This window comes from Lichenostomus cassidix, chromosome 2 (genome assembly GCF_008360975.1).
Source record: "Lichenostomus cassidix isolate B80296 chromosome 2, HeHo_3.0, whole genome shotgun sequence".
NCBI lineage: Eukaryota > Metazoa > Chordata > Aves > Passeriformes > Meliphagidae > Lichenostomus > Lichenostomus cassidix.
In genome coordinates, this window is record NC_139482.1 from 55,529,327 (window position 1) to 55,641,900 (window position 112,574).

A 112,574-nucleotide genomic window follows, 5' to 3' on the forward strand; every position below is an offset into this window, starting at 1 on the left:
ACACCAACCTGAATCACTACTTACCAGGGAGTTACTGCACTGCCTGAAGATTTTAATTAACACTTCCTGAAACAGCATTTCTTAGTAAGAGATATCTAAATTACTGGGTAAGCAGTAAATTCTGAAAATTCCTTGATTTGCTTGTTAAAAAAAAAGATAAGCTGTCTACTTGCCTGGAATGGACTGAATGTACTTTACTGACTGTATTGTTTCATAGGTGACTATCCAACACACAATGGTTTTCACCACAACTTTTATTTTCTAGAACTTAGTTTTGTGAATAATACTCCCAAGTAAAACATGCTAAGTTACCCTACATACACATTTTGAAAGATAGCCTTTCGACTAGCATATAAAAAGTGTTCTATTAAGAGAAATTTTTCATGTGGAAAATGTTTTTTTAGTTTCTTACATTTCCTTACAAATTAAGCCCTCTAGTTCTTTGACTGGAATACATTTTCTACGCTTAAAGGGAATAAATTTGAATGTAGCAAGATAATTAGATACTGGAGTAAGTGCACACTAGATCCATCAGAAAATTGAATCATTTACTAGGGGGCAGTTCCTGAACAGTTCACAAAAAATAAAGTTGTGAGGGGCAAGCATAGCAGAGCTCTACATAACAGGCATATTTTGTCCCTACTTCTTTCACTGAAAAGAGCTCCCAAGAAGGCAACAGCAGCTCGTAATGACAGCTAAACTGATTTAAATACCTGAAAGGTGGTATGCCTTGATCTGTGCTCTTAAAAAGATTCTTTCAGTGGTAAAAATAATTTTCTGTTGTGAAAGAGACATGTATTTTCCACAGAAGTTTTAATTAGACACCCTGACATAAAAATGTAACAAAAATACAGTGCTCAAAACAGTAGCTCAATGGATAACAGCAAAAATTCCCAGGATCCTTCTGGGACCTTGCTTCTCATAGACAGCATGAACATGGTCTCTCCATTGGCTCAAGACGCTGCACTACTTCCTTCAAATATCCTGAGATGACAAAGACTAAGAAACCTGGTCTAAAGCTCAGGCACATACAAGATATGGCCTCTCTACATATACCCTTTCTAATGGCTCTAACATTCTGGTTTATGGTTAAATAACAAGTACACAGACGTAAAATTCAACCATCTGAGGAATTCAGCATTACAGTAAAGGATGAGAACAGCACTTGTTAAGTATGAAGGCTTCCGGGAATACAGCATCTACAAAGGTTAAAATAATTGAAATCCAACATTTGAACAATAGTATGCATCTAAGCCTATTTCCAAATATGGACAAGTGAACAGAAAGCAAAACTGATTGTCTGCGCTGCTGCCATTTGCACACACTGATAAGGAAGACATATTTGGTCTCCCTCTAGTCCATGAGAGACCTGAAATACAAGTGTTCTTTCCAGACAAAGATTTCTACTTAACATGTTTTACACTGCTTCTATATCTGCAACCTGTCATTTTCAACCTCCAAAAATATCCTGAAAGTCCAAACTTCAAGGCAGTTGAGGTAGCAAGATATAAGGTTTTCAGCTGTCTTTCAAGGCACTTCAATCTCTGATCACTTCCTGGATTTCTGTGAGCCATCTTGAACTACATCTAAAATATCAGACCAGGCTTTTACTGAAATGCGGGACCTCGTTTAAAAGTTTCTGGAGGAGCCAGTTCAAATTATTTCAAACTTCTGATTTTTAGACTGCTTGCTTTTTGAGTCTTCCTGTCACTTTCTAAGCTGTGATTGCAAAGTTTTTACATCATCCTTCCACCCCCCATTTATCATCCTGAATTTGTTATACCTAACGCCCACAGGGACTTTAAAGTTACATTAATCCTCTCTTCCCCTCCCCCCACTTGCCTTACAGTCACTATTACAACCGAATGGTGAAAAAACAAAAATGAACGGACCATAAGTTAAAATAATAGATTTTATTGCCAAATAGCATTTAGGCTGACATAATAAAGGGTTTTTCATATAACCAAAATGTACATTTCTATCCAGAATCATCTCTCCTGTACTTCTGAATTCCAAGAAGGCAGCACACTCTCAAATTCCAAATTTACTTGCTTCATTCTCCACACAGCATTCATTTAAAAATCACTTCAAATCCAGGAAATCTCACGTTTTATTTCAAAATTTGAGGAAAAGGACTTCCCAAATGTCCGTTAAATCTTTACTGTTTCTCTCTGATGTCTGAGTCTTCCAGCTCTGGAATACCAAGATGAAGTTTGCAAACAATTCCAGAGCACTGAACTTCAAATTTAGATTTATTTTGGATTTATAAAGGAAGTAATTTTATATCAGTAACTTGAAAAAAATCAAGTTAAATATAAATCTTTCAACAAATAACAAATGTTGTAGAAAAATTTTACTTTGCTAATTTCATTATGAGGCAGATACTGTAAAAACTGCCACAGAAACAGTGATATTGAAGTCTACTTATGCATCTTATATAATTTTATGTTAAACCCGAACACTGAATATTCAGAGCACTTTAAATATGTTAGACTACACAGACAGGCAAGAGCACAGTCCAAATGCCAAACTATCAGCCTGTTTTAAACACAATTTTAAAAGCATTTCATGAAGTTGCATGAATTCCAACTGGTATCACATAACTTATTCCGAAAGATGCTTATTGCAAAGTACTTTCTGCAAATAAATTTACAGGAAACAATATTATTCTTTAGGCTGTGGAAAATTGCTAGCATATCAAAGCTGAAATCATAAATTACAGTGATGTCAACAGGATTTTTGTCACTGACTTCACTGATGCAGATTTCTTTTATCCACTTATTTTTCTATTACATAAAACATGTAAAGGCCAGCTCAGATTTTAAAAAAAAAACTGTTCGAAAAGTATTTCCATGAGGCACACGTGCAATATGAAGATAAGTTATCACATATATAAAAACTCCAGTTTTATTACTATTCATATGAAAGCCACTGATACATTGCAGCAAAAGCAAACCAAAACACAGACGACAGCACCACTAGTTAGCCTTTGCTGAATTCTTTCTTAAGGCTATGTAGCTGAATCCCAGGGAAAAACTACTTTCATGGGTAAACATATGGTATCATATTTTTAACCAAGTTAATAAAATGCATTCACAAAAAAGATTTCGTACCTGTGACTTGCTTTATAACTACAGGTATGCCCCAATAGCTATGATTTAGAAATGTCTAACATACATATCTATAAAAATGTTTTAACATTCTCATAGTTAAGAGGCAGGTGGCAAGAAGTATGACTTCTCGGTATGAACAGACTTGGTAATTATTAATCTTAGCTTGAGAAACTGAGATTACCTCCATTTTCTTATCATAAGTACTGGCAAATTGACTGCTGAAGTGAGTCCGACCAAAGCTCTCATTTTTATGTTAATACCATAATCTGATAAAAATTCCACTAAGCAGAGCTAGAAGTAACGCTACAAAACCTTTTAGTTTTAAAATTTCTGATCAGAGATGCAAATATGATGCGTTTGGCTATTCATGTGAAACTCTGAAAAGTTAGTAGGCTTCAGCTTTATTCTATTTATTATCAACTAAATCACTTTGGTTTTCTGTAATGTTAGATTTACCTACAGTAAACCAACCATGCATGCTCCAGTATACATGCATCTGATTCAGTTCACTGGACATGCGTGCTGACTCTTGTCTAGAACCTACCTTTGCAGCATAACTACATACATTCTTCCTAGAGGTCTTACTAGCTTGAAATCAGTGCTATATTAACACAGCTCTGAGTTTCAAAACCAGAAATAGTCTTTGTTTGGCCACATTGAGTCAGCACTTGTCTGCAAGCACTGCTACAGATACAGTCCTCACAATGAAAGAATTGAAGAAATACATTCCTGGAAAGATGCTGAGTAACTTATTTCTTCAGCTGAACTTAGGAGTATATCTTGTAGAATCAAACAATAATTTGCTTAAGAAATTAAAGGCAACATAAAACATAAAACAAATTTAAATCACTAAATACAAATTAAAAGCCTAAATGCTCTTGAAGGTACCTGTTTTACCTGAAACACTTCAAATGCTTCAAAACATTTAAGACTGCATTTTTAAAAATGTGAAATAATAAACTCCTACAAAAATAAACAATAATAGCATGCATTTTAATATTTTAAAAACTGGGGGCACAGATATGGTCTGTGAGACTTCTACTTGTTCTTCCATGTTTCATGAGCTGTTCAATTGAAATGTAGCCACGGAATACTTCATAGTTAAGGCTCAGGGTCATATGATAACTTTAAGAGAATCTAAGCATGAATAATTGCCTTCCACTTTTTGGCAACAAATCTCACACCGTATCGTAGTGAGCTGGCTTTTTACAATAGATAACAACAGACGACCAAGTCTTCTACTAGATCTGTTTCTTCTTCATGCTAAGTCTGTTTCTAGCAGCAGCCTCTGATGCTGTACAGGGGACTCACCTTTAGTGCTACACATAGCAGCCACACGGAACAAGAAACAGAGTGCATCAGTGTCAGCGTTCCAAAAGCTAGTAATACGAAAAACCTTCTCCTCAGGAGAACAGATACTACTCAAATTCAGAGCTGTACCATCTCTTCTGATCAGACCTACAGTCTCCTCTCCCAGAGAGCTACTCACCTATCTTAAATCAAGATCTGGAAACAATTCACCATCATGAAACCATTGTGGAGTCTTTCAGTGTTTTAAGTGTCATCCCATTTTGTTAATGGTATTTCCCATAAAAATAGTATTCCAAATTCATAACATACTTAAACCAAACTTCACACGTTCATCTTAAGCTTGCACATTACAGAAAAGAATATAAACCACAATAAAACCATGCACAGAACACCAAAATAATATATAAACTCTGATTTTGCTCAAGGTTTTCAATAACGTAGTAGTAGCAGTAGTAGTAGTACTAGTAATCTCATGTTGTGGGGTTGGTTTTGTTGTTGTTTGGTTTGGGTTTTTTCCTTTGTTTTTGCTTGTTTTTCATCAGATTTCAGATAGAGTAAGTCTTAATTTCCCACGTTCTCCAAAATTGGTTCTTCAGATTCCTAAGCAAGTCTGTGCTCTTAATAGGCATTTATGTATATATTCATACTTAAATTTTGTGTTTCTTTCCATGTAAAAGAGTAATTCGAATTCTCAAATTTACCACATTAACACAGAAGTGAATAAAACATGAAAATACTTTAATAATATCCCGATCAGTGTTTTTATCACAGATTATTTCTACTCCATTTTAAGAAGTGTGAGATTTGTCAAAATAAATCTTTGACATTTATTGTTGTTCTTAATATTCCAAAAATATATTTGCTTACCACCAATTCTCTTGCTTTAAAGTCATCAATGAAAATCTACATTATTCTGACAGCACATTAGATACAAAATTGCACCAAACCCAGATTTAAAAAGCTATACTACTATTAGGTATTATGCAGTTACATAAACTGTTGAAATGCTTAACTTTTTAAACTAGTATATCAATCTAACTTTAGATGTTAAATTATGACTATGTTGAACAACTGATCATTTGACAGATAAACAATAAGCACCTCACACAATAACTCAGTATTTTCACCTCTAAGCTTCTGTATCATATCTATGTGATTCTGATTCATCTGAATGATTCTACATCAATCGCTTCAGTCCTGGACATCAAAGTAGTCAATTACTGGCTCTTCTCTTAATGGTTTGGATAAAGCACTGTTTCCACTACTCCTGAAATTATAAGAATATTAGATATTACTCACATGCAAGAAAAACAAGATACAAAGTCAACTGAATCACAAACTCCTCTAATATCTTAGTGCGCACATGCACACTACATCGGTAAACTGCATGCACTTCTAAATGAAGTCTTAGTCAAAGTACGTTAATGCTCCAGAAAGCCTTTGTTAACTGAATTTTGACAGAAACATATGCTTGATTAAATTAATGTACATCACTGTGACTGAACTGATATAATTTGTTCTGGGGTTTTACAAGAAAATGTAATTTACCTGTAATATTTATCACAAAAATGATACCGTACTGAAGACTAAATGTTCAAAATGCCTTTTTAAAAGAAACAGCAAAAGAAATACTGTTAAACTGAGCTGATGATAAAATCTGCTTGCTTTCACAAGCAAGGGTAAAAAAAAATACATGGTAATAGCAATGCCAACACTGTAAAGATTTTTTTCAATAAGACAGCATGAGATCTTCCAAAAAATTTTGTGGAATTAAGAATTTCTAAAGAAATTTAACTTCTAGCAATGAAAAATAAATGGCTTAAGCCGTTTATTTAATTTTGCTACATAACTCCATTGCATTAATCAGGGTCACTGAAGACAGCAATCCCACAGAAGTGAAAATGAAGAGTAATAACCTGTTTAAAACTCACACTAAGTTACACGTTAAGCAATCCTTATAGAGATGTGTTTTGCCCTAGATGCTTAGCTGTGATACAATTTAATTTTCTTGGAACAGCCTACTTTGTATTCCAGTAGCATCTACCAACAGTAGTTACTGCAACATTAAGCTGTCCCTTTCTGCAAAAGGTATTTGAACATGATTTCAGACTCTAATCTGGAAAAAATTTGGGAGGAAAACACTTCTGAAAGGTCAACCTGAACAAATAATAAGCCATCCATTAAAAAAAAATTGTAACTGTGATATAACTACAAGTATCTGAAGCTGGCAGGTCACGTAAAGTAAAGACTGTTCTTTTAAGACTGTTCACCAAGATGCCTTATATATCCCATCTTCAATAATTCTCACTACCTGATAAAAATATTAGTTCACCTTTAATCAAATGTGTAGTGAAACCAACACAAGAAAAATACAATTACTACCTGTCCAAATAAATAATTTTATGCCAGTAAGACATTAGTCTTGGTTAAAGGTAAAAAAAAAAATAATTCCCAAATCTCCAAAACGGCACTCTCTTCCCAACTATCTAATATTTATTAAAAAATAATTTAAAATTCCCATAATATCTGTTATAGTACTACCCCTGTATCACATAGCAAATCCTACGTTTTCTTATCACTTCATTTCAGGCTTACTTCTGTGGAAAGAACATCTTAGTGCATGCTGCAAGCTTCTAAGCTGTGTGTGGGTTGGGATAAAAGAAGAAAAGAAGGGTATATAAAGTTGAAATACAAGAACATGTTCCTTGGGTAACTCAGCACAAAACTGAAGATTATGGTTTTAAATCCAAATTCCTTACTTATCTGCTTGTTTGTAATGAGGAAGAGGAGGTGCAGGCCTGCTCTGCATTTCTTTATCTAGCACAGAAGTTAAGGTATTGCTTGGACAAATGGATTTCCCTCTAAAGAAATAAAAGAAAGGTTATTTAATTCAATAGGAAATTATATTCATTAAGAAGTTGGAAATGAGTAATATTTGTAAGTAGCAATTTTGGTATCAGAGCTCATACTTGTACTCTTAAATCATCTATGCAAATATTTAATTTTCCAACCAGGGGGACCAACATTGCACAAACTACATTTTCATTACCAAGAAGATATCCAGTATTCTAAATGTCTCTTCATTGCTGTCTATAATAAAGATGCAGAATCAGCTTACTAGATTTGACCATTGGTATTCAGACTCCTTTTCTGCATGGGAGGTCCACAACTCCTTTCTACAATGAAGTGCACTAAATGATCAACTGTTAAAATAGTAATACTTATACTCTAGGGCAACATATTTGTTCTTTCAAAGAACAAGATCTAAATCTTAAGGAACAACTTAACAGCTTAACTCAGCACCACACGAACACAGTTCGCTGAATCTTTACAATATATTAACTGAAGTTTTGGAAGCACCCTCAAAAACTCTGGCAGTAAATCACATTAAACTTGTTGATCGCAGCACCCTGCTAAGCAGCACTCTCCCAACAACACTGCCTCTTCCTTGTAAGCAATTCCAGGTGAACCAGATTAGAAAAAAGCCATTATGCATTAGAGTGGGGAAATTAAAAAATCAGCTTTTTCTGTCCTCCACATGAACTACAATCTATTATGCGATTGCCATCACACAATGAAGCATCACGCTTGTGCCTGTCCCACCACGGCTATGGTTACAGGGCAGTATGTTCTCCAGTACAGGAGGACAGTGTACTTTACCATGTGAACTTATATATTTTAGGCTGTGAATCACTCAACTTCAGTTGGCAATCTGTGCCCAAAGGTTGCAATGGCTGGAGAAAGAAGAACGATATTAAAAAAAAACCCTGAAAACAAACAACCCCCAACACCCAGGAAAAAAAAAGTCCTAGAAAGATTGTTCCAAAAAGGCACCTAATTAAAAAAAAAAAATCCAAATAATTACCAAACACACTGTATCTCTAATAGGTTGTGGAGATGTCTTAAAATTTTCTCTAAATTCAGGAGCTGCTTTTAAGAGTAAGCTTGCCTTATTAAAACTTGGGACAGTTTAACTGCAAGACTGAAAGAGTTTCCACTGTCAGCATCTTTCCCATTCACAGTTTCTTCATCTTTTCCAGGGGCAGATAAGCTGAATAAATTAAAATTTTTTAAACCTCATCAAGGTCAATTTCTTACTCTTCCTGCACTTTCCTCTAAATCCATTCTGACATTTTCAGACCAAAGTGCTTCTTGTACACTAAACTGAATTGCTTTCCTGAATGGTTTATATTGGGTGTTAGCAAAAATTTCTTCACTCAAGAGAGTTGCCAAGCATTGGAACAGGCTGCCTGGGGAAATGCTTGAATCACCATCCCTTAAGGTATTTAAAGGATGTGTAGATATGGTGTTTAGGGACTTAGTTTAATGGCAGACTTGATAGTACAATTGGACTCAGTGATCTTAAGGGCCTTTTCCCAACCTACATGATCCTATGTCAAGCACTAAATAATGTTTCCTCCTTATTTATTACTTTATTAATGCATTTTAAAATAAACTCCTCCAGATCACGAGATTCTGTGTTTGCTAATTACAGTAAATTCCTACTCAATGAATACCAACACGTTCATCTTGGTCCTTTCAAAATTACATACTGAATAACAAAAATGCTGCAAAGCAATGGGCTGTGTATTGTTATAATTCCAGAAATGTGCACATGTTGAGTTTCTTGCTTTCTCACATACTTGATAATTCATACTTTTTCCACATTTCTCTCAGAGCTCTAAGCAGTTGAAATCTCACATCAGTACACATATAAATGCCAGTTCTATTTCAGAGCTTACAAAAAATATGTATTTTTCTTATTTCCATCATATTTATATTTTTATTTCATAATGTCTTGTTTCTATCAGTCTGTATTTAAGGGAAAATTTTTGTGATATTGTGGCAACATCAATGAAAACTCTGCAATATTTTCAAGCTAAGTCAAAAGTCCACTAAAATATTAAGTGGTGATCACTGAGCCCCTTTCAGTATTGTTTTAAACTGAGTACTGACAGTCTATTCAAATGAACTCAAACAATCTTACAAAAATAGGCCACCAATTAAAAAAGTGTCCCCATCTCCCCACCAGTAAAAGTTTTCATTATTTGGAAAAAAAGTTATTTGCCACTGACCATAATTTTTTCAAGGTTAGATTATGTTTACATGTACATTCTAACAGTGACTATATTACAGTCCTATCAGCTGAGAAAAGCTAATTTTCCCGTCTTGTCAAAAGTGGTTAAAAAGTCCTTCTCTCCTCTAGCTCTAAGCCTGCCATATAAAGCCAAATGCTCACACGGCCATTTTAGTTACATCTCACCTGTAGAGTTCTAACTGAAAAAAACCCCAAAAAACCAAAGAACAGAGGCAGATGGGAGGGTATTTTGTTGTCTTCTTTCCATTCTATCAACTGTGATGTGCAAAAACATTGAAAGCAAATTGCCTGGAGATAAATAAGCCAAAAAAAAAAAAAAAAGAAAGGCTAGAAAGGCCTTCAACAAGTAAAGTAAGGTGTCTGTCCTTACTCTTGAACATCAGACTAAATCTTGGTTGTATATAAAAAGAAAAAAAAAAAACAAAAAAAAAAGAAAAAAAAGGGAAAATAAAAGAGAGCTCTGAAAGCTGGAAACAGAACATTTGGAAGAATACACATGGACTAATTTCTACTAATTAGCTTAAAAAAAAAAATCTTACTGAGAAAAAGAGAATGTTCCTGCATTTCAAGAAAATAGATCAGCAGTTCTGCTCCAAAGTTATGTTCCCAGGATGCAGAGGGTTAATATAGCAAACCTTTAAAAATTAGGACAGATCAAAGCTTTGTGGACAATTAGAGATGATTCTGGAACCAAATTTGCTTTGCTCACATCAAGGCTTTAGCTTTAGCACACCTGCTTTAGCTTTGACAAAATCTCTCATCCCTCCAAAAAAAGCAAGCAGAAGAAACACACAGCAAACTGGTATGCCATGAAATCACAGGGGATTTAGAGACAAAAATCTGTAAATCTACACTCCAGCAAAATGAATGCCACTTTCGGTATACCTTGGTGGCACATTGATTGGTTAAAGAAAAAAAGAGAGAGAGATTAAACAGTCACTCACATTTAGCTCATTTAGAAAACACCCAAACAACTGAATTCAACTAAATAGACACACAATGGAAAAAACCCCTATGATTAATTAATTACAGAAGAAAGCAGACCCTAGCTAACCTGCTATGGTTATCTATCATCGGTTGCAAAAGAACGGTTGATATGGAAACAAAAAGCTCTGCAAGTATTTTCGACATTTTGATATGAAAGTTGCCCTTCTTAATTTCATTAGGTTATTCTCAAAGTAAGGAAAAAGAAGCCAAGTGCCTGCCTCAAGCAACAAAGCTGAGATCACACATTTTTAACAGGGCAAAGCAGGAACATAAACTATCTGCTGATTTTAAGGCAGTGCAAGTGCTGACAGGATGGCCTGTTGTATAAAACTGAACTGTGGAAATCAGGACTCAATTTGTCTTCTTCAAAACTGGAAGCTCAATTTTTGTAACTACAGGATCAATCAGCATCGATCTGTTTTGAACTACTACAAAATTCCTTGTCCACTAATGTGTCCAGACTTATTCCATGTAGTCTTGCAATAATGTGCCATCAGCTTTCAGACAGAGCAGATCTTTGTGAAAAATGTCTCCAAAAACTGCTAACAGTTGAGGTGGAATAATGAAGCAAATGGCTCTGAAACAATCTCCTGACTGTTTAAACTTCATATATTATATGCCATAAGCTTTCCAGAAGCAACACATATTCTCAGCGCAAACAATGCCAACATTCAAGGAAAAAAACAGTATGAAAAAGATGCAGCTCTTTTCTGAAACAGGACTGCTGTTAAAACCTCTTTGGCTGGTGACCTATAGCAGTATTAGTACTTAAATTGCTTTAAAATTCTTAGAAGTTGCAGATGTGTTGAGAGGCATTGCCTTATCATAGGTCTTTGTGATTGCAAAAGGGGGTGGGGAGAAAGTTAGCTTTTGCCTCACGGCAGAAGATAAAACTCCTAGAGAGTGAAGGGTAGAATAAAGGTTCTTAAAGAAACAAGAGTACCTTCAGGCAGTCATCAAAATTTCTGTCAAATTGAATGTGAATTTATTTCAGATACCAGAAAGGCTGCAGAGACAGTTAAGTAAAATGAATTTGTCCCTAGAGTTCAAGTACTGAAACATATCCAGAAAAATGTAAAGAAGTCAAAGGATAACTTTATTTTCTCAGAACATACACTTGTCTTTCAACCCTGCCACTGGGATGTGCAGTTTTTTCTATCTGTGATGCAACTGTCACGATCTGATAAGAGTGTTCCATGTGGTTACAAGGGTTTTACTTTCTTCAGGTCTTTGATCCTGCTGGTCTTGTATAGCCTACAGCTAGGTAACCATTTCTGAACCATTTCCAGACTGATCTCATTAAAAGGAAATAAAATCCTGGGTGAAAAAAGTAACAGAGAACATGTCAATGAGACTGTGGCAGCATGTGGCTTTTGCAGTGAGAAACACGTGGAACTTTGTCACCTCCTTGAGAAGTCCCCTTTTTTCATGCAGAGAAACCGATCCTAACGTTCTTCCTGGATGTAACAGAAAAATAATGGGTCTTACAGGGATGACTGCTCTCAAAAACACTTCCAGGATGTGTCAAGTCCATACAAGCTGCTTTAACTCTCGTTACTACATAAAAAAAACCAGACACCCCTTTAACAGGCTCTAGAACCCAGAGTTATTTGGACAAAGAGGAAATTTTTATTCATCAGAGTAAAAAAATTCAAAAAACAGACAGGTATGGTGAAACACAAGTGTGTTCTTGGAAAGAACATATTGTTCTTTCCAATGAATGAACATGTTGTTTATCATAACAGGCTGGACATTACCTCTGAACCTAGTTCAGAAAGAATCTGGTATTCCAACTCTTCAAAAGATGGTGACTGCAAAGATGACCAACAGGTAAGCACAGGGAAGGGCACTTACAAAGATTCACTAGGGGTCTTACACTTCAAATGACACCAGAACTGTAATTCAGATCAAGCTTAACAGTCAATACTGGCAATGATCTTCTCTGTGGTCATATTTGGCCAATGCTGCACATCAGAGATTCTAATGCAGCTAATATGACTAACTTTTACTGATGATGACAGAGGCAGAGGATGAGGGCAAAGCAGGTTTATGAAGTTTACCCCTATACCTCTGGAAGTGGAAGAAGCCTGGTTGGAGGAAGCTTTCTTAGCACCAAGGAGACCTTCTCACTCCTCTAACCTACCTGTATAGGGATGTTACCATTTGAATGACACAATGATAGAGTGTGAAGAGAAGGAATGGTATTTTTGCCTGAATGATTTTCATTTATTTATACATGAAGAAGTCCGTGATAGAAATCCACAGGCATTGCTGGGACAGAATGAAACAAAACCATTTTGACTTTCTGGTAATTACTAGCTCTGGGAGTTGAAAAAGCCATTGTGAAATACTCAAAAATATCATCCTGGAACTTGAGCTATTAGTCCTCTGAGGCCACAATATTTTTTATATCTTGAAGATGTGGCAAGTAAAAAGAAAATTAGAAGAAGCTTTGGATGAATCTACTGAATTAAGAAATATTGCTAGGCAGCTGAAGAATATTCTCTGTAGACCACTCAGTGTCTTTTAAGGGTGGCAGTGATGAAATACAAGCATGTGCATTCTGCAGAGCATGCTGCTCCCTGAACAACGTACAGGAAGAAGCAAGTGTGCAATCTCTGCTAAAACCATGAAGGAAGGTCTCCCATTCTCATGTTGTTGGATATGCCTTTGCTTTTAAAGCATAATCATCTGCCCTGCTCCTTTTATCCTCTTCAGTAATTTCACATCCTGCCCCACCATTTATTTCTTTTTTTTTAAATAAGCTTTTTCAAATATGAACTCTTTGCTCATCTTCCTTTACTTGAAACAAAAAGAATCTTATATTGTAAGATCAAAGTAATGTTCCTTCTCTCTTGGATGAAAACAAGATTGTAGGTAAGCTACCAACTGATGAACAAGTTCAGGAATAGTTCACAGCACTCTAATAGCATGAAAGATGACAGGTTTCTTATGACTGCAGCCAATATTTACAGTTAAAAACAACTGGTTGTCAAATAATTATAATTTGACAGCACTAAACTAAATGTGGTTCTGAGTAAGGAGCACAATCAATGAAGCTCTGATACCAGAATCTTTCCCATACTATGTCTCCAGTGCAATCAGCTTGCTTTTTCCCTAGCTATATTCCCTTCATTTTCTTCTCTACTATGAACTGCCTTCTGTGACTGTTCCCCAAAAATTTTCATTTTTGCTAAGAAATCTCTTCAATTTGCAATAATTTCAGCTCCCTCTTTGTCCATTAACTAAAAAGGGAGTATACTCTGTGGCTGGTTCAAATAGATGGAGAAATATGTTACAATAACCAGATTTTTTCAAGGTGGTGTAAGTTTAAGTATTACTTCTCAACTCAGCAATTAGTTTTCATGAAATTTTATTACATACGTTATTTTTGATATTTCTATCAAATTTAGCTGCTGACAAAAAGTTATTCCTATGACGAATGGAAAACAACCTTGCAAAATATTTTCTATGCTTTTTTATTTCTAATTGTGTTTTCTTCTCTGAAGATTTGAGTAGTGGAAATGAGCCCATGAAACTATCAATTCAAAAACTGCTTTAAAAAAAATTTCTACTGGAAATTACTGCATTTTTCAAATTGCATTGTAAATAAACTCATTCTGGTAAGTGATAAAAAAACATCCACTTATTTAAACCATACTTTAAAGATTTGAAAACAACAATGAATTACATACTTCACTGCAGTGATAACAACATTGCGCTTTGGTTCGTTGTCATAGCTCACACTTTCAATGCCATAAACCTGAGCTAATTCATGGATGATTCTGCGGTGATCTCTGTTCATTGGTGGGTAACAATGACTCTTCTTTGTATGCTTGCCCTGAATTCAACAGAAGAGGTTAAGAAAAAAAAAAAAGTGATGTTTTCCTTCAGGAGAGCCAGGGGGAAGCAAACAAGGAAAAAAGTGTTTCTACCTCTAATATTTTGCTGATATGACAAAATTAGCACCACAAATTGCTAAGAGCTCAGTATTGACAGAAAGATCTTCTGAAAATATTCATTTAATTCCCCAAAATTAAATTATAATTTATGTTCCCTATTGTTTCCATCTCCTCAAAGTATATACACATCCATACAGAGGTATCTTCTAAGTTTGAGATACAAATCCTGATTACAGTCATAATAAAAAAATACAAAATTATTTTTATCTGAATTTGTATTTTTCAGTATGATCTGCCAAGTTCACATCAGACCTAATTTTATTTTGCAGACTGGCTTCACAATACACATGTAGCAGATAGCTACAAAGATGTCAAATTTATCAATAACTTCTGTCTACCAAAGAAGCTATTTATCTGCAAAGTTCTTCATGCAATGGCATCAGTAGATTCTTTATAAAACAAAATCCCAAAGTTCTAGTTTTAATCAGTTAATGAAGAATGATAATGCTTGATTCAGCACTAATTATTATATCAACAATAAAAGAATAAATAAGAAAGCAGGGCCATATGAGCCCTGATCCTTGATGGGTTGGGTCAATTTATAACAACAAATGCATATAAGGTTGAGTCACTCAGTGCTTCAGTCTCCTTTCATGGATTCAGGACACTGCTTCAGCTTTTGCCTTTGTTATCATTAACAAAGTCTTCTAGGTCTCTGGGTCTACAAAGAGGATTCAAGGGGAAAACTACCTGTAATAGAAAAAGTTTGAGTCAGGGGCTTCTACAAAAAATACCAACCTAAGTAAGTTCCTGGGACTGTAGGCAGTGAATTTAAGGTCACTGAGAGACCAGGATGATATCCCACTTCTCTATCACCTCTGAAAGACTGTGAGAATGGGGTAGGAAACCAATGACTAGAAAAAGATAATTGTTGAAACTATATACAAACAAGCAAACAAAAAGAACCTAAGAACTATGGGCTGATTAGCTAAAATTCAAATCTGTTTTTAGGTACATGAAGGAGAAAAGCCCCTGGGAACAATCACTGTGGATTTACAAAAGGTCAGCCACCAAAATTAATGTAAAGACCACCAAATGTAATAGAAGAAGTCATCAGGGGTAAATTGCAGCTATTCTGAAAATAAAGGGTTAATATCTGTCTCCTCTTATATTATAAAATTGCTAAGTTACAAACAGTAACTGTGCCAGAAACTGTGGTCAACCATTTCTATAAGTCTTCAAGGTAATCACATGCTGAGAGAATATTATCTTTACTTTGCAATTAATAGTAATAAACCTCCCAGCTATTAAAACATTTCCAGCATAGACACAAGCATGTGAAGAACACTACAGATTCTGTACCTATTTATGATGACTAGTATGCTTGCTCAAAAAAAGTGGTAATGATTCCATGCTCTGAAAAACATTACAATTCTTGTCCCTATGAAGACAGGAGCTGGATATACATGTTCTCTGTCTTTTCTGCTTACATGTATCAACCATGAAAACTCTGCTATGCTAGACAGAGTACATACCAATGAGCGTACTGCAACAGATGTTTATGATGCAAACAAAGTCATACATGATAGACAGAGCTGAATCATGTTATTGCTAAAACCTGTAAGTATCAAAATCCTGTCTATTATTCATTTATCCGGTTAAGCTGAAGTGGGCATCTCCAAAGGTAACGCAAAAAAATAAAAAAGTAGAAGAAAAATGTGTAAACATAAGTAACAGTAATCAGTATGAAAGACACAGTACTGATACAGGCAGAGTTACATGAATGCTTGATAGATTAGCATGCAAAATACTTTCAATACAAGTGAAGTTCTACATCTAGAAACAAAGAAAACAAGCCACACATTTAGTCAGAGTGTTTAGGAATCATAATCAACTACCAACCAAACACAGACTCAAGCATAAAGAGGACTTGAGGATCATGGCAGAACAACTAAAACCAGTCTCCCTGCATAATGTCATGTCACACATATTAATTCAATCTTTAGCTACATAAATCTGTGGTTTGCAAGAAGAAAGATGACTCTCACAAGAGTGTAAAGAAAGCCTCTGAGACTTCCACAAAAATGAAAGTTATGCAAGAAGAACTGAGTACAAGGACAAGTTAACTTTACAGTGCATGGGAAATACTCCCTTTTATACCATACATGCCACAATTTTGAAGGAAATGAGAGTTGGAGCATGGCCTCCACACATGCTGTCACTTTTATCTTCAAGACAGGCAAGGAGGACACATGGACCTACAGGCTGGTCAGCCTCACCTCAATCCCTGGGCAATCTCCTCCCTTTTGAAATATAACTTGATTTCTGGGAGCTTCTCATACCTTTATGGAATAGCAATTCCCTCCAGCCTGATGGGTACGATTGTAGAGAACTGATTCTTGAGATACTGAACTGTCATAAGGCCCTAAACAGGTCATCCTGATCATGATAAAAGCTAGGTACACTGAGTAATTCTCCCCTTGTCTCAGACAGGGAAAAGACTGTGAGATGTGGTTCGTTTTAATATTTTCCTTCTCTTCTGCAATGTAGATGCTCCTGAACAGAGACCATTTGTGTGCTATGTAGGATCATTATTTAACAAATAGTTGGTTTGCACTGAGAGCTAAAGCACTGGAGATGCTCTTGAGTTCTCTGGTTCTCTTGCTCTGGCATATTTGATGTCACTAACTACAAATTCAAAACCTGTGGTTGCCCCTTTTTTAATGTAACTATGTATCTTGGTTTGATATTAGCATAAGCATATATTTGGTATATGCAATTACATACAGAAATACATACCTGTACACATTTGTGCACATATTTGTGTATGATAAAGGTAATGTATAAAGAAATACATAAAACAGCATAACCACAGGCAACGCAACACTAGGCAAATTTTCTTAGGTATAACAAGAACAGACAACAATAGATAACAAGCAACTATTCTATGCCTCTACTTCCAAGTATCTGAGGTTGGAGGGATAATTAGTATAATCTGTGTTCCAATGAGCAAAAAATTGCGCACAGGGGGCAAGAGACAAATTAACTAGGAACTCCTGTTAATACTCAAGCAGGAAATACATGGAAGACTGAAGCAGGGTGAGGCCACTTGGAATGAATATAAATAAGTTGTAAGAGCAAGTAGAACTGAGACAAGGAAGGCCAGGGCCCATCTGGAATGACATCTGGCCAAAGATCTCAAGGACAGAAAGAAGAGCTTCAGATGCATCAATAACAAAAGGAAAACTTAGGATAATGTAGGCCTATTACCAAACAGAGGTAGTAAGAGAGGACACAAGAGAAGATGGGAGTATGTAAACACCTTCTTTGCATCAGGCTTCACTGACAAGCCCTCAAGAATCTCTGACTCAGGAGACCAGGGTGAAGGAATGTTGGAAGGAAGAGTTTCTATTGGTCAAGAAGGACTGGGGTTAGAGAACACCTAGGCAAACTTGATATCCACAAGGCCATGGGCCCTGATGGGATGCATCCATGAGTGCTGAGAGCTGGTGGACATCATAGCGAGGCTGCTTACAATCATCTTTGAAAGGTCATGGTGGTCAGAAGAGGTACATAAAGACGAAAGAAAGCAAACATCACCCCAGTCTTTCCTAAAGGACAAGAAGAATGACCCTGAGGAACTACAGGCCAGTCAGTCTGTTGTGGCTTGACACTGGCCAAATGTCAGGCACCCTGACAATGAAAAGCCACTCACTCACCCTCCCCTGCTACAGCTGGGCAGAGGACAGAAAATTTAACAAAGGGGTTATGAATTAAGGACTGGGAGAAAACACTCCAAGGGCAAAACAGGTTCAGCTTAAAGATACAAAGGGAATTTATTATTAACAAAATCAGAGCAGGACAATGAGACGTAAAATAAGCCCTTAAAAACACCTTTTTCCCCAACGTCTTCCTCCTTCCCACTGACAGCACACGGAGACAGGGGGTGGGGGTTTTGGTCAGTTCATCACCCAAGGTTTTCTTCCGCTTGGCTCAGGGAGAGAAATCGTTGCCCTGTGAGACCGTGGGGTCCCTTCCCATAGGAGACAGTTCTCTACAAACTTCTCCAACATGGTTTCAATCTCATGAGCAGCAGTCCTCCCAAAACTGCTGCAACATGAATTCTTTCCACAGGCAAACAGTCCTCTCAAAACTGCTGCAGCATGGGTCACTCTTCCACAGGGTGCAGTCCTCCAAGGACAGGCTGCTCCAGCTTGGAAGCAGGGGCACCCTCTCTCTACTGGGTTTCCCGCTGGATTACAGCCTCCTCCAGGCATCCACCCACTCTGGTGTGGGCACCTCCTCCACAGGCTGTGAGTGGATTTCTGCATCCCCTGTGGACCTCCATGGGCTGCAGGGGTGTCGCTGTTGAGCAGCTAGCAGAGTAATGAAAGCACCAGTTCTCAGTGGCAAGAAGGAATGACCTTTATTGTTTTGATTTCATCACATATATAGAGTTCTCAAAAGTCACCCAGATTGGTCAGTCAGAAGCCTTCCCCCAGGCCTGATTGGCCAGGCTTGCACTGTCTAAGCTCTGGGACACTGCTCCAATAACACCCAAACTTTATCTTTATTTACAAAACACAAGAAGAGTTCCCATGGGAAAAACCTGTGCTAGCCACACAGGGGCACAGCTGCTTCACCATGGTCATCACCATGGCCTGCACAGGAATCTCAGCTCTGTTGCCTGGAGAACATCCTTCCCCCTCCTTCTCCATGGATCTCGGTGTCTTCATGTTGTTCCCCTCACATGTTCTCACCTCCTCCTCTTCTCAAGCTGGAATTAAAACTGCGCCACCGCCTTTGTTTTAATTTCTTTTTAAATATGTTATCACAGAGGCATTACCATTATTTCTAACTGGCCCAGCCTTGGCCAGTGGCATATCTGTCTACAGAGCCATCAGGGATTGGCTCTGTCAGACATGGAGGAAGCTTCTTGCAGCTTCTCACAGAAGCCACTTCTGTGATCCCCCTCTCCCGTTGCCTGCTATCAAAAACAGGCCTTGAAAAGCCAACACACAGTCTCACATCAGTCTCTGGAAAGGTGATGGGAATGGTTCATTCTGGAGGTCATCTTGGGATGACAAGAAGGTGATCAGGATTAGTTTGTATGGATTCACCAAAGGAAAATCATGCTTAACCAATCTGACTGTATAAGACAACTATCTATCCCCTGAATGCATAGGGGGAGAGCACCAGATATTGTCTACCTGGACTTTAGGAAGATTTTTGACACTGTCCTGTGACATCCTCATATATAAACTCAGAAGTGCAAACTGGATGAGTAGACAGTGAGTGTAGTAAGAACTGGCTGAACAGCAGATCTCAGAGGGTTGTGATCAGTGGCAGAAGGTCTAGTTGGAGGTCTGTAACTAGCACTGTTCTCCAGTGGTCAGTACTACCTCTAATACTGCTTTAACATACTCATCAATGACTTGGACAAAGGGGCAGATACCTCCTAAGCAAGTTCATTGATGACCCAAAGCTGGAGGGAGTGGCTGGCACCCTAGAGTGTTGTGCAGCCCTTCAGAAGGATCTCAATAGGCTGGAGGGATGGGCAGAGAGGAGCCGTCTGAAATTCTTTAAAGGAAAGTACAAAGTTCTGCACTTGGCGAGGAAGAACCCCATGCCCCAGTATAGGCTGATGGCTGACCTGCTGGAAAGCAGCTCTTCAGACAAGGATCTTGAGGTGCTGGTAGGCAACAAGCTGTCCATGAGACAGCATTGTGCCCTAGTGGTACAAGGCCAATGACATGGTGCACTAGGAAGAGTGTGACCATGACAGATGATCCTGCCCCTCTACTCACCCCTCATGAGGCCTCACCTCACGAATGCAGTGTCCAGAACAGGGCTCCTCATTCAGTGATCATGAACTACTAGGTCTCCTAAAAATGTTGCTCTTTTTACAATTAAACTGTGCACTGTATTGGAGCCCAACAGATCTAGTGTCAACTCGTACCTACTAGTATTAATAAAGTTTAGTAATACCAAACTCCCCCGAAACAAAACCAATTATTAGAATCCGTACAGAGTATCTGAATACTGACCTTATTCACAGCTTCCACAAGCATTCTCATTTCCTTCTCAATGTCACTGACAAATTTTATATCCTTCCTGTAAGAAAAGAACAGCATTCTAGGTTAACAAGGCAAGAAGAATGTACAAAGATAAAATATCTTCATATTATGTAATGTTTTTCAACAAGAACAAAATTAAAGAACACAATTGACCAAAGGAGAAGCTTCATTCACATTAAAAGACTGTTAGTGTGTCATCACTATTACAAAAATAATTATTTCCCCTTCAACAACTGGAACCCAGAATAAAATTCTATGACATGGCTCTACTGTCTGACAAGAAAATTCTACATTTTCATATGAATAGTGCAGATTTTCAAGTTGCCATTTTGGTGTTTTTTTAATTACTTGTCATTAATTTACTTAATTACGATACATGATGAGACACAAAAATGAGGCTAGAGTAAATAGAGTAGAGTTCTTTTCCAAGACAGAGGAAAAGTTCACTGACTTTGATCTTCAGCTCACTTAGCATAACAAATTATCGAGAATGTGAGAAGCAGCATAAGGCTACTTGCAAGCAAACAAAACAGTCTTGATGTGAGATACTAAGGACTTGTTTGATGCATTTTTTCGTAACTAGCTTCGTCACAGTACTTCAAGTCTTTCACTTTAGGGTGAACTTTGTGCTTTGCTCTTAAATAAGCAGGTAAACTAACTCTAAAAGTAAAGGTGCTATTTGTTAGGCCACCATACCCATGGGGAAAAAAGGCTACCTGAAGATTTCATATCTCAGAGCTGGTTAGTAATAAATTATTCTTCAAAACCTTCCAATACCAACACAGTACCAACTTTGTGAATGATGTCTGAATTTACCCAGTCAAGAAGTACCTACCAAAGCAAGCACAACTATCTTTGGTAGATGACCTACCAAAATTCTGGATGCTGAAGTTAATTGTACCATCAAGACCAAGGTGTCTCAAACAAATTGTGCAAAATGACAACATTGAATAGCTCAGCTATCAACATCACTTGATCAGATACAATGGACTTAGTCCATCACTGGTAGCAACAGTACATAGACATTGTGTGTAGCTATGAGAACTACTGGGTCTTCTGTAGTGAGAAATATAACACTGGGAGAATTGGAAAAAGCACCTGCACTGATAGAGTTAAAAAGAAAGGGACCTCCAGACACCTATGTTGTGAAATACAGAGTCAGCTCGTGTGGTATGAGGCTTTGGAAAGAATATTACACCAATAGTCTCAAGTTCAAAAAAACCCTAATCCCCAAACAAAAAACCCCAACCCAACAACAAAAACCCCAACCAAAGCCACTGATATCTTCCGGATTCAGAGGGTCAGAAAGCACATACTACACAGAATGCCAACCAAGAACACCGAAATTTCAAGGGGAAATGATCATGGCAGGTAAGAAAAAAAATGTAATCAACAATCCAAGGAGAGGGTCCACAAGCATCTGATGTATAACATTCAAAAGCATACTAAGGAAGCAGCTCACCACTGGGGGATACATGAAAAAAAAAAGAGCCCTTCAGGAGTCTATAAACCCAGAAACATTCATCATCCATACAGTGGGGTCTTGCACAGCCGGTAAAGTAAGAAAATTCTCTTCTGTGTAGCTCCAGGTGGCTAGATATTCCAATGTTCCCTCTTTCTGCAGTAGTCTTAATTCATCAGACAACAGCCTCAACATCATCCACATCCTACTAGACACTGATACTTGTGCCAGTCTATCCTCCAACTTCACACCAACAGACTGACCTGAGCGTTCGCTTACTCTCTGTGTCAATTTCTGGAACTCCTTAGAAAGGTCACTGCCGAAGTGTCCAACCAGTGGATCTGCACCCTCTGATCTGTGCTCAGTTGGTACAGTCATCTCCGTGCTACAAGATGGATTCCCCATCACAGCAGAATATCTCTTCATGTAATGCTATATGGTGGACAGACTGTCCTTTTGACTCCTTACCAGATCCTGACAAACACATCAGCAAGGTCAGCATGCAGCAGCATTACTATGCTATTCGTGGTGCCACCTTCTCCTATCACTGTCCTACAAAGGAGACACATTATCTTGGCATGCTTACAATTGCTTATCTGCAGCAATGTGGCGTTTTAGGATTCCATGTGCACTCTTTGTTTCCCCGCTCGGTATACCATTGGTTCATTTTGAAATACGCATTCTGCTGTACCCCGAAATCTATTGGTGGGTTTCCTATGCCTGTCTTCCCTTCAGACTCCCCGGGACTGGCTCTAGGGGAGACAGTCCCTCCCCCTTCGTTTCTCTTTATAAGTCAATGTCCGGATCAGCTCGAGGTCTCTGCATCTCTGGGCTGGTAGCCCTTATCCTGTCCCTGCCTGTCCTCCCCCCTTTCTCCTCCCCTGCAACCCCCTTTTCCCCGTTACTCCAAATAAACCTCCCTGCCAGAACAGAGATGGAGTCCAGTTCTTCCTTCGTATCACTATATTCCTGCTTGAATTGACGTGGTTTGGAGACTGACGCCATGCTGTGGAACCTTGGGGGCCGGGCGCACCAGATCCGGTGGAATTACACGAACCAGGGACCCCGGACTGGGCGGGGAGCCGGCTCGTGCAGCCCCCCCGGCCCATGATACATCACTTATCTTCCTCCTGCAACCTGGAGTTGTATTTTGGGAGCTTTAGGGTTCTGTAACTAAAGATTACACCTAAAAATCAGGAGTTCTCACAGCTTTCTCAAGTTTTCTTCATTTGTGGATATACATTTCTTTCAGCTCTTGACAGTGTATCAGCTACACAGATCAATTCATTGCCTAAAGAAGATAATATGGAATTCTAGCAATGATTAAGCCAGCTGCTACCTTCTTGAGGCAGCATCTCTGAATGCACAGGGAGGCATCTGTCATGTTTCTTCATCATTCTAAGATCCCATATGTAATTTATGCTTTGCAGAAAACCACAAGCCCTGAACTGCTGCATTACTGCAGTGATGCACTCAAGCAAGAACAAACTAATCTGTCAAAAAATTATTGAGAATGCTGAGTCACCTGAAAAACATAGTCAAACAGATACAATTTCTGCATGCTGTGAGCATGGTGGAAAGCCAAATCCTTTGCTAGACTACTGAGATAAAAGATCATCAAGAACAGTCAAGGAAATAAATTCATAGAGCCACAGATTCTCAAATTGCAGATTGCTGCTCTTGTAAAGAGATGTAAGGAGAGAAACATTTCTCTTTAAAACTAGATAAATGAAATCCAGTAATTAAATGTACAAAGTAATTGACTTGAGGACTAACAAAAACTTTTGCTTTAGCTATGAATCAGTAAGAATAGTCTTGATCTATTAGTTTATTGTAAATTACCAGTATAAAGTGGCTACAAAGGAAACTCAAGCAAAATCATGGAAAGAATGAAAAAAGGAGGAGTGCAGAAGCATTAAGGCTACTTTTCAAGGGATCTGTTTGACCATCTGGAATAGAGTGCATGACCCTGGTCAGTTCTGTTAACGAAAGATGAACACTGTGCTATGGACAGTGGCTGGCAGAAAGACAAGATAGAATTCTACTCCAAAAAAACACAGGAGACTACACACACAATGCAAAATTTTCACTTTTTTACTGTATTGAAAGTGTGTGCTGTGTTTTCAGAAAAAGGTAAAGTAAAATATATTCTATACACAACTAAGAGAATAGCCCTTATAAAATAGCATTTTTAAGTGCAAATACTAATAAAACAGTAGCTCCACAACAAAAATATTCAGCTCCTATTTTGCAGTGGGTTCATCAGTTGGAATTAAAAAAGACGTAACTTACTCTTAAATTCTGGCTGGTTGCTTATGTAAAATTTTCACTTGTCTTAACACACCAGCAAATTAAATAAAGGATTTTCAAGTAGCAAACATCCTTACAAAACCATGATATTTATTCTGCATTAGAATACTGGAGCAAGAACAAAACATATTAAGCTGTTCTAGAAAACTCAGCCCTGGTAAAAACTAGTGTAATGCCCACAAACACACAAGAGTAAAAACTTTTAGATGACACGTCATTTAAGCATCTTTTTAAAAATGTGTCTGATCCCTCCTTGTCATTCTAGATTGCAAAGCATTTATTGGAGTGATGTTTTTGATATTACCTTGATTTCACATTGCCTCATTTTACGATGTTGTAGTCTAGCAGCCCTCTATGCAGTCACACTGGCATAGGCTTCACTCTGTGTCTAACATTTTATTAATTCCTTTTATTTTTAAAATAAAAGAAGTAAGGCAAAAAATAAATGAGACTGGTGGAGAGAAGAATGGCAGGTTATGAGAGCGTATTTCATTATTTAGTCATCACTTTTGTCTGTGTTTTGAAGTGTTTAGAAGGAGCACTGAGATGGAAGTCGGTTCTGTGAAAAAGCAGCAGAGATGTGAGAAGTACAGGTACCAATTCCTAGTGAGAAAGGTGTAAAATTACGTTCCCATTCTAAACATGATCTTGTTACACAACAAAGCAACCTGTCAGGCACTTTTCACTTTTCAGGTTCTCGTTTTGGAGGTCTTGGGAAGGGCACGTCAACTCCTTTGTCTCAACTGCCATCTACTTCTAAGGCAGCTATTTTTAGAAGAGTAAATAGAACTGTTCTGCATTTCCCATCTTGCTCTCAATACTGTTGACTTATGACACCTGCCACCATTAGAACACATACCTTGCATCTTCTTTTAAAAGGTCACTGTATTTTGGTCCAGAAGAACGGATATTAAAAGGATCAGAATTATCATCTATTTCAAGAGCTTCAGCAAGGCGCCTGAATTTGAGGGTAGGAGGAAAAAACCCCAAAATATAATAAAAACATAAGCAAACAAAAAAACCATATAAATCCTCCCAACTTTCCACATATGTCATTGAAGAGTAAAGTTACAGGTCACTAATACAAATTAATGGCTTGCAAAGGATATGGTCTGTACATTTGAAACTACTCATTTAAAACGAAAATATTCTACCAAGATTTCTGATCACTCAATATAGATCTTTATAACAGGAATCATCTCCACATTTATCTGTTCTCCAGGTCACTCAGAAAAGGATTTCTTATCCACATAGCATTAACTTTCCAAACCTGGACGGCTTCTGTTAAAAACCAAACCAAACTAACCAAACAAAAAACAAAGCAAACAACGCCCCCCAAAACAAAAAACAAAACCAAACAAAAAAACTCAAACAAACAAACCAAAAAAAAAAAAAAAACAAAAAAACAAAAACCCCACAAAACCAAAAAGCAAAAACCCACCACACAAGTTAATTGCCCACCTGTTCCTCTGAAGAGCTAAACATTCTTCATCACATTGCAACCTGAATTATGAAAGAAAAATACAATTAGAATCACTGCTGCTACTCCTATGTTTCAAGCTGTAGCTTGTTGGTATCATATCATGACAGTCTAAAGAATTAACAAGAGTGTGGGAGAATAGTTTATTGTATTAGAACAGAGAGTAGAGATAAAAATAAACAAACAAGCCACAATCAAAAAATCTATGAGCACCCAATCCCTTCTCCAGGTCTTGAACAGGAGCAGCAATTACCAAAGTTGCACAGGAACTGAGGAAAAAAGCTTGTAAACTAGATGTTATATTGTTAAATTTTTTAATTTGAGAAAAGAATAAAGTTGATAGGAGCATTGAGGGGATGCTAGGAAGGACTGGAAATCAGAAATGGAAGATGTCACAAGGTCACTTACTCCTATGAATCTGAAAAAATTATCAGTCAGGAAGAAACAGAAAGTTAGACGTGTATGGAAGATTATGATGAACCATAAAAATCAGCATTTCAACTGAAACCCTAATTTCTAGTGTCAGCAGAGTTACAAATTTCAGTTTTCCATCTCATCTTTGAAAGGTATTTCATGATTTTATTTTGAGGGATTGAAATGCTGGAGAAGAATCAAGAGTTCCCCAGAATTTCAGTGGCAGTTACAAACTTCTTCCCCCTAGACGGCATAAATTAATTAATTCTCTTGATAATTGTTCCTTAAATTAAAAAAACCCTAAAAACAAAAAACAAAAAACAAACAAAAAACCCCAAACCTACAGGGGAAACTGGTTTATTCAGTAGCATGTATTGTGTCTGGAGATAAATAGTTCCAGGAACCAGAACTTCTGATGGTTTTCTTGAAGGAGGCAGGAGAAAGCAAACATACTTGCACTCTTAAGATCAACCTGGTACTGTTTAAAATCATTTGCTTGAAGAATTATTTTCTCCTCCTCTAAAAGAGGAATGTAGCCAGTTTAGAGAAGCTACTCTAGGTCTGATCAAATTTGTCACAAGAAAAATCCCAAGCCCTAATAAGAAATCTAAGCTGAAGTGTAGATTTTAGGTGTCTACAAACAGGACAAGAGAGTGAAACAAAGAAAGAAAATCCCTGCAGTTTGTAGAAAACATTCTGTTATTATAAATGAATGAAGCAGATTTGTACATTACTTTGAAAATACTGGAGTTTGGCAATAAACGACAAATGTTAGACTACATATTTTATGTAGCACCATCTCTTTTCCCCCTGCCCCAGTATTCGGTAGACAAAAAGAGAGGAGAAGGGAGAATACTTCTTTGACAATCCCTGAATAAAGGCTACCTACCAGAGTTTTAGATATAATATTAGGAAATACTTGCACAAAGAAAAGTCATCTCTGGTAATTTCAGCTGTTCAAGGAAAGGGCAGTGTCTCTCCACACGGAAAGATATGTGTCAGTTACTACAACACAACAACTAAAGTTCTTGAAGTATACTGGCACTAGCTTTTGAAACTGGAAGTCATGAAGCAACTATATGGGAGATGTCACTATTTTGATTTTACACAATATAAAGGAACATTAGATTTTAACACACAGAATAGACTGACTCTGAAATTATCAAATACAATATGAAAAAAAAGACATGGTAATAGAGAGAAAGTAAAACCAGAGATGAGGGACTTCAAGGGCAAAGACTTCAGTAAGTCAAGTTTCTGACAGAAGGATGTTGGAGAAAGTTGACAACTCCATAAAGAAATTATACCAAAAGTAAAAGGATAAGCTATTCCAATCCTGAGAAACATGAGGGAAAAGAGAAAATCACCTAACTTATGTCACAAGTGTTATTGTGACTTAAAATTGGGTTTGTGGTGCCAGTCAGGATGAGAACACCAAAGCCACCAATCAAACTGAAATACAAGCATAAAACACTCTGAAAAGGGTAATACAAAAATATTATAAATAGTAAGATGATGACTAGGAGAAAATATGGCCTATCAATAATCCAGAAAGAACACTGGATGCTGAAACAGAAGATAATAGCTATTCTCCTGCATAGTTATCTGAAAAAAATCCAGAGGAACTCCAACAAGTTGGCTGAGTCGAAAAAAACTCTGAAACTACAGCTCTATTGTTCCACCCAGTAATTATATGATTATATATATACAATGATTATAACAACTAATCAGGCAATGACAGAGAACTTGTTCTACTTGAAAGCAAAACCATGAACCACTAAGGAATTGTAAAACACTCTTTTAGCAGTGTGGCTGAAGTAGTCAGGCTGCATAGGATGACTGTAAGTCTTCCTATTACAGCCGGCATTTTTATCACCATATTCTGTATTTTGCGTTTCACCTATGCTTTGGGTACACATGAGGGCTTCAAATACATTTCTACATGTATCTCCTCACCTGGTCTGCTTCATTTCTTTTTTCGTAATAAGTCTGCTGATTTCCACTGAATCCCCAAGCTGTAGATCTGTTAGCTTAGTTGCTATAGATATAGCAGCTATTCTGAAAAAGAAGAGCATTGTATTTCATCTGAGGCAACACATAAACCTCTGAAAAGGTATACAAAGGTGCAGACTTAACCTCTACATGGAAGAAGTAAGACAGACTGATCATTTTCTCATCAGATTAGAAAATGGAACTCTAGCTCTACATCATCAAGTTTTAAGAGTCTATCTAGTTACGTAAATCAAGAGGGTACTCTCACCTCCCTCAACTAGGAGTAACATTAACAAATGGACACGCAAATTGAAATTAGGCAAGGCAAATACTCTTTGTCCTCACTTGCTTAATACAAACTACAGCTGACCATATAGCTTTAATAATCCTTTTATATGATTCTTCCTTAACTGTGTGTAACTAAAATCTGTAAAGCAAATTCATATAAAGTACTTAGAAATTTGCTTAGAAAATATGGCTAACACAATCCACAAGGAAAGGACAAAATGCCTACTAAGATTGTTACTATTTTCTTTATAAAGATTCTTCCTAATTCCCTTCAAGAACAAGTCTTCCCAGTCTCCTTTGCTTAAATATACAGGAATTTTTAATGGAAATATCCCACAAAATTTTCAAACAAATTCCTAAAAATTAAACATTCTATCCTTTTGAACTGTCTTTTCCGTTAAATTCAAATAAATGATATGTTTGTTTGTATATGTCTATATCTCTATGTTTTGCATCACATTCAAAGAACCAATCATCTATCAGGAAGGAGGCTAATCATATTACATAAAACAAAATATCACTGAGAGGCATTATCAGCTTCATATTTATCAGGTGATGACAAAGTCTAGGTAATGGGACATTAGATGATATGACATCATCATCTGTCCCATATGTACACATACAGCAGCAGATATAGTAACGGCTATTTCCTGTTCCCTTTGGCATTTTTCACCAACATTCACTGACAAAGCCCAAAGCCGTTTCATCATTCCTCTAACATTTCTAAGAAAGCTTGGATACTCCACTAATTTGCTGACCTTTACTTTGTTGTGGGTTTTTTGTTAATGGCTTTTGTTGTTGTTGTTTTGATTCAGTGGCAGGTAGGAAAAAAAGCAAAACTTACCTCCACAAAATCAGAACATGTTAATCTTTGAGGAACCTGAATTGCTGACAATTTTAGCTGACATTTAATGCTGCTTCTGTTACTATCACAAGTCAAGATTAATTTGTAAGCACATATGAATACATTTTAACTGATACAAACATCTACTTTAAACAGAACCATTTCTTTTACTTCTTCCCAATTTGGGCTCTGTTTAGAGAAATAAATACATATGTATTCACCTCATGCATGCAAGAACTCTCATTGGCTTCAAAGAACCATTTTTCTTGCATGAATATTTTTGCAGTGCCTGAGCTTATATAAAACAGCAGAGAAGTAACAGCCTTCAAAAATCTGGACTTGTATGTTATCTTCTGAACTTACCATTAATGACAAGCATTTGCCAATTTAAACTGGTATTTCAAAGTTGAGTCAGTCTTCTGATTTTTATTCAGTGAGATAGATCTTAAAAATACATGTACCTTGCATTCAACTTAGTAGACTGCAACTGTTCTTAATTGTTTCTGATTAGCACATTTTTCTCCTTGTTTTCATTAGGTAACATTGAGTGCCTATGCTAAGCCATCTTCTGTCAGAACTTGAATATGGACAGTGTTCAGTAGAAACAAAGCAGCATACCCTAAATTGGGCTATGATAAAAAATGGCCCTCAGATACCAGTTCCATATAAAACCATCATTAAGAAGCTTTCTTTGAAAGACAGGAAGAATCTCTGGCTTTGGTCACCTAAAAACTAGGATACAGAGCAGAACTCTGATCACATATCAACGTCTAGATTAACTTTTTTTACTCCCTTTTAATCACAGCCTCAGAATAAGATTTTTAAATGATTATTATTACTGTTTTGCTATATTAATTTCCAAAGTTAAAAAGCCCCACTTTTCCTTATTCATTTCTTGCTGTCTGAGAGAGAGAGAAACAAGTTTAGAAATAGCATCTGAAGACTATTGCAATAAATGGAGTTGGGTAGTGCTCAGTTTGCATATTAAAAACCAAGATTTAGATGCCAAAGCTCTCCAGCCTAAATTTAGGTATTTCAGAATTACTTTAAACCCCTCTTTAGCATCCATCATCTCTATTGACTAGGTTCCATCACACATGACTGGAAACTGTGACAGCAAGTCATACATGGACTGCAATCATCTACATCCAGGAGCATGACTCTGGACTTGACAAATTAGTCTGTACCTAATTGTTCTGTGCGGGTAGAATAGAGTTCCACACATGGGAGAGTCGAGCTTTGACACACCACCACAGTTAGACTCAAAACCGTAAAAAAAGAAATGTATTCTAATATAGCATAGTATACATATGAAAAAGCTCAAGGAAATACCAAAATCACCCCCGTATGTCGTGTCGAAGTACAAAAAAAAGTGAAACGCTTGTGAACTAAATATATTTTGTCAAGTCTGCAATTTAATCAAACTGCAAAGTAGTAAGTCCAGTAAGGAATTAAAAGAATTATTACCATACCAACCTTTGATATGTATTGGATGCTTCTGAGCAAATCATACTCTCCTTTCTTCTTCCACACTCACATTGAAGATCAACCTGCCATATCACAAAGTGAGCAGCTTTTTTAAAGTTTTGGGTTTTTATGGCCATGGAAGGGTGTGAAAGATATAAATTTATTCATTTTAAAAGTCAAATTTTAGTGGAATAGTGGCTAACTAAAAGAGATGAATAGTTTTATTTTTGAAAAATCAATATTTTAAGTTCATAGAAAAAATGTCATGCTATCAATATACAAACATGTCACAACTGTAACTGGCTGATAATTAAACCATACAGTTCCTCTGTGACTTAGTAGTGAATTTTCTTTGGGTAGCTAACCTTTGCACAGCAGGATGTTGTTGGGCAGGGTGAAGAAGGATGACATGGAGCCATACATGGATGATTACAATATAGCCTTGGAATAACACATGGTTGTTTACATTCTTCATCTATAAGACATTCTCCTTTATGACAGATCCTTTTACACTTGTGCATTCCACATTTTAACATTTGATTGCAGCGAAGTCCACAGGAAATGTCAGTGAGATGACAAGGAATATTACTTCGCAGCTGAAGGAGGAAAGGAAAAAGATGACAACTAACAGTAAAAATTACCGGTGGAAATCTCAAAGTGCTTTTACTGTTCACACCTTCATTTGGCACTGTCCACATAAGAATCTTAACACTAAAAGATCTTACATCAAAGAATGAGATTTACTTTATACCATAGTCCAATTCAGCAGTTGGTTTGAATGTATATGGAATAAAAGATATACTTCTCCAATTGAACCAACTCCAGTAACATATTCCATTCCAAAGAAGCCACAAAAAATCTAAGCCTACAGTCCTAGAAAATTATTCAGTATTCAAAAACATGAATTGTCCAGACTTACTTCATGCTTGCCCATACACCATTTCTGAGTGAGATAGGTACAGGGGGGACATTTCTCCTCACTATGACATGAATGGTACACTGCAATCACAGAAATACAAGAGTTGTAACAGTTTCATTAGCATACTTCAGTTGAATGCATTAAAGGAGACAGCAAAGACTATTAAACATGAGTTTGCATTTCAAAGCTACATAATTTATGGGAAGGATGATGGTTCATACAAGAATAACATCTTCTTTAAAAATTATGATGGCAAGTTAGGTAAATACTCTCTATAATTTAGGTAAATACTCTCTATAATTTCTAAAATAAATAGCAGGTAATTTTCTAGCTTGTGAGTACGGTTATACTCTCAGGAAGAATTTGTCAGAAACTATCTGTTTGACCCATGCTATTTATTTTGTGATCAGCTAATGTAATTCCAACGAACATAGAAATGAACTGTTCACAAGATTATCCTACTGTTTCAATAGAACATTTGATCTTTGGAATACGGCATTTCATGTGTGTGACTATTAATAACAATCAGAGAAACCACCAGTGCTTTTACCAGTGAGAGGTACCACTTGCAGTATTTATTGCAAATTTTTAGCTGGTTGCCTTTTAAAAGTAGACTGCTGGAAATATATTTTCAATTAGACCTATGTACGCTTTTCTACACTTTGATTAAAAGAACCTGAAACTAAAAAAATCAAAAAACAACAAAAAAACACGCAACAAAACCAACCAACCAACCAACAACAACAACAAAACCCCAAAAAACTCCAGTCAAAACTGAATAGCCTGACTTACCTGGATGATCACAGTCATGCGGCCTGGTGCATGTTTTTTTACACTCCGGTGGCTGAGTGCCACAGGGAACAGGAGGGTAAATCACAGATTCTCCACAATAACAAGTTAACTCATCAAAACCTGAAAAAAAGAGTCAAATATATCCTAATGGCTACATGTATTTGCATGTTTCCCTTCTGATAAATCTTTACAGAACATGTAAAGTTTTACTCCAGCTTTGGGGTTTTTTATATTAAGCATTAATATTTCAAATTCATGAATTTATTAGCTTTCATGACTCCTACAAGAAAACGAGACTATTTTGACTTGGTTAGGAATTACGCTTGGCTTTCAGAGTGATTCTTTGACATCAACATTTTGAACCAGAGCAAGAAAAATGCTCATGTCAAGTTGAAAGCTTTGCTGTTCTACCTTTGACTTAAAAGAGTGGAGGTATCTCTTGAAGTCCCTTCCAGAAAGTCCATCATTGAAATTCTGTGTTCCAAACTTCCCCCTGACATCACTTTTTCAGACCAGATTTTGTCATTTTGCCAAGCCCTGAATATTGTACCAGAAAGATTCCAAAGAAAATTACCAAAAGACAGCAAGTCTTCTTTATACCGTTTAGTATTACATGGATCCTCATAAGCATCTTATGAACCTGTCCAAATACTTCAAATCCAACTTTGTATGTTTTGGAAGTTCTCTGTCTCAGACAGTACCCATTTTATTCTGGTTTTTTTATCTTTCGTGTTTGGGAAACAAGTTTTAAACTTTTATAAGATCCAAACCTCAGTGATAAATGAAGTACTAGAAGTATTTAAATACACCACCCTAATGAAAACTTAACACTGCACAAAAATTAATACAATTCACTGCTTTTTTTCAGACTATAAAGAAATTGGGAGACTGGAATGCAAACTACAGTTCAAGCAGATAAATGCTTAAAAATGGAACACTAAGAAAACATTTGACATCATATGGAAGATCTGAGAACAAAAAGTGAATATGGTTGGTCTATAAATGAATAAAGAGGTAGTGGATCATGGAGAAGGACAGAAAATGGTGGAGGTAAGAGAATACCGGGGCAACAAAACCACAAAACAACAATTCCAACCTGAAGAGGAGTGCGTTAAGGGAGCTTCTGAATTCAGCAAGTTCTTTAACTCTAGAATCACAGGATTCTTCCTTGCTAGTCTACCAAAGCAAAACCTGTTGAACTTTAAACACCCAAATGTTCCTACTGTCCCACTCCTATAGATATTGGTGGCTGCTAGAACAATATGCAGGTCCAGCCTGAAGACACATTCCAGACAGACAAGACACACAATACATACATGGCAATAACATGACCAGATACACAGACTAACACAAAGCCAACTGAACAAGATTAATATAAAGAGGAATACCAATAGCTAAGTCCTCTTCCTCTTCTTCAGCTCATCAGGACTGAAGCTTAGTTAGCGAACACACACACACAACTCACTCCAAATTCACATGCACATTCATGGATCTGAAATACTAGCACAGGCTCTGTCTAATATCCATGCCTGGAGAGATTCTTTACCCAGGCACTGGCTGAAACCTGGAGTATTTCCAGAGGCAGATCTCCTCCTACTAGCTATTTAATCCAGCTTTGAAGCAAGCTTGTTAGCAAAAAACAAGCCCTCATCTTTCCATACGCTGGCACACAGATCAAGGGGCCCCTATAACTTACAATCCCATGCTCCAGCTGCTGGCAGACAGTATACATCAGTACGGTCTCCCAAGTCGGTAGCATAAAGACTATGTGCTTCCATGATCTGCCGCTGGAACTCTAGAACTCTCACACAGTGAACAGAGAATGAGACTACACTGAGAAGATATTAAATCTTAACTATGACAGCACAGACAGTGAACATGATGTGCACAGATCTCTATCAGATAAGTAAGTTGACCAACACCTTCATTTGTGCAAATGGTGTCTTTTTATTTTGCCTTCCCTCCATTTGTCCATGCATCCACCTTGATTCCTCCCAAATAAGCTAACAAAATATTTTTTTCCTCATTAAAGTGACTTGAACCTGGCTGGATGCCCTGCTGTAAGATTTAATTCTGTAGAATTTGGTTACGAGGATGGGATGGAGACAAGAGATCTGTGAAGTCAGATCTTAGAGCATGGGGTTTATTGTGAAAGGGTGTGGGTGTAGGAGACCTGCTAGGGGCTGACACGCAGCCCAAAGCAGGTCAGAGAAGCAAGAGAGAGAGAGAGAGAGAGAGAGAGAGAAAGAGAGAGATCAATGCCAAGAGCACGAGCTGCCATTTATAATACAACAAATCACCTTCTGTGTTGAATATTCTAGTTCTCATTAACCAATCTAGAACAAGCTACAAATCCTACAACATTTACATACAACCTATAAGAATCATTGCATTACCATACGGTGTTATATTTTAAACCCTAAAAACTGCTTTTTGGACCCTCTGCCAAGCAGGCAGGGTCTGCTTTGACCTTTGGACCTGCCTGCAGGCAGAGGGTATTGTTTCATCAAGAAGGGGGATTACCTTCAGTCGGCCATGCCATTGTTTTCTAGTTGTTCAGTAACTCAAAGCCTGTCTTCAGCATCTTTTGCCAGCTGATCATATTTATAAGGCTTTCCTATTTCATCTTCCCCAAAACCCTGCACCCACTAAAGATGCTTTAACACTCCCCTTCCACAGACAGGAAAAAATATAATGAACGGTTCATGAGTTGAGATAACGGCCAGGAGAGGTCACTCACCAAATACCATCATGGGTGTCATGGGTTTGAGACAGGACCCTGCCAGGAGGTCACACGAAAAAGGGCAAACAGGCTTCAAGCTTAAAGTTGCAAAAAGTGTTTAATTACCTAACAGAGCTGGAGGATAAATGCAGGCAAAAATAAACTTTTCATACAGTTTTGGTTCACTCCACCCTCCCTCTTACGAACCTACAGTATTCACCCCCTTTCCTCCTTTACAGTCAACAAGCCAAGTGAGGGGGGGGCAGGGTGTGGGGTCTCTTTTCAGTCCACAGAGCAGATTCTCAAATTTACTCATCACCACAATTCTTCTATTACAAATACTCTTTATCTCTACTTGTTTCTCTCTCTCTCTCCAGACAGTTTTCTGCTCTCATCCCCACCCTCTTAAGAAGCAGTCTCTGCACTCACCCCCCCCTTCCCTCTCTCCAAACCAGCAACACAGACAGGGGGCAGGTTGAGGGGTCCTCTGGTCAGTCCAATCAGAAAAAGAGGTTCTCTACTTAGCCAGGGGTCCTTCCCACAAGAGACAGTCCTCTGGTGTCGCTGTTGAGCCGCTAGCAGAGAGAAGAATCTAGTTCTCAGTGGCAAGAAGGAAAAAAGCCTTTTTTGTTTTGATTTCATCATATATATAGAGTTTTCAAAAGTCACCCAGATTGGTCAGTCAAAAACCTCCCCCTAGGCCTGATTGGCCAGGTCTGCACCGTCCAAGTCTTGGGACACTGTTTTTAATAACATCCAAACCTTATCTTTATTTATAAAACACAAAAGGATTTCTCATGGGAAAGACCTGTGCTAGCCACACTCTGGGAACTTCTTTGGCGTGGGTCCAATCTCATGACCAACATTCCTGCCCGAATTCTGCTGCAACATGAGTCTTTTTGTCCATAAGGTGCTGTGCAGGCTCTCCTGAGCTGAGGCCAGGCTGCTTCCATGCCAGGAGCAAGGAAAAGGCCTTTCTCTCCCAGTCAAGGCCTTTTGCAGTTTTAACTCTTAGATGAGACTCCCACCGGTTCACAGTCTTTTCCAGGCATCCACCTGCTCCTCTGGAGTGAGCTGTGGGTGGATTTCTGCATCCTTATGGACTCCATGGGCTGCAGGAGAAACTTCTTGCTCCCCCCATATCTTCCACCACGGCTAGCAGAGTTTCAGCTCCAGTGCCGGAAGCACTGGAGCACCTCTTTCTCCCCCCTTCTTCACTGACCTTGGCAATCTCCATGCTGTTCTCCCTCACATATTTTCACCTGCACCTCCTCCTCCTCCAACTACAAAGTGAAAGAAGTGCGCGCCTGCTTTGTTTTGAATTTTTCTTAAATATGTTTTCACAGAGGCGTAACCAGCACCTCCAATTGGCCCAAACTTGGCCGATAGCATGTCCATCACCTTCAGAGCCATCAGAGATTGGTTCTGCCGGACTTGATGTAAAAACTTCCAGAACTTTCACTCAGGACACACAGGAGCCATCTTTGTGCCACACCCCACCCCTCAGACACCTCCCCAGGCCTACTAGAACAGCTTCTGAGGGGTCCAAATGTCTCCTAGATGTTAAAAACACTTCACTGATGTTTTGGGCCAATCAAAACCACCACAATGGGCAAAATAGACTCAACTTGGGGATATTAACTGAATTTATTTCTAATAAAATCAGAACAGGATACTGAGAATAGAAATCCTAAAAATACCTTTACCCCACCCCTCCCTCTTTCCCAGGCTCTACTTCCTGTAGTGGGGGGGGAGGGGGGGGGACGATGACGAGAGGGAACAGGTGATGGGGGTTACAGGCAGTTGATGGCACATGGTTCCAGCAGTTGATCACACATTCCTGCTGCTGCTTGGGATGAAGACTCCTCCCCTTCTCCAGCACTGGGTCCCTCCCATAGGGAGCTCTCCATGAACTTCTCCAACATGAGTCTGTCCTGCATGCAACAGTTCTCCACAAACTGCTCCACTGTAGGTCACTGTTCCATAGGGCACAGTCCTTCAGGCAAAGCCTGCTCCAGTGTTGGTCGTGCACCCCCCCCCCTCCAGAAGATCACAGGTCCTAACAGGAAATCTGCTCTAGTGTGAGCTCCTTTCTCCACAGGTCTACATGTCCCCACCAGGAGCCTCGTCCAGCACAGGACTCCCACCAGTTCACAGCCTCTTTTGAGCATCCACCTGTTCCAGCGTGGGCTTCCTCTGTGGGCTGCAGGTGGATCTCTGTATCCCTACTGACCTCCATGGGCTGCAGGGGAACAGCTGCTTCACTATGGTGTTCCCCAACAGTTGCAAGGGTATCTGCTTCAGCATCTGGAGCACCTCCTCCCCCTCCTTTTTCACTGACCTTAGTGTATGCACAGTTATCTCCTCTCTTCTCTGGCTGCAATTACATCTGTTCAATAAATTTTTTTCCTTAAATATGTTATCACAGAGGTGTTACTGCCATTCTTGATTGCTTTGGCCTTGGCCAGTGGTGGGTCCATCTTGGAACCAGCTGGCATTGACTCTGCTGGACACGGGGGAAGCTTCTAGCAGCTTTCCACAGAAGCTCCTACTGTAGCCCCTTACTTCCAAAACCTGGATGCAAACCCGGTGCACCCACTGGCCGCAGTTCAGCTACATCTGTATCCAAATCTGCTATTTCTGCTATCAGAAAGCTATACCAGCATCACACAACTATGAAAGTTCTGTTGGTCTTGAGAAATTCCACTCCCAAAAAGGCTCCCTACACCCTCCTCCTCCAATTACTTGTGAAGCTCAGACATCTCTCACCCTTATGGTGAGGAATAGATACGAAATTTCCTAACAGAAACTTTTTTCAGCTTTTCAATGCTTTTTGTTATGTTCAGAAACTTCTCAAGTTTGATTCTTTTTTATGATCTATTCCATCAGTTAAATCTCAGGCCAGATCCTACTGCATTTGGCCAGGTATCTTAAAGTACAGCAGTTAGCAAAAGCAATTGCAATTTTTGTCTAAAGAGACTAAATTACAATAAATTCCAGCAAATAAGAATTCTAGGGAGAACAAAATGTTACAGGTTAGAAGGAAAAAGCAGAAAGTGAAAGTAGAAAAGATTCAGAATGTCCATGAACTTACTGTGGAAAGGACGCATAGGAAAGAGTAATGCTTTGTTGTTCCTCACTACAGGTCTTGAAACAACCTATAATACTGTATGCTTCAAAGCTACAAATCTTCCTTAGTCCAGGAATATAAAAGACCAGACACCAAGGAAGACCTGAATGTTAGACAGCTACACTGGTTGCTTGCTATTGATGAGAAGTAATAGGTGAAGAATTGCAGCAACGCAGTCACGCAATTCAGGGGCGGCCACCCCACTCTGCAATGTGGAGTGGGCCGCCCAGGGCCAGAGCACGCCAGGCAGACACGCGGCTGCGGCGGGCTGTAGAGCTGCTGGGGACGCGATTTGCTGTGGAGGTGTAGCAGTTGAAGAAGTGCAGGATCACCATGTGAGGTTTCTAGGGGATTTATTAAGGTTCACAGGGGAGGGTTCCGGGATGGTGGAGAGGAGCGGAGAAGCAGGGGAGGATATGAGGTTCTAGAAAGCCAAAATGGTGAACCCCGAGTCTGGCTTTCGCAGAGGGTTATCAGGAGAGGAACAAGGGGCGTAGTTAAACTCATATGAGCCAACCAGGGAAAGCCAGAGGGGAGGAGCTAAGGAGGGGAATACAGCATGAGATGGCACAGCCTATTAGCACACTGCAACAAAGAATCTTATAATGAAAAGTCTCTTACTGGTACAAATCAGGATAATGGGGACAGAGTGCAGACAGGTCTGATCCAAAGAGCAGAAATACAGTATCTGAAAACTTTTCCTTTTTTTTTTAAATGCACTGTCTCTAATGCTGACATTATTTTCCCCAAGAGATGTATTCCTGTCTTGACGTAGACTGGGTATGCATAAAGACACTCTGGCACAGAAAGGGACCACACTTATCAGCACTGAGTAAATTATACCGGAAAAGTAAAGTACATGGGAAGCACACAGAGGTGTAGATGTACTCTAGTATTGCACCTTGATGTCAGCCCTTACCTTTCCTAGCAAAAAAGCAGTGGAGATGGAAGCAGGAGAAAGAAATCCAATCTAATGAGTAGGCAAATGACTTGCAGCTGACCATGTCAAGGCATTTGATACCATTTGATATAAACCAACAGCAAAGCACTGGCTAGACAGTTGAATCAGAGTCAAGAATGGCCTTCTTAGTGCTGAGAAGTACTCACGATCAACTACAGAGTCAGAATCATAGAATCGTATAATGTATGCTTCTGAAATCTCAATTAGCAGCATCCAGAGAAAGCACGTAAGAAATCTTTAAAGACACTGCTTAGTTGATTCACTTCTGGATCAATTCAGAATGGGAAATTTCAAGGACACAGAGGCTTAAGACAAATTACCATAATTATCTGGTTCCTGAAGTAGAAAACTGCTTTTCCTGTATTCAGAAAAGGGCCTTGCTGCAAAATTTCAGCAGGGAAGATTGACCTCTAGATTGTATCACATTCAACAGTGGAGCAATTTACAGAGGAGGCATCCCATTCAACAATGGACGCAATCCTTAGGTCTCCTCTAATCTGAGAGGGGAATACAATCCTCAAAAATATTGCAGCAATGTGGACAAATTTAATGACCTTAAATATTAAACCCAGGGAATTCAGTGAAGAAAAACAACTGCTCAGAAAAATATGTGCATTCTGACTCACCTAAATCAGAAGTTAATAATGTACCTCTGAGACATTAAGATTACTATTTTGCTTTTGTCAAGAGAAATGTTTGGACACAGAAATATTTATTTTTCTAAAGAAAGGTACAGTCAACATGCACATCATATTCATAGGCTGTTAAGACCAACTACAATGCTATTTGAAGCACAGTGAGCTTCAGAGGCTCTAGCGCCTTCTCTTTTACAGGATGTTTCCATGAAAAGTTGGGTCTTCATGAAAGAGAGGTCTTTCACTATGTCCATGTGTGTATAATATAGGAGAGATACATGTACTACTGTAGCTAAGGCAGTTTGAGCTGTATCCTTATCATCTACATCACGTGTCTTTCTCCTTTTCACCAATGTGAAATAAATCACATTAACTGGTCAGAGTCAGACAGATAAATTAATATATTTCTATAATGAATAACAATTACATACTCTTGAACATAACTTACTTGTTTGCCAGCATGTTTGACAACTGCCCCGATGGCAGGGTTCTTCACATCTGTGAAGCCCACAGTTGAGTTTACGACCACAAACCAAAGAGCACTTATGTTCTGTGTCCTAAGAGAAGCCGAAAAAGAAAAAGCAAAATTGAACTACAAACCCCTACTGATTATTTTTTCTCTCTCTGAGGTCACAATCTACTACTAATAATAGACTGACATAACTGTATAGTGCAAAAAATAGCTTATGCCAGATCTATACAGTTTTTCTAGATGGATGCACAATTTTTAAAGCAGATTCTATTAAGACTTTTGTGTAGATGTGGCTACATGGCTTATGCTTCTTCTATTAAGTAATATGCTTCCCCTCTCCATTCTCACTGGAATCACTACATTGACAAAAAGCACCTTTACACTGACTTAACTGCATTTAGGCTGGAACATGGTTTTACATTTATAATGATATCTACAAAACAAAACTTGCAAAATGCATGCTCACATACAAACTTTTTGAGCATGACCAATACTGGAAACAGAGAATAAAGATGCACAAAACCAGAAAGATATAAAAGCGAAAGACTTAACATCACAACCAAAATCAAACACACCACATCAAACAATTTTATAAAACCACAGGTACACTTACCACACAGCAAACTTCATTACACTTGTGTCGTCCACATGATCTTTTCTTGTTGCATCGCTTGTCACACATGAATGTAATGGCAGCTATTAAAGACAAAAAAAAAAAAAGCCCCCCAAAAGTCCTAGCTTTCAGGTCTTTGCTTATGCTGAGAAAATAACCTGCCATCACAGTATTATTCCGAGGCTGAGACTAATACAGGGTAAGCCAGCAAGCAAACTTTTAAATTACTTGCTCTCCCTCATAAATTCCCCATGTGGACACTTGCCTTTCTTTAAAGAAACCCTCATTCAAAAGGACTTTGGAAAGCAGAATACATGAAGATAGTTTATTTCACCTTAACCTTCACACCATAAACTCCACACAACAGAACAAGGAAAACGGGATATTTTCATACACTTAAGTACCATGAACATCCAATTTAAGACTGCTTAAATTGGTGGGGCAGTAAAAGTCAGCTAAAACCAACTACTGCTAACAAAGAACATCCTTATTACCATACACGGGTAACAAAAAGGAATCACTTCTGGATTCTGTAAGAGCCAAGTCTTCATAGACAAAAGGTCAAACTAGGAAATGTGCATATTACTTCCTTATATCTTGTAAATAAATACTTCAGTATGACAGGGGTCAATCAAGTAAAGATTGCACTGAGGGGAATTTTGACATGTTACATCCAAAATACCAAGAAGAATCAAATGAGAACTCTCTGCCAAGGTCAGATGCAAAGACTAGCTGCAAAGACCAGCAGCATACAACGTGAAGCAGAATCAAAGCTTGTATTTCTCTAGAAACAATGGCAAGAGCAGAGCAAAACTATTACACTGAATCTGAGCTGTACAAGTTGACCAAAAGTAACACAAGACGACAGGGGACGGGGATGGCAACCTATTGAATATGGCAGGTGGCATAAGAAACTGTTCAAAATAAAACAGACATTGTCTGACATCTTTGAGATCAAATGTGAAGAAGTCTTTCCTTATGGAAAAGATGAATGAAAACTACAGACGTTTATTTCAAACCTTTTCCCAAACATAGCAGCATGACCAATCCCATGAACAAGCAACAGAAATAACCAACTTGGCATAGAAGTATAGATAAAAGATGCAGCACAGATCAGCTGTTTGCCAACTTTGTCAATCAAATCCCAAATTACTATGAGCTATGTATAATTTTTAAAACAATTTAACATTATATATGTATTATAACCTTGTACCTTTATTTCTGAGAAGAGCACATGGGACTTCCTAGGAAACAAAAAGGGAGTCATTAGGTTAAAACAGATGAAACAACTGAAAAATACTTATCTAGAAAGCACTTGGTCACATGAAAGAAGCAGCACACTCAGTTTTAATGTGTATAATATATCTGTATATGAAAGTGAAATAAAAACTGGAAAAGAAAATCCTCAAATCTTTTAACACAATACTTGTCCCTTAAAGATCCAATACCAATTTTAAAAAATTGTAGTTTTGTATTCTCTACTTAATTCAGCAGAATTAAGTGTCACTGTAAAGTGAGAGAATCAGGCTTCTCCTAAGAAACCAGAAATTTGTGTAATGGAAACCAACAGAGCTCTTCCAGAGAATACTGACAGTGCATAAACTTGTGCTTTGACCAACTGTCCCAAAAATGCAAGTCTGACAGAAGAAAGAAAGAAGCCCAATCTTACGATCTACAAAGTTATACCTAAAGACCTCAACACGAAAATAAAATATGATGGATGGAAACAATGCTGACATTTGAACTAGCCACCACAACTTTATATTCTGAGCTGTCATGTCTGAGTATCACATTTTTCATGACTGATTTAAATTATCAGTGTAGTTCACTCTTTTTTAAGAAGCATCTTTCTGGTGTGTGAGAAACATCATAAACGAAACCCAAAACCTCATTACTTCATTTCAGGATTCAAACTACAATCTGAAGCCTTCTACCCCATAACAACCTTCGGTAAACTTGTAGGAGAAAACTGTTCCAACTTCTAGCAAAGTCTCACTCATTTTTATGCACCTACAGACTTCTATATTCAAAAGCCCTCCCTACTTGCACATGATATATAAGAGGTCAGAAAAGTCATCAAAGCTTCTGCGATAGTCGCCAAAAATTTCAAAACTATGATTACAGAAGTAGCATAGCCTAAAAATAATTATAGTAGTTTAATAATTATTAAATAACAATAGCGGAGGACCTGCAGAATCACTACATAAATGTACAAAGAACAGGAATTAGTAACAACATAGTCTCTACAAAAACTTCTACAAGCACTCTATAAGCTATTACTAAAAAGTTTTAATCAGGCTGCCTTTCTTCTCTCAGTTTACCTTACTCTTGGCAAAACTACCACTTCTTGTGCTATATAAATACTCCAGGATAATATACGATTTTGCAAACTGTTCACACTAATAGAACTTTGTGCAACCTCTGCCAAAATACTTCCAAAATTGCCTTCACAGTAAGTAATATGTTACCACTTCACAGTATAATCTAATCACCATCTATCAGTTAGTTTACAATATAGGTCCTTGCAACTAAGGAGCACAGCACGTCTTAAGCTTCTTCAGCTCCTTTTTCTCCACAGCTTTAAAAAGCAGCAAAGTTTACCTGTTTCCATGGTTACACACTCACCTTTTTTTTGAAGCCACACCTACAATAGATATTTGATGTGTGAGAACACTGTCTACAGTCTCCTTCATGGCAAAGGCTTTCACACGTATGAATGAACTCTAGCAAAATGAAAATACAAATATTAAGAATAAAAAATAATCTACAACCTGGAACTTCATATTTATTAGGAGCATCACTGGCCAAAGATCCTAAGCATATGTGCACCTGGGTTTTATTTCCTGATTTTAAACCATTATTATGAACAAACTGCTACACTGCAGGCTCTGCAGTGGTTTTTACACTAATGTTGGTCAAAACTGAAAATATTTGCTAATGAAATACTTATTTCTTGAAATTAAACATTTAAGGACCACTTGTTTTTGTTTTGTTTTCAAAACTGTTCAAATCAAAGAGTTAATATAAGAACAAGGACCTTGTCTATGTGCTTTTAAAAAGAAACAGGGTGTGCAGGATCTGCTTACTGAGCAAGGACAGAAGGAAGATAAAGGGACTTGGTGGGGGGAGTACATCTGGCTTAGGAATGCAACCACAGCCAAAATAAGACAATAAAAACTGATCCAGGGGGAGGGTTTTACAGGAATGAGCAATTATAATATATATGTGATTTCCGAGAATTGTGATGCATATATATGTAATGAAGGTATACAATCAACGTGCTTGCAGACAATCAGAACGCACCTGACATGGAGCTATCCTCCTTGCATCTGGCGCCGCAACAAAGAATGCCTGTTTCTTAATGCTACATTGGTGTTAAGGAGTTCTATTCACCTGACTTTCAGTGAATTTCAGAGACACTATGAGATACTTTGAATACTCAGATATAGAAATTTCTAATTACCATAGCTACCACAAGAAAGAGGTTTGCCACATGTTTTTCCACATGATGGGATAGGATCTGTGCAAATTTTACGTTCAACACATCCTAGTTCCAATAACTTGCTGAGAGGAGTCTGACCACAGGGACAGTGATATACTACTTGTGGAAGTCGTGGACAGAGCTGGCATGGCTGAGGATGGCATACTTGCTCACAGTTGTGCCTACCACAATTTAATTTTCTAGAAAAAAAATCAAAGAAACAAAAGAGAAAATAAGAAAAAGATTAAAAGGGGAATTATCTAAGAGTATCATAATAAGTCATTATGAATAGAATGACCTTTCTTTTTTTAAAACCCTAAGTTATAGTGACCTTACTTGCCACATATATTTTGACATGAGAAACTCCCAAAACCATCAGAGAATTCTTCTTTTGACCCACACAACACTTCTTTAAAGTTGCTTCCACAGTAACACACTAAAAGAAAGAGATATTACACAGAAAACAAAACAATAAAATACCAGTGATAAAACAACTCCAACGAATATAAAAGGTAAAAAGTGAAAAATTGTTACAGTCAATTTTTAGAAGGATAAAGAAGTTGCTCCTCTTTAGATATATTTCATCAATGAAGGTTTTTTGTCCTACAGAAGCTGGAATTCCAGCATTATTTGTTTTGATAAAGAGGTACTATATGCACAAAAATTTTATTTATTAAAGCAATATACATAATGAAGTAATTATTACTTTAAAAGTTGAGAACATTAACTTGCAATTTTCTATATAAACTGTTCTATAAAGTTATTTGTATACTGGCATACATACTCAAGTCAATTTAATTTCCAATCAAGACCAAGTTTAGAAAATTTTAACAGAAATCATGAGAAGCTTGTAGAAATGTGCTTTCCTACACCTTTTTCTATTTTTCTTCCATGTACTGTCTAACTAATTCTTATATTACAAGATTTGGTAGGATCAGAGGACAATTCAGATAAGAAAGAATTAGTTAGTCCAACAAAGCAGAGTCAGCAATGAGATCAGACCACTGTTACTCAGTGTTTTATTCAGTGGGGTCTTGAAAACCTCCAAGAAAAGAGGTTTTCCCTACAGCTAGTTACAAGGAATTTACACTAATTGTCTCTCATCCTTCACACATGCATAGCCCATCTCTGTCTTCTTGAATTACTTATTAGCTACCGAAAGGCCACTACTCAGCCTTCTCAAGCTAATGAAATCCAGTATCACCACCCTGTGCTAATAAGGCACATGCAAAGCCTAACCATCAAGGTAGGATTCCAACAATAGATTTTGGTTGTCTAAAGTAAAAACTGTACTTGCCTCTTGGTACTATTTTTTTTCACCCTCTTGTTTTCATCCGATAGGGTGGATATCCATAAAGCATTTTAGTACTTACCCTGTTGTACTGTTAACTGGCAAGGTGAACATTTTCCTGCATGGCACACTTGAGTACAGCTGTGCTTACCACAGTTTAAAGTATTTCCACATACATTCGAGCAATGAATTTTTGTTGATTGGCCACAGCGAACTGAATGTCTGTAGAGAAACGACACCATAGTTTGTCAGCTACCTTGAAATCTATACAGTATTTAATAAAAAGGGAAATACATATTCAGTAAAATGCCAAAATCTTCAAAAGAGAGCAAAATTTATTAATGAAAGTTTTTAGGAAATAACACCTCTCTTTGTTCCCTTGCTTCCTCTCTTCCACCTCACTAAAGTAGAACACCTACCACAGTAGTTAGTCTACAGAATTTTTCCTAAAGAAAACAGGGGAAAACAACCCAAGGTGACACTAAAACTTGGACCTGGTGTATGAACTCATGTATGCATTGTCAGAAAATCAGGTATTTCTAATACAGACATCTTTCTGAAGACTTAAACAAAAATAAGTCAATTGAGCACAATGAAGATAAAGATATGGGCCTTAACAGTGGGTCAGGAGTCTATGAAAAGAACTGAGTTTCTAATTAAATTGTCAAAAAATAAGACAAAACAATCAATTCTCCTATTTTTTCTACTCTGGCTGGCTCATACAATGGCTGTAAAATGTATATTTGAAATAGTGACTTTAAAATATTCTAATGTCAGTGACGCCATGCCATACCCTGGATGTTTATACAGTACATATGAAACAATGCTATTTTGAAGCAAGCTTTATGTATCAAATGTACTATCACAAAAATCAGCAATCTGGTGAAGTAGCTGATACCTGGAAAAAATAATAAAACAAAGTTGCAGCATCTTTTAAAATGAAAGACGTTAAATGATTTTTAAATGAAAGAAGGAATCAGAAAAACAATGACAAAACAAACAAAAAACCCAAACAAAAAAACATAACCCCAAAACAATAAAAGGAGGTGATATTACTATGGAAGATGTAACTCAGTAATCCACAACCAATCAATTTTTCTATTGAAGACAAAGTGCTTTTAACTACAAGTACTGCCACAGAAATTACTGTAACTTCTTCTGAAAAATAAGGATTGTGTAGTATTAGATTCAAACTCTAAGAAATAATTGTGAAAGTCTGAAAAACGTTTTTTCCAGAGCAAGAATGCTAGCACTGAAATCAGTTTATGTTTGTTTTCATTCTGTAAACAAGCTCAGGCAAACAATTTATTACACAGAATCAGTTCTAGACAACTAAAATAAAGGGATTCTAAAGACTCAAGTCAACTGATTATGAGAGATCACACACAGTATAGGCAGTACCACATTGCTGTTGGCAATGACACTATATGCACCAAACAAATGGAAATGACAGCTTTCAAGTCTGGAATACACTACAGACTTCTCTGTACAGTTTCTGAGAAAAGCATGTGTTATTTTTGAAATTATTATTTCTGGAATTAAGTAATTCGAGGCCACACTCCAGATAGAAAAGATGTGAACCTTTTTCTACTAATTTCCCTGACTCTTCTAGCAAATAAAATTAATAAATACTAGAAAAGGATTTCAAAATCACATAAACTCACAGACTGCTCAGACAATTCAGCTACTTGTCATAAATTGACAAGTCTTTTTTTTATTTTGATTTTCTTTCTTGAAAAATTAAAAGTAACTGCATTTTTTCAAAATATAAAATTCTCCACACTATTTTAACCATAAATAAAAGTTACAGCTCAGATTAAACCTTGTTCAGCACATTTTTAATAAACTATTGGTAAGAAAAAAAATATATTTAAAAAGTATATAAAATTTTAAACTGTTGTTATGTTTGTTTATAGTAACTAAACTTCTGTTTACATAGTAGCAGCATTCTTACCTTGTCTGTCCACATTCACATGTTTTTGTCACAAAGGCTGGGCATGAAGGGCAAGGTCCTGGGTGGCACAGACTTAAAAGTAAGTCAAAAAAACAAAGTTAACTTTACCTTTATTACACTCCCATAAACACAATCCAGCATGATCCAACCCTCAGTGCATTATCAGAACATTATACAAGACTCTTACACTCACTCCTGCAGCATAGGAAAGCATTCTTAAAACAAGAAAAAAATATTTAATTATTACAGTTGCATCAGTCTCAAAGATCACTAATGTTGAAGTGAAAACAGTATTCCTGCTGCTGTCAAATCAACAATACTACTAACACATTTGATATTTTGCATTTCACCAGCAGATACGCATCAACTCAACTGTGCTCATCATTGATAACACCCAAAACAATCATCTTATGTCCAAACCATTAACATAATTCTTTCTTCGGTGATCTTAAACACATTAGAGATAAAACCTTCTCTACTTTGAGGTGGCGGTTTTCGCTCTGAACTCAGCATTTCTGTTGCCATCAGTAAGAGGTGTTGCTCCTCTTCCTGTAAGGTAACACAGGGAGACACAGGGAGTCTGCCTCATTTTTTTTCTTACCATGAAGGGCAATTTCCCTTGAGTGCCATCAATGCCAGTCCTTTACATGATTATCAGACCTTACTCCTGTGGCTAGCACAGGTCTTTCTCGTGAGAACATTCCGCTGTGTTTTATAAACAAAGATAAATTTTGGATGTTTTTTAAAACAGCGTCTCGAGATTTGGACAGTTCAGGCCTGGCCAATCAGGCCTAGGGGGAGGTTTCTGGCTGACCAATCTGGGAGACCTCTGAAAAGTCTATATATATATATTGAAATCAAAATAATAAACGCTCTTTCTTGCCACACTGAGAACTGGGGTCTTTTTCTCTGCTAGCGGCTCAACAGCTACAACCTCCTACTTCAAAAAACACTAGATGTTCCCTATCTGCATTTTAAGACTTTAGCTGGGTACAGACAAGCCCAGATCTGTGAAATTATACCTATATCATCTGCACTCTTCCTTAGCCAGCTCCCAGTTCCCTTCATTTGCAGATACAGCAGCTCTCGTGGAGCAATTATTATTGGCCAGGACTGACCAGCACAGACATCCTAGCCAAAAGAAAAAGAAAAAACCCAGAAACATCAGGAAACCACATAAACACAGACTACCCAGTTACATGGTAACAACTAAATTCTTTAAGGACAGTAACTACACAAGTACTAATTAGTACACCAGTTACTACAGTCATATGCTATATAGTTGAGTCATGCCTCCAGCTTGTCAACAGTGGTCTAGCTTCCTTTCTTCCTCTACCACTCCTCCCAGTTCACAATAAGGCCAAATGTATCACTCAACCTATGCCAGCTCTAACAGTAAATCCAATCAATTACATAATAATCCAATTCAAAACAATGAAAAAAAACCCATCTCATAAAGCAAATCCAAGAAACAAACAACCAAAAACATCACAACTCTTTGCCTTTGATAGGTTAGTTTTATGACATAGTGAAGAGCTGAAAAAACATGAGAGCAGGCACAAGTAAAGGGAGAAAAAAAGCAAAACTGGATGGACACGCTGGAAAGCAGGAAGAAAGCAAAATCACTCAATTAATTAAAACTGCATTGTGAAACTTCCGACAATGAGAATTAACATGCATTCTGCAACCGAGAACCTCTTGTAAAAGGACTGTAGTATATATTTCACTGTCTTGACTTCAATTCTCACAGATCCATGTAGGATTCTAATTGCTGGATGCCAACTTATAGACTTAGGAATCAGATTAAAGTAGATATAAATTCAAAATACTATGGTCTAGGTCATAGCTTGAAAAAGTGAGAAGGCACATCGTCTTCAGAAGCCTTGTCATGTTAAGTTTTTTCCTAGTATATTATTTCTCTCAACACTCTCTCCTATTCAAGCAATGTTAAGATTTTTTCCATAACCTCAGTCCTGGCACACCTTTTGATGATATTGTATCACATAATAGCAATTTATACTGATCACAAATATTTTTAAGTTGTAAATACCAGTAATAGTAGACTGCAGTCTTACAGCAAGATTTCTTTGTTAGAACAGTATCGCATAATTAATTTTCAGACATCTCAAAGTTTTGGCAATGTGTGCTTCTGAGAGAGTTTTCTGACCTCTTGTTAATATGAACAGGAAAACTCTAGTAATGCAAAAACTAATGCTTTGAAATCAAACTTTTGACTTTAGAAATAAGTATTCTTTATGCATCCCTACAGATATACATACTAAAGTCTCTGGTACAATTTGGCTTGGCAGAAGCTACAGTATGGCTACAGTTCTAGGATTTACTTGATCCATACAGTAGCAGTTCAGATTGAAAACCAAATTTCATTCAGCACAGAGACATGCACAGGAAGTGCAGAAAATGCTATATAAATGATAAAGATGAGTGATACCTTTAGAGTTTTAGTCCTGGACTAGGGGTTTAAGCAAAAAGGTAAGTTGCCAACTAAACTCAAAAAGACAGGCTTAAGACTTCAGTATTAACTTCTGTTTGGTGAATGCAGAGTTTTATTTTTACTGAAACTTCATTATCAATCATTAGCACAGAGAATTATTTTGCAATTTACTGCTGCTTTTCTAGAGAACTGGCATACAAGGAAAGTTGTGAATATAGACAGATCTAGACAGAGGAAAATCTAAACTTCCATTTGGCTGACAGAAAAAATAATAGATACTGTAATACAGCAAAAAAGGGACTTCCACTGCTGTGGAAAAGATTACAGCACCAAAGATCTACGAAAGAAGTCCAGCTACTAAAATTTAAAGTAATAGAGAGAAAATTTCATTTACTGCCTTTGTAAGACCTTTTTTCAAATGCTCTCAAGGCGTTGCACAGTTCCAGTTGGCAGGGAGAGCTTCAGAATCTTAAAAGTTTAGCTTTGTCATGAAGTTTGTTATTGGGAACATTTTATTGAAGGTTAAGCCAGATGTTTCTTTGATGCAGAACATAACAGTGCAAAATGAATTCCAGTGTATTTAAATTAAAAATGTGAAGAGAACTCACCTTGAGAAGTGCTATGCATGCCACAGTACAACACTAGCAATAGGTTTGCAAAGCACTCCCCTTTTGAACAGCTGCTTGCCTGTTCCTCAGCTCTGCCAAATCAGCTGTTTATATAAATGGTTACCATTTCAAAAAATCTGCGTAAATATTAGATTTATCACTAAACCAGTTGATATGCTTAGGCCTGAGAAGCAGGCCTAAGCCAGAGCTGACTTGTAAGATGGATCCTGGGCATTGTGTGACTAACACTATCAGTATGATTTAGCTAAAAATACATGACTGAGACATTTATGCTAGCGGTTTAATACCAAACAGGCTGCTTTAGAAACTTTCACATAACCTCGTGTAGTTATCTGCAAGAAATGCATCATTTTAAGAAACGATCCCAACTGACATAAATAGAGGCTTGCTTGCAGGGTGTTTTAGGGAAAAAGCCTTCCAACCAAGGCCTGGCCTCTGGTTAAGCCCTGGCCCAGGCTGGTCAGGAAATGTGCCATCAGATTCAGGTGTTTCTGCACTAGAAGTATAATCAAATCACTTCAACTTGCTGAATTGGGCATATAAAAGCTAGACCCACCTTTCAGGGCAAACTTGGAGACCTCACCTATGGGTGGACACACCATGTAGGACTTTCCCAATTGCTGGGAAGGGTTCTCCAGGCCCTCACTGCAAAACAGGGCCCCCCAGCGACTGCAGACTCTGGATGGTGGTATTCAGAAAATTGGTGATGTTTCTTACTCAATCACTATCCTTTCACTTGTATAGTAATGATTAGGTGCAATACATTGCTTATTTTGCTTGTTGCTAAAGCCAAGCACATAATTTTATTGAATATATCATTTTACTTTTGTGTTACCTTAATATTCCTAGTAAAATAAGAAGATCATTCTTTCCATTGGTGTCTGTGTCCTTTAAATCACCCCGTCAACTGGCAGAACACCAGCGTAAATTACTTTTATTTATTTTCACCAAAATGGGGTGTGGTGTCGAAAAGAAAAAAAAACAAAACAAGCTTTTAGGGTCTCTGCAAACAGAATGGCAGCTCTGGTTCAAACCATATCACTTTATGGGAACATGTGGGAGCAAGGGAATATGGCACACAGCAAATCCACAATCCAAAGAAATAAATGCTTGCAAGAAAAAGTTCTGAGTTCATCTAAACTTAAGCAAGAATCATGAAATAGAGTCCTGCCCCTGATGCCAACATCCACCCTTGAGCACTCTCTTGAGGAAAATCTCTGCCCAGATATAGATCACGACCCAGAATTACCATCGGCATTCAAATAATAAATCTCTACATCTCTAACTTCACCACTGATACGGCAAGAGGGAACAAGGTTTCTACTTGCTTTCTGATACAGCAGATGATTGCTGCCTGAGTCCTCATAAATACCTAAGAATCCCATACGGGAGAAAGTGTCCGAAATATCCTGAGGAATGTCCAAAACTGGGTAACATTGATGTTGAAAGTGCATTCCTCTCCAGTTCACTATCACAAGTTAAGAGAGTGTCAAGACCATCCATTATCTTGATCTGCACGCCTACTGTTGCTTCACCTCCAGGACTGGATGATCGCATGGCTTTATTCATGTGAAACATAAAGCTGAATGATAACATTTTTAAATACGCTACAACTGGTCACGAATTGGGACTCAATTTTTGCAGCTTTTATGCAGATCAGATGATTAGAGACTAAGAATTTTAGTGCCCCCAATGGCACAATACTGTCTCCACTCTTCAGAAGACTGCCCAGAAGAGAATGCCAAAGACTGAGTTTCTACTGTAGACTAGAACAGGAATGAACAGAAGAACATCTGCTTCCAAGCCCTACAGGAAATTTTGTCAGGCAACAAACTGCAGTCAGGGAGTTCTTAAAGTGGTTAAGAAGTCTGCTTATTTCTGACTGCGCAAAAACCATCTCCATGAATATATGCCTCTCTTGAGATGGATGTCTGCAGCTGGTCTCCAAGACAATCAGTGTTCTGTTTAGGGTATCACCTACATCAAGTGTAGTCTGAAAGCTGATCTGATCTATTATGATTCTATGAATTAAGAAAACAGCTATAACACTTAAATGAAATATAATACAAATCTACATGCATAAATACACAATACATAAATATAAATTAATATTGAAAAGCAGTAAAAGACAACATTTTCATGTATGGGAAAGAAGTATTAAAGAATTATTCTGTCATTCAATGAAATGTTGAAATATATTTGAAACAGAACAAATTAAATAAAAAGTTCAGAGCAAAGTTCTAGTAAAGTTCTGAGCTTTAGCAAATCTCAGAAAAAGTGTCAGATGACAATCTATTTGTTGGAATGACTGAAGTTTTTGACTGTGTACGAAGAGATGAAACAACTGCTTCTGACTGTTAAATATTTCCAAAAACAAAAATATGAACAGACATTACGGACCAACTTCCATACATGGAAATTGAAGCTACAAACAATAGGAACAATATATAGTTTATGTTTTTGACTAGCAAGCATACTTATACATTGAAAAAGAACACATAATGCTGTTAATCTTAGCAATGCTACTTCACTACTAACAAAAAATCTAATGTAAAACATCCAAAACTGAAAACAAAAAAGTGAAAACAAAAGTGCTCTCCTTTGCTTCTCTTCACTGAATTATACTAATAAATGCTAGCAAAACCAATCTGAGCTACATATACTGATTAAAATCCCCGTGAGGGATTCTGGTTAAACTATCAGATGGTCTCAACAAATTAAGAAATGCCTTTTTATCCTCAACAGTTTACAAGCCAAAAAAAAAGAAAAAGAAACAAAGGAAAGAAGTGGTCCTTCAGTTTAACCAAGTAGCACTGGTCCCAAATTAAGATATTCAAACACTATTAAATTAAAAGCAGCACCTGCTTTTAGAACAGCTGGTGGACCACTGGACATATTCAGAATTACTTTAATACACTATTATTTCTCTACTTCAATGAAAATTCTTGAAACCAAGTCAGACAGCTGGTTCAGTTCCTAAAATATGTTAGAAATGTTGCTATAACTATTGTAGACCTCCTGTTCATGCTCTCATATAAACTCACTTCAGACATACAAATATAAATAGCCTCCATTTCTTTCAGGCTTCAGCTGAACTATAAACCTCCATAGGTTCTATAGGTTCTAAATCTCTAAGCATATCCTGTAGTCAAAAAATAAGCATATACAGTCTTCAGAAATTTCCTCTAAATCATTTCAATGTTTATATCATAAACACTTACTTACATGTTACAAAGATGTGGACAGTCCAAACACTGTCGCTTCTTTCCACAAAGTTCCCCACAGCTATGTGGGATTTCATTTCTATTCCATTCAGGATTGTGCACCTTACCTAAACCATGTCAATGACAAAAAGATATTTATTGCTTTGAACACCAGACTACATTTGCGAAAAATATCATACCAAAGAGAAAAAAATCAATATTTGAAATACTGGCAAGTAGTCTTTGACTAAAAAATTACACAAATGTTTATGTTTTTCTGTACTTTCAATGCTGATACGTACTCAACTTCTTGAGTATATATCAGGTGTACTTCAAAACAGACCTTGAGGGCACAGGAACAGGCTGTCCCTGTGTGCCAAAAGATGAGTCAACAAGGTAAATGTCCAGCCTGGATAAGCAAGGAGCTTATGAAGGAACATAGGAATAAAAATATCATCTTTGGAAGCAGGGTCAGGTATCTCAGGAATTATTTAAGGAGATTGACAGGGCATGTAGGAGAAAAATTAAGAGAGGTCAAAGCTCAGTTAGAACTGAATTTAGCAACTTTTGTGAAGGATAATAAAAAAACGTTTTTACAAATATATTAATAGCAAAAGGAAGGGTAAGAACAATCTTGGTTCTCTACTGGAAGCAGAAGGGAATTTAGTGACCACAGATGGGGAAAAAGTGGAGGTGTTTAACGCCTTCTTTTCCTTGGCCTTTATTGAAAAGACTGTTTGTCCTCAGGACAACTCTCCTCCTGTGCTGGTAGATGGTGTTAAGAAGCAGGATGGTGCTGAGCCAACTGGATGTTCATAAATCTATGGGACCAGATAGGATTCATCCCAGGGTGATGAGGGAGCTGGCAGATGAGCTTGCAAAGCCCCTCCCCATTATTTATGAACAATCCTGGCTCAACAGTGAGGTTCCAGATGACTGGAAGCTGGCCAATGTGATGCCCATTTACAAGAACGGTAGGAAGGAGGATCCTGGGAATTATAGGCCAGTTCGTCTAACCTCGGTACCTGGTAAGGTCATGGAACAGTTTATTTTGAGTGCCATCACACAGCACTTACAGGACGGCCAAGGGATTAGACCCAGCTAGCATGGGTTTAGGAGGGGTAGGTTGTGTTTGACCAACCTGATCTCCTGTTATGACCAGGTGACCCACCTGGTGGATGGGGGAAAGGCAGTGGATGTTGTCTATTTGGACTTCAGCAAGGCCTTTGACACCGTTTCCCACAGTAAACTCCTGAAAAAGCTGGCAGCTCATGGCTAGGACAGGTGCACTCTTTGCTGGGTTAAGAACTGGCTGGATGGCTGGGCCCAGAGAGTGGTGGTGAACGGTGCTGCATCCAGTTGGCTGTCAGTCACTAGTGGTGGCCCTCAGGGATCGGTGATGGGACCAGTTTTATTTATTTTTTTAACTGATTACATGGATGAGGATATTGAATCTACTGTTAGAAAATTTGCAGATGACACCAAGCTGGGGGGATGTGTGTCAATCTGTTGGAAGGTAGGAGGGCTCTGCAAAGAGACCTAGAATGATTGGATAGATGGGCAGAGTCCAATAAAATGAAGTTCAATAAGTCTAAGTGCCGAGTCCTGCACTTTGGCCACAACAATCCCCTACAGTGCTACAGGCTGGGGACAGTGTGGCTGGACAGTGCCCAGGCAGAAAGGGACCTAGGGGTATTGGTTGACAGCCGACTGAATATGAGCCAGCAGTGTGCCCTGGTGGCCAAGAAGGCCAATGGCATTCTGGCCTATATTAGAAATAGTGTGGCCAGCAGGACCAAGAAAGTTATTCTTCCCTTGTACTCTGCACTGGTGAGGCCGCACCTAGAGTACTGCATGCAGTTCTGGGCTCCTCAGTTCAGGAAGGATGTCAAGACACTTCACAGAGTGTCCAAAGAAGGGCAACGAGGCTGGTGAAGGGCTTGGAACACAAGCCCTGTGAGGAACTACTGAGGGAGCTGGGGTGGTTTAGCGTGGAGAAAAGAAGACTCAGAGGAGACCATATCACCCTGTACAACTACTTGAAGGGTGGTTGTAGTCAGGTGGGGGTCGGTCTCTTTTTCCAGGCAGCAACTGACAGAACAAGAGAACACAGTCTCAAGCTGCACCAAGGGAAATTTAGGTTAGATATTAGGAAAAGGTTTTTTACAGAAAGAGTAATAAAGTTTTGGAATTGTCTGCCCAGGGAGGTAGTGGAGTCACCATCCCTGGATGTGTTTAAAAAAAGATTGGACGTGCCATTCAGTGCCACAGTTTAGTTGAGGTGGTGTTAGGGCATGGGTTGGACTCGGTGATCATGGAGGTCTCTTCCAACCTGGTGATTCTGTGATTCTTTAAAAGAATGTACCGTTGGAATAGCAAGCTCCAGAAGATTCTTTACTTCTGTACTCTTAATCAGCAGACATGGAGGTAGTTGATACTTTACATTAAATTAAACTGATAAAATAAATGAAAACTAAAAGCTCCCTGTGGTTGGTCAGGCTGCACAGTAGCTAAGAAAACTGAAGAGTGAAACTCCCTTGCTGTCTCAATACAGCAGGAAAAAAAAAAAAGGAAGACAGTAAAAAGATACCATTCCCCGAAAGTAAGATCTAGCTGTATAGTGACGGGGAATAGGGAATTAAATGAGTGGGCAAATTATGAAAGTCACTTCTATAAAAAGAAACAGACTCTATATTAATCTAAATATAAAAGGTTAATGAATTTTGGTGAATGAAGCAGAAGTCTTAAACAATAAGTATGTTAGCTAAAAGTATTCTGTATTTCAGATAAGCACTAAACCATATTTTAATTAATCTGAGATACTGTCATCAAATCTCATAGCTCTAAGTGCACGAGATGATCATCAGGGTTAAGGTTAATTGCCATCATTAACACTATCTTAGCTTTCTACGAGAGAGAAATTAAAATAACAGTGAAGCAACTGAGCCAGTGTTACAAATTTTGAGTTGTGACAATCAAAAGCAATGAGAAAATGTATTTTGGTGACATAGCAACACAAATTTTACTCTTTAATATATCGTTGTATATTCTACAAGTATTAAGTTAGGAAAATATGAATAAACACTACAGATTGCATTTATTCACCTGAGTTTCAATTAAACTAATTGAATAACCAGGAAAGTCCCAAAAATCAGAAGCTTCAAAAGAAAAAGAACCTAGGAATATCCTCATGAAACGGTGAAAAAAAAATCCACAGTTAACCACATATAGCACATAGTATTTTGTATCAAATAGAAGACACCTTTGCATAAGTGACTGATGATGTCCAAGTTATATACCATTGATGTAAAATTATCTACAGAAGATTAAACTCTTATGGTACAATATGGTGCTCTGCGAATAATAGTTCTGCAGACAATTTAAGGTTCTTACTGTAGATCTTCTAAACCATGAAAGGGTCTTTAGGCACAGGGAATTTCTTCCCTGTTTAACAGATAAATATCCTGTTTTAAAAGGTCTGATTTTCATTTGGTCTAATTTCCATTCATGGTCAGTTCATTCTAACTGAATTATTATCATTATTCTCATAAGATTTCACACTTTGTCACACAAAAACTCTGTCTTAACTGCATTGCATTGTTTCTAGCCAATTCCCTGACACACACAGACAAAAAGACAAAACTTTCCCATTTCAACAAATATAGTTTCTTTAGGGCAGGTTTATTGATACACAATTTCTGTCTCAACTTCGGAACATTCATTTTCTAGTAAGTGAGGTGAAAGTTTCCAGTGACTCTGCTTTAAGGAAAAGAAAGCTGTCTGAAAACAGTACAGATCACAGAAGTGTAGATTCCAAACAAAACTTGTTCACATCTATGCAATTAAGTAATATAATTCATTTCTCCCTTTCTATTTTATATTTATGGCTTGGTGAATGCTGTACTCATGCCATTTACCTTTTTTATTATCTACACATGTATTTACACAGAGGTCTGAAAAGGCTGACTATTTTTTCCTGTTTAGGCTCTATGTGTCCCTGAACAACATAAATCACAAAATTGCTAAATTTTAGGTAGTTGCTAAAAATTGCTAAGGATTTAGGTAGTTGCATCCTTGAGTTATATATTATTTTGGTATATCTTGCCACAAAGAAAGACATAACACATGCAGGTTATTCCATTCCTTCTACAGAAGGAAAGCTTTCAACATACCAGCCAAAATCTCTCATTATTTCATAAAAATCACTATTTTTACATAATGGTATGAAAATATTTACCACTTAGGACTTAGTATTTCTTTCTCTTTGTTTTTTAAGCAGCATATGTATGATTCTCTGTATAGCCACCTTCCAGTGTAAATAAAATTATTAAAAATTTGAATTCAAGGCATGTAAGCAAACAAACACCAATACTAGAATTCATATTAAGAAAAAAGAATCAAAATGACAAACTATTTTTCTTTGCAAAAGCAAGTGAAAAACTCACCACAGAAACAAGTGTAAGTTTTAGGAACTTGCACAGAAGCATTCTGACAAGCTGGACATCTCCAACCGCTATTGCCATCTGTAGATTAAAAAAAAAAGTAAGTAAAATTTACTTGAAGTAAATAAGCGACCTAATCTGCAAGCCTAGAATAAGTTCTCCTGCTTTGTTTCTTACCACAGATACAAATAAATTAATTTTTCCACTTACTCAGAAGTGGTGAGAAAACAGTTTAATAAAAATACATTTTATACAGTATCAACATCTACACAGCAATGGTACTTCATTTGACCAGGCTCCAACTTTCTATCAAAGCAAAGCCAAATTTTAAAATTCCAATTTTTCTATTATCATATGCTCTGTTATAAGACATACAGCTAGAATGGAAAGTTTTCACCATATCTAATAGTGTGAGAAAAAAAGTGTTAAGAGAGGGAAATTGGTGAGACATAATTACCTGATACAAAGACCACCTATACTTTCATTTTCACTATCCTCTCATGAGTTTACAGGTTTTGTAGGAGACCAATTTCATGTTTCTTCACATCCAAAATAAACCAGAATGATCTAATTTATTAATTTAAGGTTGATAATATCTGGATATTGACTGGGACATTATTCTTCAAGTTGTTATTTTATTAAATAGTAGTTTTCTTGTTTCAGTGTTTCAGGAGGGTGCTGGTTAGCAGTAAAGGAAGAACAGAAAGTGTATGAAAAGCGGCATTAACGAAGACTTTTCCCCAGCTCAGCACATATCTTGCTATTAAGAATATGAGTGTGAGACCACTACTGAACACAAAATGGGTCATAGAGAAGAGAGATATATGGTTTTATATCTACATATAGATATTAAAAAGAAAAAAAAGATTAATACTTTCAGTCTCTCTTAATCAATTCAGGGCTGGTAAATTAATAAAACTGTGACTTTAGAACTGTTCTTCACTATTAAGAAATCTGACCAAAATTCATTATAACTTCATGTTATGAAAACAGAAGGGATTGCAAACAGGGAACTCTACCTATGACAAGACAATTGGTTCGTCTTCATCTGTGTCGAACATTTTTTATGTTACCATCATAATGCACAAGGGAAATTATTTTCACAAACTGAAACGATCCAAATTACAGATTGCCTTGACAGTCTAAAAATGCAAATGTAATGCATGTCTCTTTTTTTCAATACTTCATGCCTATTCATATCCCTCTTTATTCCAGCTCATATTACTGTGCCACCAAGATTGCTGCAGAGGTCTGTACAATTATGGGCTGAGCAGCTGTAGGACAGTGGCACAAGACCACTCTCATATTCATGGTCAAGACTAATCTGCATTTCCTGAGCAAGACTTTTTTCTTTTTGCTGCTAGAAACTGAAGCATCTCAGAAGAAGCATCTCAGAGAGGAGTGTTGAAAACTACAGGTAAAAACTGGCAGCAGACAACTAAAAGGTGTCTGCCAAAACTGTAAATCCTAAAGCCAGCATAATAAACACTATGGGATTCCTTATGAGATTACTTTGTACAGCAGACTTAATTACTGCATTAACAATTTCTTGCATTCTTATTCCATGCTATGTTTTCAAAAGCTGTGAAGGTAAGTCTGCCCTGAAAGCTTCAGGAGGCCAGCAGAAGACCTCTCCTATCAACAACTCCCCTGGAACTGGATGCCTAGTCCTCTACATGCAACAGTTTCTCTAGAGTATTGTGAAGGTCACCATAAAATAGGAATCTATTGAAAACAGCCTTGCAAGATGTATTTTCTTCTTCATTGTCATTGATTATCTTTGCTTGAAGTACTTTAATATAGGTTCCCCCACAAAGAACATGTACAGTTGCCTTCCTCCAAAATTAGAAGGAATAAAAGTTTTGTTCCAGGATTCAGGTGCAATTACAGTTGTATAGAATGATAGTAGGATGGCTCCTGAGGTACGCATTTGTTAGAAGTGGTCCTGTAAGCACTCTTTACTGACGCCTAGGAAACGAGCTATACAAAAAGCAGTAGCTATGCAGAAGGAAGCAGTTACTTTGTAACAGACTATGTGAATGAAGCACTCTAGAAACCAGCAAGCTTATCAGGACAAGCTAACCGCTAAGAAGATAACACTATTTGAGCAGACAATCTTATAGAGCATGCGCAGGAAAAAGGGGTGAAAAGCTCAAGCACGAGGAAGACTCAAAAGCCTTCATCAAAGAGCTACTAACAGAATGCTGACAACCACCTCGTGCAGGAACTGCACATGAGCTACAAGGGCTTACATAATCATGGGATTGGAAAATATGTTGCAATATGAAGGTTATTAAAGTATAATAGACACATTAAGTAAAAAATGTATTAAAGCTAGTACTTTGGGAAGAATAAACGAGTGAGCTTCTGGTGGAGCTATCCCGCTCACTCCTGGCATTGAATAAACAAATAGCTGCTCTACAGGCATTCGACTATGGAGTTTTATTTTCTTGCCTAGTTTTTGGAATCATTACAAACCATGATTACTAAAGAAAGTGAGAATAAGGATGATCCTACAGAAAGGACATTCCACTTATGTGTATCTTCTCATGAACAGGAGTGAAGTAGGCAGAATTCCAACCAAAGACACCAAGGACAGCTGTCTAAGCAAAATCAACACAACTCATTCCCTTTTACAAGAGATTGTTTTAGTATTTGCTATCCTCTCCCTCCTTCTGGGATAAAGGGATTCCTTACTTGAAACTATTTACCAAAATAGTTGGTAACTTCATATTCTGACCACTGAAACTCAGAAGCTGTACTAGAGGCCAGCATTGAAGTGGTACAGATCACTAGTAGTCCACTCAGAAGTGGAGACTAGGGGCAGAATAGAAAGAGACAGCTGTGATAACTCAAATATCTCCAATCCTTCCAGTCAAAATGAAAACACCAGTAAAGTTACCCTCTCTACAAAGGGACAAAATTATTTAAACATTTGTTCCATGAATGTAAGGGCACAAGGTAAACGCCATTGAAACGTAAGTTTTTAAAAGAAGTAGAAGAAGGAAGGGGGCGAGTGACAACAATTTCCCCTTTATAAACAAAGATCTTGTGTGCAGTGCAGGTATTTTTGCCAGATTGAATTAAGCTCATACCTTAAGGTCACATTCCTTCAAGACATAATTCAAAATGTTAGTGTAACTGCTTGCTTCCTTCTATGAAAGAATCTTTCCACATAACGGCAGAGTGATACCCAGCAGAGCTCCTCCTCCTGGCCAGGACATCTCTAAGATACAATAAAAACCTATCCTCTAGTTCTAAGTGCTACTGACAATCTACATTGTGGAAATAATTATGGGGAAAATGTGTGTTAATGTCTTCACAAACGACTTGATCTGGAAGAATGGGTGTGGGGGTCTTCACTAATGATATGAGAAATGGGTGATAACATCTTCACACACAACTAGATCTGAAAGGACCAATCAGGTTCTGGAAGAATAGGTGTGGGAGTCTTTACAAACATCAAGCCGCCCAAGTTTGTTGCAAGAACTGAGCACAGCTTGAATTTCTGAACTTTAGGGAAAAATGCACAGGCTTAGTAGACTTATGAATATTAGCTGCTCCCCCCAGGATGGGCTTAAAGATAATTTTAATGGTCATACAATTCACGATGTGTGGGGGTGGGGAAGACATGTTCAAGCGGGAATATTTACTAGGCAGTTTGGGGAGTCTGTACCTTCCTACTACCTCAGCCCAATGGGGAAAGGAGGAGGGCAACATGCAGCTGGGAGTTTAGGATAAAAGGAAGCTGCGTCCTCCAAAAACTCAAGAGAGACCCCAAGGGATGGTATGGCATACGGGACTTTCTCCCTTCATTTGAAAAAAGTTGCAGGACTCAGAGCCCTGTGTCCTTTGCAGACACTGGCCTTTCACAGCATGATTTTCCACACAGCAGGGAGCCAAGCAAAGGACCCATCGGCTCACTGCAGCTGTCCACTGTGAAAGGCCTTTGGTCCCGGCAGTGAAACTCTCAAGTCTCATGAATGGGAGGACTGGGAAGGTTCCCTAACAAACCACAGAGTAAGCAACCAAGAAGAGAGCAATGCCTTATGATTCCTGAAAGGAATAAGGGAGTGTCTTTACAAACAAATGGCTGGTAAAGAGAAGACCTGAGTCTGCTGGTAAGATAACATGGACACTAAGAGATAGAAGAAACAATGGGTAGGATTTCCATAGGAATTTTCCTAATTAGATTTACCCAAAATTGTGTTAATAAACTACAAGAACAGAGACACAAGTAGAAGGGGAATGTATATTGGGGATGCCTGTATTTGGGGGGGCTGTATATTAATTAGGCGTTCCGGGAAATCTGTACCGAGAGAGAGAGAGAGGGAACCTGCGGCCGGGAAATTAGGATAAAAGAGGCTGTGTCCTCTATCAGTTTGAGAGAGACCCCATGGGAAATGCCCATGACCTCTCCCTTTATTCATTAATAAAGTTACAGGACTCCTCTGTCTCCTTTATGGACATAAACCTCTGGTGTTTGTGGATTAATTTTCCTGACACTCCCCAGGGACAATCAGGAGACTGTTTCACTTGCCTTGACCAAACCAGCTGTCATTTTTCAGATGACTGTCAAAATAATAGAAGGCAAAGAAGTCTCTGAGGGAAGACATCTTCAATATAGCCTGAGCAGAGAGATACTGAAGAGTCTGAGAAGACTTCGTTACAGTAATCTAGTTCCAGAACTGCTTTCTGGAACCTAGAAATCTAGACCTTAAGATATCGCTTCTTCCCATCCAAGCATGTAGAGCCCCCAGTCATGTTTCATTGCACTGACAAGGTAATTCAGAATACTTCACATTCCTTTTCTACTACACCCACCTTTGCATCTATGCCAATCTGACGGCCTGCTGTGGATCTCAAAATTCAGACAATAACACCTGCATTGCACCAGTGAGTTCAGTGTAGGCAAAACATATGTACGATACGTTGATCAGCGCAAGTTATGAAGGAGAGCTGTATACTCCTTTTCAATTCCAACAAGGGTTCTGTCGCATAGGGTCCCAACATTTAATTAGTATTGGTGTCCCAGGGCTCCCATCCTGGTAATACCTTGCTTTCATTAAGGCCTTTCCCTTACTGAGCACTGTGCCTTGTCCCGAAGGATCCATGCCTACTTTTCCTGTGTAACAGGCACGCGCCACTATTGTTGTGGAAGATGGAATTACGTGAGATGCCCACGAAGAATGTTACCTACTTCATCCAAGTATTCAGGATTTCTCTGATACAATTCTGTGATCACAAAAAATTGTGAGAAATTATGCACACACACACACATTTCCGTCCTTCTACTAAGTATCACAGAGATAAGAGCTGCTGCAAGGCCCTACCTGGAAGGCCATTGTCACTGAAACACCCAGTTGCTGACACAGCATAAAATGAACTTTCAAAACTCATCTTATTAGCAAAATATGCTGGAAATTAAATGTGCCAGGGGAGAGTTTGGTTGCTGAATTAGATAAGATTTTCTGGAATTCACTATAACATTTGCAGAATCAAAGGCAATAGTGTGCAAAAATTTAAAAAATAATTTTTTTCCACTTCCAAAACCCAGCAAATTAGAGAGTTAGGTAGATTACAGTGTCCCATTTCTCCTATAGTAGACAATAATAACTGTAGTAGACAATAATAACTGTAGTGAATTCCTCATTACACAAAGCCTGTAAAGTAGAACCTATACTGAAACAACTTATAGTAAAACAAATACACTCTGAAGTACAAGATCTAAACAAGATGGTGTAGCAGATCCTTGCAGGTCAAGAAATATGTATCAGTGTATTTATTGGAGCTACGGTATCTGTTCTACTGAAACTATAACCTTTAACTTCAGTTAATGATTAGCTCTAGTCCTCTCATACGCGGAACACAGCAACATACTTAGCACACAAATTCTTACATGAGAAGGAAATGGCCCAAAATTTTGCTATGTTAAAAGCTTTTAAGATTCAAGCATCTAAGGTAACTGTCTTGAGAGAAAAAAGTCCCCTTAAGCAAGCAGCTATTCTTTTGTCAAGCAGTAAGCTGTTCCAGAGAGATAAATCAACTCCACAAAAGGATAAATCAACTCCAAAAAAAGTGAGTCACTCAACAGTCACTCTCAGTTTGGGTTAAGATCTCAGTCTTACCAAAAATTCTGTTCTCAAAAATTCCAGTACCTTTGTTTCAAACCCTGAGCTGATACTTGTAACTTACTTTCTACTGTCAATATCAAGCATGACCAGCTGTGAGACTGGAGATTGCCGGCTGGAAACATTTCAGGCACATGTATGGGGAAAGGGGCAGATCAAGTCTTGCCCTGGCAAGGCAGTACTCTGCTCCACACACCCCATCCAACCCCAAGAGCCCAGCCCTGCAGTGGCTGCCAATCATTGGCACACCAGAGGCAATGCTTCACACCCCGTCCCTGGAGACTCTAACTCAGCCCAGGAGTGGCTACCAAACCACAAGTCCCACCTGGGGAAAGGGCTCAAGAAAGCCAAAGGGTACTTAAGCCAAAGCACAAGGCAAACACATCACATCTCTACTGTCCTTGAATTGTATGGCAGCTGAGATTGCACTACGATCCAAGAGGTGGTAGCTATACCTAGCTTTACTCCTTTCTCTTCTTTTCCACTCCTAATTTCCTCTTCTCAAAATATTTAAGGTTGGATGGGTAGCTTGCTAAGTTGATGCTCGGTAAACTGCTTTATTTTAGTTGAATGAGTTGCTTTAAATGTTGCCAATTTTCTGATCTTATAAACTTTGCCAATGAAGTTTGATTTTTAACCTCCTGAGAATGTTGTTGCATTTCTCCGATGCACCCACCTCGGGGTAAAGTAGTACCTAAAGCTTCTTTGAAATAAACTTGCTGAGTGAGAACTGGGGCTCAGCACCAGCCCTACCAAGAAGTCTGACCATGTATCTTCAAAAATCAAGATGCACAGTCTGACTAAGCATCTTCTTCAAAAATAGCTTTGTAACCAGTCCTTTCTTCAGGGGATTTACAGTCTGTAAGAATTTCTGTCAAACATTTGGAAGTAGGTGACATTGTATCTCCTCAGTCTGCGCAGAGAGATACAGAAAGACACATGAAGAATGGTAAATGCTGAATAAGCAGGGTACAGAAAAAATTAAGCCTACTTCAGGATTAACATTACAGTCTTCAGAGTGTGTCTACACCACACAACTGAACTGAGCAGTGGCTGCAATTCAGCTTTAGCTTACACCAAAGCATTTAAATGGCATCATGTACAAGTTTAAGAGTTTGAAGAAGTGGTATAATACATGGAATCTGAAACGGTTTAAGCTGATGAAAAAGGCTGAAGCTTTCTGTCTTCTCTGAATTTCCTTTCATTGCATGGCATCAGGGATGGATTTCAGGAGTACTTTATCTGAGAACTGAACTAAAAAGTGGTTGAGTAAAAGCAGACAGCTAATGCATAAAGTGCTTCTTCTGCTTGACTGCTCAGCGAAGCACAGATGAGAGACCAAAAAAGGAAGGGGATGAGAAGAGAGAGGATAGGAAAGTAGGTGGTCAGGATAGAATGTAAGTTTCTGAGTACCCATCCAATGGTAAAAGGGACAGGGACCATCTCTGGCCTCCAAAAGGTATAAAAAGTAGCCATTTTGTTGGCAGGTATGGGTTCAGTTCTCGCGGGGGGGGGGGGGAGACGCACTCCCAGCTCAGCTGAATCGTTACAATAAACAGTTTCTTTTGCTTCCACGACTTTCTCCCCACTTACTTGTATCTAAAAGTTAGTTAATTTCTAACATAGTTTACTGCTTGTAGAGGACCGTTGGCACCTTATGGCTAAATTTTGCCTTAAACAAGCTGTTTCAGAACTAAAGGAGAAATCGCTATGGTTAAGCAATGGATACTACAGAGCCAAGCTAGAGGGCTTTTTTTATGCCAGTTTCTTTCCTGCACCACAAGCCACCACTGTGCAACCTCAAATCTTTGAAAAGTTTACTCAGAACCTCTGTTCAGAAAATTTGTCCAGGCACACCCAGACACATACACTCAAGTCCCCTGTTCTATGCTGCCAGACTTCTAGAATCTTGCAGAAGACTGCACACCCAGAACTCTTCCTGGAGGAGCTATTGGGATGTTTACTAGAAGAAACAGCATTATAAACCCCCCAATTTTTGATGCAGGCCCCCATCTCTGATGTATTTGGACTGCATATCATGTCCATGGACCACGATCTCCCATGTGTCACTGGAGCCATGGGTGGTGACAGATCTCTCTTTTCCTCTCTGTTTTTCCAATTTTCCCCTCTCAGGGTGATCATACACTTCAGAATGCCTACAATACCCCTTCTCAAATCCATTACGTTTTTTCCACGTAATGTTTCAAAGCACTTCTAATAAAAGCTGCTGTTGTATCAGTTATTTAGTGTTGTTTTGCTTTAATCCGCCCCCAGGGATCCCTTTAACAACAAACCCGGTTGCACCCTGCCTCAGAGGTGGGTTACATTGTTATCTTAAACAATATTTCTCAATATCTTGCACTTCATGAGAAACGCATCAATTTTTGAGAATATATAATATACATTATATATATATATATATACACTATATATATATATATATATATACACACAATATGTGTACATAATATGGAATATATATAGAACATATATTAGAGAAAATACCAACCTTCAGCTTGTGAAGCTGGTGATCGTGCCCACTTCTTAATACAATTCAGGTGGAATACATGGTAACAATTCTGACAGCTCCACACTGGGGCTACTATTCGGACCACCTCACAGCATACCATGCACTCATACTTCTCTGTGGTCAGCTGTTCAATCAATGACCCTGCAAATAAAATATATTACTTGTGCATAAAACAAAAGCTAGTTGACAAACAAAACTCAAATTCCAAGATTTCATTTAAATTATAATGAAACTTATTTGACCTCTGTGGCTATAAATAAGGTGTTAGTTTACTCCTGGAAGATTCCAGTTTGATACTTGCTATGCATTTCTTTAGCTTCGGAGCAGGAAGAAGGAGTATGAGATTCCCATTAAAGTGACAATGCAAATTCCACTTTGATAAATAGCAATTATCCTGATCCTACAAATCAGTTTAGAGTTTTAAGACTGGCAGAAGTTTGAGATTTTCCTCATCACTTTATATGGGAAATTTATCTTTGCATACACTTTAAACCAAAAAGACAAAAGCTCTGAACTACAGAAATCTCTGCCAAAATTACATTTAATTCCTATCCTTAAGCATTTCTGGGAGATGACACAACAAATATTAACAGTGAAGGACCTGGATTATGGGAATGAGCCCTTTATAAAGTGAGTGCTTTCGGAGTGGAATTACTGGGAATGACAGTCAAAGTACAGTCTTTTGAGCCATATGAAAGAATGCAAGAAGTACTTGAAAAGAAAGCAAGAACCCCACATTAAAGTCAAAGTAGCCTGAAAACAGTTAGATGTGTAACCATCAGAAAGGCACCACATAGCTTCACTTCTGTCAGATTAATTCCCACCCATCAAGGTAGGGCCACCAAATACACCTTAGAAACGCCCACAGAATTTTAAAATATATTAACTACAAGTGTAAAAATGTACCATTTTTAGATTGTGCCAATACAAGTGTTGGAGACTGAAATGTTATGTCTTATGGCTTAAGCATTTTTATGAAGGACTTTTGCTTATTATGGCAAAATTGCATAACAAAAACAGCACCTTGAATTAGGCCCTGGGCTGAGGCCCTGAACTGTGAGTTAAACTGCCTAAGGGATAGAGATAAGAAAAGTGACACTATTGTTCAAAGCATCTGGGACGTGATGGCCAAGACTGGAAGAGCATGCATCCACGGCAGGGATGTCGAGAAGCTTTGGGATGGAGGCTATAGCCCCAGGTTTATCTACTGCCGGGCTTGCACAGACAACCACGCCCCAAAAGGGGGCGGGGAGGAGATGTTTTGGGTGTGTGGCATAGCTTCTGGTCAGAGGCAGTGAATGCCCACCCTCTGTTGTGCAGACTAGCCCAGCTGTGGGGTCCTCCACCCTGGGAAAGCCGCATCTATGAGACATCCATGTGAGGGACAGCAGAGAGGGTGTCATGGCCCACCAAAGGCCCCACTAAGGGGTCCACAGACACTGCAACAGAGAACTGCATATAATGCAACATGGTGCAACAGATCCACAGTCTTGCAGGGGACAATGTCAAACCTGCCACCTCCTCAGGGGAGGCACCTGGGCATTCCCACCTGGCCGAACATTAATCCATTGCATTTGTTACTTTTCAGCAGGGGACCCTCACCACCAAGATGACCAGAGGGAGGGGAACAGCAAGACGCTGTCGGGACCCATGGAGGGGTGATATGTTTCTACTTAATCTGTCTCTGTCACTCTCCCTGTTCCCCCCAACACTCCTCTTTTTCTCTCTTTTCTCCTTCCTTCTCTTTGCCTCTTTTACTATTAAATAAAATATATCTTTTTTTGGTATCAACATCTAACCTCATCTGTGTTTTAATCTCATTTTTGGGAACATTTGAACCCAAATACATTTGGCTTTATTCACAGAGAGTTCTCTTTGCTTCTCTGTTATTAGACTGGATTGCAACAACAAGGAAAGTTCAAATTCAGAATGAAGGAAATAAAAAATGAAAATAACAGCAAAAATTACTGCCAATTCAAAATGTGCTTGTACCACATGTGACTGCAAGCAAGCCCATGGCTGCCTGGAAACTTACAAGTGTTAACAGTGTTTACCCTCAACAGGATTTTCAGGTTTGTTTTCTAGCCCTCCTGCATTAAACCCCACAACAATCAGAATTAACAATCATTTCTACTTGTCATCCCATGATTATTACCTGCCGTAAAGGAAGATTTTAATTTAAAATATACTTCTTTTCTCCAGAAGACTAAAGCTATACCATAGTTAGAAACTGTAGCTGTCCCAGAAACAGTTAAAAAACCACAATCTCAGTTCCCTGAAAACACTGTTTCCAAAAGAGATCCCAAGTAAAGCATGCAAAGACTACCATTTTGGAGGGGGAAGTTCCTTAAGTTCCCTGTTAAAGACTATTACTTATCTCCTGCTTATTGCATGTGATGTTTTTCATTTAATAATAATACTGAGACATCTCAAATTTTATGGTTCAAGTAGAACCCAGGAGGATGACAGTTAATTTATTTAGGTTAGAGAGGATCAAGGAAAATGTTGATTCTCCTAAGGGAAGAAAGTTTCCAACTAGATGTATCTTATGCTTCCTGATTACACTATTACTTTCTCAGCTGAGAAACAGGAGATGCTGAGAAGCAGTCTTCAATAGATTTGATACTACAGTTAGGATAATTGTACCTAGCCTACCCATCTCTATCATTCTGTGCTGCAGAAGATAATGTTGAGATGCTTTGTAAACAAACAAATAAATATTATTCTTGGTGTTTCCCTTCATTGCTTCTGAACATTTAAGCCTCTTACCACTTGAGTGTTAAAGCTTATACAAAACAGTAAGAATAAGGTGCCGAAGTTGTTGTTATAACAGAAACCAGTGCCACAGCACTGAAGAGATTCAGCTGATTTCAACTGAATATCTTCAGTCACTAGCAGTATGACTCAGCAGAAAATTCACTCAGACAGCCAAAAACTGTGGGTCAAATTTACACTGTCAACAGCACTTTCTATTCTCAAACTTACAAAAACAGTATTCAGATATTGCCTCTATTTCTAATTACCTTTCTAGAAAGTGCAGAAAAAAACACATAAAACTCAGTTATGAGTAGAATACTGTTTCTCTGTCTGGCATTTGCCTACTTCTACATAAAACATGAGAAGACTTAGGCTGCAAAAATCCGTTTTAGCATTGTTCTTCAAAAGCCCCATTATTCAGAATGCTCAGAATTTTAATCCCACAATATATATGTTTTAACATAATGCCTGACTAGGTCATCATCTGTAGTTCAGTAGTGAAGCAGAAAAAACTTTAAAACAGAATCTGTCCTTCCCTAGTAAACTCACAGAATATGTTCCCACTGAGAAGCCATGCATTTACACTTAATTCTACCCTCTGAAACCAATACCAATTTAATGAGAAATAATAAGCCTCTTCAGCTACTCAAGGCAGTAGTGGAAGAAAAGATCATTTAAATTATTCAAGAACATATCTCTAATATAGGCATCCAGGACAGTCTAGAAAACTTACCTGTGTGAGTTTCTTTGTTTTTTGGTACATCGCTTTGCTTTTTCCAGTACTGGGTCCAGCTGAAATGAAGTGAAGGTGCTTGATCCCCTTTTAGCAGGAACTTTCTTCCATTGAACCTGAGAGACTCAGACAACTGATGTCTGATTTCACTAGTCAAGTTTTCATCATTTTTGTGAGCAGTGAGTTCTTTCTTCCTTTCATTTTTATCTTTTGCAGTATATGCAAGAGAAGACTTCTTACCTACTTTTGTATTCCTACTACGGTGAGAATCATGTCTTTTCTGACACTCCTTTTCTACTGGTGCTTTATTCCACACAGGCTTCCGGGGATATCTTTTGTTTACATTATTGCAGCCTTTTTGCTCATCCCCACTTCCAAAAGGTGCATCATAGAATGCCTTTCCAACAGATGATTCTGAAGAGTCAGACTGTGTCAAATCCAAAGATGGAACATTTTCAAACAGCTCTACTTTCTGTTTAGAGCCCACTCTCTTTTCACGGTCATGTACTTGCTTTCCCTTCTCCCTGAAACTTCTCCCAGACATATGCATCAGATGTGTTTTCTTTGGCCTTGCCCCTCTGCTATCCACACTGGGTACCTCCTTGTCACTCTCTGAAGAGAGAAAATCATTGTATCCTCTAGGAGGTGCTCTTCTACCAGGTACTACTGTAGCATCTGCAATTCCTGGACCTGCAGCAGCTTCAGTAGGACTTTGCCTTATCTTATTTCTAGCACATGTACTATCATTTCTTGATCTGTGCAATCTCTGGCTTTGTAAGCTGCGATTCTTCAAACTTTTACTGGTGCCAAAATATTGGTGGAAATCTTCAGAATTCCCATACTGACTTTCTGGATTACAAAAGCCATGATGCTTTGTGGAAGAGCTTTCATAATCTGTACCTCTTTCAGAAGACAGACTAGGAATTGACACACTATTTCTATTCTGATTACTCTTAGAGTCTTTCCTATCTTTATTCATCCAGTTTATATCTGTAGGTTGTCCTTCCCCAGGAATGGAATCAGCAGCATCAAGACTGAAATTCAACGTACCTAAAAATGAAAAAATAAAGACAAATTCATAAAACTTAAATAGTAAATACTTCTTTTCAACCAAATTACCATGCATGCAAAGGTCCAGAAGTTCAATCAATCCCACACTTGACAGAACAACCACAAGCAAGTGTCCAGAAACTAGAAAGGAATCATACAGTGTTTTGCAGAAGCCTCTTCTCTTGCCATCTTTACAGAAGGACTGTGATGACCCAGAGTTAAGTATATAGAACTAAAAGGTAAAGGAATGCTTTTGAAGCAGTACAATATATGCAAGTGTGATAATCAGTGTTTAGTATCTGATGCTTTTCCTAGCATGTTTACATACATACAAGAACCTGAAAAAAAGGGGTCCTTTAAATACAATGTATACACCTGAGATTTTAATATTATACAAAACTTAGAATATAAAATAAAAGCTGCAATAGTAAATACTTGCATCAACTCTGATTACACTGCTCTACGTACAGACGTATTACACGGAGAGGGACTACCCAGGGCAGCTGTGCAAAATTATTTTTCTGAGGCCATCAATATGAACCATGCTTCTACTTCAGAGGTCTTCCGTAATTTCTATGTCTCCAGATAAAAGAAAGAAAAATCCTATGTTGCTCAATTTCGTGTAACACTGTGCCAACAGTGCCTGCCTGCAACAGAAATTATTAGGTTAATGTGGCTAGCACAGGTTTTTCCCACGAGAATTCTTCTTGTGTTTTATAAATAAAGATAAAGTTTGGATGTTATTGGAACAGTGTCCCAGAACTTGGACGGTGCAGGCCTGGCCAATCAGGCCTAGGGGAAGGCTTCTGACCGACCAATCTGGGTGACTTTTGAAAACTCTATATATATGATGAAATCAAAACAATAAAGGTCATTCCTTCTTGCCACTGAGAACTGCTGCTTTCATTACTCTGCTAGCTGCTCAACAGCGACAGGTTAATATCACGGATAGTTTAAGTAGCTGTGCAGATTGGTTTAGTCTAATACAGTAATGTAAAAAAGAGAGGAAGGTAAAAATGGAGGTAGTACCCATTTTACCAGTTGGGTAGGTTACCTCACATGGTAGGGCAGAGTGAAGTTTACTCCTGGTTCACAAGAATTCAAAAAAACAACCAAGCACTTGAGCTATGACTCAGGCCAAGACACTCTCCAAAAGGCTAGTGCTATCTAGGTCTATGAACTACCTAGCATTTTTTCAATAAAGATTGTGGAAATTAACATTTTGAAGGGAAGAATAAACCAGAACACTTCAAGGCATTAACATACTTTTTTTTCATTGAATTTAATTTGCTTTCAAATGAAAGTAGTTTTTTTAAAAACCTCTAGTAATGGTCATAGCTTCTAAGTGAAAGTTAGCAGCCAGAAAAAAAAACCCCAAACATACGACTTTGTGGAAGTGAAGCTTTAACCTTAATAAAAATTAAGAATTTAAAATTACATTTAAGGATGTTTTTAACCACATAACCTAATGTTCATGCTTTAGTTTTTAAAGAGCAGTTGAAATTGCTTTGGGATTTTTTGTCTTTGCAAAAACTATTTTATGTATTATTCATATAATATTTATAATATAATTTAATATTATCTGTATTTACTATAACAATATATATTAGTATATATTAACATTACAATGTCACATTGCAAGATAGTGTATGTTATTAATATAGTATCCTATATATTATTATATGCTACTCTATTATGTCATAATAGATACAAAAGGCAAATACAAATAGTTTGGGGTTTTTTTAGAGTGAAATACTAATCTGATTTTGAAACAACAGAATGAGAAGACCAGACCTGTCAAAATAGTTCAAGAGTGACTTAAGGATCAATCTTAACTCAGATAGAAAAGAAGCAGAGAGGCAGGTGCTGATCTCTTCTTTCCAGTGCCCAGTGCCAGGACATGAACAAACGGTTCAAAGCTGTGTCTATTGGGGGGAGAGGGGGAGATGCTCAGATTCAACATGAGAAGACACTTCTTTGCCAAGTGTGCGGTCAAAACCTGGAACACGCTTTCCAGAGGGGTGGTCAATACTCCATGTCTGCCAGCATCCAAGAGGCAATTGGACAACACTTATTAATATGCTTCTACTTCTAATCAGCCCTGAAGTGGTCAGGTCTGAATTCAATGACCATTGTAGGTCCCTTCCAGTTGAACTGCTCTATCTTTAGGACTGCAGACCCTAGTAGGTACAAACATTAGGTTTATACATCTGAAAGAATCTGGACTGCAAGGAGCTTCCCTAGAAACACTCTATTTTTCTCAGCATAAGATTTTCTCACAGTATCCTGTGAGAAATTTTCTCACAGTATCCTGTGCAAAGAACTGCAAATGTAAAGTTGTCCATTTTACTTTCTACAACTGCACTTACCTTCAGTTTTCCCAGTGTTTTGCCAGTTTCTTTTTTATCACTAATAAAGAGCAGTACAATCATAAACTATGGTCCTTTTACACTATAATGTTAACAGCAGTCATTCAGCATAGACTACTTAAGTTTCGCACATTTTGATTTGAAAACAAAATGCAATCCTATAATTAAATGTAAACCTTATTTGAAATAACCCATTTTATTAGCTGTTTCAAGTTTTCTTTTGTATACTCTTAAAATCTAAAGTCTGATGGATAGCTAAAGTCTAATAAAAACAGGTTTTTCAAAACCCACACAGCTTGCCTCTAAAAAGTATATTCTATTTTTAAAGACCACTGTTTCTTTGGTTATGAGATGTGGTACATGAAATGAATGGATGAATTACAGTCAGATTGACCTCTGAGCATGACCTACAAGAAGTCTAACCAGGATCTGAAATGTAACAGTGGAAGCAGTATTTTGAAAGCATTTTCCAAATAATATTTGGAAAATATATTATAATATAAAAATTATAATATAATTTGGGAAATTATAATATATTATAATCCAGACAAATAATCCATCATGTCTGAAGAAAAAAGAGAGAAACCAGCATTCAGATATTTAAAAGCACCTCCAAAATATGAATAATTCATTAGGACTTTTCACAGCGGTAAAATTCCTATTCTTGCTGTCAGCTTCTACATTAGGAAGAAAATTCCAGAGTGGTAAATTCTACTAAAACTGCCTTCTGTCTGCCAAGACAAGAAACTGCAAAATAAATGTACAAAATAAATGTAATAATAAGTAGCTAACACTGGTTGAAATTTTCTCTGACATGTTTACACATACATATACAAAAATTCAAAGTAAAAGGCATCTTCCAAAGTTTAATTCCAGCCTATATTTCTATAAAACAAATACAGAAAATCATGGTACCTTTAGAAACAACTTTTATACTGTCTCACCTCTGTGCCTGAGAACATAACACAATAGATCCTCCTAGAAGTTATGTTAAGGTACATGCCGGACAGAGGTGATTTGGGACAGCCAGCACACCTTCACCAAGGGCAAGTCCCACCCAATCAACCTACTGGCTTTCTATGATGGAGTGGCTACATCAGTGGAAAAGGGAAGGGCTGCAAATGTTATTTATCTGGACTTCTGTAAAGACTTTGACATGGTCTTCCACAACATCCTGCTCTCTAAATTGGAGAGAGATGGGTGGACTGTTAGGCAGATGAGAAATTCGTTGGAAAGTCACATACAGAGAGTAGTGGTCAACGGCTCAGAGTCCTGATCGACATCTGCGATAAGTGGTATTGCTCAGGAGTTTGTATTGTAACCACTGTTATTTAACACCTTCATTAATTATATAATCTAAGAGACACATTGTACCCTCAGCAAATTTACAGATGCCACCAAGCTGAGTGGGCACAGCTGACATTCCTGAAGGATGGGATGCCATCACAAGGGACCTGGACAAGCTCAAGAAGAGGGCCCACGGGATTCTCATGAGGTTCAACAAGACCAAGTGCAATGTGCTGCACCTGGGTCAGGGCAATCACCAGCATCAATAAAGGCTGGGGGATGAACAGATCAAGAGCAGCCCTGCTGAGAAGGACTTGGGGGGTGCTAGTGAACAAGAGCCTGGACATGCCCTGTCTACATGTGTTCACAGCCCAGAAGACCATCTGTATCCTGGGCTGCATCAAGAGAAGTGTGGCCAGCAGGGCAAATGAGTTGATTCACCCCCTCTACTCTACTCTGAGTACTCCGCACCTGGAGTGCTGCATGCAGCTCTGGGGTCCCCAGCACATAAAGGACATCGACCTGTTGAAGTGAGTATGGAGGAGGCCACCAAAATGGGTGGAAGGATGGAGTGCATTTCGTGTGAGAAAAGGCTAAGAGAATTGCGTTTGTTAAACCTGGAGAAGAGGCTCCAAGGTGACCTAACTGCAACCTTCCAGTATCTAAAAGGAGCGCATAAGAAAAATGGACAGAAACTTTTTACAAAGGCATGTAGTGACAGGACAAGGGAGTCTGGCTTCAAACTGGAAGAGGAGACATTTAGGCTAGATATAAAGAAGAAATTCTTTAACAGTGGTGAGGCACTGGAACAGGACGCCCAAAGAAGTGGTCGCATCCCTGAAAGTGTTCAAGGTCACACTGGACGGGGCTCTGAACAAGCTGGTCTAGTGGAAGGTGTCTCTGCCCATCACAGGGGGGGATGAAACTAGATAATTTTTAAGGGCCCTTCCAGCCCAAGCCAATCTGTGATTCTATGATTTTAACACCCCTAGGAAATTCAGTGTGAATTGGAACAAAACATATGAAACCATATGGTTTCATGCCTGTTCTGCCATAACATTACACCCCTTCAGCATTAACTGCTGACACAGCCAGAATGCCCTAGCAAAGAGGTAGTCCTTGTGAACTATCTTTCAGAAAAATAATTTGAAAGGGTCACATTTAAAAATATGAAGCAAATTAATAAGTACTGATGTCATTTTATTAAGTCCACGCACATCTTCAAAAACAGAGTTTATAGTGTGGAACAGTACAGCCAACAGCTTAGGTACTTTTTAAATGAATACATTAAGGATGACATTTGAAGGTGCCACTTTAAGACATAATATCTAAGTCACATATTTTAGCAGAGTTTCACAGTTTCAGGAAGCTACATTCAATTAGATTTTTAAGACCCATTAAATAATGTACTTTAATTCGTATGAAGTTGATAATTAAAAACAAATATAAGAGAGAAAAAATGTATTGACAAAGTTAATCAGAAAAAAATATAACACAGTCCACAGAACAGCCACTTAGGTATCAGTTAGTACTTCTTTATTCTCAAATTAATTCAGCTTTATCTCCTAGACAGGAAGAACTGATTTCCTTCCAAAGTTTCGTATCAATACAAAACTGGAATGAAACAAACAACATCAATTATTACCAGTTGTTCTGACCGGACTTCAGACATTTTTTAACTGACTGTTTTTTAGTGCGATACCCATAAATTCAACCAAAAATAGTGTCTTAAGTACTGTTTACACTGTGTGCAAAAATAGTGTCTTGAGTACTGCGTGTTTGACTCTACAATGCAAGAAGGATATAAAAATATTAGGTGCCCAAAGGAGGGCAGCAAAGATGGTGAAAGGACTAAAGGACATGGGGAGCAGATGAAAATACCAGCTTTGTTGAGCTTGGAGGAAACCCAGGAAACCTTATTGCTGCCTACAGTTTTCTCATGTGTCAAAATGGAGAGGGAGTTGCTGGTTTCTTCTCCCTGGTGGCCAGTGACAAGACATGAGGGAATGGCTTAAAGGTCAGATTGGATAGTATCAGGAAAAACTTCAATTAAAGGGCAGTCAAGTACCGGAAAAAGCTTTAAAAGGACGTGGTCATGACCCCAAGAAGTATTCAGTATTCAAGAAGTGTTTTAATAATGCACTTAGACATCTGTTTTAATTTTTAGATTGCCCAGTGTGATGTCAAGCATTTGACTCAATGACCCTTTTGAGTCCCTTTCAACTCGGAATATTCTGTGAATAGATGTTCTATTTATATACTGTCTCTCACTACAAGACAAAGCTAATTTCAGGACTGATGTCTTCAGTTTTAAAGCAATCAAATAACCTGTTCTTCACCCAAAGACAGATGACAGTAGAATGTACACACAACAATCTATTTATGTGAGCATTGCATATATCCAGACAAGAGATGATTCAGACAGCTGTACATGAAGAACAAGTTACACGGAAGACACTCCCTGCAGGTCTTAAAATGTCTGTATTAAACAGTACAACAACAAAAAAACCCTAAACAAACAAAAACCAAAATGAACCAAAAAACCCACCACCAACGACAAAAAAAAAAAAAAAAAAGAAAGAAGGAATGGTGCATTATGGAAATCTGAGACTTTCCCTACAGCACTGGAAGCTTTAAACCAGACTACCAAGCTTATATTTTCTGTCTTCTCTAACCAGTTTACACATTCACCTACAGTATCTCGTAATTTTCAAGGATGATACAGATTTACAAAACATTGCCTTTTTTCCTAAACAGGAGTTACATTGTGTCAGATTTAACAACTCAAGCAGTGCAACCCATTTCCAGGAAAAACAACCTGCATTCCCAAAACTCATTATTTCAACTGTATTAGTTCATCTAATAAAAGATATGCTCCCTTCCCACAACTCTTGCCAGAAATTATTAGATAATAACATGCAAAATCATCATTACCACAGAATCACAGAACGGCTGATTTTGAGACCTCTAGAGATCATCTAGTCCAAAAACCCTGCCCAAAAAAGGTCAGTTGCCTGTAACGGTGTCCAGCTGGATTTTGAGCATCTCCAAGGACACAGAGGCCATGACCTTTCCGAACAGCCTGTTCCAGTGTACTACCACTCTCACAGTAAGAAGGCTTTTCTGCTTTTCCTTGTGTTCAGCTGGAATTTCATATGTTTTGTACCTGTGGCCTCTTGTCCTTTAATTTAATATCAGTAAGAAGAATCTGGCTTCAGATTTTTTATTCCCACCCTTTCAGTATTTGTACACAGCACTAAGATCACTCTGAGACTTCTTAAGACTAAATAGTTCCAGCTCTCTCTACCTCTCTTCATGTGAGGGATGCTCCAATTCCTTAATTACCTTCAAGGCCCTTTGCTGGACTCAGTCCAGTGTGTACATGTCTTCCTAGCACGCACAGAGCCCAGAACTGGACACAGTGCTCCAGGGGTGGACTCATCTCACCTTTTCTGCAAAGCTGTTTTCCAGCTAGTTAGTCCCCCATATATATATATATCGGTACACAGTACTGTGTTATTGTCTTGTTATGCTATTAGCCAGCCCATTTCAAGACTACATGGGAGAGAATTCGAAAGCAGGACTTTATTGTAAGTAGTTTCATCATCCTAACAAAACAACCTACTACAGAATGGATTTTCCATAAGGAAAACAAATATATTTTAAGTTTTCACTTCCCTCTTCCCCCTTACTCAATGCTTTACAGCAAGTCCCTGATTATCTTCAGCTTAATGATGCATTGCACCATGTATAAACACCCAGCTGTCATTGTGATGGCAAAAAAACAAAACTACGTTCAACAGCAATTACGGCAACTGATGGAAAAAATCCATTAACAGCTATTAAATACAATACACTTGTCCCTTCTAGGTGCACAGGGACAGAAACTAGAAAGATATATCAATGTGAACAATTATTATACAATTGCTTAGCTGCTCATATTTTTTTCTCTCTGTCTTTTATAATAATTTCCTGGGTCTAAATAGCTGTTCACTATTGACAAAATATCCTGGATGTGCAACACATCTGCAGTGACTCAAAACAGTCACTCTTAGACCCCCTGTTCTACCCTGAGAACAAAAACATCTCTCTATTTTAAGCTTTCAAAATCAGACCCTTGCTCTGTCCATGAAGTTGCAGGGTAAAACCCAGCTTCCATTACAATATTGCACAGGTACAATTCAAAATTTATCTATGAGACTTATTGTGAGAGCACAGAAAGTATTACTACAGAAATGAATCAACTCCAGAACTTAATGCCAAGTAACAATATCTGTGTTACCTTAAGTATTATAAGGCAAGGGTAGAAACAGTGCCCCATCCAGACTAATCTACTGCTTTACAGCAATTTTTAGCCCAGGATACCTATGACTCTTTATTCCAATACATATATACACTACACAAAAGATTTCACAATCAGAGTTGAACTCCAGCCTGACAGCACGAAACATAAACAGACAAGAAGAAATTTGACTGCACCAGCTTTACTGAAGTTATCGGTCTCTACTCTCTGAACCATGTCCCAGGCCATTTCACTTCCCACGAGGCAGTTTGTGGACCCATTCTCATACCATCAAAAAATGGACTCAACCTTTCCATCATGATAGCCAGGCTGCCAAGAACAAGGGATGCTATTAAGGACATTGGCTATTGATAATCTTAATCTGAATTAACATCAGGATGCTGCAAAAGTAGAGAATGATACGTTCTTCGTCACCCAAGACACAAAAGTCCAGGATTTTCCCTGACAGAAATCCGATAACTCTATGAAAATGAAATTAGTTAGCTCATCAGGTGACCCCAATGTGACATTGATTACCAGAGAAAGTCTACCTAGACTACAGTAAAATTAAGACACATGATGAAAAAATTAAGCATCATTAATTACTCTCAGCAACGGTGTTATTTCCAGATACATACTCATGACACAATTATATAAGAGTTCTTCTAGAGTTAAGAGCCTGGAATACAGAACAAATCATTAAATGCAAGGCTGAAATATCGATCTTGAAAGGTTTCTTCCTGCCTCCTCAACAGCCACAACCAATAAAACTAAATTGAATTTGAACCTGAATCATACAAGTAAACAGGGCAAAACAAACAAAAGAAAAAGAGTTTTCTTGCGTGCTCCCCTCAATCCCTGTCTGGGTCGTGTCCTTCAGACACTCTCAATCCGTGAGCCCCTGCCTAGATCCCTCTGGGCATGTAGCACCTGCTCTAAGCAGTAACCTCCTGCATGTCCATGACTTCTACTCATAGATGCCTCTGAGACATCAAAAAGCCTCAAAAAGCCGCGGTTTTACAGCAGCTCGTGGGCCTGGGACATTGTAATTGTCACTGCTCTATACGAGCAGCCTGAAACGTGAGTTTCAAGTGCACGAGTGGGCAGAGAGCAGTCAGGTTTTCCAGTAACCAAGCTCTTCTTTATTTATTTTCTCCGGCGTTACCATTCGTCTGTCACATACTAGGAGCTCGCACGCTCCTAATCAGCGAAAGATCTTACTAGCGGGCCCTGCAGCACAGGCGAGCCCGGCCATTTTGAGCGCCACAGGCGCCGCCAACTCGCGCCGGGCGGGGGCGGGGCAGCGGCAACAGGTGGTGCCGCAGCCCGCACACTTCGACGAGCCAGCGTTTGGGGCGACCGCCACGGCGCGACTTTCCGCCCGCTAGTATCACTGGGGAGTGATGACTGCTCCTCCCTGTCACTGGGCCCACCCCATCCTGCAGTCCCCCTCCTCAGTTCCCCTCCCCCAGCCCAGCAGCCGCGCTCACCTGCGCCGAGCCGCGCCTCTGCCATGCCAACGCCAGCGCCAGCGCCAGCCCCGCTTCGCCTTCCACCGTCCCCGCTGGCGCGCAGGCGCACGGCTCGCGCACGCGCCACCAGCTAAGCCTGTCTCTCCCCGCGCAGCCGCCCTGGAGCGGGGAGCGGGAGAGCACAACGGGACACGAGGCGGGAGGGGCGGAGCTGGGAGCGGGCGGCAGCGAGTGCGCGGGTCCCTGAGCCCGTCTGGGGCCTCGGGCTCTGTGGCGCTCCATCTTCAGTCGCCGGGAAGAGCTTGAAATCGGGGACCTTGTGTGATACTGCAAAGGAGGAAGAAAGGAAAGCTAACAGTGAGAAAAAAATGCTAGTGGTGGCAATAAATTGACCATTTGTTTGGCTGTCGGCTTGCGTCCAGCATTTCAGAGCCCGCCTGAGTGAGCCAAGAGCAGGAGGGTGGGTACGGGACAGCTTGTCCCTCTGTCTCGATGTATAAAAAAGCTGCTTTCTCTAGGCACAGGCTGGAAAGCAGGGATGTGTCATCGGGCCATCTATTGTATCCTGCGTCAAGCGCTGCTTGAAGGAGGTGGCAGAGATACACAAAAAGCCCACACAAAGATTCCCATACTACAGCTGGTGCTGCAGACAAATCTTATGCTCCAGCTACAAGTACTCCATAGAACTGCACGACTTGTCATACTGCGGGTCTCAGCACCAGCGTTTAACCGTTGTATGATTCACACTTTCCTGCAGAGGTTTGCAGTTCCACACCCTCCTAGTGAAATTCTCAAAGTTCCACTTGCTGCATAGTTCTACTGTTCATAGTGCGCAACGTTCACGGCTTTAAAGCCCTTAAAGAGCTATTAGGTTTATTGCAGAAACACTAGCTACTGAGTTGCCCCTCAGACTCCTGCCATTGCTGCAAAGGAAGCTTGCAAACCAGTATGGCAAGTCTTGTTGAAGTCTGTGAAGATGCTACATGTTTTGCCTCACATTTTGAGTATGTTTGAAGTGCTGTGCTGTATGTAAACATGGTGATCATCTAAGGTTGCAAAGAAAGGTATGCCAGTGCTGTCCTTTCAGAGGTGATATATGGTTTTCCTGCTGCTGTCAAGAAACTTGCATCAGTCCTCTTTTCCATAGATTTCTCTGTCACTGCGCTAAAGCTATGACCATAATACTCACACAGAGATACTACAAAATTTCAACACCACTTTTCACGAATACTACAGCACTACCACTTCAGTATCCACAGTCTTTTTTTGTTATCACCAAGAAACCAGTTGCTGTCTGGAAAGCATTAAGGAGATTTTCCTGTATGTTCTGCTGCACAATTGCTAATGATTAGGTCTGGACGGGTGTTCCTTTGTTTCCCCTTTTCCTTTTCCCTTTCCCCTTATTTAAGGGGAAAGGGAATGATTTAAATGGTTTAAACAGTTCTGGGTTGTTGTTTTTTTTGTTTGGTTGGTTTTTGTTTGGTTTTTTTATTTGTTGTTTGGTTGGGGGGTTTTTTTGTTTGGTTTTTTCGGGGTTCTTTTTCCCTTTTCTGTCTTAAATTTGCATTGGGTCAATTCCAACCACTCTTGATAGCCTAACTTAATTGCCCAGAATTTCTCTGTAGGCATGTGATTTTATTTTCTTCTTTAGTTTGGCCAAAATAGTCTTTTTTATCATAATTTCTTGTTTTCAGTTCAGGGATAGTGGAAAGGATCTCCCCACTGTATTGTACACCCTCTCTTAAATCATACATTTTCTTTATACTTTGTCATGCTTGAATATTTATCTTCCCATCCTTTTGCCATTTATCACTCATTTCTTTGCTCAGTGGCTGCATTTTTTCATCTGAACAGTATGAATGTCAGGATGTAGCAGGGACAGACTGCTCCATATGGAAGGTAGAGCTGGGAGCTAAGAGTCAGCAAATTCCATAATACCTAAGCAAGAAGAGCAAAGCTGGTTCAACAGTCCAGGCAACAGGCCAGGTTGCCATGCAAGCCTGTAGTGGCAGGGCAGCTCAAGACAGAGGTCAAGCCAGTGGGTAAGACTCAGAGAGGTTAGGCACAAGCATGCGTGCAACATAGTTCAGGCAGAGGGAAAGAGAGCAGGTGTTTTAAAGCAGGTGGGGGGGAAATAACAAGGGGCAGGCATCATTCTAAGTTGGTGTTGAGCTCATTCAGAGCACAGAACACCCAGAGTGGGGAAAGGCGACATGGAAGAGATGTACTCAGGGCTCTTACAGACATCTCTCCTATATATACAGTAGGGATGATAGTAAACAGCCCTACCTTCAAGAGAGAGGGGGAGATGAGGCACGGAATCAGAAAGAAGTGAAATGCTAGCCTAGGTCTGTGTCACCATGCATGCCAACGAGGACAAATCTCTAATAAAAACACATTCACTCCTGAACTTTTTAAGAGCCAGTTAGCCCTGATGCTCAGCCTGATTGCTCAGGACATGCCTTGACATGAAGACAGCAAAGTTGTCATGATGTTGAGATTCTGGTAAGGAAGATGAAATGGACAACAGCCAATAAACTACAAATCTAGATGTTCAGCGTGAGTCTCCTGCACACACACAATACCCTTTTGTGCAAAGCATTTCGTAGAGTTCCTGATTTTTAAAGAAGCTGTTCCTAGGTATTTCCAAATGCCCTTGGGGTTAAAATCCCTGCAGCCAGAAGCAGTAGTCTAATGCAGTACTGTGTACACTTCCAGAAGGCAAGGGAGGAGTTATAAGGTGCTGTAGGCGCAGTCAATTGCAGCACACGGTAAAGCTTTCTCTCTTTTGTCCTTCCCTTCCTTACATAAAGCCCCTACAGACATGCAAAAAAAAAAGTCATCTACCAATGTGTGCTTTCATTTTAAAAAATGCCTGTTGCTAGGGACAGCTTTTTAGAAGCATCCTTCCAAAAGCTATATTTGGGCATAAAATTGAAAATAGAATCTGAACTTGTGATAGATGAAAAGTAAACCACACCATGAGGCAGTCTAAAAGGATTTGAGGAACAACTTGCATAAGGCACAAAATCTAATAATAAATCCCCTTTCAAATACTTCAGGCTCTGGCTGTCTGCCTGACAGACTGCAGCACCAGGAAAATTGAAAGAAATTTAAAAGAGCATACAGAGAAAATAACAGAAAATCTAAATTAATTTGTATCTGTGTTCACTACAGCAGAGATGGATGAAATTCCCAAGCCAGTCCTGCTTTTTTATGAGGGGACTCACTAGGGGGTGTGTCTTGAAAGATTCCATATGTAACATATAGGTTATGTAACATATAGGTGATGCATATTAATATGTGCAAAATTAATAAATCACAAGGACCAGATAGTATATAACCAGCAATTCTAAAAGAATTCAACAATTCAAGAGTGAACTATAAACTGTCCAGTATAAAACTGATTTGGTAGCAGAAGACAGGATTGTGTCAGCTACAGCTGACTCTTGAAAGTTGATTTTAAAAGAATGCTATAAGAAATCTCTGATCAGAATCTCAGTCCTGATGTCTATAGCAGGCAGTTTAGTGGAAACTGTAAAATAGATTAGAGTTGGTGAGCATATGCATAAAGATGTTGTAATAGGGATGAGTCATAAGGGCTTTTGTAAAGGGAAGATTTGCCTCACAATCCTACTGAAATATTTATTAGTCCCTTGTGGCTAAGAGAGATAGATCCTAGAATCCTGGCCATGGATTTCTGGAAGGTGTTTGGAGAGGTCTGTCGTCAAAAGCTCTTAAAAGTTACACTGCTAAGAAATAAATAATTGCTGGGTAAATAACTGAATGAAAGATAGGAAATAAGACAGTCATTAGTCCTTTTTCACAGGAAAAGGAGGTCATCAGTAGAGTCCCACAAGGAAGTATTTTGCAACCTGATCCGTGCAACGTATTTCTCAATGATCTGGAAATGGCAGTGTCAGAGGCTGCTGACAGTACAGTGTTATTTAGGGGAATATCAACAATGGCAGGCCGAGAAGAACTGCAAGCAGAAGAGTCTTTGGATACTGGATATATGGGCAAAAAGATGGAATTTAGGGAAGCTCATTGTAAAGCAGGGCATGTGGGAAGAAACCATCCTACCTTCACGTTTAAAAGGAAGAGCCCTGAGCTGTTGCACGACAAGCTTTTTTATGAAAATGTCTTACTGATGCTCAGCAGCGTGAAAAAAAAGCAAATCAAATTATTAAACTTTGCTGAGAAAGGAGTAAAGAATATGTAGAGATAACACCAAGACAGTGTACAAATTGATAAATGTTACACACAAACCTGGGTCCTCCTTCTCAGAGGACAAAGGAATGGGGAAAGGACTTTGAGAGGTGGCATAGAATTAAAGGTCATTTAGAATCCTGGCCAGGAAGCAGTGACAGAGAGTAAAATGTAAAAATAAAAGAAATTAAACTGCACTCAAACTACCAACTAGTTTGAAGCTGAAAACCATAATGGTAGGGTACTAATAACATGGTACTAGTAACAGGATGGCCAATCTGGTTAAAGGAATCTGAGCATCAGTAAAAAGACATGACCCAGAAGGTAGTCTCAGACATGACTTTTCAGATGTTGAAATTCTGAACCCACTTCTAATTTCTGAGGTGCATAGCACAAGCTGATCCTGCCTTTACTCTTGGTGTCCTAGGTGCTGTGTTTCTCCTGCTTAGGGAAGACAAGTTCTGAAGTCCACACATAGCCCTTTTACCCAGACAAAAATAGGTGGCCTACAGCAACTGTGCCTTTCTACACATTGCTGAGATACCAGACCAGTCCCACATGCTTTGAAAGAGCTTGGACCTTGGTTTGAAGCCTTCAGCAAGGGGCAGCTCTGCTGTCCCAGGAGCAAGAAATAAGCAGGTCCCCCGCCCCCCCCAGCCTAAGTAGGTGATTGTGAAAAACGAGGTCCACTCTCCTGTTAGGATTAAAAAGGTTTAATAAAAGACAATAGGGAACAGATAAAAGCAGAAGTTCAGTGCGGGGTGTTTGGCATTGAGCCAAAAAGCACTCCTGCCATTGAAGGAGACGTCCTTTACATACCCTTCAGCTTAATGCATATTCATAAATAATTATGCATATTCAAACTTCCCCCCAAACTAGTTTACATGTTCCGGGAACTGCTTAGCCTAGCTGCACCTAGCTGTCTCCTCTGAGCATGCACAGTCCTCTTTAATTGATTCTGTTATCACTCCCAGATTGCGGTTTCTGCAGACAACAGGTGCTGATAGCTGGAATGTTAGTAGCAGAGTCTGTCCATGGGATGTTATCCAGTTCAAGCAGACAGTTCAAGCGTTCTAACAAGACTATAACAGCTATTTCACTACTATGTCTAAGCTCAGCTAGCACCAGGAAGAAAGACATTAGTCATTATTACACAGCTGTTTTTCACAGCAAGGCTACCTTTGTAAAAAAAGAATTAAAATCATACACATAGTATCCATTGTAATATTTGCTAAAAGCCAACATTATGATATGTATTTGTCACAGTGATAAAAGCTGTCTGGTTTGTGTTAAGAAAACTCCCCAGTCTGCCCATTTACAAGACTCTCCAGCAGTCAGCAGTCATGCTCCCACTGCTAGAGACCTTAACTCCTTGGACTGAAGTCCCTTCACAGCAAGCGGCTCCAGTGAGCTGAAGGTGGCCCTACTTGACTTGACAGACCTCACTCACATGCAGTCACACCAGGTTTCCTTACCAGTTCTAGCCTAGGTTTTTCATAACAGAGTCTCAGATGTCAAGTTCCAAAAAGTGATTTATTCACGGCACAGTAACAGAGAAAGCTGTTATCCAAAAGTTTAGAGTTCACAGCCTCTTGTCTCAGGCTCCTGCCCAGAGCTTAATCTGCATCTCAATTTGCAGCTTGCAGACTGGGCTACCCGCACCAGGTGTATTCCTCAACAGCTTGTGGGATAAATGAGTGAATAGTGAATGTTGGCTTTCGCATATATGAATTTAACATTTACAAGTGATAATGTACTGTGTAAAGTAGTACTAAGATAAAATATAGTTAAAATATAGTTAAGTAGAATTATAACATCGAAATAGTTGTAATATGTTAGAAAACGTGGTAAGAAATACATGGTAATAAATGTCTTTTAAGCTGATAAGCCACAAGGCCAGAGATCAAGACGCCCTAAAGAAATAAAAAGAAATAAACCTCATGCATCCCAGGAAGTCTGATTTCTCCATTCACACCTCCCTGAGAAGCTGTAAGCCACAAATTGAATAAGAGCTGAAGAAACATTGAGAGGGGATTTCTGCCTGTTCAGCCCTGAGGCAAACTAGAGGACCCAAGCTGTCACCCCAATGCCAAAAGCGGGCAAAGATCGAAGAAAGAGGGGTGGTTGAAGTGTAAATAGCTTTTTTTTTTTTTTGGGACTTAATGAATATGTAACCGTTAAGGGAAGTACTTAAGTACACATTAAGATGAATAGAGTGCTCTGCTGGCAAAGGCAAACTCGCCACACGGCCTGGCATCGTATGCCTTTGTTCTCCTAATAAATGTTCAATATTATATTTCTAAAAATGTCAGCTTGTGAATTGTTTATAACCGTTTGGAAAACAGCAAATGAGGTAGAAATGTGCATCACCCAGGGACAGCGCGCTGTGTTTCAATGAACTAAGCATAGATCACCAGTCTGAATGTACAGAGTAAGTATCATTTCAGTATGGCATCCATAGGGAGGTAAGGAAAGGGAAATGTGCGTGGCATACTAGGAAGACATGCTAGTACATGTCAGAGACTGAAATAGTTCATGCCTCAAACATTGATATGAAGTTTTGCTTATTATAACAAAAACTGTATAAAGAAGCTACAATCAAAGAAGCCTCCCTGAAAATACCTGACTAGGAATTTGGACTGAAAGTCAAACTGCTGAGATTAGATAAAGGGAAACGTATCGTTCAGTCATGTCAGGCTGAGGGAAAGGTATGCATCCACAAAAGTTCCAGTCAAGAGGCATATTCAGGGAGGGGTGGGCTTTGGTGGTGACAGCTCCTTTATACAGTTTTGCCATAATGGACAAAAAAAATCCTTCAATAACAATGTTTAAGCCATTAACCATAGCATTTCATTCTGTCACAACTTCTGATTTGCTTGTGGCAGGCAACCTATTTTAGGTGAAGAATTTAGCTATAAACTATATCTAGCTACAGAGTTTCTCAGCATCCATAGTTCTGCCTGGAAAATCTGGATAAGAAGTATTATGTGCTGCCGAGATCCCCAATATGAACACAAACCATCCCTAATGTCTATGCAAAATCCAACATATTGGGCTTACCATGTATATATTTTTCAGTTTACTATACTTCTACCCCGCACACAAGGCACTTGCTCCATTACATCTGTCATATGTACAGCTGACATGTAGTGGATCTAGCAAAGAGTAGTCACATCCTGTGATTTCTAGTCAACTTTTCCTACTTTATGTAATTTCAAGGAAAAGAATACAAGAGGATTCTACCAATTTTGTGTCAAATAATTTATTACAATAAGGTTGAGCTTTTTTTTTAATAAAGATCCTAAAGTTTAATCATTAGAGATTTTAAATAGATCATTGTAACCAATACACTCTCCTTCCTCTATCATGTAAACCAAGTAAAAGAATTCTCTGCATGCAGTAAAACTATACAGGAGGACTATGCCAGATAATTTACCACTTGGATGTTCTCTGAGTACTGAAAAGAGGCACTCAGAAATTACACATTAAAAAATCTTTGATGTCATGGTAACAGAAGAACCAAAGCCCCTCTCAGAGTTATTTTCATAATCAAAAGAGAGCGTACCTCTAAATTGATTGGTAGCAATGAGTGGCAACAGAGCTGCTTTCCAATACCTGACAAATCAGAGAGAAAAAGAAAATATCTAAAAAAGAGGCATTGCAGAAATTGCAGAGGCATTGAAGAAAAATGCACAGAACACTCAGAAAATATGGTAAAGAAGGAGAAAGTTTGAGAAGGGAGATAAAAATATGACTTACCATTTGCACCCTTAACTTGGTGTTGACTCACTGAGATCCCTACACAAAGTCCACGGGTCTATGGGAAACAGAAGCTTTTTGTGTTGTGTAGTACACTCACCTGAAAAAACTCCCATATATTTATTTTCAGCACTCTGAATACTATGCAGTGATAACTCAGCAGATGAGTTCAACTGGTATATCTGGATTTGTACTGGAGGAAAAATCCAAAAGAGCAGGTGAAAATTGAGCAGAAAAGCAATAATTAGCATATGGTGTGTCCAATTAATTTATTGTCAATTTATGTAAAAGAAACTGCAGAATGTGTGAGTGTATGTGTGTGTACATATCTGTATAAAGAAGGAGACAGAGAGAGAGAGAAGTAAAATAGGAAAACATTTGGTTATACCAGAAAGCCAAAGGTAAATGGCTCCTCAATGACTGACCACAAGTGATCATACAGCTAGCAGCCCAGTTAAATAGGATTTCCTAAGGGTCAACACTGAGGCTGACACTGTTTAACATCATTACCAATGATCTGGAAAAGGGGACAGAAGTACCCTTTTGCATGCAACTTGCATGCATGCAAGTTGGCATGACACAAAATTGCAGGGAGCACATGATATGCAAAGGCAGGCCTGTCATTCACATTGACCTTGACAAGCAGGAGGAATGGTCCACTATAAGGGAGAGGCTGATCTAAATGGGTTTATCCAGCCAAGAGAAGAGAAGGCTAAATATGATTGCTGTCTTCAACTATTAAAGTTGGTTTATAGAGAAAAATGAGCCAAGCCATTCTCTGAGAGGCACAACAAGAAGCAACAAACTGAAACAACAGAAATTCTGACTGGAAAGGATAAAAAGATTCTTCACCCTTAGAACAGTTAATCAGGTTGGCCAGTGTCCTGCGTAACCCAAAATGTTATTGTACTCTATATCTATCTGTTCTACACCAAAAATTGTTACTGTCTCTTTAAGATCTGGTGTCCTAAAACGGAACCGCAAGAGGTCGGTGTTTGCCAGGGTCTTTTTAAGGTCGGGGGCACTCAGGCAGAAACTCCATTGCCTTTCTCTTTCATTTTTGTAGGGAAGCTGGGATGGTGCAAGGCAGAAGCCTTTTTTGGTCTCTGTCCAGGCTCCTGAGGAGGTTACTTCAGGCCGGTCTCCTAGTAGTAACCGGGCTGACGTTCTTTGGTGCTCGAATGTCCACTTTCTTCTCCCCTCTCCTCTCCTTTGGGATAGCGACCCGAGACAGCAGCAGCGACACCAGCTGAGTGCAACAGGCGGCGGGAGGAGGCCGTGAGCAGCTGCACTGACCTAACACACACACACACACACACACACACACACGAAGCCACAGTCACCAAAAGGAGCAGGGCAGCTGACAGCAGGCGGCCGGAGCCCCCAGGCAATGCCAGCATATGCCGTCTGCCACCAGAACTGCTTCATAAGCTCCTATGTTCCCGTTTTTTGTTCCAGGGGAAGGTTGAGCTGAGCAGGATTTGTCCATCATCTTTGCCTCTCAGACCACATGGTTGTGTGCCGAGGGCACCATACTGGAGGGAGGCCTTGTCTGCCATTTCTACCTTTGTCTCTCAGACCACAAGGTCGTTTGTGGAGGGTGCCATCTAGGGGGTGAGGTTTCTCCGCCATTTTGTTTTTGTCCCTGGGGAGTCCATGAGATTCCGCAACTTTGTATCTAGTGATAATCACTTTTAGTTTTGCCTGTTGCTCTTTTGTTTTTTAGTAAACTTATTTTTTCACTTACATCTTCTTACATTTATCTGTCCTACTGGTGAAAAGGGGAGTAGGTAAAACTAAAAGGGGAGGTACCTCACTGATGCCCGAAAAGATAGGCTGGAAATAAAATCCCATAGACTGGTGTCTATAGAGCAGGTATTTGTTTATTGCAGCACTGGAGGTGAGGGGGATCTCTCCACCTAACTCATCCACCTATGTCAAGTGCTGTGGTTTATTTATACAGTAAATTTCACTTAGTATTACTATGTCACTATAACATCATCATATACGCCCTGGAACTAATTTACATAACATGATCTCATGGTTATAAATAGTTCTTTTGCACTGCGCTAGCGCCTCCCCAATTTGGTGGTCGTGGGTGTCTCCCTGATGAAGGCTTCCAGAGTCTTCTTCGCATCTGAACTTTTCACCTTTGTGAGAAAGGAAGCTCACTATTGTAAAATTTTAAGCATTTATTAACAAAAAGACAATAGGGGACAAAACTAAAAACTCGTTCCACAAACTAGAGGAAACAGTGCTGGGCGCTTAGCCACCGAAGCGGGGAAGCCAGAGGTACACCTCCTGGCTAGGGGATACAGCTTTTATAACCTCCTAACCCTGCCTCCTTAAGGTGCTCTAATTGGCTCATTGTTTTCAGTCCTCATTGGCTTGTCATTTCTAGGGTCTACTGATAGGTTAGCTGCTTGCCCAGCTATACCCTTGTCCTGGATTAATGATAAAATTCTCTAGGTGGGGAGCGCTCTGAACAAACGCCTCCTCCAAGAGCCAAGGGCTCTGACACCCCCTCCCCCACCCACAACAGAATTTCTTAGATGGAAGTGAAGAAAGAACTATTTATTTAACAAAACCACGCAGAGTGCTCTGCAAGGCACAGGGGAAGGGAAAACAGGGGAAAAGGAGTTATTAAACCTGATTAAACAGCTGGTGAACTTTAGTGTCCTTTTCCTCAGATGTAGTTTCTCCTCTCCGGGCCCCCCCCCAGGGAGCTGGGCGGAATTGCTCCAGTAGCTCCCTGGAGCTCTTCTGTCCTCCGGGGCTCCTTGGGTTTTCCGGGCGACAAAGCAAATCGGGAAAAAAAAGGGGTCCAAACGAAAAAATGGTGGAAAAAAAACCCCACAGGAACAGAGCTAGCAATTTTGACAGCCGTCACAGCCGCAGTTTCCGGAGAGTCCTCCTTCTCCTCCTCGCTCCCCCGCAGCGAGGCTTGGGGAAAAGTTTTCAAAACAACCCGTGCTTCTCTCCGCTGCTACGTGCAGTTAAAGCCACAGGACCACATTTCTGAGCATACAAGCTAACGATGGGGAATACAGGATTATCATAACATCCCTCCAAGACACCCCTTATGCTAATTAAGACACCCCTTATGCTAACCCACTTCTCTCCCCTTTCTTAACTAAACAAAACTTTTAACAGGAACATATAACAATCAGAAGTAACCAAAACATTTCACAATTAAGCATAACAGATACCTCATATCCCTTTATGAAAGCCAGCTCCATGTCTTCATTTATAACAACCTTCGTCTTTGGAGCATCCATAGTTATGGTGTTCCTTGGTCTCTCTGATTCTTACTGGTCTAAATGATGTATTCTGTGGCTAATTTGCTTTACATTTGCCAATTTCTCATTACTACTGTGATAAATACATATCATAATATTGGCTTTTCACATATTAAAATAGATGCTATGTGTATAATTTTAATTTTTATAAAGGTAGCCTTGCTGTGAGAATATTGTTGTGTAATGATGACTAATGCCTTTCTTTCTATTGGTAGCTAGGCCTAGACATAATAGTGAAATAGCAGATATAGTTATTTTAGAATGCTTGAACTGCATCCTTTATTGGATAACATCCAAGGAATGGACCCTGCCACTGAGATTTCAACTATCAGCACCTGTCATCTGCAGAAACTACAATATGGGGGTGATAACAGGACTAATTAAAACCACAACCAAGAGGACTGTGCATGTTCTAAAAAGGCGTATCCAAGGAGAAGCTAGGCTAAACAGTTCCTGGAAAGTGTAAACTAGTTTGGGGAAAAGTTTGAATATGCATAATTATTTATGAATATGAATTAGGCTGATGTATGTAAAGGGTGTCTCCATCAATGGCAGAAGTACTTTTTGGCTGAATGCCAAGCACCCAGTACTGTTACTTTTGCTTTATTTTCTTTGTCCCCTGTTGTCTTTTATTAAACCTTTAAATCGTAACAGGAGAGTGAGCATCATTTTTCACAGCGCTATACTTGTCCACCTTTGAAGCTATCTACCTGGTGAGGTTTTTTGTCTATTCAGCATTAAGCAACTAGTTAATAATATAATATCCATTACATGGTATAGAAAGTTGTAATTGAAGTTATATTAGTATAAAAGGTTATAATTCAGGGTTTATATGTATAGGAAGCTATAATTCAGATTATATTGATAAAGAAAGTTATGATTCTGGTTATATAGGTATAAAAGCTATGATTCAGGTTATATTTATATAGAAAAGTTACAATTCAGGTTATGTTGATATCTTATAACTAAAGCTATATAAGCACCCTGTAACTCTGACCCAAATTATATAGGCATCATCACTTTGCAGTGTCTGCCCATTAAATTGTCTTAAACCAAGACAGCCAGAGAGGTGGTAGGATCTATGCCCTTGAAGATGGAAAAAAATCACCAGGATAGGACCTTATGCAGCCTTATCTAGTTTGTAGTTAAATTCACTGCGAGCAGGTTGGACTATGAACCTTCAGAAGTTCCTTGAAAGCTATTTTATTCCTATGGTGCTGTAATGTTTAAAATAGCAGAGATGCTTGTCTGGTTATGTCTAAATAAAATAGCTGTTTCAAATCTCTCTTAAATGAGTTGCTTCCTCGCCATTATTGCATCCCAGAGTACTATGGATAGGGAGCAAGAAAAAGTGAAGCTTGTAATTTCATTCTGATGTGTTGTCTTTTTAGCAAAAAGAGTGGGATTCTATATGTCTGTGTTTCCATGCTAGAGGTGTAAAGTATTTCAGAGATCTTGTACATTAGACTCTCAATAGAGGAACACCACAAGAATCTGAAATTGGCAAGACTATCTAAAACAAGAGATTCTACTGAAAGACTGCATAGAATTCTTGCATTGGAAGTCACTCTGTATGATTACAGATGAGATAGGTGGAAGCAGCACATCCTCATGAAGTAATATTAAAGTAATAGAATCATAGAATTATTTAGGTTGGAAAAGACATTTAGGACAATCATGTTCAACTGGTAACTTAGTACTTCTGAGTTCTACCACTAAACCATATCCCTAAGTAGCAGATCTACATCTTTAAATACTTCCAGGGATGATGATTGAAGCACTTCCCTGGGCGGCCTGTTCCAATGCTTGACAATCCTTTTTCAGTGAACTAATACTCAATCTAAATGTGCTAGATTTCTTTCATACTTACTAAGGTTAATTAACTTTTCTGCTATTAAGCTGAGAGTGCCAGAGACCATGATGCCGTCATGTTGACAAGCTGTGAAGATGGTTAGGCATCTTAATTTCTTCTTCAGTCTCTCTAATTGTGCCTATCACCAATATTGCCTTCAGTTCCCGGTGATGAAATGATGACACTTTTGTTCTGTGAATAAACCACCTGAGGGGTTTTTTGCACAGAAATTCTTTGGGAATATCAACACCTTTCTGTTCACCATTCATGAAAACCAGAAAGGACATTTTATATTGTCTGTGTAAGCAACAATAAAGAAATAATGTTTATGGGCTGCTGGCTATTTAAATTCTGCTAAATAAATACAATAAATCTGCAGGCATAATTTCATTTTATTTTTTTAATGGCCCCATTTATCAATGAGGAAATTCAGAGCTAAAGAAGCAGACACTTTTCTGTTTTATTGTCAACAAAAAATGACCAAAATCTCTGTGACTTGGTATAACAAAAAGTGTATAAAGAAGCTACAATCAAAGAAACCTCCCTGAAGATACCTGACTGGGACTTTGGAACTGAGTCAAACTGCTGAGATTAGATAAAGGGAAACCCTATTGTTCAATCATCTCAAGCTGAGGGAAAGGTATGCATACACAAAGGCCAAAGCCACCAGCTGTGCTGAGAATCATCCCTGGCTGAGTTTGGGGTGGGGGCAGAGCACAGCTCACAGAAGCCAGGTTGACACAAACTGGCCCAGCTGTGAAACCCCCAACCCCACAGGCCACATCCACGGGACTTTCACGTGAGAGGCAGCTGAGGGGGAGTCACAATCCATCACAGACCCCCCAGAGTGCTAGGCCTGGCACCACAGGAGTGCAGATGATGCAAGCAGAGTCTGCTGCTAGAGACTGCCCCTCCCCTGGGGGGACATGCCTGGACATTGCCCCTGGTCTGAGTGTATATTAACCCATGGCATTCTGTGCTTTTCGGGGGGACCACCACCACCGAGAAGACCGGCTGGAGAGGATCAACGCAACATCGTTGGGATCCACGAATGGTGATATTTACTCTTTCCCTCTTTCTGTCCCCCCCACCTCTTTTCTTACTTCTCTTTTTCTCTCTTTTTTTCTCTCTCTCTCTCATATTTTCTATCAAATAAAACTCACACTATTGACTGGCATATGGTCTCGTTTGTACCTTAATTCGGGCAGATGTATTTCTAAAGAACCTTAATAATTGGATCATAACACTTGGTCATTATGGGAGACACATCTTAGCCCTGTATAAGTCGAACTCACAAGACCTTTTAAATTCCAGATTTATAATCCTCCTCTTTTAGGTCATATTTGCCCTTTCCCATACATCCTCAGGCATATTCTCTGAACTCTTAGGTGCTCATCAGCTGAGATACAATGAATAAGAATCTGGAATTCCATACCCTACAATCTGCTTCTTGGCCTAACCAAGTTAAGTACAATTAAAAAAAAATTACAATTATTTTATACTCTTTGTTTTGAATTTTAAAATTTGAATTTTTCAAAGGAAATGCTTTTCATAACTAGTTTTTGTACAGTACGTTAAAACAGTTTTAAAACATTTTCCTGTTGTTGAGGAATGGGAATGTCAGGAAAATTAATCCGCAAACACCAGAGGTTTATGTCCAAAAAGGAGACAGAGGAGTCCTGTAACTTTATTAATGAATAAAGGGAGAGGTCATGGGCATTTCCCATGGGGTCTCTCACATTGATAGAGGATGCAGCCACCTTTTTATCCTAATTCTCAGCCGCAATTTCCCTCTCTCTTTCCCCATTGGCTGAGGTACTTGAGAGGTATGGACTTCCTGGAATGCCTAATGCAGACTCCACGTAATATACATTCCCCCTAATGCAGATCCCCTTAATACACATCTCCCCTTTCTTCTTTTTCTTATGTCTCTGTTCTTGTAGTTTATTAACACAGCCTTCGGTAAGTCAATTAGTGGAATTCCTATGGAAATCCTTCCCATTTTTTCTTCTGTCTCTCAGTATCGGTCTTACCTTACCAGCAGATTCAGGTCTTATCTTACCAGCCATTTGTTTGTAAAGACATTCCCTTATTCCTTTCAGGAATGTAACCAAAAAAAGGCAATATAAAATTTTCATAAATTTGCTTCCCTAATTCTGCCTTGTATTCAGAGTCTGAAGCATTAAAACTTCAGATTTTTTTTTTAGAATAAGTGTACATTAGGGAGTGTTTCAACTTATAGAGTTTAAGGCTAGTATTGACAAGGTTGAGTGCATATGGGTAAGAATCAGGGGAAGGCCAACAAGGCAGACATCCTGATGGAAGTCTGTTATACACAACCCAACCAGGAAAAAGAGGCAGATGAAATATTCTGTAAAAGACTGGCTGATGTTTCATGACCCCCAGACCTTGTTCTTGTGAGAGACTTTAAATTGCCAGACATCTGTTGGAAACTCAACACAGCAGAGAGAAGGCTGTCTAGGAGTGTCCTGGAGTGTGTGGAAGACAGCTTCCTCACACAACTGGTAAGTGAATTTAACAAGAGACATGCCCTGCTAGACCTGCTGTTTAAAGAGAAGGGCTGGTGGGAACTGTGGTGTCTGGAGGCTGTCTTGGGTGCAGCTACCACAAAATGATATGAGTTTTCAATTCTTCGTATAGTTAGGAAGGGGGTAAGCAAATCTTCTACCTTGGAATTCCACAGAGCGGACTTTGGCTTGTTCAGGACACTGGTTCAGAGAGCCACCTGGGAAACCAATCATCAACAACAAAGAAGTCCAGGGAGGCTGGAGTTACTTTAAGAAGGAAATCTTAAGGGAGCAGGAGTAGGCTGTCCCTATATGCCAAAAGATGAGCAAGCAGGAAAAAAAAAAGGCCTGGCTGAACAGGAACTCAGGGAAAAATGGTTTGTGACCTTTGAAGAAGGGACAGGCAACTCAGGAAGAGTACAAGGACATCATTAGATCATGTAGAGAGAAAATGAGAAAGGTGAAAGCTTAGCTAGAATTCAATCTGGCCACTGCTGTGAAAGATAATAAAAAGTGTTTTTTAGAAACACATCAAAACCAAAAGGAGGGCCAAGGAAAATTTCCATCCTTTGTAGAACACGGGGGCAAATATCATAACCAAGAATGAGGTAAAGGCTGAGGTACTGTCCTAGGTTGCAATATAGATGTAGTTAAGTATTCTATTACCACCAGCTGTGGGCCGTTAGCTGCTATCATCTGCTAATGAACCACCCCGGATGACAGGCGATGGGCCATCCGTTAGCTATTATCAGCTGCTAATGACCCACCCCGCATGACAGGCAATGGGCCATCAGGGACCCACCATGTGACTCATGGACTTATCTCATCCCATTGTGAGATGCTCTGCCCTGGAGGGAGGAGCCAGGTGTTCCCACCTGGATATAACCTGGCCTTGGAACTGCCTGAGCTAGCCCTGTCTACTGGGTTCCCAGAGGACAAGAGCTACCACTGGATCTTTCAGCTGGAGACTAGACCTTCACAGGATCACTGCTTCAACTGGACTACTTCAGTTGGACTGCTACTACCACCCTTACAGGGTGTTAGGTTGTATCTGACTTTGTCAGTGCTTTTCCTTGTATTATTTCACTTATTTTTAATTTCAATCTTGACTTGTGATCTCCCACTGGTTTGTTTTCAAACCAAGACATATTTTGGCGCCCAACGTGCGGCACGACCTGGGGAAACTCAGAAATCCTATCACCATGATGCTCAGCTTATCTATATGGGTTCTGTATCTCGCTCTCTATATTTTTCCTCAAATGGGATACTATCTGCCCGTCATATTGCTCCTGTTGCGACCAGGGAATGGCATGCGAATTGCTCTATTGGTTTATTATGCCTATGGCATGGTTACCTGTGAGGCGATGAACACCATTCGTTATATATACTCGACTTTGTCTGCCTGGCCTAACCTGAGCTGCTACGTCTGGGACCTCCTCAGCAATCGCACCCACCCTCTGGGACTAGGAGGAGAGAGCGGTTTCTTCCAGCATTTCAGGCCAGGCACAGCCATCTTTGACAATATTGAGTTCTCTCTGGATGCTAAGGATGGCATAATCTTCCTGTCAGTTCTGTTTTCGTTTTTCTCTGTGACCAGCACTGTGTACATCATGCTGAGAAACAGAACAATACTTCGTGTTGTACAGCGTCTTCTTGAAGAGGAGGAGAAAAGAAACAAGTCAGCAGGTACCACGTCCACACAAACTGCCACTAAGAGGAAAGGAACCAAAGGAGCAGTCAATGCCTCAACACAGACCATTGCTGAATCAGAACAGCCAAAGCCAGTAGCGGTTGCCCCTGTCCAGAAAAAGAAATCCAAGAGCAAATCAGTCCGCACAGCGACTGATGAGGATGCGGCAGGACCATCTCACCAAGCAGAAGAGACAGAGCCGGAGATCATCACTCGCTCTCTATCCCTGGGGGAGCTGTGTGACCTACGGAGGGAATTCACCCGGCAGGCGAATGAGTCCATCTTAACCTAGCTGCTCCGCATCTGGGACGCTGCAGCTAATGACACCATTCTGGATGGAAGTGAGGCCAGGCAACTGGGATCCCTGTCTCAGGATGTGGTCATTGACCAGGGGATTGGGAAAACCCAGGAAACTCTCAGCCTCTGGCGGCGATTGCTGCTGAGTGTACGGGACAGATACCTCTGCAAAGAAGACCTCCAGATGCACCAAAGAAAATGGAACACAATAGAACAAGGTATCCGATGCCTGAGGGAATTGGCCGTGCTAGAGATCATTTTCTCAGAAAACGAGAGATTCCCCAAGAGCCCAGATGATGTCCAATGCACTTCACAAATGTGGCTAAGATTCGCACGGCTTGGACCAGAGATATACTCTCGTTACCTGGCAACACTGCAGTGGAGGGAAGGTGAAGACAAGGTGGGTGTGTTAGCAAACAAACTGAGAATTTACGAGGACACTATCACCGCTCCATTACGGACCCAGGTCTCATCGGTAGAAACAAACCTGGCCGCGCAAGTCCGAAGCTTAATTGAAGAGAGCCACCAGAAACTAAAGAAAGAGCTCAAAGAAGGATTTTTTCATGCCACACCGAAACCAACCAGAGTCTCTGCCATCAGGAGCAGACGTATTCCAGCCAGGGAAAGAAAACAAACTCCACAACGTGACCTCTGGTTTTTCCTTCAGGAGCATGGGGAAGACATGAGAAAGTGGGATAGGAAACCCACCTCCTCCTTAGCAGCCCGGGTACGTGAATTGAAAACAGAAACATCCACTTCAGGAGGCTCATCTAGGTACAACACTGCCCCAGTCTCTTGTGGACAGAACTCCAGACAGAATGGAAGTGATAATATGACTGATCCTCTTGAAGGAACCTCAGGAACACCTTTACAGGAGAAGAGCACCATGTACCAAAAACAGGATTAGAGGAGCCCTGCCTCTAGCCAGGTAGAGGAAAGGGATAATCGGATCTATTGGACTGTGTGGATCCGATGGCCTGGCACGTCTGACCCACAAAGATACGCGGCTTTGGTTGATACCGGCGCTCAGTGTACCCTGATGCCATCCAGGTATGTGGGGACCGAATCCATTTCTATTTCTGGGGTGACAGGAGGATCCCAGCAGCTGACTGTACTGGAAGCTGAAGTGAGTTTAACTGGGAACGAGTGGCAGAAACACCCCATTGTGACTGGTCCAGACGCCCCGTGCATCCTCGGCATAGACTATCTCAGGAGTGGATATTTCAAGGACCCGAAGAGACATCGCTGGGCTTTTGGGATAGCAGCCATAGAGACGGAAGACATAAGACAACTGAATACCCTGCCTGGTCTCTCAGATAACCCATCTGCTGTAGGACTACTGAGAATTGAAGAACAGCGTGTACCAATCGCTACAGCAACAGTGCACCGCCGGCAATACCGCACTGACAGAGACTCTGTGGATCCCATCCATAAGATGATTCGGGAACTGGAGAGCCAAGGGGTGGTCAGCAAGGCTCACTCACCCTTTAACAGCCCTATATGGCCAGTGCGTAAGTCCAGTGAAGAATGGAGACTGATGGTGGATTACCGTGGCCTGAATGAGGTCACACCACCACTGAGTGCTGCTGTACCGGACATGTTAGAACTTCAGTACGAGCTAGAATCCAAGGCAGCAAAGTGGTATGTGACCATTGACATTGCCAATGCCTTTTTCTCCATTCCTCTGGCAGCAGAGTGCAGGCCTCAGTTTGCTTTCACCTGGAGAGGTGTGCAGTACACGTGGAACCGACTGCCCCAGGGGTGGAAGCACAGTCCCACCATCTGCCATGGACTGATCCAGGCTGCACTGGAAAAGGGTGAGGCTCCAGAGCATTTGCAGTATATTGATGACATCATTGTGTGGGGGGACACAGCAACGGAAGTATTTGGGAAAGGAGAGAAAATCATCAGAATTCTCCTGGAAGCCGGTTTCGCCATCAAGAAGAGCAAAGTCAAGGGACCTGCCCAAGAGATCCAGTTCCTAGGAGCGAAGTGGCAAGATGGACGGTGTCAGATTCCTTCTGAGGTCATCAATAAGATCACAGCGATGTCCCCACCAACCAACAAGAAGGAGACGCAAGCCTTCCTAGGCGCCATACACTTTTGGAGAATGCACATCCCTGAGTATAGCCAGATCGTGAGTCCTCTCTACCTCATAACCCGCAAGAAGAACGATTTCCACTGGGGCCCTGAACAGCAGCAAGCTTTCACCCAGATCAAGCAGGAGATTGCTCATGCAGTAGCCCTTGGCCCAGTCAGGACAGGACCAGAAGTGAAGAATGTGCTCTACTCTGCAGCCGGGGGAAATGGTCTATCCTGGAGCCTGTGGCAGAAGGTGCCTGGCGAGACTCGAGGACGACCACTGGGATTCTGGAGTCGAAGTTACAGAGGGTCTGAAGTCAACTACACTCCCACCGAGAAAGAAATCTTGGCAGCTTGCGAAGGAGTCCAAGCCGCCTCAGAGGTGATCGGCACAGAAATACAACTTCTCCTTGCACCCCGACTGCCAGTGCTGGGGTGGATGTTCAAGGGAAGGGTTCCCTCTACCCACCATGCCACTGATGCCACGTGGAGCAAATGGATTGCCCTCATCACGCAGCGCGCCCGTATTAGAAACCCAAATCGCCCTGGGATTCTGGAAATTATAACAAACTGGCCTGAAGGTGAGACTTTTAAATTATCTTCAGAAGAAGCAGAGGAGCAAGTAGCACGTGCTGAGGAAGCACCCCCGTATAACGAGCTGCTGGAGAGTGAAAGATGCTATGCCCTCTTCACCGATGGTTCCTGCCGAATTGTAGGCGCAGATAGGAAATGGAAAGCTGCAGTATGGAGCCCCACACAACAAGCTGTACAGGCTACCGAGGGACAAGGTGGATCGAGTCAGGTCGCAGAGCTTAAAGCCATCCAACTGGCTTTGGATATTGCTGAACGAGAGAAATGGCCAAGGCTCTATCTCTACACCGACTCCTGGATGGTAGCCAATGCACTGTGGGGATGGTTAGATCGCTGGAGAAAGGCTAACTGGCAGCGCAGAGAAAAACCGATCTGGGCTGCTGAGATTTGGCAGGACATTGCCACCCGAGCAGAAAAGCTAACCGTGAAAGTTCGACACGTGGATGCACATGTACCTAAGAGTTGGGCTAATGAAGAGCATCGTAACAACGAGCAGGTGGACCGAGCTGCCAAGGTGAAAGTGTCACAGGTGGATCTGGACTGGCAGCACAAAGGAGAGTTATTTCTAGCTCGTTGGGCCCATGATGCCTCTGGTCATCAAGGGAGAGATGCGACATACAGGTGGGCTCGTGACCGAGGGGTGGACTTGACCATGGACAACATCTCACAGGTCATCCACAGCTGTGAGACTTGCGCTGCAATCAAACAGGCCAAGCGGGTGAAGCCTCTGTGGTATGGTGGATGATGGTCAAAGTACAGGTATGGGGAAGTATGGCAAGTTGACTACATCACACTTCCCCAAACCCACCAAGGAAAGCGCTACGTGTTGACCATGGTGGAAGCAACCACAGGATGGTTAGAGACCTACCCTGTGCCTCATGCTACTGCCCGGAACACCATCTTGGGTCTGGAAAAGCAAGTCCTGTGGAGACATGGTACCCCTGAGAGAATCGAGTCTGACAATGGAACCCATTTTAAGAATGGCCTCATAAGCACCTGGGCTAGAGAACACGGAATTGAATGGATATACCACATCCCCTATCATGCACCAGCTGCCGGGAAAGTTGAACAATGCAATGGACTACTTAAGACAACTTTGAAGGCACTTGGCGGGGGAACCTTCAATAATTGGGAACTGAACTTGGCAAAGGCCACCTGGATGGTTAACACAAGAGGCTCTATCAATCGAGCCGGTCCTGCCCAGTCCAAACCTTTGCACATAGTGGATGGAGATAAAGTCCCTGTGATACACATAAGAGGTTTTTTAGGAAAGACTGTTTGGATTAGTCACACCTCAGGCAAAGGCAAGCCCATCCGTGGGGTTGTTTTTGCTCAAGGACCTGGTTATACTTGGTGGGTGATGAAGGCAGATGGGGAAACCTATTGTGTCCCACAAGGAGACCTTATCTTAAGTGAGAAGTGTGTAGATGGTAATAGAATAAGGGGTGGATCATGTCCTGGGTTGCAATATAGATGTAGTTAAGTATTCTATTACCACCAGCTGTGGGCCGTTAGCTGCTATCAGCTGCTAATGACCCACCCCGGATGACAGGCAATGGGCCATCCATTAGCTGTTATCAGCTGCTAATGACCCACCCCGGATGACAGACAATGGGCCATCAGGGACCCACCGTGTGACTCATGGACTTATCTCATCCCATTGTGGGATGCTCTGCCCAGGAGGGAGGAGCCAGGTGTTCCCACCTGGATATAACCTGGCCTTGGAACTGCCTGAGCTAGCCCTGTCTACTGGGTTCTCAGAGGACAAGAGCTACCACTGGATCTTCAGCTGGAGACTAGACCTTCACAGGATCACCGCTTCAACTGGACTACTTCAGTTGGACTGCTACCACCACCCTAACAGGGTGTTAGGTTGTATCTGACTTTGTCAGTGCTTTTTCCTTGTATTATTTCACTTATTTTTAATTTCAATCTTGACTTGTGATCTCCCACTGGTTTGTTTTCAAACCAATACAAGGGGGCAATTACTTCATTTGTTAGGTTTCTTATTGGGGGATTTTAAATAAGTATGCTAATTGGTGAACTCCATGAAATTGTATACGTGTTGTACCCAGGAGCTTTTTTGTCATAGTACCACCTTTGACGATGGTGCACCTGGGATCATATTAAACCAAAGTAATACCCTTTTCCCTACACTGCGGTGTCTGCGGCTTATTTTTACCAGCATTTTAGGCATCACTATATGATGGTAAGCTTTAGAGCCGTGGCTATGAAATAGTGTTAAATATTATCCATTTGATCAGTAATAATATAATCTGTCAAATATCATTAGTGGTATTCAGGATGTACAAATGGTATAATTATCTCCTCTATGCACACAAAGCAACTTACCTGTATTCAATACAAACATGCCTTTAAAATTTAGGAGTAGCAGGTGGTTAGTATCAAAGTACCATAGTGTCTTGGTTTGAAAGACAGGTGTCTGCCAAGAGAGGTTGAACCTTCCCCTAGAGCAGAGGATGTGATTTTTCTTCCCCTCCTCCCTCTGAATTATTTAATTTTGTAAATCAAGGGCTTTCAGGCAAAGGTATGGGAAAAAGGAGTATCAGTTCTTTACTAGTATCTATAAACAAACAATAACAATAATAGCAAACCACAACTAGAACCAGAAAACCAAACAGCAGATAACGTGAGCTGCTGAGCCTTCTCCCGTGTGGTGCAATCACGGTTGCAAGCAGCAGGGGTGCTGTTGAGCTCCCGGCCGGGCAGGGCAGGTGCGATGACTCCCGAGCGGCTGCAGGTGGCGCTGTGGCGCAGGGTCAGGTCACCGTCCGGCAGCTGCAATGGCGGACGGGCTGAGAAACACGCAGGGCAGCAGGAAACAGCTTAGGGCAGCGAGGGAACAGGGCAGCAGGAGCGGGCGCTCTCTCTCTCTGGCCAGCGAGAATTTCTGCAGTCACAGCAGATGCCGCGGTCTCGTGCGGCAGAGGGCAGGGGCAGGCAGCAGAGGCAGCCGGACTCTCCCGGCAGCAGCTGCGGGAAAACGCAGCCCGGGGAAACGCACCCTTCCCAATGGGAAGAAAAGTTGAATCAAAGCTCACCCAGCCAGGAGAGAAGAGAAACAGGGCACAGTTGGATTTCCTCTGGTAGCAGCTGGAAAGCAAAGAGCCAGCAGCCTCTACCCTCAGCGTCCGAACCACGAGAGAGAGTTCCCAGGGCCAGCTGTCCCTTACCTTGCCCTGCCCAAAAACCTAGCCTTTGTCTTTTACAAAAGACTTGATCGCTCCGAACATCGGACCATTTGTTGCTTAGTAACAGGAATGGGAAGAAATTCTCAACCCCCGACATAATCCACCCCGAATTTTTCCCATTCCAACATGTTACATTGAGCTTAAACATTTAGATTATATACACACATGCATTACTCTAATTATATACATATATACATACAGATATGGATACAGGCACAGTGTTATGGACAATTCAACTCCAACTAAGGTCTCCCTGAGGTATGCATCGTGCTTCTCCATCCTTTTGCATCACCCACCAGGTACACCCTGGTCCCTGAGCGAAAACAACCCCACGGGTGGGTCTGTCTTTGCCTGAGGTAGAATCAATCCAAACAGTTTTCCCTAGCATGCCTCTCATGTGTACCACTGGAACTTTATCCCCGTCTGCTGTTTGCAGGGGTTCAGATTGAGCAGGGCCAGCTCGGTTGGTGGAACCTCGGGTGTTAACTAGCCAGGTGGCCTTGGCTAAATGCTGTTCCCAACCTTTAAAAGTCCCCCCGCCTAGAGCTTTCAAGGTTGTTTTTAGCAGACCATTGCATCGCTCCACTTTGCCAGCAGCAGGTGCATGATAAGGAATGTGGTACACCCACTCAATGCCATGTTCCCTAGCCCAGGTGTTTATGGGGCTATTTTTAAAATGAGTCCCGTTGTCTGATTCAATTCTCTCAGGGGTACCGTGCCTCCACAGGACTTGATTTTCAAGGCCCAGGATGGTGTTACGGGCAGTGGCGTGAGGCACAGGGTAGGTTTCCAGCCACCCCGTGGTGGCTTCTACCATTGTGAGCACGTAGCGCTTGCCATGGTGGGTTTGAGGCAGTGTGATGTAATCAATCTGCCAGGCCCCTCCATACTTATATTTAGACCACCTTCCACCATACCACAGGGGTTTCACCCGCTTGGCTTGCTTGATGGCAGCACACGTCTCACAATTATGGATTACCTGGGAGATACAGTCCATGGTTAGATCCACCCCTCGGTCTCGTGCCCACTTGTAGGTGGCATCTCTGCCCTGATGGCCTGAGGCATCTGTCACGGTCCACTCGTAAGCAGACGCGTGATGGTTCATACCAGCTACGATCTCAGAGTGCAAAAAGGAAAAGAAAACACAAAATGCAACAAGTCAAGGGAGTTAAATTTCAATCCAAGGGGGAACTTTATTAATTTGGCCTGTAAAGCGGCCTGCGATAGAGAGAGAAAGAGAGAAAATTGGGAAAAGATGGGGAGGAAAGGGAAGGAAAGGGGCTATAGCTACCACCACGGGTCCACAGACGTCCGGCGTCCCTGGAGTCCCGTCCAGTCGGCGTTCCTTGGCCTCTGCAAAGATCGATGTGATCTTTCGGTGGGGAAGATCTTCGGAGTTCAGCCACTCCAAAGCTGTCTTTTATGCTAGTCCATACACCTGGTCCCTCCTTGCCAGCCGCCTTTGCCCCCCCTTAATTCTTGTGGAGATTTGCCAATCTCCACTTGGCAGGGTCAGGGGAGGAGTGTCCGAGGCATGGTCGGCAGGTTTTTCACAATGGGTGTCAGGGCAACGGGTGCAAAGCCTTCGTCACATACCCGCATTGGCAGGCACAAGGCCTTTGTTCTGTATCAGCTCAGGCAGGTGCAAAGTCTTCGTTCTGTACCACCTTAGGCAGGCACGAAGCATTCGCTCCGCACCAGCCTTAGGCAAGTACACAGCATTCTCTGCATAAGTCCTGCACCTGTAATTTCTGATGAGAAATGTTGAGACAGAACTCGATTCTTGGATCGACCCTTACAGCATCATGGGCCCATTGAGCTAGGAACAGCTCCCCCTTGTGTTGCCAATCCAAATCTATTTGTGACACTTTTATCTTTGCAGCCTTATCCACCTGTTCGTTGTTTTGGTGTTCCTCATTAGCTCGGCTCTTGGGAACATGGGCATCTACATGACAGACTTTCACAGGTAGTTTCTCCACCCTAGCGGCAATGTCCCACCATTCATCAGCAGCCCAGATTGGTCTTCCTCTACGCTGCCAGCTGGCTTTCTTCCACCTTTCCAACCAACCCCATAGAGCATTGGCTACCATCCATGAATCAGTGTAGAGGTAAAGCTTTGGCCACTTCTCTCTTTCAGCAATGTCCAGGGCCAGCTGGACAGCTTTGAGTTCAGCAAGTTGACTCGATCCCCCCTCTCCTTCTCTAGCCTCTGCGACCCGTCGTGTGGGGCTCCATACAGCTGCTTTCCACTTCCTATTTGCCCCCACAATACGACAGGAACCATCAGTGAACAGAGCGTAGCGTGTTTCATCTTGTGGCAGTTGGTTGTAAGGTGGAGCTTCCTCTGCGCGAGTCACTTGTTCCTGCTCCTCTTCATCCATGAGGCCAAAGTCTTCACCTTCGGGCCAATTTGTAATTATTTCTAAGACCCCAGGGCGATTCGGGTTTCCAATACGGGCGCGCTGTGTGATGAGGGCAATCCATTTGCTCCACGTGGCATCGGTGGCATGGTGGGTTGATGGAACCTTTCCCTTGAACATCCACCCCAGCACTGGCAGTCGGTGTGCAAGGAGAAGTTGGGCTTCTGTACCAATTACCTCTGAGGCGGCTTGGACTCCTTCATAGGCTGCTAGGATTTCCTTCTCGGTGGGAGTATAGTTGGCTTCGGACCCTCTGTAACTTCGGCTCCAGAATCCCAGTGGTCGTCCTCGAGTCTCGCCAGGCACCTTCTGCCACAGGCTCCAGGATAGACCATTTCCCCCGGCTGCAGAGTAGAGCACATTCTTCACTTCTGGTCCTGTCCTGACTGGGCCAAGGGCTACTGCATGAGCAATCTCCTGCTTGATCTGAGCAAAGGCTTGTTGCTGTTCAGGGCCCCAGTGGAAATCGTTCTTCTTGCGTGTCACCAGGTAGAGAGGACTTACAATTTGGCTGTACTTGGGGATATGCATCCTCCAGAAACCTATGGCGCCTAGGAAGGCTTGCGTCTCCTTCTTGTTGGTTGGTGGGGACATCGCTGTGATCTTGTTGATGACTTCGGTAGGAATCTGACGTCGGCCATCTTGCCACTTCGCTCCTAGGAACTGGATCTCTTGGGCAGGTCCTTTGACTTTGCTCTTCTTGATGGCGAAGCCGGCTTCCAGGAGAATTTGGATGATTTTTCTCTCCTTTCTCAAACACTTCTACCGCTGTGCTCCCCCACACAATGATGTCGTCAATGTACTGCAGATGTTCTGGAGCCTCACCCTTTTCCAGAGCAGCCTGGATCAGTCCATGGCAGATGGTGGGACTGTGCTTCCACCCCTGGGGCAGTCGGTTCCAGGTATACTGCACGCCCCTCCAGGTGAAAGCAAACTGAGGTCTGCACTCTGCTGCCAGAGGAATGGAGAAAAATGCATTTTCAATGTCAATAGTGGCATACCACTTTGCTGCCTTGGACTCTAGCTCATACTGGAGCTCCAGCATGTCTGGCACAGCAGCACTCAGAGGTGGAGTCACCTCATTCAAGGCACGATAGTCCACAGTCAATCTCCATTCTCCATCAGATTTGCGCACAGGCCAGATGGGGCTGTTAAAGGATGAGTGGGCCTTGCCGACCACCCCTTGGCTCTCCAGCTCACGGATCATCTTGTGGATGGGAACCACAGCATCTCGATTAGTCCTGTATTGCCGGCGGTGCACTGTCGAGGTGGCAATTGGTACTTTTTGGTCCTCCACCTTCAAAAGTCTGACTGCAGAAGGGTTCTCTGATAGTCCAGGCAAGGTGCTCAATTGCCTCACGCCCTCTGCCTCGACAGCAGCTATTCCAAAAGCCCACTTGAGTCCTTTTGGGTCTTTGAAATAGCCGTTACGGAGGAAGTCTATGCCCAGAATACATGGAGCCTCTGGACCAGTCACAATGGGATGTTTTTGCCACTCCCTCCCTGTTAGGCTCACCTCGACTTCAACCAGGGTCAACTGCTGTGATCCCCCCGTAACCCCAGCAACAGAGATGGATTCTGCTCCCGCAAGTCCCGATGGCATTAGGGTACACTGCGCACCTGTATCAACTAGTGCTTCATATTTTTGTGGCTCTGATGCGCCAGGCCATCGAATCCACACAGTCCAAAAAACACAGTTTTCCCATACCTCTACCTGGCTAGAGGCAGAGCCCCTCTAGCACTGGTTATCATTCCCTTCCTGGTCATACATTCCAGAGGTTCCTTCAAGGGGTTCTGACCCATCATCTTCCTTTCTATTGTACCTAGCAGGTCGGCCACGGGAAGCTGAGGCTACCTGCGCTTTAGCAGAGCCCCCTCGGCCAGCATTTCCCTCCTTAAGCTGACGCACCCGTGCTGCCAGGGCAGTAGTGGGCTTCCCATCCCACCTCCTCATGTCTTCCCCATGGTCATGCAGAAAAAACCACAACTCAGCTCGTGGGGTGTACCCTCTCTCCCTAGCTGGGGGACGTCGGGCTCTGGTATTGGGACCCATGACTCTCACTGGTGCCACATTGATCCTCCTCATCTCGTCCCTAATCTCCTTCCTCAGGTCCTTCATCTCCTCTTTCATCTCCTCCCTGAGGTCTTTAACCACAGCAGAGACCTGAGCCTGCATCGGGTCACTGATCACACTTGCATAATACCTGAGCCTGTCAGCTATTGAACCCACCGTCTCTCGATTGCCATCAACATTAATAGTTGCAAGGAAAGGGGCATGATGCTCTGGCCCTCGCCTTATAAAGCTCCACATAATTTGCGAGGTGCACCTGACCTTATCAGGGTCATTTTCGTGCTGTCCATCCCCCCCAAAGAGCACCTCCATTATGGCTGCTTCTCTCAGCCGTTGGATCCCTTCCTCAATGGTCTTCCAGGTCAATTTACGGTGGGGATCCTGCATTCTGTCTTTGTTGTCAAACTTCTCTCTTACACCCATTAAAAGCCTCTCCCAGAGAGAAAGGGGCCCTGTCTCCCTTGCGAACACTTTGTCAACAGCCGGGTCTTGGGCCAAGGGTCCCAAATTCCTTGCTTCATTATTATCCAGCTGCACTCCTGGGCCCATAAGGTCCCAAACCCGAAGTAACCAGGTTACGAAAGCTTCGTGCGCCCGCCTCTTAACATCATCTCGCAGATTATGGAGAGTATCGAAGTGGAAGGACTCAGTGATGATTATGGGCTCAGATTCTACTGCTGGTTGTGAGGGCAATGGCTCCCCATCATCATTAACTGGGCATACTGATTTGGTCTTATACTTTGTACGCACCAGAGGGGCAACTTTGGCTGGCTGTGGCTGCTCTTGGGATTCAACTGGAACCTGGATGGTCGTAACATCTGTGGGTTCCACTGCTGCACCATCAGACTCTTTCCCTTTGGGGCGAGGAGAGGGTTTTACACCTGCTAGGGAGATGTATTCCTTCAGCAGCTGGTGTATTCTGTGTATCATCTCCTCCACTAGCACCTCCACCCATTCTGGACGGTTTGTTTCTGAGGCAGGCTGTTGAACAGAGTCAGGCTGTGGGGTATCCCCAGACTCTGCGACAGCCTTGGGCTCTGTGGCTGCATCCCTATTCCCTGGCACAGGTGTTGGAATGGTTACCCAGGGTATTTTCACCTTATCCTGGAATGCAAGGTAGGATAAACCTATCAGCCACAGCAGCATCAGCCACTGTATGATATCATAAGCATTTAGAGAGTTTCCAAACCTTTCGAGCATTAGTTGGGTAGGCCCAAAGTAATGAATAAAAGGTTGAGAAAAACCTTCTCCCGGTGTTATCTCCTCACAAAAGGTACCATTACCAAACAAACTCCAAAAACATGTACTGACGGTGTCAAAAAACTGTAGCCATGTGCCTGCCATTAAAATGAACTGAAAGATCCAGAAGTTCTTCACCCTGTTGGCCCATTGTGCAAACTGGATGACAGCCACAATAACCTTAGTTATAGGACCCATGTTTAGGTAGGGAGCTGCAAATGGGAAAAATGTGGTCACAATTATGTGCCAACCAAACCAGGGTATACTCAGCATAGTACCACTTAATGAGGTTTTCATGTTCACCACACTAAGATAGGTCTCACAGAAACTGTTATTCCTTTTTCTTCCAATGCCCTCGGGCCCCACGTTGGGCGCCAAGATCTGTCTTGGTTTGAAAGACAGGTGTCTCCCAAAAGAGGTTGAAAACCCCCCCTTAGAACAGAGAATGTGATTTTTCTTTTTTCCCTCCCTCCGAATTATTTAATTTTGTAAATCAAGGGCTGTCAGGCAAGAGGATGGGAAAAAAGGAATATCAGTTTTTTACTAGTATCTATAAACAAACAATAACAATAGCAACCAAAACTAGAACCAGAAAACCAATAGCAGGTAACTTGGGAGCTGCCGAGCCTTTTCCCGTGTGGTGTAATCACGGTTGCAAGCAGCAGGGGCGCTGTTGAGCTCCCGGCCGGGCAGGGCAGGTGCGATGACTCCCGAGCGGCTGCAGGTGGCGCTGTGGCACAGGGTCAGGTCAGCCCCAGGCAGCTGGATGATGGCAGACAGGCTGAAGAGCAGGCAGCCAGGCAGCTCGGAGCGGCAGAAAGCAGGAAGGCAGGATCAGGCACTGGCTCCCTCCTGGCTAGCAGCGAGGTAGCAAAGGTTTCTGCAGTCACAGCAGACGCCGCGGTCTTGTGCGGCAGAGGGCAGGGGCAGGCAGCAGAGGCAGCCGGACTCTCCCGGCAGCAGCTGCGGGAAAACGCAGCCCGGGGAAACGCGCCCTTCCCAGTGGGAAGAAAAGTTGAATCAAAGCTCACCCAGCCAGGAGAGAAGAGAAACAGGGCACAGTTGGATTTCCTCTGGTAGCAGCTGGAAAGCAAAGAGCCAGCAGCCTCTACCCTCAGTGTCCGAACCACGAGAGTGCCTTCCCAGGGCCGGCTCTTCCCTTACCGTGCCCTGCCCAAACCTAGCTTTTGTCTTTTACAAAAGACCTGATCGCTCTGAACATCGGACTATTTGTTGCTTAGTAACAGGAATGGGAAGAAATTCTCAACCCCTGACATGTGGCTAGCAGGACAAGGGAAGTGATTGCTGTCCTGTACTTGGTACTGCTCAGGTTGCACCTTTGTATTGGTTTGAAAACAAACCAGTGGGAGATCACAAGTCAAGATTGAAATTCAAAATAAGTGAAATAATACAAGGAAAAAGCACTGACAAAGTCAGATACAACCTAACACCCTGTTAGGGTGGTAGTAGCAGTCCAACTGAAGTAGTCCAGTTGAAGCGGTGATCCTGTGAAGGTCTAGTCTCCAGCTGAAGATCAAGTGGTAGCTCTTGTCCTCTGGGAACCCAGTAGACAGGGCTAGCTCAGGCAGTTCCAAGGCCAGGTTATATCCAGGTGGGAACACCTGGCTCCTCCCTCCAGGGCAGAACATCCCACAATGGGATGAGATAAGTCCATGCTTACGGTGGGTCCCTGATGGCCCATTGTCTGTCATCCGGGGTGGGTCATTAGCAGCTGATAATAGCTAACGGATGGCCCATTGCCTGTCATCCGGAGTGGGTCATTAGCAGCTGATAGCAGCTAACGGCCCACAGCTGGTGGTAATAGAATACTTAACTACATCTATATTGCAACCTAGGACAACCTTGTGTACTGTGTCCAATTCTGAGCACCTCAATTCAAGAAAGACATTGAGGAGCTGGAGTGTGTCAGAGGAGAGCAACAAAGCTGGTGAAGTGTTTACAGCATTAATCCATTGAGGAGCAGCTGAGGGAGCTGGATTGTTTAGCCTGGAGAAAAGGCTCAATGGGACCTTATTGCTCTCTACAACAGCCTGAAAGGAGGTTGTAGCAAGGTAGGGTTCAGCCTCTTTTCTCCCAGGCATCCAGCTACAGAACAACAGGACATAGCCTCAAGCTGTGCCAGGGGACGTTTAGATTGGACATAAGAAGAATTCCTTCATGGAAAGGCTTGTTAAGAATTGGAATGGGCTGCCCAAGGAGGCTATAGTGTCACCATCCCTGAGGTGTTCAAGAAACAATTGGATGTGGCACTT

At 40.4% G+C, this 112,574-nt stretch overlaps 1 protein-coding gene across 5 annotated transcripts; it reads right to left on the reverse strand.

Annotated features, from left to right (window-relative positions):
* Positions 1-5,141: 5,141 nt before the first annotated feature.
* NFX1 (nuclear transcription factor, X-box binding 1) lies at positions 5,142-81,194 on the reverse strand. 5 transcript variants are annotated; one of them, XM_085051629.1, is made up of 24 exons: positions 81,071-81,194; positions 70,593-71,642; positions 67,082-67,243; positions 58,445-58,522; positions 54,022-54,127; positions 47,716-47,787; positions 45,844-45,983; positions 44,807-44,906; positions 44,453-44,670; positions 43,615-43,712; positions 42,203-42,233; positions 40,990-41,072; positions 40,353-40,461; positions 32,457-32,576; positions 31,665-31,744; positions 31,111-31,341; positions 30,755-30,828; positions 28,111-28,212; positions 25,722-25,763; positions 25,120-25,218; positions 20,459-20,525; positions 14,205-14,350; positions 7,184-7,285; positions 5,142-5,691 (listed from the first exon to the last, which is right to left on the reverse strand). In XM_085051629.1, the coding sequence occupies exons 1-24, from the start codon at positions 81,093-81,095 to the stop codon at positions 5,616-5,618; spliced, it is 3,411 nt and encodes a 1,136-aa protein (XP_084907755.1). In that variant the 5' UTR covers positions 81,096-81,194; the 3' UTR covers positions 5,142-5,615. The 5 variants fall into 5 exon arrangements, 4 of the variants coding, with proteins under 4 accessions (XP_084907755.1, XP_084907757.1, XP_084907756.1 ...); XR_014849885.1 differs by lacking the exon at positions 14,205-14,350; XM_085051631.1 differs by lacking the exons at positions 5,142-5,691; positions 7,184-7,285; positions 14,205-14,350 and adding an exon at positions 19,044-19,200.
* Positions 81,195-112,574: the final 31,380 nt, after the last annotated feature.

Bases quoted from the DNA above. Each gene is read 5' to 3' on its own strand.
- NFX1 (XM_085051629.1), bottom strand. From the start codon at position 81,095: ATGGCAGAGGCGCGGCTCGGCGCAG. The intron at 45,984-47,715 runs GTAAGAATGCTG...GTTTCTCTACAG, and splicing joins TGTGAATGTGGACAGACAAG to ACATTCAGTTCGCTGTGGCC. The intron at 43,713-44,452 runs GTAATTAGAAAT...TCATTTTGCTAG, and splicing joins TCTTTCTTGTGGTAGCTATG to AGTTCATTCATACGTGTGAA.